The 141,990-nt window shown below is 52.8% G+C and overlaps 1 protein-coding gene and 2 long non-coding RNA genes across 4 annotated transcripts; all 3 read right to left on the bottom strand.

Moving 5' to 3' along the window:
• Positions 1–39,969: 39,969 nt before the first annotated feature.
• On the bottom strand, positions 39,970–116,335 carry SMAD6 (SMAD family member 6). The gene is made up of 4 exons (XM_038580787.1): positions 114,307–116,335; positions 106,570–106,626; positions 102,771–102,848; positions 39,970–41,945 (listed from the first exon to the last, which is right to left on the bottom strand). Exons 1-4 carry the CDS (start codon positions 115,130–115,132, stop codon positions 41,401–41,403), a joined length of 1,506 nt encoding a protein of 501 aa, XP_038436715.1. The 5' UTR covers positions 115,133–116,335; the 3' UTR covers positions 39,970–41,400.
• LOC119866923 lies at positions 67,617–75,369 on the bottom strand. 2 transcript variants are annotated; one of them, XR_005381795.1, is made up of 3 exons: positions 74,842–75,369; positions 69,495–69,620; positions 67,617–68,135 (listed from the first exon to the last, which is right to left on the bottom strand). It is a non-coding gene; the product is annotated as an uncharacterized LOC119866923 (long non-coding RNA). The 2 variants fall into 2 exon arrangements; XR_005381796.1 differs by having other exon boundaries at positions 69,504–69,620.
• Positions 116,336–125,595: 9,260 nt separating the features above from the next.
• Positions 125,596–141,224, bottom strand: LOC119877748. The gene is made up of 3 exons (XR_005381794.1): positions 139,434–141,224; positions 138,189–138,282; positions 125,596–126,196 (listed from the first exon to the last, which is right to left on the bottom strand). It is a non-coding gene; the product is annotated as an uncharacterized LOC119877748 (long non-coding RNA).
• Between the last annotated feature and the right edge of the window lie 766 nt (positions 141,225–141,990).

Raw genomic sequence — 141,990 nt, 5'->3', positions numbered from 1 at the left:
ACAGACACAGAGAGAGAGGCAGAGACACAGGCAGAGAGAGAGAGAAGCAGGCTCCATGCAGGGAGCCCGACGTGGGACTTGATCCCAGGACCCTGGGGTCACGCCCTGAGCGGAAGGCCGACCCTCAACCACTGAGCCACCAGGTGCCCCTTTACACTTTTCTTCTCACACAGGTAGTAGCTTTTACATTCATGGCAGCGCACCTTGCTTCTTTCATTTATTATTATATCTCGGATCATTCGGTGCCAACCTATGCCATTCTTTTGGCTTCTGCATAGTATTCTATTATATGGAGATGTTAACATCCATTTAGTCTCCAAAATGGTAGCAGATTCATTCTGGCACCCAAACTTTTGTCAGCAAACATGTCTGCTGGGGCTCGGGCACTTAGTACCTCAAGAGACACCTGGAGGCTGCAAGCTAGTCTGTGCACATCGGAGCTTCCAGGGTCGTGGAGGCAACAGAAGGAGTAGGGCGCTATTGCAGACTAGAAGAGCAGCAGAAGGGTCATGCCAGGAGAGGTGCTTCTTCGCTGGGCTAGGAGAGGGGTAGGTCTCTGCACGCGCTAGTGGGCTTTCTTTGAAGGGTAATTTGGATTTAGGTGATAGGACCAAGGAAGAAGAGCATTGTAGGCCAAGGAAGCTGTGTGAGCAAATTGGAAGAGAGGGGACAGTCCCCCGACATGTCTGTGTGATGAATGAGGACCCAGGGCCTGTGGGTGGAGGTGGGATGAGGCTGTTTGGAGCATGAGTCTGGGGAAGCCTTAAATTTCAGGAGAAGGCCACGGTCTGATTCCTGCTATGCCCTCATCTTTCTCTGTGGCCACCTCTTCTGGAAAGGGGGCCTCGGGGGAGATATTGGAAATGAAAGAGGCTTTTCAGGAAGGAGGCAGGGCAGAGGCAGCTCTAGGTCGGATGGAGCAGTGGCTTGCGATCATGGACATCTGCCTATGCATTTAATTCAATTAATTTAGTTTATTTTAATGTTTGCTACATTTACTTTACCTCCAAACCATTGGAAAATTAGTTGCCAACATCATGAATTTTCCCCTAAGTATCTCAGCAACCATTTCTTGAGGAGGAGGGCATTTTCCTACACAGCTCCTACACAGTAACGCCACTCAGGACGTTTAACATCGTGGCACCCTTACCTAACATACCGTCTGTCCATTTGCAGATGTGCCCAGCTGTCTTCATAATGTCCTTTATGGCTTCCCTGTCCTACCCAGGATCCATCAAGGACCATCCTTTGCATCTCCCGTAATGAATCATTCTCCAGACTTTTTCTTTCTTTAGTCCTTTCAAGCCATTGGCCTTTTTGAAAAGGCCAAGTCAGGTGCTTTGCAGAATATTTGCTCTATTTGGATCGTCTGGCATTTCCTCATGACTAAATTCAGGTTCAGTGTTTTCAGCAGGAACCTTGGCGCTCTATGCTTCTCTGATGAATTTGCCCCATGATTAGTGATATTAAATGATATTAAATACAATCACTGGATAGGGTTGGATAGGATTTCCCGCTGCAGTGCATTGCATGTAAGAGTCACCTGTGCTTCGTTTTGCACATGAATAACCTGATGCTCAGAGAAGCCCTGTGACCTGCCCCCTGCACACACATGCATTCACACACATGTGCACCTCCACACACACATGCACCCCCATACACACGTGCACCCACACACACACGCGCACCCACACACACGTAGGATGAAGGAGGGCTAAGATGCTAACCCTATTCTGACTTTTTTAAAAAAAAATTTTTAAGAGTTACCTATTTATTCAAGAGAAAGAGGATGAGTGAGTAGGGAGGAGGGGCAGAGGAAGAGAATCCTCAAGCAGACTCCCCCTGAGTGTGGAGCCTGATGCAGGCTCCATCTCACGACTCTGAGATGGTGACCTGAATGGAAACCAAGAGTCAGATGCTTAACCGACTGAGCCACCCAGGCGCCCCCCCTCCCCAGTTCTGACTCCTAAACACCGCTCTCTGCTGCCCCTGCACAAGTGGTAGAGAATCATTATAGAAAAATTAGAAAACACAGAAAGGCTAAAAGAAAAAAAAAGAAACCCACTAGGATTCTATTGCCTGGAGATCACTTTTGTTAACTTTTCCATATATATCTTTCTAGATTTTCACCCATGTGAATACACACATATAAACACTTATTTCTTTTTACAAAAATGGGGTCACCTTGTTGTCCAAGCTGTTGTCCAAGCTGATGTTTTCATTTAACACAATAGAGCCCCCGAGAGGAAGGCGCGGGGCCATGTGTGTTACGTGTTCTCTCTGTCACTGCTGCCCCAAGCCTGCCCCGGCGATGTCAGAAACTCAACACCCTCTTGGAGGATGCAAGGAGAGGATGGGGGTGAGTGGGCTTTTCCCAAGGTGGCTCCCAGGCCACCCGGGTATCCTTCCTCATGTGGGTGGCCCTCCAGTTACCAAAGGTCGCAGCTAAACCGTCTTCATGCTTTTAGGACCTCCTCGATGTCCTGGGGCAAAAGCCAAGCCAAGCAGTTGCCTGATAAAGTGGACAGGGCCCCACACAAGGCAGGGAGAGACCCAGGCTCTGGTCTTGGCTCTGCCGACGATCGCAGTTACCTTGGACAAGTCACGCTCCTCTGCTTTCCTCCCTCTCACTCCACAGTCTGCTCTGCACGCCTGACCAGGCCCAGGCTGGCTGCTGCAGATTCGAGGTGGCGCAATGATTAAAATCCGGGGCATGGGGAGGGGGCAACAGGGTGGCTCAGCGGTTGGGCACCTGCCTTTGGCTCCAGTCGTGATCCCGGGGTCCTGGGATCGAGTCCCATGTCAGACTCCTTGCTCAGCGGGGTAACTGCTTCTCCCTCTGCCCCTGCCTCTCTCTCTCAAATAAATAAATAAAATCTTAAAAGAAATAAAATAAAATCCAAGGGGCACGTGCTGAACTGAAGTCAGGGAAGGGTGCAGGTGTGAGGGCCTGAGGCAGGTACCACCAAGGACTGTAAGAGTAAGAATACCAAATGATGAATGTAGGAGAGATTACAGAGGCTTGGAAGGAGCCCTGAGGTTGAAACTTCTTTAGCTTCTGGGTAAATTCACCTCCAGCAGGAAGGCCTCCATCCGAGAGCGGATCTTCTCCAGAGGCCTCTGGCACCAACTGCTCCCCACCCTGCCTGTCGGCCCCACTCACCATCATTCTCCCTGGGTCCCGAGTGGGGACAACATGGATTAATAGTCACAGTGGCCCCTGGAGCCTGGTCTTCTCTGACTTTAACGAAAATGTTAAACCCCATGGGTTTGCTATTGGGGTTTGGTAAATACCCTGACCAGCTTTAGGATGCCTTCTTACCGCTGCATCAGGAAGCGCTGCCAGTCAGCCCGCAAACCTTTTCTACTATCTACTGAGAGAATTACGTGGTTTCCCTCAACTGTCTGTCAATGTAATGCATACAGTTGGTGGAGTTCCCGATACTGGCCATCCTTGCATTCCTGAAATAAACTCCAATTGGATTAGGAGGCATTCTTTTAATTTATTGTCATGCTAGATTTCTTTTGCTAATATTTTACTTAGAATTCTTCTATCTACATTCACAATGAAACCAGTCCCGAGTTTTCTTTGAGCTGCCCAGTCTATAGACTGTTAGGCAACTATTAACAAGAATGACTCAGACCTCTGTTCATTTGGAAGAATGTCTGTAATCTATTTAGCGGAAAAACAAATTATATATGTCATATGGTATGACTCCATTTCTTTGGGAAGCTGTACATTCATAGAATTTGAAATGAGGGAACTTTAAAAGGTTTTCAAAGGGTGAGGATGACTGGTCGCTGTCTCTAGAGAGCCTACTGGCCTGTCTACACAGCTTGGCCTGTACCTGAGTCTCCTCTGAGCCTCTTGGAGTTACCAAGTCTCCTGCTGTTTCTCCTGGAACCCATATCTTCCCATGCCCCAGCCCGTGTTGGGTCTTCTTTCTCTATCGGACCCTCTAAAGTCAACCACCCACCCCTGGGGAGGAGGGGGGCCAAACCTATCCCAGGCATCAGCTTTGTCCTGCATGGCTGTTCAGCAAGGAGAATCCAAACAAGAGTTCCTGGGTCCTAAGATGGGACCATGGCAAAGTAAATGTGAGGGAGAATAGGGAAATGGTCACCATGGCCACCTGGACCCTGAAAGGTATCTCAGAGGGGCTGGCTTAGGTTTAGGGTCTGGGGGAGAACCATTTCTGCCCCCAGCTGTCCAGGTCCATGACTCACAGGCAGGCCTCAGAGCTGTGGCAGGACATGGCATCAGCCTCCTCTACTAGCCAGCCTGGTCTAGGGGTTTGGCTGGGCTCCCCAAGGAGGCCACCTCCAGCCCAGTACTGAAAACTTAAGGCCCAACTGGGGGCACCTGGGTGGCTCAGCGGTTGAGTGTCTGCCTTTGGCTCAGGTTGTGATCCCAGGGTCCTAGGACCGAGTCCCACAACAGGCTCCCCACAGGGAGCCTGCTTCTCCCTTTACCTGAGTCTCTGCCTCTCTCTGTGTGTCTTTCATGAATACATTTAAAAAAAAAAACAAAAACTTAAAGCCCAATTGGCTCTTTCTCAAGATGTACAAACTTATTTAATAGAATGGAGTCCAATAAGCCCAGAGAATCATGGACTGTGCACAGAGGCCAAGCAGAACTTCCAGGCCAGTGACTTTCAAATGCAACCCCTAACAGGGTGGGTTAAATGTGCAGGAGGAGGGCAGCCCGGGTGGCTCAGTGGTTGAGTGTCTGCCTTCTGCCCAGGGCATGATCCTGGAGTCCTGGGATCGAGTCCCACGTTGGGTTCCCTGCACGGAGCCTGCTTCTCCCTCTGCCTGTGTCTCTGCCTCTCTCTCTCTCTCTCTCTCTCTGTCTCTCATAAATAAATAAAATCTTTAAAAAAAAAAAGTGTGCAGGAGGAGGTCTACTTGGCCTCTAGAATCAGCCAGCCCAGACTCAAGTTCCTGGCAGCTGTGTGACTCTAGACAAGTCACCTAGCCTCTCTGGGCCTCAGTGTTCTCATCTATCAACTGCAAATAACAAGGCCTACCCCACAGTCATCATAAGGAGCTAATGCAATCACACAGGTGAAGCTGCTGGCTCAGGGAATGGCAGTCATATAAAAATAGATCTCAGTGGGCTCCTCCTTATAGCAGGTGCGATTATTTTAGTTGCAACAGAAACTCTCCTAGCTATAGCAAGAAAAAGAAAATGTTGGGGGGAGAGGCAGGGAGGTTACCGAAAGGAGCCTGCAGGGCCTCCCAGATTCCCAGAGCAGGACCCAGTTGGTCTCAGGAAAGGGTGCCTGTCAGGGCTGAGAGCCCTGTGGGTGCTCAGCCGGCCCCCTCCGTCTCCTACCTTGCCGCTGTCTGCTGGCTCTGTCCACTCCTCCGGTCAGGAGTGGAAAGCACGGCTGTCAGCAACTCCCGGCTTGACGTGGCCTCTAGATGTGAAGACAGCTGGCCTTTCGCCAAGTCTTTTGGTTCCGATTCCAAATTCTCTGCCGAAGACACTGATTGGCTCAGCGTAGGTCAGGTGCTCACCACCTGGGGAGAATAATTGTGGCAAATCCCACCGGAAACGTGTGGTTAATGGTGGTGGGGAACAGTTCCAGCAAGGGGACACTAGGCCAAAAAAAGAAAAAAAGAAAAAAGAAAAAGAAAAAAGAAAGGTGTCTCATATGCTCCAGGCCCCGGGCCCCCACCCCACCTTCCATCACTGCAGCAAAGCAGATGCCACTGGTCCCAGGCTGGCTGATGTTACAGGTTTGGGAAAACATTACCCCCCGCCCCAACATGGACAGAGGAGATAGTGTCTTTGGGAATCCAAATCACAAGGCCTCCAACTGGCCGCTCTGCTTCCCTAGTAAGGGTGCTGTGGGTGCAGCGGATAAAAGCGCTTCGTTTGAATCGGGTGGCACGTGCCTCCCAGCTGGGCGCAGGCCACCGCCCTCGGCGCCACTTCCCCGCGGTGCCTGCCCCGTCCCTGCCGGCCTGTGGGGGTCTTGCCTGAGTACCCGCCCCAATGCCTGGGCTTCCCGCCTCGCCACGTCACCTCAGGCCACGTCCCAGATGCCCGGGATCCTGGCCTGCCAGCAGCTGCCCCCTGGCTGGCATCTGCATCCGGAGCTCTGCCCAGGGGGGTGGGAGAGGCTAGGGGGTGAGGAAGGGGTGCGCCTGAGACGCCAAGGCCCCAACCCAGGCCTGCGAGGGTGGGAAGAGGTGGCGCCATGTGGGAGGCCCTGCCTTCCCAGTGTCCACAGTAACACGCGTGTGTGTGTCTCCCACCCACCACCTGGAGGCCTCGTTATGCCCTTGGGAAGTGCATTACCACTTGGCAGATGGGGAAATGGAGGCTTCAAGTCACTCAGCATGTCCAGGGCAGAGGGGGTGCCACGCCTAGACCTCGTACCACCGGAGTCTCCCACTCTTCTGCCTCCAGGCCCAGAGCCGGGTCTGTGCTTCCTCCCGCTGGCCCCAAGATGCCATCCTCTGTGCCTCTCTTTCTTCTTCAAGAGCACCGACACCATGGTCCCAACCTGCCATGACCAGCACATTATGGGTGATGTCATCTGTAGGGACGAGGGCTCTCATCGCTCAAGCATGTGGCCTGTCAGGTCTCAGACCCCCAGAACTAGCAGGACAGCTCTCCTCACGGGCCACCTAAGTACCCTCCCAGCCACCTCCCAGCTTTTATTTACAGCATTCCCCTGGCCTAGGGGCCCTCACAGCCACCTGCTCTGGCTGCCCCACCCTGGGTCAGAGGCCTGGTGAAGGCCTTCAGAATGGGATGTAGGGAGGGACACCTGGGTGGCTCCATGGTTGAGTGTCTGCCTTTGGCAGGTCATGATCCCAGGGTCCTGGGATCGAGTCCCACGTTGGACTCCTTGTGGAGAGCTTGCTTCTCCCTTTGCCTGTATCTCTGCCTCTCTCTTTGTGTTTGTCTCTCATGCATAAATAAAATCTTAAAAAATAAAGGGGGGGCTCTAGGGAAGCCACACAACTCCCCTCACCTTTCCTAGAAGAACAAAACAGAAAAAAAAAGCCCTTGCCAGTTGTCTGGGAACCATGGGAACAGAGCTCAGGGCACTGGAGGAGATGAGAAGTCACAGAGACTCCCAGAAACTAGGCATCTGCTAGGCCACCTGTCTCAGTCATCTCTGCCACGTAACAAAACAGCCCACAACTCAGTGCTTGAAATGACAGCACTCTACTGCCCGCCCTCTCAGTTCTGCGGGGGGCTGGGTGGGTCTCTGGCTCCACATGGGATTGGCGTGGCTGTGTTCAGCCACAGAGTCACCTCTACCATAACCTCTTCATCAAGGAAAGTCATGAGGCCAGTTGGGATTCAAGGGGAGGGGACACAGGCCCTCCTCTTTCTGGGAGGAGCGTCGTGTATGTTCAGGCAGGGAGAAATTGTTGGTAACGGCCTTTGGGATAGTCCAATCTCACTCCCACATTGCCTCCTATGTGCCAGCCACACTGAGTGACTTGCCGTTACTCAGACACACCTTGCAATCGGACACCTCGGTGCCTGTGCCTGCCTCGTCTGCTAGGACACCTTCTTGCCCCTCCATCAAGAGTCAGCTCTGTGTTATTGTTCCGTGACTCATTCCCTGACCTCTCAGCTGGGAATTCATCATTCCTCCCCGGCTTTGGATAGACCTCCAGCCTTGCCCTCATCACCTGCAATCTAGAGTCACATTGGCTTCATACACGTCAGTATCTGCCATCAATTGCCATGTGATGCTGCCTAACAAACAAGCCGGACCTCAGTGGCAAACATCCATTTAGCTCACGTGTTTGTGGAGTCCGGCTGATCCTGGCTGGGGTCTCTCCCATGTGGGTGTCTGCTGGATGATCTAACATGGCCTGGGCGGGGATGACAGGGTAACTTGCCTCAGGGCCACAGGTCGGCTCATTCAGCAAGCTAGTTGTCACGTTCGCATGACAGTGGCAGAGGAGAAAGGCTAAAAGGGGAAATGTGCAAGCACTTTGTGAAGCCCCTGCTTACGCTAAGTCGGCTAACATCCCATTAGCCAAAGCAAATCACAGGGCTGAGTCCAGCGCCAAGGACTGCAGAACATTCTAGGAGAGCATTGCAGATTTACTGAGCAAAGCTTGTGGATACAGGGAGGGGTGAAAAATTGTGAGGCCATAAATATCATCGATCTTTCAATCTAAGTGGCTGATTTATCTTCACTGGGCTAGAAATTCTGTCCCAGGTTGGTTGGAGTTTGGTTGGAGGAGATGAGCCAGGAAACTCAGCCATTCTAGCTCTGCGACCTTGAGAAAAACATTTGACTTCCACAAAACTGTCAGTTTCTTTGCTTGTGAAAAAGGGAAGAGGGAAACCCCCTTCCCCAAGATGAAAATGACAGCAGGGACCCAGTGAGTCAACCTCAAGGACTCAGGCTACTGCCGGACACCCAGCAGGTGGAGGCCCCTGCTAGGCACTCCCCCCAACAACAGCTTTCCTTCCTGATAGTTGTTTTTTTTTTTTTTATTTTTTTTTTAATTTTTATTTATTTATGATAGTCACACAGAGAGAGAGAGAGGCAGAGACATAGGCAGAGGGAGAAGCAGGCTCCATGCACCGGGAGCCTGATGTGGGATTCGATCCCGGGTCTCCAGGATCGCGCCCTGGGCCAAAGGCAGGCGCCAAACCGCTGCGCCACCCAGGGGTCCCCCCTGATAGTTGTTAAATGGGAGTTTATACTGATGTGTGCCTTGTTGCAGCTCTTTCTCCCCCCACGTAAATAAAGCAAAAGCCCCATGGGGGCAGGCACCGTACTCAGCATGGTAGCCCCAGAGCCAGACACCAGGAGGGCGCTCGTGGAGTATATGTGGAATGAGCGGCTGCATGAACACGTGGACAAATGAGAGGAAGGATGAAGGGGGGCATGGATGGAGACCCATTGGAGGGTTTGGCAAGACTAGAAGAGGCTTCATTATGCCTCTTTCAAGGTCCCTGAGCAAGCCCGTTTCTCTTTCCTTCTACAAATCTTAAATTGATAGGGAACTTGCTCCACCCACTCGCAGCCCCCACACCTGGGGATGCGCCCTTCTCCTAGGAGCCGATCTTTGGGGAGTGGCAACAACCCATTCTGCAATCCCATCCCTGATGCCCTGAGCCTGAGGTCTCTCCCCACAGCAGTAGAAGGATCACATGACCAAACCACTGATCACTCTCCCTACCGCTCACACCAGCACCCCCCACCCAGGGAGCTAACACAGTTGCTGTCCCCATTTCACAGAGGAGGAAACTGAGGTTGCTAAGTGGCCAAGCAAGTCAGTTCTACATCCCACAGAGTCAGGGCCCCTGGGTGGCTCAGTGGTTGAGCATCTGCCCGTGGCTCAGGGCGTGATCCCAGGGTCCCGGGATCGAGTCCCGCATCAGGCTCCCTGCGAGGACCCTGCTTCCCCCTCTGCCTGTGTCTTTGCCTCTCTCTGTGTGTCTCTCATGAATAAATAAATAAAATCTTTAAAAAAACAAATGAATAAAATTTATTTATTCATGAGAGACACACAGAGAGATGCAGGGACTGAGGCAGAGGGGGAAGCAGGGTCCTCGCAGGGAGCCTGATGCGGGACTCGATCCCGGAACCCTGGGATCACGCCCTGAGCCACGGACAGATGCTCAACCACTGAGCCACCCAGGGATCCCCATAAATTTTAAAAAGAAAAGAAATAGCAAAATTACCCTCCCAGAGCACCCAAGTGAGTGGGCTCTGAGCTGAAGTTTGGGGATCCGCTGCCCTGCCTGTGCCTTCCCCCACAGAGAGAGAGAGAACCTCGGGCTGGAAGGGCTGACAGGTGGCCCCAGCCCCAGTTCCTGCCCTAAGAGTCATGATGAGGCCGAGTGGAGGAAGCTTCCAGCCGCTGCTCAAGCCCGGAGATGCTAGGCCCATGGGGCCCACTGGCAGGCCGCCCCCCGCTGTCTCGGTTACTTCTGCCAACCACAGGCTGATGGGCAGCTCTGATGGTCGTGGATTATTTAGAAACGGGAAGGGAGGATTTAATCCATGTCATTTGGGGCTAACATTGACTTGCCTCTACTGAGCGAGGCTCTTCTCTGCACATCGTATAGCCCTAAGCCTTGAGGCAAGGCTCAGTATTTCTTTCTTTCTTTCTTTCTTTCTTTCTTTCTTTCTTTCTTTCTTTCTTTCTTTCTTTCTTTCTTTCTTTCTTTCAGAGAGAGAGAGAGAACGAGCTGGGGGAGAGAGACAGGAGAGAGAGAGAGAGTCCCGAGCAGACTCCGTGCTGAGCGTGGAGCCCGATGCGGGGCTCGATCGCACAACCCTGAGCCGAAACCAAGGGTCAGCAGATTAACCGACTGCACCACCCAGGTGTCCCTGAGGCTCATTATTTCCACGGGGCAAATGGGAATCTGAGGCTGGAGGTAATAAGTTATTGGCTCAAAGTTACCCAGAGAGGCAGTGATAGAAGCCGGGATATCTTCACAGGCGGTGACTTTGATCATTTCCCACTCATGGGTGCAAACTCAGTTGCTTGGTCTGCCCCGGGGGAGGAAAAGGGAGAAGGGGTCGCTCCTTTTTTTTTTTTTTTTTTTTTGGGGGTCGCTCCTTTTCAATGGTTCTTCTTTAACGATGAGTCTGGCAAACGCAGAAGCTTTTAACACACGGGCTCTGGTGGCCGGGGTGGCGCGAGGTGGGGGCTCCTCGGTGGATGTCCAGCTCTCCTAGGGGACCCGGGTTCTCCTCTGGAGGCCCCTGGCCTTTGCTGTCCCCCAGGGTACTAGGGAGCCCCCTGAGGTCAGTCATCCATCCTGGCCAAGCGTGCTGGGTTTGCCCTCCCTGGGGCTCCCAGGCCCCGTCGGAAGCAGGGAGGCCAAACTGTCCCCCCCCGACTTGCCTCTCCTTTGCCGAGGCCAGTCGCCTCTCTCCTCCCAGGGAGACCAGATGTGCTCACGTAACGGGGCTGTGGTTTCCACTCTGAGCTCCAAAGGCAGACTCCACGGAGTCTCAAATATCCCCAAGGCCTCCGAGGAGGAAGGCCGCCGAGCCTGTCCAGGGAAGGGGCTGCATCTGGTCTGCGTTACCCAGTAGCTGCCACCGCCTGGAACCCCGTCGAGGAGTGGGGCCGGATGTGGGGAGACCCCGAGGGTGGACCTGGCAGGAGAGAGCCCGGCTGCCCGCTCGCCTGCCCCTGGCCAGCCCAGCCCTCCCCCCGAGGACCGCGCCACAGAGAAGGCCCCCGGTGACACGCAGGCCCGATGTCCCATTTCTGAGGGTGGCACCGGTGGTTCTGTGGCGGGTTGAGAGGCGCTCGGGGCTGCTGACACCAGCCAAGAGTTCTGTTCTCTCCCTCACGCCGGATGCTTAAAACCTGGCGCGTCCAGGGCAGGGCCTCCTCCCAGAAGGGGGACCCCAGGCCTCCCAGTCTGTCCCTCCCACCACGTCCCCACGGCAGGGCGGGCAGGCGGCTGCTGGCGGCCTGCCTGGAGGAAGCGGAAGCTGGCGCTGGGGGTTCACAGGACTCCAGCGTGAGGTGGGGAAACACCAAGTCGGCGAGAAGAAGCGATTCACAGGCCTGAGGCTCCCAAGCCAAGAGCAGAACGAGGGTTTCTCCAAACACATGCTCTTTGACCTGCAAAAGCTTCCCGGGGCCCAGGCCCAGCCTCACAGCCTGGTTCGGCCCACGCTGCCCGAGTGCCTGGCCCGACCTGGTCCTTCCTCCCACCAGGCCCGTGTGTGGCCTCATTTCCCAGAGGAGAGCTGGGGGCTCCCCTCTCTGAGCATGGACCCTATGCTGGGTTAGGGGAGTCTGGCCTCTCCCTCCAGTTGCTTCTCTGCCCTTCTGAGCCTGAGCCAGGGCGCGTGGGGTCCCCCTCCCGGGGTGCGCTGGCTCCGCTTCCCCGTGCTCCCCAGGCCTTCGTTGTCCTGGGACTCCACCCAGGCTCCAGCTGGGCGAGGGGCAGAGAGCAGAATGGTTATGACCCGATTTTGTTTGTATGCTTGTTCTTTGGCCCCAAAGAAGCCTTCAGAACAAAGCTTTATATAAATAAGAAGGAGAGGGGGTGGGGGTGTGTTTTCGGAGCTAAATTTTCTCCCACCTCCCCATCCACACCCCATCAACCTAATGATTCGGCCTTTTTTCAAGTACAATAAGTTTAAACAGCACTGGAAAAATTCAAACAATGCTTGCTCTTTATCTGCCCTGTCTGGCAAAAAAGAAAGAAAAGAAAGTGAGAGGAAGGAAGAAAGAAGGCAAAAGAGAGACAGGCGCCTGCCTGGCTCAGTCGGAGGAGCCTGAGACTCTCGATCTCAGGGTTGGAAGTTCAATCGAGCCCCACGTCGGGTGTAGGAATTACTTAAAGATAAAAATATATATATTAAAAAAAAGGAAGGGAGAGAGAGAAAAGAAGAAAAGAAGGAAAGAAGAAAAAAGGAAGAAAGGAGGGAGGGAGGGAGGTGGATAAAAATCAAAGTGTCTCCAAACTCAGGAAAGCACAGATTAGAAGTAAGGGCATCGGGAAACCTTGACATCGCACAGTCTGGACTGCGTCCTGGGGATACTGAGGTACGTGGGCTCCCTGTGCGCCAAAGGCTCTTTAAGAAACTGAAGTCCTCGGGGATCCCCAGGTGGCTCAGCGGTTTAGCACCTGCCTTCGGCCCAGGTCGTGATCCTGGAGTCCTGGGATCGAGTCCTGTGTCGGGCTCCCTGCATGGAGCCTGCTTCTCCCTCTGCCTGTGTCTCTGCCTCTCTCTCTCTCTGTGTCTCTCATGAATAAATAAATAAAATCTTAAAAAGAAAGAAAGACACTGAAGTCCTCAAGGCACACAGCCCAGTCTAAGGTTAATTTTCTAAACCTTTGGCTATATAGTTTTAATGTTTCCCCATTATGCTTCTTTTTTTTTAAAGATTTTATTTGTTTATTCATGATAGAGAGAGAGAGAATGAGAGAGAGAGGGAGGCAGAGACACAGGCAGAGGGAGAAGCAGGTTCCATGCAGGGAGCCCGACGTGGGACTCGATCCCAGGACTCCAGGATCACACCCTGGACCAAAGGCAGGCGCCAAACCGCTGAGCCACCCAGGGATTCCCCCCCTCATTATGCTTCTGAAACAAAATTAGAAATATGGAGAGAATTGGAAAAGTAAAGTGTTAATACTCTCACCATCTCATCGCAAGCACCTGCGCGCACGTGCACAATCACATACATATACACACGCACGAGATTCAGTCCGTTACCGACCAACAGACCCGCACTGAAATCCCAGCTCCGGGCAAGTCACTTCAGCCCCCCGCAGCCAGTTTCCACATCTGTAAAACCAGGTGACCGGTGCCACCGTGGAGGGCACAGCGATGAAGTGTGGGCAGCGTCCGGCCCTAGCGAGCGAGTGGCTGCATGGTGGTTGCTGTTACAACTGCTGCTGAGCTGGGCGCCACCTCCCCAGGCCCCCTGTGAGCACCGGGCAGCCAGAGGGCCCCGCACCCTTATTCATTCCGCAGACACGTAGAGGGTATGTGCTGTAGGCCAGGCCCTGCGCTGGGTGATGAGGGCACGGAAATGAATGTGACAGATCTTGTCCTCAGTCCAGAGCTCAGCCCAGGAGAGGGGGCAGATATATACACTGGCAGGTGAGAGTGTGGGTGATGACAGCAGGCGGCCACACAGACAGGGTGCTGTGGGACTCTGCACAGAAGGTGATGGAGCAGCCGGCTCATGAGAGAAGAGTGAGCACCACCAACACCTGGGAGGAAGCTGCAGGCAGAGAAACCAGCATGTGCAAAGGCCCGGAGGCCCCAGAGAACATGCATTAGCAGGTCATCGACTCTGGCTAGACAGTGGATATTGATGAGAAACATGGTGCAGGGCTGATATGGGGAGGGGGTTGGGGTTCATCCTTATACCAACAAGGCTTTCAGTGGCCACAAGCAGAAAACCCTGATGCAACTGGCTTTGCAAAAAAAAGAGATATTAGGGCTCATGTGTCAAGGAGATGAGAGGAAGGGCATCTAGGTTCGGTTGATTCAAGCACCTCGACCACATCTTCCAGGACCCCATTAATTCCTGCCTCTGCTCTCTGTGGCAGACTCTTCTGAGACTTGTCCCCTCATGGACCTAAGGTGGCTGCCTTAGTTCCGACATCACTTGCAAACACCACAACGTCCAGAGGTGCTCCATGGCGCTCCTCCGCCAAACTCCATCTCTCTCAGTCAATCAGGGAACTCCTTCCAGAACTCGCCTAGCTTCCCTCCACCCATAGGAGGGCCAGGAGGCATCTCATACTGTCCCTGAACCAATCTCCATGATTGGCTGAGACCAGATCCTCCCCTGGGGACCTCCAGTGGTGAGACAAGGAAGTCAGAGGAACAGCATCGCTGCTCTATGAGCAAGGGAGACATTCTGGAGTGGATGTGGAAGAGGCATCCAGCAGTGTCTGGTAAAATCCTGAAAGCACTGGTGCCTTCGTTTCCTCAGCTATAAAATGAGAATAATAGTTTCTGCCTCACAGGGTTACTTTCGAGAACAAAATCACGTATCTCCTGGAAAGCCCTTCCTTCCGGGAGTCCCTAACACATATTTATCTGTCATCAGTATCCTCATCACTAAATTAACCTTCTCCCTAATCAAACCTCTCCTTCTCTAAGTTCATCCAGGTCCCAGAGGGAAACACATGTAGCAGTACGACAACCGTCAGGGGTCGGGGGTCCCTTCTTCCCTCTCTTGGCCTCAATTTGCTCATCTTCAAAATGAGATGATTGTGCCAAGTAACCCCTGTGCTCTGACCTTCTCAGCCATGACCCTTTCTGGGACCCGCAACCCACACCAGACTGCTCACCTGTCCTGGAACACACCGTGCTTCAGCTCGCGCAGGCTGCGTTCTCAGTGTAGAGAGGACACCCGTCCTTGGGAGGCTCCCTCAGATGCCCCATGTCAGAAACACCTGCTCCCCAAGGTTGTACATGTGACGCATCGCCCCGTGTGAACTAGAGGGGGGCCTGTGTTTGAGGCCTGAGTCTCCCAGTGACCAGCAGGAGGTGGTGCACAGCAAGGGCTCCCTACCGGGTTCCCTCTTCCTAGCTCAGTGAGCGAGCAGAGAATATTTATGGAGGCCTTGCCTTGAGCTGAGGAAGGCTTAAATCCGTGGAAGGTCTTATTTCATCCTTGTAACACCCTACCCAGGGGGTAGTTACCATTATCATCCCCACTCTGTAGACCTGGGGCTCAGAGAGATGAAGTGACGGGCCCAAGGTCACACAGCGGGTGAGTGACGGAGCCAGACTTGCACCCCATGCCTGTCGGGCTCCAGAGGCCCTATTCCCTAAACAGTAACTTGGTCTCTTGGGAAACGGAACCAAATGCCCATTCCCTAGATGTTCCCCTGATGTTGTTCTTTTTGATTTGTTAAGGTGGGTTACTATGTGGTCTATCTCGGTGAATGTTCCACGTGAACTTGAGAAGAATGTGCCTTCTGCCATTGTTGGGTGACATATTCTATAAACTGAATCCAGTTGATTGATGGTGCTGTTTGGTTCAACTGTATCCCTATTGATATTCTTCCCACTGGATCTGTTTGTTACTGAAAGAGGGGTGTGAAGTCCTCAAATATAATGGTGGTTTGTCTATTTGTCCTTGCAGTTCTTTCACTGTTTGGCCTCATGTGCTTTGATGTTCTCCTGTTAGGTGCATGCACATTAAGGATTATTATAACTCCTTGAAGAATTCATCCCTTTATCAATGAGGCAACGCCCATTTCGTCACTGATTGTTTTCCTCGTTTTGAAGTCTGCTTAGTCTGAAATTACCGTAGCTGCTCCAGCTTTCTCTGATTAGTGTTAGCATGGTATATCTTTCTCCACTCCTTTTCTTTTCATGTACATGGGTCTCTACTTTTAAAGTGGGCTTGGGACACCTGGGTGGGTCAGCGGTTACGCATCTGCCTTTGGCTCAGGGTATGATCCCGGAGTCCAAGGATCGGGATCAAATCCCACATCAGGCTCCCTGCATGGAGCCTGCTTCTCCCTCTGCCTCTGTCTCTACCTCTCTGTGTCTTTCATAAATAAATGAATAAAATCTCAAAAAAAAAAAAATAAAGTGAGCTTTGTCAGACTCTTGGTTTCAGCTCAGATGGAGCCCTGTGTCGGGCACTGCACTCAGTATGGAGAGTGCTTGAGACTCTCTCTCCCTCTCTCTCTCTGCCCCTCCCCCATGTGCTGTCTCTCTAAAATAAATAAATCTTTAAAAAAATAAAAAATAAATGAAGTGGGCTTCTTACAGACAATAGATACTTGAGTCTTTGTTTTTTAATTGCTGTATTTATACCATTCATATTTAATGTGATACTAATCTAGTTGGGTTAATATCAGTCACATTTGTAACCCTTTTCTGTTTGTTGCACTTGTTTCTTTTCTTAATCTTCTCCCTTATTTCTGCCTTGTCTGGTTTTGTATGGTTCCTTTTTCTCCCCTCTTTTAGAATATCAATTAAATTTCTTTCAAAAGCTGTTTTAGTTGTTGCTCTAATGTTTGTAACATTCCTTTACCACAAATCTAAGTTCACTTTCAATAGCACGATACTGCTTCATGATATTTAAGAGCAGCATGCTCCCAGTCCCTCTCTCCCACCCCTCATAACATTACTGGAATTTATTTCACTTACACAAAGGCTATAATCAGCCATTACTTTTTTTTTTTGCTATTATTTTTGCTATTTTTATTTTGAACAGTTATCTATTAGATCAATTAAGAATAAGAAAAATAAGGGGCACCTGGGTGGCTCAGTTGGTTAAGCATCCAACTCTTGGTTTTTGGCTCAGGTCCTGATCGCAGGGTTGTGAGATGGAGCCTGTGCTCAGCAGGGAATCTGCTTAAGACTCTCTTCCCCTCCCTCTGCCTCCACCTCTGCCCCTCCCGCCACTTGCACATTCTCTTTCTCTCTCAAACAAACAAACAAACAAACAAATAAAATCCCTTAAGGGGTGTTTGGTTGGCTCAGTCAGTTAAGCACTTGCCTTCAACTCAGGTCATGATCCCAGAATCCTGGGATGGAGTCCCTCATCGGGCTCCCTCTCAGCAAGGAGTCTGTTTCTCCCACTTCCTCTGCTTCTTCCCTGGCTTGTATGCTTACTCCCTCTCTCTCAAATGAATAAGTAAAATCTTTTTTTTTTTAAGATTTTATTTATTTATTCATGAGAGACACAGGGAGAGAGAGGCAGAGACACAGGCAGAGGGAGAAGCAGGCTCCATGCAGGGAGCCCAACATGGGACTCGATCCCAGGACTCCAGGATCACGCCCCAGGGCAGAAGGCAGACGCTCAACCACGGAGCCACCCAGGTGTCCCTGAATAAATAAAATCTTTAAAAAAAAAAAAAAAAGAAAAGAAAATCTTAATAAGAAAAACAAAAGATTTTATTTGACCTTCATTATCCCTTCTTTGATACTATTCTTCCTTTGTGTAGATCTGAGTTTCCAACCTACATATTTTCCTTCTCTTCAAAGAACTTATTTTAACACTGCTTGGAAGACAGGCCTATTGGTGACAGATTCCCTTAGTTTCGGTGACAGGGTGTTTCCATCACGCACAGGTTACATCTGTTGTCATTGTCCCACAGTTCTTGGATATTCTGTTTCTTTTCTTTTTCCCCCCATTCTTTTTTCCCTTTGCATTTCAGTTTGGGGAGCTTCTATTGACATATCTTCATGCTCACTGATTCTTTCCTTGGCCACGTCCACTCTGCTCATGGGCCTATCAAAGACATTCTTCATTTTTGTTAGTGTTTTTGATTCTCACATTCCCTTTTGATTCTTTCTTAAAGTTTCCATCTCTCTGCTTACATTCCCCGTGTGTTCTTGCATGTTATTTCCTTTTTCCACTGGAATATTAATCATAGTTATTTTAAACCTCCTATCTGTTTAATTCCAAAAATCTTTGTGATATCTGAGTCTGGTTCCATTACTCACTTTGTCTCTCCAGAGTCTTTTTCCTTGCCTTTTATAATTTTTTGTGGAAAGCCAGATATGACATATCAGGTTATAGGAACTGAGGCAATTAGGCTTTTAGTATGAGGTTTTCCATTAATTTGGTTAGGAGCTAGGCTATGTGTAAGGTTTGCTGTAGCCATAGGTGCCAGGGGCTTTGGCTTCCTAGAATTTCCTTGTCTGTTTGCTTCCTGCCCTGCTGTCTTTGGGTTTCCCTAAGAACTTCTTCTGAAAGAAAAACTGCGTCTTGCAGCTCTTTCCTTTGTAATCCACTATTAGTACTGAAGACCTGCTGTGTTGGTGGTAAACGCTGGGGAGGGGAAGCATTCTGTACTCTTTTATCATTAAATCTCAGATTTTTTTTTTCTTGGCCTGAGTTGCTGGGCTGTGACCTTCAGAAGCATATCTTAGCCCTTTTTTGTTCTTCTTAAATGAGACGGGAAGGCTAGAAAAAGCTGAGATTGTCTAATTGTCCTTTCCTCCAATCAGACAAGGCTCTGGGAAAGCAGTTTCTTCTGAAGGGTAGGTCTTTGTTATGGAAAAAGCTCTGGGCATATTTCAAAGTGTTTATTTCTTCTGCCCAAGACAGAAGGGGTTTTTCTCTGATCTTCACCATGTGAACTGGATAGGGCTCCTGAGGGTAAAGCCCATGAAAGTATGGGCATGCCTAGGAGGGGGCCAAGTTTGTAACTTCCAATCCAGTCCATACTCTGCTTCCAGAAGGTCATCAAAATTACCATTTAATAGCAACAACAGAATAATAATAACATATTAATGAAGAGAATGGGAGGAGACGATGGGGATGTTTATGGCATAAATGGTGCTGATGGTTTCATGGATGCATACTTATGTGCAGACTCATCGAGCTGTATACACTAAATATGTACAGTTTTCTGTATGCCAACCATACCTCAAGAATGTGTTTTTGAAATTATCACTGGGGGAAGGGAGGATAAAAGATTACTATTTAAGTGTTCCTGAGTTACTGGCTCTGGTGGCTTCTGCTTCAGATGAGCTAATCTTGGGGGATTACTCTCTGTATTCACCCATTTCACCAGGTTTCCAAGGGGCGGCTTGCCCACTGACCCTCATTCTCTGATGCATCTAAAAGCTGTTGACTTTTAGCTTATTCAGTTTTCTCTTGTGGTGAGGATGGGAGTGACAATTTCCAAGCTCTTCATGCATCAGAGCTGAAACCAGAAGTAGCCCCATTGCTGGCATTTTAACACATCCCTCAAACGCCTGCCATCCAGTCGCAGAACAGAGGGATGGGTGAACTGCGCCAGCAGAGTAGATCCAGGAGCAGCTCGACCCACCACAGGTCCATTCAGCACACTTGCCCTGGTCCCTACATGAAGGAGGTGCACCCTGGGGAAACTGAGGCCTAGGGAAAGAGCCATGAACCATGTCCCCAGACCCAATCAGCCTCCCCATTTCTCTGCCAGTTCGAGCCTCTGGGTTCCCCTGTCTCCTCGTGGGACCAGACTGGGCTACATTGGAGGGAGAAGCAGGGGGGTCAGGTGAAGTGGGTAGGAGTCGAGCTCAGGCTGTTGGGGCAGATCCACCAAGCACTAGCTCTACCCTTCACTGGCTGACCTTGGACTGCTCACTGCATTTCTGGGGCCTCAATCCTTTGTAAATTCGGAAGGGAACAGTGCTTTCCAACTCTGGAGAGGAGGGAAATGCCTGGCACTGAGCCTGGCACATCACGGGTATCCTACAAACGCATTTCCTTCCATCCCCACAGGAGCCTCTGTCACTCCCAGAATCCAATCTAGGAGCCCTGCCTTGGCACTGAGCCCCACCCCCCCATCCCGGGGGCCAAGGGCTACTCAGATGAGGGAACAAAGGCAGGCTGAGAGCAAACAGCTTGTGTTAATGGGGTTATGTGCCAAGTACCGCTCTAAGTACTTCTGTGTATCCGCTGATTTAATCTATGCACACACAAAAAGTACGATCTAGGAAGCACTGTTACTCTTATTTTGCAGGAAAGGAAAGTTGAGGCACCAGAGACGCTCACAGCAAGAATCACCATCAGTAAATGGCAGAGCCTGGGTTTGAACCCAGAAGAGAGGGTAGAGGAAGTGAAGATCCCTGACCTTGGGAGGAGGACCCCTGGCAGGGGTAGAGACACTCACACTATACTGGTTTGGGTGTGGGTTTTAAGGATTGACATCTCGTGCCACCCCCCAACTCTGGTGCCCTCGAGCTCCAGGGTTTGCTGGTGCTAATGGGGAGCTGGAGCCACAAGGCTGCTCAGGCTGGTAGGGATCCCAGACCCTGTTCTCCTGTTCCCCCACCCTCACCCCACTCTACCACAGTGGCAGGTAGAGGCTTGGGGACATGCCTATGCACCCCACCCAGTGCTCCTACTGTGCTTCTGGTGCTTCTCAAGCTTGAATCCACACAGGAACCCCCAAGGATCTTGTTAAACTGCAGATTCAGATTTAGTAAGTTTAGAGTGGGGGCTCAAGATTCTGAGTATCTAACAGGCTCCTGGGGGGTGTTGCTGCTGCTGGTGTCAGGACCACACTTGGAGCGACAAGATTTTTGCAAGGCCCCACATCTCTCCAGCCCAGCTTCCTTCTGTCCCTTCTCATTTCTCTCCCTCCACCTGCCTGGTTCCCCCTGTATCCCCACTGCCACCTCTGCGGGGGTAGGGCAGCCTCTGAAGGGCACATAAGAAAAGCTACCCAGCTACATAGGGAAAAGCCAGCCACATAACCCAGCTCCCCAGCCCAGGCCAAGTGTGTGCATCGGGCCCAGCACACTCCATCACCCCTAGATCCCAGAAAACTGGCTTCTGGCTGCAAGGTGGCACTTATGTCACCTGTAAAATGGAGAAATGATCACAGAACCTGCTCTCACTGGGTAGATGTGGGAATTAAATGAGATAGCACGTGTCAAGCAGTTAGCCGGGTATCTGGCACCCAGCTAGCACTACTTAAGAATTACCTCTATAGTTTTTTTTTTTTTTTAGATTTTTAAAAAAATTTATTCATGAGGGACACACACACACACACAGAGGCAGAGACACAGGCAGAGGGAGAAGCAGGCTCCATGCAGGGAGCCCGACGTGGGACTCGATCCTGGAACTCCAGGACCACGCCCTGGGCCGAAGGCAGAGGCTCAACCGCTGAGCCACCCAGGCATCCCGGCCTCTATAATTTTTTGAATGAATAACCAGCAGATGTGGGTTCGAGAGTGACTTACAGATCACTACATGCATCAGAACAGCCTGCAGGATTTGTTACAACCCGGGTCTCTGGACTCCACCCCAAGAGTTTCTGATTTAGGAGGTCAGGGCAGGGCTGGGGCCTAAGAATCTGCATCTCTGACTAGTCCCCAGGTGATGCCAGTGCTGCTGGTTCAGGGACCCGTGTTGAGAACCTCCGAACCGGGGGAACTCCCACCCCTGCCCGATGAAGAGCCTGGAAGCCAGAGCTGGCAGGGCAAGGCAGGGTCACACCGGGAGCCGGGAGCCATCCCACTGGCCTGGGTTCCAGGGACACCAGTGAGGGGCTCCCCTGAAGCCAGAGGCCCCTCCACAGGCCTCTCCCCCAAGCCTGCCCCTCCTGTCTGGCCGGGTGCCTGGCCCTCAGAAAGCCCCCCCCAACTGCCTTTGTTTGCATTCCTGGAGACTGCGTCAGCCTGGGCAGTGGGCATGTCTATGCGGGCAGCCCGGTGCAGTCCCAGTGGCTGACCCTGTGCTCCAGGCCTCCCGGGCCGGGGGCTGCAGTGGCCACGCAGGGCTCACTTAGCAGGCCCGGTGACTCACGCTTCCTCCTGGATTCCGGGAAATGCTTTCTTGCTGCTGCTCCTGCCACCGCCTTTTTCTTGTTAAATGAGAACTTCTCTGCAGACTTCCATGGTAACCTCGGGATGGGGAGGCAACGGGAAAAGATGGACAAATCCATTCCCCAGAGGGGCCCCAAGAATTCCCATCTCTCTCTCTCTCTCTCTCTCTCTCACACACACACACACACACACATACACACTCCCACCCTCTTGCCAGCCCTGGCCTGAGCCCCCAACCCACCACGGAGCTCTGGTCCAGCCGGGCCAGCCCCAGAAATGCTTGCTTTTATTAAAAAGGAATGGCCTCACAAAGGCACGACTGTAGGAAAGGTTGTAATTTGCCCAAATAAAACTTAATTTGATCCATGAAATAGCTGTGGTTTATTGTGTAATAGATGTGCTATGTGTTTCAATTTAATAGAAGCCAATATAATAGGGGGCCAGCTGGGGCCTCCGGAGTCCGGCCTCTTTCCCACCGCACACAGTAGGGCTGCACAGCCGCCCCGACGGGGGGACCCTCCACCAGGAGAGGATGCGGAGAGGCTGGCCACAGACTCCTGGCCCAGACCAGGGGTGCCCGTGGGAGCAAGAGCCCTGGGACAGACAAGTAAGAGTGTTTGAAGAGAAAAAGAAAAAAAAAAGGGAAAGAAATGAAAACCACCCTTTTTCCAAAGCAAGGCTGAGAGTGTGTGAGTCTGGGGAGGGGGCTGGGGAGCTGAGTCACTTGGCTGTCCCCTGCTGGGGTGGGTGGACCCCCGCCAGGGGCTGTGGGGGAAGGAGAAATGGTATGTCACCTGGAAGGGATGATTCCGGGGTGTCCCTCTGAGAAAGCCTGCAGGGACGGTCCCCGGGGCAGTGAACCAGGTACTGGGCCCCTCAGAGCCTCTGGGTGCAGGCGGCCTGGCCCCAGGCTCAGCATGAAGGGAGCTGGGGGTGGGGGGCTACCTCGGACCTGGCGAGGCTCCCCGAGACGGTCCCGTCAGCACCCCCTGACCCCAGCCCACCCTGGCAGTCCTGACCAAGGCCCAGAATGGGGTCAGGGAGCCGCACAGGGTCCAAGAGGCAGGGAGTAGCGCAGCTCTCACCCCGAAAGCCCTTATGACACATGGGTGTGAGTCAGGGGCAGGCAGGATGGGCACCAGGCTGGTCTTCCAGCCCCCCAGGGGCGTTGAGGGGAACGGAGGGAAGGGAAGGGGCCAGGAGAAGTGGGACCTCATATTTGCCAGATGCCTCCCGGGAGCCTGGTGTCGCTCTAATGCATGTTGCATGTGTGACCTCATTTAACTCTCATGACGTTCTATGGTGGGTATTGGAGGTTGGGGCGGTGGCTTGTCCAAAATCGTAGTCACCCCGGACCTTCTGCTGCCTCCTGTGGGTGGAGACAGTGTCCCTGGAGCAGCCCTGCCCATTCCCTAGTCTTTTTGGGCTCTGGGGGCTCTGATCCTGGGTCGAGGTGGCTCCTGACTCATTCTCCCCAGAAAGCGTCTGTAAAAAGGCCTTCCTTTGGCTCTGTGTGATCTGGGACAAACCTCTGAGTCCCAGTTGTCTCATTTGTAAGATGGCAGTAATTACACATACCCCACAGAGGCCGTTCTGGAGATTAAATGAGATACCATATAAAAGCATCTAGGCCAGGGCTTGGCATTCAGTAGAAACGCATCGAGTCCATCTGTTTCAAACAAGTCGCCCAGAGACCACCATATGCCAAGTACGTTCTGGACATCAGCGTGGGAGAGGGAACCACCTGGATTTGAATTCTAACTCTGCCATTTGCTTGCCAGGTATCCAGACAGGTCCCTTCACGTGGGTCTCAGTTTCACCCCCCGTAAAATGGGCAGAAATGATATCTAGTTCACAAGGATGATGGACTAATTTAATGAGGTCAGACATGGCATACAATAGGTATTATCATCATTATTACTGTCTTCTAAACCCCCTTCCGCGGCCTGACCTCCAGCGTGCACATGACCCATATGTCTAGAGTAGTGCTACCCCGTAGTCTTGCCTGTGCTGTCCCCCCAGGCCCCCACCAAGGATTTCTTAGTCTGTGAACTGGAGTTTCCGTGCTGAGGCTCAGAGAATCCTCTGTATCCCAAGAACCCCCAAAACAAATCACACATGAATCCGATGCCTGGAAGAGTGAAAAGCAGTAACTCTGGAAGCATCTGTGGGACATGGTCTTCTGTTCTTTGAAGAAAATGTCACCTCTTTGCCAAACCGCTGAAACGAGAGGTGGGGGTTGGCTATGGGGCATCTGGAAAGGGCAAGAGCCTCATTAGTCAGGGTGGGGTCCTCTCTGAAAGCCGAGTGAGGGTGAGATGCACCCCATCACCTCCTGAGGACTGTGGGCACCCTCCCCTCCGCCCCTCCTGCCCTGCCAACTCCCACTGCTGCCTACTGCGCCATGGGAGGGCAGAAAGCCCAGTTAGAAAGTCATGCTAAGGACTGGTCATCTAAAGCCACGACATGGGGCTTATAGCAGATTGGAGCCCTCCAGCACTGCGACTTTGCTCCAGGTCCAGCAGACGTGTGCGTGTACGCACGCGTGCGTGCCTGTGTGTACAGTCTTCCCATTATGTTTGGTTGAGTTCCCTTTATCTCAGTACCTTGCAAGGTGGCTACAAGGACCAGGGCAGGCAGGCAGTCGAGTGTGGAAGTGCCCCACTGGATGATACAAAAGTGAGGATTCCCTCCTTGTCATTTCATACAATCAAATTCCAATTAAGCAGAACACTGGCAGTTCTAAATGTTTAATTTAGGTTTAATGCCAAATCCCTTTTGGTGCAACATTTATTGCGGAGAATCTGTTTTTATAATTATATAATTATACGGAAGTTTAACATGACATAATAAAGCTAATACATGCTCACCACAGAAGATTTGGAAAATGTGGGAAAGTGTAAAAAAGAATGTGAAAACTAACCCTAACTCCACAACCCAGAAATATTCATAGTTATGTCCTATATATGTGTGTCAATACCGTAGCAGTAATAGGTATGCGTACGTACATCCAATGCTTTGTATGGACCAGGGACTGAATTCAATGCTTGCTGCATCATCGAATTATATAAGATGTACGTATATATGACGTATATGTATATCATCTGTGTACGTAATATGTGTACATGTTATACATAATATATACACATCATCTATATGTATCATATACCCTATGTAGGTTTATCCCCGGCTTTTTATCCATTCGAGCTTATAACATGGTAACTTTTCCAATTAATTAAAAATAATTCTAAAACATGGTATTTTCCTTCATTAAAAAAAACACACACAATTAAGGTAAATAATCCAGAAAAATACAAAGTCGAGGAAAACAAACCCAGTTGCACCTTGATCACCCCTCCCATCCTCCCAGGTGCAATTGCCATTAGCGGCTAAGCATGAATTCATTTGTTTGAATTTTAAGATTTATTTATTTATGTTAGAGAGAGAGAGAGAGCTGGAGGAGAGAGAGAAAGAATCGGCAAGACTCCTCGCTGAGCGTGGAGCCTGACGCCGGGCTGGATCTCAGGACCCTGAAGATTGTGACCTGAGCCTAAAACCAAGAGTCCGATGCTCAACTGACTGAGTCACCCAGGTGCCCCCAGTCACACATGAGTTTTAAAGGCTGTGTAATATTTTGTCACATAGATGTGCCATCATTTCTGAAATTCCTTGTAATTGAATATTTAGACTGTTTTAGAGTTTTTGCTACTATAATAATAGTAACAAAAATTCTCAGGAAAGATCCCCAGAGGCAGAATTGCTGGAAAAAAAGGGCATAAACATTTTTCAGGCTTTTGAGCTGTATTGAGAAACTTTTCCTGAGCATCACCCCGTTTAGAGTGTCATCGGCACAGAAGAACATTAATCTTGCTCTACTCGCTTTATCTCGTCGAGCACTATTTTTTTTACGTATACATAGTTAGGGTAAAGCAGTAAGTGAAAAATACCATCTCGCTATTTCAACTGAATCTCTTCTAACGAGGTTACACACATTCTTAGTTACTTACTTTGAAACATAAACTTAAAAAAAAAAAAAAAGAAAAAAGAACATAAACTTAGTCACTTACATTTTTCTTTTTGCTAATTTTCTTTTCAGGTTCACTGCCTATTTTTTTTTTTTTCTACTGAGGTTTTTGGATTTTTTTCTTCTTCTTGATTTGCAAGTGCTCTTTACATATTTGTTTTTGTTTTAATTCCATCTATGCTTTGCTTGGATGTCCAGAAGTTCCTGATCTTAAGTGAGCAGATGTATACATCTTTTCCATTACAATTTCTTCCATTACCGCTGTGCTTAGAGAAAGGCCTTTCCCATCCAGAGATCAAAATCACCAACATTTTATCCTAGTTATTTCACGGTTTCATTGTTTTCACATTTTGCAGTCTCATCCATGTGGAATTTTTTCTGCTCTATAGTGCGAGGTGAAGGTGTAGCTGCTCTCTTGATCCCCACCTCCACCACCCCCTGTGTGTCCCAAGCACCACTTCCTTCCCTAGCACAAGGGCACATTGGGAAGTACAGCAGCCCCCGGCGTTCTGCAGCCACCACCTAAAGACACACGCAGGCGCCACATTGTCAACTTCTATTCATCGTGCACCTGAGCCCTCTTCCTCCTGCTGGGGACACAGAAACCAGTAGGACACAGTCACCACCCTCAAGCAGCTCCCAAGCCAGCCGATCAACAGATGATCACAGTGAAATGTGCCCAAGACTTGAATGGGAGGCAAGTCTGGGTGTTGTGCAAGACTCAGCTGTTGGGGTTCACCTGAATAGCCGTCAGGAGATGGGTCCCAGAGGAAAGGGCAAGTGAGCTGAAGCATTGAGGAAGGAAGACATGAGAGGACACAAAGGCACCTGACAAACAGGTAACCCAAAGGGGTCTAGGTGGCTGGGGCCTGCAGGGGAAGAGACAATCCTCACTATTCACTATTGTGTGCCATTGTGTCTCCTAATCAATACACGAAATCGTCCCAAGGATTACTACTTGAAATGAACAGGAAGGAGTTTGAGAGTTAAGGCAATGGAGTCGGTGAAGGGCATCTAGGAGGAGGGAACAGCATAAGCCAAGGCTTGGAGTCACAAATCAGTCTGGCCCATTTAAGGAACATTCTTATTTAGGGAAGAGGTTTCCCCTAAAGGGGATGGGAGGGAGGGCTGCAGATCAAGGAGGGCCTTATGCATCCCATAAGGGCTTGGACTTCAGTGGGCAGCCAACAGATAGCTTTCTGCAGGGGAAGGGCTGCATTCTAAGATCCCTCTTGCTGAGGTGTAGAGGGGAACACAAGGAGCTCCTGGAGACCTGCGGAGGGACCCACCATGAGACAGTTGTAGCGATGTCACGGAAAGGTTATGACCTACCCAGAACCATGGTGGTCTGGGGCTGCTCCTTCCAGCCCCTCCTTGAAGAGATAGTCCAGCCTGGGAGCACCTGGCCGCCAGGCACTCTGGAAGCCCCCCACAGGCCTCAGGCTCAGAGTACTTGGCTTCTCTGGGGGTGAAAGCCAAGTGCACAAAAAATAACCAAGGAGCCCAAAGGCAACCAGACTGAATCAAGAGCAATCTCAGCCCAAACCCTGGCTCAGTCCCTTACCTCCCGTGAGACCTTAGGCAAGCTCTTGTGAGCCTCATTTTCCACATCTGTAAACTGGGACAGACAGATATATAAAGAGGGTTAGTGAGTGTCCAGGGTGAGCGTTCTACTAGAGAGTGTATGTAGGCTTCCCCCATGTGCGAGGGGCTCAGGCTACGTAAGTACAACCCCACTGCCCTAAAGGAGATGAGTGTTTTAAGGGAAGGGTCTAGAAAAGGCACCCGCTTACTCCACAGGACTGTCCAGGATTTCAGACACAGGAAGGCGGGTGGCATCACAGCTGACAAACGACAGCTCATATGGGAATGTGGACCCAGGCCCTGTGTCTGATTGGCCCTTTCTGCTTTCTTTCCATCCCAGGCCCTCAACCCAGCCCTCTTCTCTCCTCTTGGGCCCTGTCTCAGTCCATATCAATGTGCACATCAGTATGTCTAGTTTTCCAAAGCACTTTCTGCTCCTGGGTCCATTAGTCCTTTGCAACCTATCTGGGGTCTTAGACTCATTTCACAGATGAAGGAACTGAGACCATCCTCTCCATGTGGAGAGGTGGTAGCAGGGAGCCCACTGGCTGCCCCATGCTCCCCCAGCTGGCTAAGCCTCCCAACCACGGGGTCCAGAGCCAGGGCACAGGCTGAGAGGCATGAGATTCTATGGACCAAGTGTCCGTGAGTCACCAGAAGAATCCCAGCACCTCGGACAAGAGAAAACTAGTGAGGAACTTGGCAAGCGCGGACACAAGAGCCAGGTAGACCTGGTCTCTAGTAGCCCCACCACTTAGCTGTGTGACCTTAGGCCACGGCTTGACTTTTCTGAGCTTTTGCTTCTCACCTGTCAGGCAGGTATCATCCCACAGATGCCGAAAAAATCGCTGTGAGCGTGAAACAAAAGAACTAATTGATGGTGCATTCGTTCTTTATTGCCGTGTAACACATTACCTTGCATTTAGAGGGGCCACCTCCAAACCTAGGCAGTCCAATGTGTCCTGTCTGTCAGCACCAGGCGCCAGGTGGCACTCATCAGCCCCACCGATGCTGGAGTGTGGGGAGAGGGCTGGGGCAGCCATCTGGAGGGGTTGGCACTGGGGCTACCTGGCGCTGCTTCTCATAACGTCTTGGTTTGGGAAGACCATTCAGGAAAACAACTATCAAATCATAGAGCGCCTGGCGGGGGCTGGCTCACCCCGCGGTCGGATACTGAAGGCGCCGGCACCGGAGTGGGAGGGCTGCACGGGCCCTGTCCCTGGTGAGGGAGGTCCCCACGTCTCAGGCGCTCCCTTCTCGGGGGCTGGGTTGGTGCTCTTCCTCCGTGGCTGGTGAATCCTGCACTTCAGCTTTTTGTTCATTTGTTTAAGATTTATTTATTTATTTATTTGAGAGAGATTGAGAAAGAAAGAGCAGGAGCGAGTGCAAGGGCGGACAGAGGGAGAGAGAAACTTCAGCAGACTCCTCGCTGGGCCTGGAGCCCGACGCGGGCCCCATCTCACCACCCTGAGCCGAAACCAAGAGTCGGACGCCAAACCGACTGAGCCACCCAGGCGCCCCCGCTCGTCACCTTTTTTCCAATCACATCTATTTGTACCCAGACCTTTCTCTCAGAAGGATCAGATACAAGAGCGACAGGGCGTTTTTATGATATTTAACCGGAATTCAGTTTGCACCCTCCTTTGGCCAGACTCCCAAGCAGAGGTTTCGTTAACGAGGCTGGTTGTTCGGGGAATGTGAGAAGCAGCATGTCTGGGAATGGTTAGGGTGGACGGCAGATCCTCAGACTAGGCTTCAGGAAGCCCCCGCTCTTCTCATCCTGGTCATTCCCCAGCGGGTGGCGGAGCAGATGATCCCTTTCTGGGGACAGTCACAGTCCATGACCAACCTGCCTTAGGAGTTCGGACCAAGAGGAGGTGAGGTCAAATTGAGTTGGGAACTTTGACTCGCCAAGACCATTCCTGCGAATGGAAGGGAGCAGGAAAGGTCATCAGATGTCTTGACTGTCAGCTCTTTGTGGAGGGTCCTCCTGGAGGGCGAGGGACACGGCTGTCACACTGTAAATGGCCCAGAAAGCTGAGACTATGACACAATTAGTTTCAAGGGCCACAATGGTGTGGCTGGAATTGGTTGGCTGATCGGCCTTGAATATCACCTCTGTAAGCTAGAAACGTGCCAACAGCAAGGAGGCACCACCCAGAGCCACAAGACGGGGTCAAAGTTTCAGGGCAGTGAATCTGCCTCAAGCAGGCAGGGACCGCGCCCCCTGCGAGTGGGCCAGGTCAGCTCTTGGCAAGAGTTCCAAGGCCGGTGTGTGGTGGAGAAGCAGTCTCTGAGGGTAGGAGTCTGGCCACCTCTGGTAGGATGCTAGGTCCCGGCAGCGATGGGGGTGGGGGTGGGGGTGAAGTCTGGGCAGGGCAGACGTGCGGCAGGTCTCATCAGGGAACATGCCCTAACCACGACATCTATGGGACTGACCCACAGGCTTCATTCAGCATTGTCAACCTGTTCCCATAGCCTGTGACCCTGTGGAGGGGTGTCTTCAATCTACCAGCCTGTAGTTTCCTGAGTGATGGATGACACAGCCAGGTCATCGGCCCAACCTAAAGGACAGGAAAAATCCACAGGGCTTCATCCAAGGGAGTGGCTGGAGCTATGAGAACAGTCTTGACTTCTGCCCATGGAGCAGAGTGACAGGTGCCCCCCATTTTTGGTTCTGCAGAGCTGGCGCAGGTTGAACAGCCACAGCAGTCAGGGGACACCACTGGGACAAACCTGACCTAAGAGTCTTTGGGTCTCGGGCACCTGGGTGGCTCAGCGGTTAAGCATCTGCCTTTGGCTCCAGGGCATGATCCTGGGGTCCCGGGATCGAGTCCCAGGTCGGGCTCACTGCAGGGAGCCTGCTTCTCCCTCCTCCTGTGTCTCTGCCTCTCTCTGTGTCTCTCATGAATAAATTAACAAAATCTTAAAATATATATATATTAAGAATCTTTGGTTTCCTCTGGGAGTTTGTGTATCTTGGGGTAATTTCCCCAAGAAGTCAACATTCCCTGATGGCAGCAGGACCCGCCAATAGGCCTTTTCTTGTGTCTGAGTGGGTCTGAAGTTGGCACGATGGCCGGTGAGAGGGGCTGGCTCATGATTCTTCCTCAGCCACCCTCTTGTCTCCCCGTGAGCCAGCCAACGTTCTAAGAATCCCTTTGGTTTCTGTCCACAGCAGCCGTGGGTTTCCCTCCCGGGCCCCGGTGTGCGTGCCCATCTGTCACTGCCATCTGAACAGCAGCAGCCCCTCTGGCCCCGGGGCAATCCTAGCAGCAGCTGTTTCCACGGGGAGCAAATGAGACTGGCCATAGACTGCAAAAGAGGTGCCACCACCCAGAGGAGAGTCAGCCACCACCAGGACACAGTTTGGGTCACTCTCTGCACCTCTTCCCCGTGCTCAGCCTGCAACCGCCTCTCCAGTTCCTTCTGATCAGAAGGCAGAGGGTCATTTACCATTCATGGGGCTGTATGATTTGGTCAACATGCTTGCTACTGATTTTCATGGATTTCCCTCAAAATCCCATTAGCTATCTTGTGAGGCCTCGGCTTTCCTCTTCCAACAACCCATCTTTGTCACTGTCAAGAACTCTGGGGATCTGAGATTTTACCCTATTGATGACATAACAAGTCTGCTTGTCCCCTTCCTGGATGCTGGCCGAGGACCCAAGATTCCTGAGTCAGAGACAACAGGTTTCTACGACTCATGGCACAGAGAGTAGCAAGAGCGCCACACTTGCCTTGGCTTCCTTGTGCAAAGACAGAGGGTGACACTTGCACACTTGGTGGGGTGCTTTATAGGGGAGGAACCCAAAACTTTTACTACAGTGGGTGGTCACCAGGCCTGCCCTTTGCACAAAGGGGCATCTTCTAAGGCTGTTGGCTGTCATGCATCCTTGGATTCTAGAATGAAGGAAGTCAGTGCCTTTGTTTGCAAGATTTCCAGAGAGACCCATGGAGACTTGTCTCCCAACGCTACATGCTTTCTCATTTGGTCTCTACGTGGTAGAGGACGCCCTCACCATCTCACGTATGAGAAGAACAAGGCCCCAAAGAAGCACAGAAGGTGCCCGAGTTCACAGAGGCTGGGAAACGGTGGAGGCAGGCTTCAAACCTTTGTCTGCAGGCTTCCACTTCTGTCCACAGCTGGCCCTGCATCCTCCGCGGCAGCAGCCCTGTCATAAGGCCTGACGGAGAAAGTGGCGAAATCTCTGTGTTTTAAGATGGTCGTTAGTGGCTCGGTGGACTTCGGATCCTAAATACCCCCTCCCTCTCCAACCCTGGCAAATTCAAGAGCAGACTTACTTCAAAGGCCTGTGGCTTATTCTGATCCCTTGGGGGCCCACCCCCAAGGCCTAGAAGCTGTCACAGAAGATGTGTGATGACACTGCCTGCTTGGGCTGGAGCCAGGCCAGCCAGAGTCCTCCCCTCGCTGAGCACCCCTGGGACTCTCCAGGCTCGGACTCAGACAGAATGGGATCCCAAATATGTGAACTGATGGTTCCTCAACTTAAAACCCTGTGCGGCTCAAGTTGGCTCTTCTTCCCTGTAAACCATGGTGGGGACACTCTTAGCAGGGCTAGGGCATGGCAGAGATCCTGACCGTGGTCCCACAGGAGGCCAAGTGGTCCCAGGGGTCAGACCTCAGCCCCCCGAAGCCCCAGAGTGCGGAGAGCCCAGGAGACAGCCAAGGCCTGTTACCACGGCAGGCCCGGCGCCACTCGGCTTCCTGGGGGTCTGTTGTGGTTTTTGACGTTCATTGACATTATGTTTGAGGCAGCACAAAGCAGAGGGTTCTTAAAGAGTCAAAATAGCTGCTGCCGGGGCCAGGAATGGAGCCATCCCCGCTGCATGGGTAGAGGAGGATAGGAAACCGGGAGTGGGCGAGGTCACTGTTTCCAAAGGATCTACTTCCTACACGTGAACTTAGAAAACACCAGAATGGGGCACCTGGGTGGTCAGTCTGTTGAGCATCCGACTCTTGGTTTCGGCTCAGGTCGTGACCTCAGGGTCCTGATCTTAGGGTCATGATGTCATGGTCATGAGACTGAGCCCTGCTTTGGGCTCCGCACTCAGTGGGGAGTCTGCTTGTTCCTCTCCCTCCCCCCGCCACTTCCCCCATGCATACTCTCTCTCTCAAATAAATAAAAAATAAATAAAATCTTAAAAAAAGAAAACACTGGGCAGCCTGGGTGGCTCAGCGGTTTAGCACCGCCTTCATTCCAGGATGTGATCCCGGAGACCCGGGATCGAGTCCGGCGTCGGGCTCCCTGCATGGAGCCTGCTTCTCCTCTGCCTGTGTCTCTGCCTCTCTCTCTCTCTCTCTGAATAAATAAATAAAATCTTTAAAAAAAAAAAGGAAATCACCAAAATGCTGCCCATCTTAAGATCATTTTTAAAAAGATTTTATTTATCTGAGAGAGCAAGAGAAAGCGCATGCACACATGTGCGCACGTGGAGGGGCCGAGAGAGAGGGAGAGAGAATCTCAAGCCGACTCCACACTGAGCTCAAAGCCTGTCATGGGGCTGGATCCCTAAGACCCTGAGATCACGACCTGAGCCCAAACCAAGAGCCAATGCTTAACCAACTGAGCCACCCAGGATCCCCTCAGACAATTTAAAGAACTTGACCAACACTGCGTGACCTATGGAAGAGAACTTTTCTCTCTACAAAAGATCACGCATGGGTATGTTTCTGTTAAAACAATAAGAAAGTACATTTAGGGCTGTGTGCACGCATGCAGTGTTGTTTGTGTGTTTTTCTAGGCATTCCTAAAGCCACATTTTGTTCATTGCTCGGTGATGAGAAATAGAAAGCGAAACTATTAAAAATAAACATTTCCAATTTGCTGGTTCAAACAAAACTGACCAGAAAAGAAAAAAAAAAAAAAAAAAAAAAAGCTGGCGACAAACATAATATTTTAAAAATTCAACAAATGCTGAATGTTACTCACTACAAACAGGCCCTATTCTAATTGCTTCACAAGTGTAAACTCATTTAATTTAATCTTCCTAGCCACCCCATGAGGTGGGTATTATTTTTATGTCCATTCTAACAAACGTCAAAACTCAGAGACTTTAAGTGACTTGCCCAACACTTAGCTGGAGGCAGAGCTGGGCCTGGAGCCCAGGGAGTTGCCTTCAAAGCCTGCATGCTCAGCATGGAAAAGTCAGGTTCAGAAGTTCTGCAGGGGGTAGGAACACCATCTCAAGATGGGAATCCTAGCTCGGACACCTACTAGCTGTGTGACCTTGGGCAACTTCCTCAACTTCTCTGAGCCTCATCTAGCACACAGGGATGAGGATTAGAAGCAATGATACAAAGTGCATAGAACATAGCACATCCCTCAGTAGGTGGCAACATTATTATGACTATTTCTAAACAAAGTAAGTGTTCTGTTACTAGGGACTGTCCCAGGGCCTCTCAGCAGGTCCAATCTGAAAGTCCGCCCCAGCTGCCCCTCTTGGGACATAAGATTTTGGGGTGAGCAGTAGGGGCTCTGTAGAGGCACCATTGAGCCCTCTAGTTTAGACCTTTTGTTTCCCAGGGGAAACAGGCCCAAAGGGGAGCTCACAGCACACTCAGCCAGGCCTCCTCCAGGCCACGGAGGGTCACATTAAAAACCATCTGCCCTGCACCCTGATGTTTCTAGCAGCAATGTCCACAGTAGCCAAACTGTGGAAGGAGCCTCGGTGTCCATCGACAGATGATGATAAAGAAGCTGTGGTCTATGTATACAAGGGAATATTCCTCAGCCATCAGAAACGACAAATACCCACCATTTGCTTCAACGTGGATGGAACTGGAGGGTATGATGCTAAGTGAAATAAATCAATCGGAGAAGGACAAACATATGGTCTCATTCATTTGGGGAATATAAAAATTAATGAAAGGGAATAAAGGGAAAGGCGAGAAAACGAGTGAAAGTATCAGTAAGGGTGACAAAACATGAGAGACACCTAACTCTGGGAAACGAACTAGGGGTAATGGAAAGGGGAGGTGGGCACGGGGTTGGGGTGACTGGGTGATGGGCACTGAGGGAGGCACTTGGTGGGATGAGCACTGGGTGTTATACTATATGTTGGCAAATTGAACTCCAATAAATAAATAAATAAATAAATAAATAAATAAATAAATAAAAATAAAAAACCATCTATCTCTCCAGTCGCACATTCAGGAATTCTGGGCATTTTTTTTAAAAAGATTTTATTTATTTATTTATGAGAGACACAGAGAGAGAGGCAGAGACACAGACAGGGGGAGAAGCAGGCTCCCTGCAGGAGCCCGACGCGGGACTCCATCCCAGGGCCCTGGGATCACGCCCTGAGCTGAAGGGAGATGCTCAACTGCTGAGCCAGCCAGGGATCCCCAGAAATTCTAGGCATTTTATCTCTATTCCACTAACTTCACCACGAACTGCTCTGAGAACAGTCAGCGAGGCTGCGAGGCTGTTCTAGCCTGTATCCCTGGTGATGGGGCCTTACAGGACGGCCCCTTCCCGGGCACCTTCAGCCGACCCCCCGACCGGGCCAGGGGAGCACACAGCTTCCTCTGGGTCATCTGGCTGCCAGAAGTCGGCAAAAGCCTCAAAATCCCCTGGTGGAGAGTTTTAAAACTTTGTCTTCATTTCCCTGTTATTACACAGCATAAGGATCAGAATAATGAGAATGCACTCAAGGCCACAGAACTGTGCATGTAAAAAAAACTATTAAAGTAGCAAATGTTACATTACTCTCACTTTGCCGCAATAACATAAAGAAAGGGTTTGGGGAAAATGAAACCATTCTAGAAGTGGTGGTGATAGTTGTACAACAGTGCAAATGTCCACAAGGCCTCTGAACTGTATCCTTAAAAATGGTCAGTCTAGCCCATTATAGGTAATGTATATATTTTACCACAAATAAAAACAAGCAAAATAAAAAATGATCTGCACCTCTGCCTTCTTGCCTCTCAATTACTTTGCTCAGGCCAATGCTGGCTTCGCAGAAGCCCCTGCAGCATCGCTGAGAGGCCAGCTCTGGATGGAGCTCCAGGTCATGGGCTTGGCCTCCACTGGCCACTGTCTTGCTGTGTGACCCTGGTTAGCATGCTGCCCCTCTCTGGGCCTCAGTTCTGTGACAGTGATGGAACTAGATGCACTCTGAGGCCTTTTCAGCTTGGATGTCCTTTGAGTCGATATCCTAAGAATTTGGGGGATATCTCTTTGATGGCCTAAGATAAGGATGAGTGAGGGTTCTCAGGGGTCTGTAAGGAGGAGCCAGGTGGCATTGTCATGGAGACACAAGAGAACAGTAAACACACCCCCCTCTGGAGGCCCTCTTGGTCCTTTAGAGTTTATAAAATGTGCCCACATCCATTACCTCTGTGACCCCTTTATTCCACAAACAGCCAGGGAGTCTGTGCTCAGCATGGGGCTGACCCGGTGCCATAGGGGGGCAAATAGGACAAGAGACAGCTCTGGCTTCCAGGAGACTCCCTGGAAAGAAAAAGGGGACAATATGGCCAGAGCTTGGACTGGGCAGATGGGGTCATTGCAGGAGGAGGAATCAGCTTGGGCAAAGGCCCAGGGAGAGAGGTCTGGAGTGTGCCATTTGAAGGGGGTGGGCCAGGTGGAGCTGGGGCATCGCCAGACTCCCTAGGGCCCCCCAGGCACTCCAAGAGGCGATTCTCTATCCAGAGGGTGCAGGGGCATCAGGGAGGTCACCGTCCTGCAGAGGCAGGGCACTGCCACACCGGGCGCACAGCATCACTGCAGGTGGACAGTAGGTTGGAGCAGGCAGGAGGGGGGCAGGAGGCCCGGCTAAGAGGCCACAGGAGGGGATCCCCGGGTGGCTCAGTGGTTTGGCGCCTGCCTTTAGCTCAGGGCGTGATCCCGGAGTTCCGGGATCGAGTCCCGCGTCGGGCTCCCCGCAGGGGGCCTGCTTCTCCCTCTGCCTGTGTCTCTGCCTCTCTGTGTGTCTCTCATGAATAAATAAATAAAATCTTAAAAAAAAAGAGGCCGCAGCAGCTGTCTGGGGAGGCCCTTGCGTCCCCGACTACAGATGTCCCAGTGGATGGTAGACTTCCTTTCTCACTGAGGCACAGAGGGCCACATGGGTCGGGGGATCGCCCAATGCCAACAGCAAGTCGAGGGGTCTGGATCCGAGTTCTTAACACTCGCTCACCCCCAGCCAAAGCCTTCCTTACCGCCCCGAGCTCTGTGCCAGGCCCCAGATTATACTAGTGACTCTAATTTGTAAGTGTCCTTGCTGAGAGTTTGATCCATGCCGGTTCTGAGTGCCAAGCACGCATTCATGCAGTCGTCCTCCCAGCAATCCTAGGAGATGAACACTCTTATTAGCATTCAGATGGGGAAACTGAGGCACAGAGGTTAAGTAACTTGCCTCAGCTCACATAACTGGTAAGCAGCGGTCAGAATTCGAACAAGGCAGCTGCAGCTGCTAAGCCCCCTGAACCGTGTGTGGGGGGAGGACAGGAGTGGAATGGGGGCTTCCAGAACAGGGGAGTTCTCGGAGGGGAACAGAGGTACACGCCTGCCCTCCGGAGCACCGATGGAATCTGCCCGAATACACGGGAAGTAGCCTGACCAGGAGACCTGAGACCTGAGGTTTAGGCTCAGCTCGGCCCTGAATTTGCTGTGTGACCTCAGGCTCCTCACACCCTTCTCTGGGCCTTGGGTTTTGTCACCTGAAGCAGGAATCAAGATCTCCAGCCCCCCACTTGCCTTTTTTTTTTTTTTTAAGATTTTATTTATTCATTCATGAGAGACACAGAGACAGAGAGGCAGAGACACAGGCAGAGGGAGAAGCAGGCTCCTTGCAGGGAGCCCGATGTGGGACTTGATCCCAAGACCCCAGGATCACGCTCTGGGCCCAGGACAGATGCTCAACCACGGAGCCACCAGGTGTCCCGCCCCCCTTTCCTAGTTCTGCTTCTCTCCCTCCTAGATCAACCCCCCCACTCCCCTCTACACCCCCAGACACTAAGGTAGGGGAGGGTGGAGCTGGGGTTTCTGTGGAATGGAGAGAGGTGGCGGTGGAGGGACTCGCCCGTCTCCAAAAGCCTAGTAATGGCAGGAAATCCCTCCCTCCTCGTTCCAGGCCTGAGCCTGGGTTTGGAGGCGGTGAGGCCCCCCCTCTCCGCCCTGGCTTCCCAGGGCCCGTGGGGACCAGGCTCCCACCACACTCTCCGGAGACCAGGCCTTGTTTAGAAAGTGTCTCCTTTAAAGCCTGAGTCACTGGGTCCCTGGGTGGTCTGGGGGAAACCACAAAGTTACTGCGAGTACCTTACTGTGACTGGGGGAGAGGGGACGGGGTGGGGGGAGGGGGGCAGGCCCCGCCGCCACTCTGTGACCTCGGCTACTCAGCCTCTTATGTCTGGGACTCGGTTTCCCCACCCGTAAATGGAGGGGCTGGAGGTGGAGTCTCAGGCCACCCAAGGACCTCGGAGCAGTCTGCAGCCTCGGGATGGGGCTGGGACAAGAGCTGGGAGGTTGATGGTCCGGGGCCCCAGATCAGCCCCCCGTGCTGGCACACTGTCCCTGAGGGTCAGGTCCACTCCCGCTAAGCCGATGACATCCAGCACCCAGGAGGAGCCCCCAGCTGGCCCCTGACACAGAGGGCTTGTTCCGTCCTCCCGGAGTTTGAGCAAATGACAGCATTTGTGTAAGCCTCAGTCTTTCCATCTGCAAAGGGGGCATGGCTGAGACCCTGCCCGCGGAGGCGCTCCTGGACACCAGGTGCACGGTTCTGAGCGTGTAGAAAGGGCTCACAGTGTCTGTTGCCAGTTATTGACTTGAAAAGAAGAAAAACCCAGGGACTCCCCGCTCACCCTCACGTGGAACAGCTCAGCTCTGCTCAGTGCTCGAGAGGAGGACCAAGGCCTGGACAGTACTGGACGGCAGAGGGAGTCGGGCCTCTGGGAGGCGCAGGCCTGAGAGCGGTGGGGGAGAGTGAGAGGGTGTGGCCTGGCAAGGGAACCAGGGGAAAGTTGTCCTTGAGGAAGAGCATGGCCTGTGAGGCTGAATTCTAGAATTGACGTCATCCAGCCAATTGGGCACCCTGAGAATCCAGAAGGTGGCAAAAGGGTGTCCCTATCTGGTCTGCACAGAGTAGATCCGGTGGTCGGGGGTAGGCAATCCGGGCACATCCAGACATCCATGAGTACGGGATTGAGGGGAGCGCTTCCCTGCTCTGGGCCTCAGTTTCCTCATCTATGAAATGGGAGAGTTGATTCCTATCCCTCTTGCTCCCTGATAAAGGGTTTTGATGATTACTTCCACACCCTGGCATCGTGGGGTGACTGGCCACTTCCTCTGAGAGTGAAGAGTCCCTCTCGAGTCTGGCGTTGGTGAGCACCGGGTGCTGGGGAGCCAGGCTGGGCGCAGGGCTCAGCCCGCTCATTCGGCCTGCAGCCTAGCCCTCCTGCTGGGAAGCCCTTACAAGGAGCTTTCTAAAGGCCCACGATGATCTCCTCCCTGGCCCACTCAGAAACCAGCCCCCCTCCCACCTCCCACCTGTCACCCCAGCTCCTTGTCCTGACATGGGAGGGCTCCAGCCTCCCTCTCCCGTCCCAGCCCCGTATTACTAACAGCGGATACGCACTGATGATGGACCAGGAACTGTGTGATGTCCTTATTTCTCCCAATTTGAACCTACTCCCCAGGCAGGAACAATCCTATCCCCGTTTTATACCACCTCATGGTAACACCGAGGCACGTTGGGAGGTCTCTGGAGTCACTCTGTAGTGGCAGACACAGGATTTGAACCCATGCAACCTGGCTCCAGAGCACGAGTGTCTGCAGACTACCTTCCCCTGCCTCCTGGGTGTTCCATGCAATGGACACCCCATGGTTTCTTCCATTCCCACGGCGTCAGCCCTTTGCTCCTGTCCCCTCCGCCACCCTTAGCCTGTCACTTGCCTGTGAGGACCAGGGCCCGAGAACCGGCTCCTTATTCCATCTCACACTCTGCTAACTGCCCGAGTCCGAAGCAGCCCCCACACCGACCCCACACCGACCCCACACCAAGAATAGCCCAGGAAGGCAAGCATCGCCGGTGGGCACCTTCAGGACAGGGCCTCGGTGTGCGGTCCCCGGTGCGTGCAGCAGCTGCCCGTGCCAGAGGCGCAGGAGGCCTGGGTGCGGCGACAGGATCAGCCGGGGTGGGGACAAGACTCCATCGGGAAGTAACTTGGGGAAAGAAAGTAAAATGGTGTATTTCTCAGGGGATGCGGTGGCCACGGTCCCCCGCCCCGTGCCATTCATTCTCTCGTGCTCCCTCCCTGGTCATTCGCAGGAGTGGGTCTCGGGATCAGTAGACTCTGGCGAGGAGACGCACGTCACTTTCGAGGTAAGGGGATAAAGGACGGCGGCTGCCCTCTTGGTCTCTCTCCTTTGGACCCTTTGCTCTGGGGGAAGCCACATCACGAGTGGTGAGGGACTGAAGCCTCCAGCCCACAGCCCCGTGAGGGAGCGTGGAAGCGGGTCGTGGGGCTGCAGACAAGCCTCAGATGCCTGCAGCCCTGGCCGACAGCTCGACTGCAGCCCACGGGACCCTGAACCCCAGCACCCCGCGAGCCCTCCTGCATTCTTGAACACAGAAACTGAGAGATAAGAAATGTCAGTTTCAAGCTGCTCCGTTTTAGGAGGATTTATTACGCAGCGACAGATAATACACACGACTTCTCAGAGCATTTAATATGCTAATGTAAATCTCCAAGAAAGAAGATATACAATGTGACATTCCCCTTAGTTATCTGGCCAAGGCAGCCTTTCTTTCTTTTTTTTCTTTTCTTTTTTTTTTTTTTTTTGAGTTTTCTCAAGAGAGAAAACTGCTTTAATATGGCTCTGGTCCTACCATTAAATGTGACTTCTAACCCTGATCTGTTATGAGCTAGTCATTTGCTCTTCTAGAATCTCAACTCTCTTCCCTTTTATAGAGTAGAAAGAAACAACCTGCCTTTGCGTGAATCCTAAATACAACCCCCATGGCCTAGTTCTGAGCTCTTTGGTGAGGGGTGGGAGAGTGGCTTGTCTAGGTCCCAAAGGAGCTTCACCCTGGGACTCGGGTGGGTTTTTTGAAGGTGGCAGGTGGGCTCAAGGACCTGTCTTTCTTTCTCAGGCCATTTCCCCAGAGTGGTGAGAGTTAATGTCTTCTGGCTTGTGCACAGTTCAGAGATGGGAGGCATGGACCTGAGCCTCCTCCATCAAACTGGCAGAGCTTACTACCCAGGATGGGACTACCCAGGATGGGTTAGCTCCCCCCACCCCCCGGCCCCCTGCCCCAATCCTGAGGACACAGTGGGGCCATGGCAGGAGGGTGCATCAGAACCTTCTCTGACCTTGACAGTAAACACATGCGCTTCCTTCCTTCTCAATCTATCACTTCTACTCTTTACCTGGTAAAAGACTGAAATCAAGTTTCAGGATGCTGGATCCATAGGCCAGAAACCCACTGAAGCCCTGCATGCCCCCTCTTTGTTAAAAAAGAAGACATTAAAAAAAAAAAAAAAAGCTATAATGCGAATACTTTATTATCAACGAGTGACTGGTATTAGTTTTTTGTTTGTTTTTTGTTTGTTTGTTTTTTTTTTGTCTGGGCATGAGATTTCAAAAACCATACACCAAACCCAGGCTCTTCCACCTAGCTCTGCTGTATCATTTCCTTTAAAAAAAACAAAAAAAAACAAAAACAAAAACACACACACACACACAACGAAACAAAAACAAGACCAAAACAACAAATAATAATAATAATAATAAAGCAGAGGAGGAAGGAGGAGAGGAGAGAAAATATATTTGTATTGAAAGAATGATAAGCCAAAGTGCGTCTTTCTTTTGTCCATATACACACATTGCACCATACATAAATAATTACATTGTAAAAATGACTCCATAATTACAAGTATAATATATATTTCCATATAATATATAAAACTTTATATTAAATCTAGGTAGATGATATTTGGGGGAGGGGAGGGGAGGGGGGTCTCGTCCGTGGAGGGAAGGGGGGCTGTGTCTCTGGGCAGGGGAGGGGGGGGGCAGGCCGCTGCCTCGGTGGCCGCCACTATCTGTGGTTGTTGAGGAGGACCTCGAGCCAGCAGGGGCAGGAGGTGATGAACTGCCGCGAGTAGCAGGGCCCCCAGCCCTTGGCGAAGCTGATGCGCACGCTGTTGGGGTCGTAGGGGCCGTCGGCGGCGTCGGGCTCAGGCCCCTGCTGCAGCAGCCCCGAGCGCTCGAAGTCGAACACCTTGATGGAGTAGCCGGGGGGCACCTTGCGCACCACGAGGGCGCGGCCGCCACCGGGTGCATCGAGCGTCGGGGAGTTGACGAAGATGGGGTGCTCGCCCCGGTTGTAGGCCCACACGCCGTCGGGCTCCTTGCTGAGCAGGATGCCGAAGCCGATCTTGCTGCGCGTGCGGCGCACCGACTCGCTGCGCGGCTCCAGGTTGAGCTGGCCCAAGCAGAAGCCGCTGCCCTGAGGTAGGTCGTAGAAGATGCTCACGGCCTGGTCGTACACCGCGTAGAGGCGGCCCACGCGGGTCCGGTGCTCCCAGTAGGCCACGCTGCACCAGTGGCTCGGCTTGGTGGCATCCGGAGACATGCTGGCGTCTGCGGGGCAAGCACAGGGCACGGGGTGCGGGGTGGGGTTAGTGGGGGGCAGTGGGGGGCAGTGGGGTGCAGGTGCACGGGGGGAGAGGTGAGGAGCAGGAGGTGGCAGGGTGGGCTGCAAGGGGGGGGACGAGGGGCGGAGTGGGGGCTGTTTCCAGCATCGGGTGTGCAGAACAGCCCTGTCCCCACGTGAGCGAAGGAGGAACCGAAGGCCGTGTGTGAGCTCACAGGGAGGGCGAGTCACCCACTGTGTGCTCGCTGCCCCGGGTACACAAACACAAACCACACCCGGCTCCTGCCTGGAGAATTTTCCAAGCTCAAGCCAGCAGGGGCGGGACAACACCCCCCCGCCTTGTCACCCCTCTGCCCCACACACCCAAAGGAGGGGCCGAACACCGTGCACCCACAAGGTTGCAGGTGTTGCACACTGCACTTCTGACTCTACACCTGACCTCACTGGGTGTTCAATCACTCCACGACGAAGCCACCTTCTCCTCGGTTTACAGAGGAGGATCTGGGACTTGGCAGGCGGCAGCAGCCTGTCAAAGGCCACCCAGCTAGTGAGTGGCACCGCCAGGATCTGAAGCCCACCAGGCCGAGCCTCAACCTGAACAGAGAGGGGCTGAGCTGTTAGAAGGGGCATAAATCACCACTCCCAGGGCACGCGGGCATGGGAAGGCGCAGTGGGGTGGGGCAGATGGCCCCCAGAATCCCCCTTCCAGCCCAGACTGTTCCCAGCCTTGGCGCTGAGCGTGATGCCTTGTTTCTCAGTGACCCCCGCGGCCCACCCTTCAAGGCGGCTCTCCTGGCATGAAGTGCACATTTTCACCCAGACTGCGGCCCCTTCTGTGAGACACGGAGGCTGAGGGGCTCTGAGCCTTAAAGCAGATTGCCCCGCAGGGCTCCAGAGATGGCCAGTTCTCTCCAAGGTGTGTGCTGCTCCTCTCTGGACAGCCAAGGGGTGGCCTAGATGGCTGCGATCCCTTTCCCCTCCAGCTGGAGGCATTTCTACACGTCTGGATAATTTTCCGACCCCAGACCTAAGACCGGATAGAGGACCAGGGCCTGAGCCCCGTCCTTGCTGCTCTCATGTGTGGCCAGCTTCTCAGATTCTGAAGCCTTTGAACATCTGGTCTTTCCTTTGAGCCCACAGCTCTGAGAGGCAGGTGGGCACCCCTGACCGCTCAGAGTGAGGCGGCACGTTCCCACACAGCCCCTGCATGGGGCTTACTCCTTACGTGCACGGGGAGTTCTCCTGAGAATGTGATGGGAGCACAGCGAGGCACTTGAGGGCATGTCTGCCCCAAGAGAAACGGACCGAAGTCCAACCAAACCCGGGTTGAAAACACTAACAACTTCATTCAGGAGCCTGGGCGAGGTCAACTCCGTCTGCCTGTCGCCCAGCCCCGCCTAGAAGCCCCAGGGCAGCAGGGTGACAGGGCCCCTCAGATCCTCCTATGCGCTGGGAGGCCCGCCCAGCCACCTAGCAGGAAACCGGCTTCCCCAAGGGCCTCCTGTAGGCCGCCAACTCCACTGAGGCCTTGGACTGGGCACAGCCCCAAAGGGCGTGCCCCTCACCCTCTGCCTGGTTGCTGAGGTCCCAGACACAGGTCCCTAGGCCACCCCCTGGGAATGTATTAATTTGCCTCAGAGTCTCCTGCAGGCTCCTCCTGGTTCTAGCCAGTGGGGAGAGAAGAGACTCTGATCCTTGCCCCTTGGCCAGCAGGTAGAGCAACAGGTCTAGCCTGTGGGGGGTGACTGAGCTGCAGGCACTAGGCCAGGCCCAGCAGGTGGGCAGCCAGGGCACTCCAGGCCACCGCCCCTCTCTCCAGGCATCCATCCGGTACAGGTCTGAGAGTTTCTTTTCTTTTCTTTCTTTTTTTTTAAATCTATTTATTCATGAGACACACACGCAGAGAGAGAGGCCTGAGACACAGGCAGAGGGAGAAGCAGGCTCCCTGCAGGGAGCCTGATGCGGGACCCGATCCCGGGACCCCAGGACCACGACCTGGGCCGAAGGCAGGCGTCAAACCGCTGAGCCACCCAGGGATCCCTGGTCTGGGAGTTTCTAAGTGCCAGGAAAGCGGTGCTGTCCCAGCCTGGCCGTGAAACCCCAGCGCCAGCCTTCTCGCGAGCGGTGACGCGGTGACGATTCCTCTAGTGCACGAGACACGGAGAGGTAGGGAGGCAAACATCTGGGCCTGGAGAACGCTGGGGGATAGGAGAGGCAACGTGCATCGCCGAAAGCCTCCATCAGCCAGGCGCCTTCTTCCCAGCAGCCTTGGTTCATTTCTATCATCACCCCATTTTACAGGTGAGGAAACTGAGGCGCAGGGAGGGGCCGTGAGCTGGTCGAGGGTCCAGACGAGCGAGCACCAGAGCCAGCATCGGTGCCAGGCCACACTCCAGAGCGGGGCTCTTGCCCACGCTCCAGGCAGTCTCCCCCCTGAAGCCCCCCCTCCCCGCAGTCTTCCTGTGTGTAACGAGGCTGCTCTCACGGTCTGAGTCCTAGGGGTGCCCACCCACAGCCAGTGAGTCACTCCCCCACCCCACGCTGAAAGGCCTTCGCTCCCGACGGCTCAGCAGCCTCACTGAGTGAGACTTACTGCTTTCCCCACTTTACAGATAAGGCTCAGAGGGCCACCCAGTCGTAAAGTGGCAGCTCTGCCCCAGGGTGGAGCCCCTCCATAGTAAAAGGCAAAGAAGCACTTTGGCAGTCAGAATTGGGGCGGGGGTGGGGAGGAGGGAAGGAGGGAGGTTGAGAGTAATGGAACTCAGGGCAGGTGCGGGGGGGTGGGAGGGGGACACTCCCTGTCCCCCACCCCTTAGCTCCTCCCACCCCAGCCAGGCCAAATGCCCCTCATCATCTACCCCCACCCCAGCCCTGCCCCAGTACTCCTCACAGGACCGGATCCTGTGCTTAGGAGATGAACCCCACAGAGCTACCCAAGGACCCAGCCTGCCCCAAGTGTCTGGCTCAGGGACACTGGCTGGGCCAGGCCTCACCTCCTACAGCCTCTCTGGTTAAGCAGACTGGGTAACACTTCATCACGCCTGGGCTCCTGGCCAAGGCTTGCAAATTCCGGGAGATGGACTGCTGCCTCTGAGAAGCCCTCCCTGATCCCTCCCTCCCATGCACCAACAGCCTTCAGTATGGTCACTTCCGAGGCCTGGGCAGGTGTCTATGCTGCCAGTCAGTGCCCCTGGCTGGTCTAGACTTTCCAGTAGGAAAGGGTGGGCCTCAGTCCTCTCTACCTCTGTCCCAAGACTGCATGTATCACTAGGGTGCTTTTAGAACATGCTAAAAGGGAAGGAGGGAGGAAATAAAAATTCATCCTAAGAGTCAGCCCACTGCCCTCACCTCTAGCTCCCATTGGATTGGGGCCGGTGGTCGCAGGCCCCAAGGGATGGTGGACAAGGTCTGAGGTCTCCCGAGAGCAAGCCAGCAAATAAGCACATCACCATGGTCAGGACCTCCCGGTCCCCATCCAGCTTTTGGGGTCTTGGGGCTCCAGAGCTTGGGGGACCCAGTGACATCATCTTATCCAGGGAACCCCAACACTCTGGCCTTTCTCAAACCAATACATTAACGGAGAGATTGTGAATGTACAGGGTTACTACTGTTTTATTTTGTCACATGTAGAGTTATTACAAACCCCAAGACCATCCACTACCACTAGCACAAAAGAAAGTGTAATTTGATACTAATAAAATAGATAGGGCCTATATCAGAAATGTCAAAGTTAACCAAGTGGATTACAAGAAATTTTCTTCTTTCCTTGTGAATCAGGGAAAACGTACTCCTGAGACTGGCCTGTGGGAACCACTAATTGAATCCAATGTCCTCACGCCACACAGATGGCACCCCAGGGGTACAGGGCGACTCACCTGAGCACACACAGCAGCAGAGGGCAGAACTGGGGCCAGAACTTGAGAACCTAGAATTCTAATCTAATGCTCATCACATGAGCCGAAGGGTTTCAGAGTGAGACGGACCTCAGGCTCTCACCACTAGCCGGATGTATGGCCATGAACGAGCCACAGAGTGTCCCTAAGCCTCAGTCTCCCACAGGTAAGATGGATTTATTCATAATCCAGCGCCTCATTTATACAGATCATCTTTGGATTTTCGGGAAACTCCAGCAGGAGATCAATGGGGTGCAGAAAGACGTAGCTGTCCATTTACTGGCCCCAGTGCTGGCCCTAACCCTTCAAAGGCCAGGGCTCCTGAGGGGTGTCGGGGGTCACAACCCAGGGTCACCACCAGGGGAGGTTACAACAGGATAGCGGATGGCAGTTCCCCACCTCCACCCCCCCCTTCACGAACTGTAACCCACGGTACTGGTACTGTCTAGAACTAAGTCGAGTGCCGCTGTGGCTCTGTTTACACACTTTCACACACACACACGTGCACACATACACACACGTGTGGATTCGGGTCTCATGCAGTGTGGCTGCCACAATCCGACATGCTCTCTGCGAGTGAGAAAGCAGGGCCCCCAAACCTTTGCCCTCCCCGCGGTGGCAAAGCCCCACTCCTCCGCCAGGCTGCCACTCAGGGTGCAAGGGGACAGTCTTTTGCAGAAGATCTTTTTCTCCTCGTGGCTCCAAGGCTGTGGTCCCGCCATCAACCTAATTAGGCACCAGCTCCTTAATTGCAAATAAATACCAGGGAGTCAGACCCGAGTGAACAACATCAAAGATGACCGCGCTCTGACCGAAACTCCTGCTCACTACCCCCTGCTCAGGGCCTGGCCTAGTTCCCAGCCAGGCTCTGGGTCCCGGCTGGGAGGGCTCTGGGGGGTGGGGGTGGGGGGGAGGCTCGGTCTGGTGCTGTGTCTGGGGCAGACCTAGCAGAGTAGCCCCGGGCAGGGGGTCAGGAGTCCTGCGGTCAGGGGTCCGCCTCTGGGCCTGGTGCCAGTTCATCTTCCTTCGTGCCCGGCCTCAGGCTTCCCATCTGAACAATGAGCTCGAGATTGCTGTGATTCCGGGAAATGCTCACAGCAGCTCTCCGGCAGTCACCCAAACTCGGCAGAGAGCTCTCAGATGTCCATCAACGGGAGGATGGATATTATGGACAGAATATTAGTGAACCCCTGAAATTCAGATACTGAAATCGTAACCTCCCAGTGTGCCTTTGAAGGCAGGGCCTTTGGGGGGGGGGGTGCTTAGGTCACAGGGGGGTAGAACTCTCACTAATGGGATCAGCACCTTCATCAGAGGACACAGAGAATACAGCTGTCTAGGAACTGGGAGCAGGGCCCTCACTAAACTCCCAAACTGCCAGCACTTTGATCTCAGGACCCCCCCCCCCGCCCAGCCCCAGGAACCGTAAGAAAGAAATATGTGTTGTGTAAGCCACCTGGGCTATGACACTTTTGTTCTAGCAGTCCAGGCACACGAAAGAGAATGGAAACGCAAAAATAAGGTACATCCATACAACGGAACACCACTCACCTATAAAAACGAGAGAATTAGTGAAACACGCAGCACTGCGGATGGATCTCAAAGATATTGCGCCAAGTGAAAGAAGCCAGACACAGAAGATAGGCTGTTTGTTTCTATTTATGTAACATTCTTGAGTAGACAAAACTAACCTACAGGGATAGAAATCAGACCAGGAATTACCTCCAGGGAGCAGAGGTGACTGGGGAGGGACGTGTGGGAACGTCCTGGGATGATGTACCTGGATTGGTACAATGGGAACTCGGGGGTATATGCGTGGTCAAAACTCACCACCTATACCCCGAGGAGCTGGGCATTTCGCTGCAGGTATGATGCCTTGAAGGACTCAAAAGGCAGAGAGAGGGAATGTGCTGCCAGGCCAGCTCCCCGTGGCTGTCCTGGAGTGGCCTCAGCGGGGCTCTGTGGTGGCCCAGGGGACAGCCCCTGCGCTTCCAGACTAGGCAGGGGTGGCCCGGCCTCCCGGTGGTACCCACATTCCTGCCACCAGAGGGTGGTGGACGCCTGCGGTGGGCAAGAGGACAACAGGCCCTCTCCCCTAGGCTGGAGCCAGCCCGTCGGGTGGTTGGCATGCCTTCCTCTTGGCCTCTCTGCCCAGTGAGTGTGCTGTGAGCCCAACGTGTAATTGGGGGCGGGGGGTACTAGGGCAACAAGGGGCCCACTGCAGCCTGGGGGAGGCGGGGAGAGCTGAAATCCCAAGAAGAGCCTTTAGCTTCTTCGAATCAGCAGTTTTCTATCAAAACAAAGGGCAGGAACGTTCCTGTGTGCTCCCCCGTGGGCCGCACGCTCCAAAAGCCTGAGCACACGCAGTGCAGCTTGTCTTCCTCGTGATCCCCCCCTTTCCATTTGGCCAAAGGGCCTCGGACCTGGCCATCCTGTGAAGGGAACCAGAGATGTGCCCAGATTCAAGTCTCTGGCTCTAAGAGAGGTGGACATGAGGGCTCGGAGCGTTTGCAGGCTGGGCCCCGAGTCCTCCTGGTCCCCAGGGGCCTGGCCGGGCCGCCCATACTCCTCCGTGTTTAAACTTTGTTGCTGCTTCACACGCTCAGGGCCACAGCAGCCTCCCTGCCTCTCCAGAGGCTGGATGGAAAAGGCCGACCTCAAATAAACACAGAGCAACGCTGGACAGACCCAGACCCCACTGAGGGCCAGGAAGGGAGACTCAGAGGCCCAGAGAGGTGAAGTGACTTGCCCAGGGTCACCCAGTAAGTTGGTGGCGGAAGCCGGAGAGGAGCCCAGCGGCTGGCTCTTCCAACCCCCTTTTCCTGGGCCGCACCGGGGCCTCCTGCCCTCCTGGAAAGCTCCTTTCTTCTGTCCCATGTCATGCCTGTGGCTTCAAGTTCCCGTCCAACCGGCAGCTTTTTCATCTGCGGCTCCCAGGCCTGGGAGTAATTATGTGGCCCTGCATCTGGTTAACCTAACACCCCTTTAAAAGCCCTGTTTGCCCATTAGATAAGTAGTTTTTGTAATCAAACTTAAGGGGGGAAAAGGAGTTTCCACTTAACCTTCCTTTGTCATTTTAAGCTGCAGAAATGGCTTTGGGTTTTGCAGCAAGTCCAGAGATGCAGCATTAATTAGAGGCTCTTTTTTTTTTTTCCTTTGTTAAGGGAGGGGGAGACTGGTCCTTTATCCACTGGGCTCTGGCAGTAGAAGCGGGGAAGGAATGTGCACGGGGCCATGTTAATGGTCAACAGCTTAGAACGAGCCTCTCTGCTGAACTCTTTCCAAAAGCAGGGCTCAGCTGACAGGAGTTTCCTCTTATTCGCTCCCACTCGCCCCTCCCCACCCCCCACCTCAGCTCCAGCACCTTTGGCTCCTAGAGGAAGCCAGGCTTCCAAGAGGAAGTTCCTAATCGGTCATTACATCACGGGCGGTCTGGCCACCGCTGCCGCCTGCACGGAGTCCACCTCAGGGGCTCTTTCAGCTGCTGGTCCCTGGGGCCGGGGACTGTGCTTGCCACCACCCTGCAGACAGTAGGCCGGCCAGCTGCTCTGCTCCGGGGTTTTTACCCCCAAGACAGGGACACGATGGGAGTACCAAGGGGGGATGACAGCAGGGGAGGAGGGAAGCCAGGAAACACAGCCGGGGTGGCCAAAAGTGACGATTTTGCAGATGCAAAAACGGAGGCCAGGAGAGGTAAAGTGCCGTGCCAAGGCACAGTGGAAATACGCCTTCCGGCTGGGACCCCTCAGGTCTCTGGCACAGGGCTGGATTTAAGAGCACAGGCTTCCTGCCTGTGAATCTCAGCTCTGTCACTCACCCGCTGGGAAATGTGGGGCACGCGACTTTACCACCCTGATCCTCAGTTTCCTAATCTGAAAAATGGGGATGCAATCATTGCTCACTTCGTGGGGCTGTCGGGATTCATGTCAAGGGCATCCAATAATGCCTGGTTCAACATGAGCCCTCCGTAAACAACAGCTGTCCTTACTCTTACCAATATTGTTAACCACCGTACAATCTTATCTCTATTATGTGTTATTTGTATATATTATTTAACTGACTGAGTCAGCTCCGTAGTTCATAAAGGTATTCACATTAGGTAATAATATCTACAAAGATAAGACTTGCCAATGGAGTTGAGAATCAAGGGGGAATAACAGTAGTAGGGATAATAATAATAAAAGACACCAGCCAGTAATACTAATAATCCTAATATATACCAGCCATCACTTAATGAACCTCTACCTAGTGGCCGCAGAATATGAAGCACTTTAAACGCACTATTTCCGCATCCTGGCAAGTCACTTTCCACTCCCACCACTCCTCCCAGTCATTCGTTCCCATCTCAAGATGAAGGAAGCCAGGCCCGAACTTCAGCCCTCAGCTAGGAAGTTGCAAAGCTGGGATCTGAGCTCGACTACCTGGGCTCGGAGACGGTGGACTCTGCGTTACTCCTGTGGTTGCAACCTAGGACAGCAGGGTAATGTGACAGGGACTGCACGGGAACAACCTAGCCAGGGCCGCTAGGAGCTGGCGGGGAGGGCTCTATAAAGACTGGATATTAAAAGGGGTCCCTGGGGGCGCCTGAGTGGCTCAGTAGGTTCAGTGTCTTTGACTCAGGTCAAGATCTCGGGTCCCTGGGATCGAGCCCCCCATCGGGCTCCCTGCTCCTCCCCCTCTCCCATACTTATGCCTCCCCCCACCCCCGCCACCTCAAATAAATACATAAAATCTTTTAAAAAGACAGTCTTTAGATGCGGCAGTGCAGGGGGCCACCACCCCATCGTGTGCTGCCCACCTTACCATAACCAGGAGGGCAGTGGGGTTCTCATAGGGCATACCTTGTAACAGTTACCAGTGGCCCCCCGCGTAGTCCTACAAACACATATACCTTCTTGGTTTTTAAGTATAGTTTCTGCCACACACTCCCACCACTCCACAACCCAGTGAGCATCTTCTCGAGGCTACAGTGCAGAATGGTGGCCTTGGGAAAGGGCTACTAACCCAGGCTGAGCCCCTGGGGGTGCGGGGAGGGGCCGGGCACTTCATCCATTCTCTCCTTGGAAACTCCCAAGTCCAAGAGGTGGAATCACTCCCCCTTCTCAGAGGACGGAGCCCGGGATGGAGGGGCCACACGGCAATGCAGTGTGGGGATCCTGGCTGGCCAGCCTGACACTCTCTGCTGAGCCCTTCCTGTTGCCTCATGTGCTCCCTCTGCTCTCCGGGGTGCTCCCCAGAGCCTTTGCCCTGGATGGGCATGGGACGAGGGGTGCAAGGATAGTCGGTGGCCACAGGCCATAACCGGCCTTCTCTAGGGAAAGGCCTTTCTTCCAGCCTTGGCGCCCTGACCCTGGCCTGCCCGGCCCCATGTCTCTGGCGGAACAAAGTGGCAGCCCGGGCTGAGGTGGGTAAGGTTTCCATTCCTTTATCTCGGGCAGTATTCAAACAAGTCCTGAAAAGTGAACTCCTCGTGCACTCCTGGTGGAAAACAAGTTCCCACCCGGCGCCCTAACACACAGGCCTACTCTGCGTCCCCGCCCCCACTTTCCTGGGACCTGCTGCTCCAGGGGAGGCAGGGAGACCCAGCAGAGGAGCCACGCCGGGCCTGCTACCATCAGCATCCATCTCTTTCTCCCACCTGCCCAGAGATTGTTCCAGTCTCCCTGCACTAAGGGAGCTACGGCTTTTCTCCCTGGCTCTCAGTGCTCTGTGGTCCAAGCTCCCTTCAGACAACACCCTGCAGGCAGCTGCAGCCTCAGAGGGCCACCGAGGCTGCCATCAGCCCCGGGGACCAGAGGACACCGGTGTACCTGCCTGGACCAGCCTGGCCCTCCTCAAGGAAACCCAGCCAGCTGAGCCGAGACAGAAGACCCTGAGGAAGCAGGGCCTGGGACAGAGTCCAGGTGGGTGAATCCAGGTTCCCTGTGCCCTGCGAGGGAAGGTCGGAGAAGTGTCTGGAAGGGAGAGACAGCGATAAGCAGCTTATAAAATCAGCCCACACTTTTAGAGAAGGAACCAGTTTCTGCAACAAAAGCTGCTGAACTTTGCTCCCATTCCAAGTCCTCTTTTGTCTTATCACAAAGTCAGACTCTGAATCTGTTTGTTTGTTTTCTTAGCCAGAGACCTACTGGGGTGGGAAAGCCTTGCTTTTCATATTGCCCCTGGAAAGATTCTAAAATAACACTATTGGGGCAAGATAATAAAGCTGGGCACCTCGGTCCCCAGCAGAGAGGTGGTGGTTATGAGAAGGGGCCCCCAAATCCTCCCTGCCTGCAGGTGGGCAGGGTTGATGGCCTGAATTCCCAAATTCACAGGCAAACCAAGCCCCTCCCCACCCTTCAGGGTTCTAGGTTTTTTCATCTTCAGGCCTTAGGTGCCAACATTCACTGATTCAACTCAACCTTGACTCCCCCGTTGAATCCGAGACCACAGAGCACAAAATCGGCCCTGTGGGGGTTCAGCCGGGTGTGTGTGTGTGTGTGTGTGTGTGTGTGTGTGTGTGTGCGCGCGCGCGCAGCGGACAGCCTGGGCATGCAGCAGAGGGGCAGGGGTGCGGTATGCGGCAGATGGCAGGTGCTTTAGGGAAGCCCCTCTCTGGGCACATTCCTGTCCTGCAGGCTCCCAGAACTGGGAGAATTTGGGGCACCTCTACTTTTATTTCCCAAATACAATTGGCGTTTTTTGCTGGCAAACCTCCTGCCCCCACACTTCTACTCGGACCCAATGTAAAGCCAGAAAAACAAAGTACCTCAAAATCGCCCTCAATCAGCCCATCTCAGCTCGCAGGTGCAGGAACCCAATGCTGGTACAGACACAGCCCATAACCAGGTAAGGTCCCCACAGCTTGGGCCCCTCAAATCCCTGGCCCCGCCATCTCCCGCCATTGGGGTCCCTCAGCTCCCTGTGCCTTAACTCCCTACTCTGGGACTACTCTGTCCATCCTACTCTCGCTCAATCTGGCAGGCTCCTGAGACCACGGGCGGTGGAGAGGTGAACTGGTGCAAATCCAAACAGCTCTGTTACTGTGGGTAGGTGCCTACATCTCTGAGTGCCAGGACCAGCTACAAAATTCTTGGGCTCAATACAAAAATGAAAATGCAGGGCTCCTTGTTCAAAAATTATTCAAGGGGCACCTGAGTGGCTCAGTCGGTTGAGCCTTCGCCTCTTGATCTCAGCTCAGGTCTTGATCTCAGGGATGGGAGTTCAACCCCCAGCGTGGAGCCTCCTTAAAAAAATTATCCAGAATTTTAGCAGTGAAGGTAGTGCATTAAACTGAGCAGAGGCCCCTTCTGAGTGCAGGTCCCGAGCGGGGCACACGCTGCATGCCAGGAAGGTGTCTCTGCTGAGTACTAGCTTCCTCTTGCAGAGTACCTCACTCAAAGCGAGTCAGTGAAGGTCCTAACAACAGTTTCCTCCCCTCCTCCCCAACATTGGTCAGACTCCTGCTCAAACATCAAGACCCCTATGTCATCTCCTTTGAAAAGCCTTCCTCAAGTCCCTGGGTGTGACCACGTCCTATTTGATGCTGTCATCAGGAGGGCATGCGTCTCCACCCCATTTGTCCCGTGCAGGCTGGCCTGGGATTACGCTGCCCTCGGCTCTGCCTCTCTCCCCCTGGGCCCGACACCATGAGCCTGACAGAGTGCTCTCAATGATGGGGTACTGGGTGGATTTTTACATCCAAGAGCTGGGAGGGTGGCTGGGAAATATATGGGTCTCCCCTGGGTTTGAAAAAAGGTTGAAAGGGGGCAACCCTGATGTTCAGAGGCAGGACACCGAGGCAGGGAGGGAGAGGCATCCTTCCTATTTGCTGATCCTCATGAACCAGCCTGGTTGATGGAATCCCAGATGAGCTCGCTCTGTGCAAGGCTGGTTTCAGGGCTCCCCCTCCCCCAAAACGCCTACAGCCTACAGTCATCCGTCTGGCAATGGGGGTGGACTTAACTTCTCTGGCTTGCTAAGTCTATGAGGGTGAAGGGAACAGAGGGCATGGCTCTGAATGGAAGAGCCAAAGAACAGGGTGGGAGGCTTGTCTCCTTATTTGCATAGCTCTCAAAAATAAGCCTCATCTAATACTGGCCTGTTGTTATTTACCAACGACAGTGTCACGTGACCTCTGCACGTCAAACACACCTGCCTTGATTTACACTAAAGCAGCAGGTTAGGATAAGCACCCCCAAATTAAAGTACCAGAGGCAGGGGCATTCAATTCAAAAATAATCCTCGCATTAAATCCTTTTCTTTAAAATATCCTTTTGTGACATAAAAGTACATAAACCACACCTCTTCGGTGAATACAGAGTCCTGCCCGCTGGGTTCTCTTAAAATGAGGGCTGCCTGGATCATTCTTGTATATTTCTAGAACAAACAGGAGGGCTTTGTAATAAGCAAAAAACTAATATTGACTGGAGAGATCATTAAGCCACAATTAAATACTAATAGTTGCCGTGAAGAATGCAGTAACATGAGATTTAAATGTTCCCTGCAAAAATGTTGCAAAATGACCCACGGGCTTGGCAGAAGCTCACCTTGCGACCAGGTCTCTGGTTTGTGGCTGTGCTACTGTGCGGCTTGAAGCAGCTGAAGCTGCCCGGTGCGTCCCTGCCCAAGCTCCAAGCTGCCTATAAAGAGCTGGCTTGTTTGATCTGGGGCTGGAGGTGCAGGGGAGGGAGGGAGCCAGTCTGTCTGTCCATCCCGTCAGGCTAGCACGTGGACACGGTCCCACAGACCTGGCCCCACGTTTCAACCCAAGTCTGACACTCGTTTCCACAATAGCAGGAGGCCAAGCTTGGTTCCTGCAGCCCCTACAACCCAGGCCAAGAAAGTGGCTCTATCCCCCAATCAGTGGGATACTGTTTTGTTTTGTTTTTTTTTTTTAACTATGGAGGGTTTTCCAATTCTCCAAGCCCATTCATAAGTGACCCCGCTTTATGTTATGGCATCTAAAGCTCAGAGGGGTGGGCTGACTGCCCCACTGCCCAGGGTTAACCAGGAAGCGGGATCAGGGCTTGTCCATGTCTTCTGAGGCTGGAGGCGCTCCTCTACTGTCACTGCCTCCCGCCAGGCACCCTGGGAAGGTGAGCCATCCCCTCAGTAACAGCTTCTATTTCTCAAAGTAATCCTTCAACCTGTGTCTGAATACACATGGGCTCACACTATAGGAATCAGGTCAACGCATCAATGATACGAGAGCGATGTGCTTCACCTGGTCTCCCAAGTGGCTAACTTCAGCTAAGCGGGGCATATGGCTTATTTGCCACGATCCACTTCTTAATCCTTGATTTCTTCCAGAAAAGACAAGAAGCCCAGAAGACATCTGGGCTGAACCCAACTGATGGCAATGCCCAAGTGCCTTCTAGCACTACCTCCCCCTGTTGGGGGGCTGTTTGCAGCTGAGGAGACCTGAGTGCTAGTGAGAGAGACGAGTGTCTTTCCTGAATCACGGGCAGGCACGAAGGGAGTCTTGGGGAAGGAGGCTGAATAATCGGGTCTACCCTAACTAGCAGCACATGCCTGGCACGCATGGGCCCAGCGAACCCTAACAGGGATTTGCTAAGTAATGACCCTTTCGGTTGCTGCAGGTACCCTCTGCCCTTGCTGGGTTGTCACTGACACCTCATCTCGAGTCATGCTATGGGAATCCAGCTGCTAGGGAGCAGCTACTGTCTACGTGCTGCAACCTCATTTAACCCTGATGACAATCCCAGGTATAATCTCCCCGAGGAGCAAACGGAGGCCCAGGGAGGTGACACGGCCATTTAGTGTGGATTGGAACCCAGGACAGCCAGACTCCTCCTCCACACCCACCATTCCTTCCGTTCCTCCTCAAAGAGCATGTCCCGGTGGGCACTCAACTAGCCCAGCCCGAGCCCCGCCAGGCGGCCGGTGCAGTCCTTCTCCCTGCCGTCTCCCACGGGTGTGCCTCGCGCCTCCTCCGCCGAGGCTGGCGCCGGCCACACTGCCCCCCACCCTTTCCTCCTCCCTTCCAGTGGGCACGAATGGCCCTGCAGGCCGCCAGCGTCTGCATTCCTGGAGCACATGCCCAAGTTGGGCCCACTAAGGAGGATCCCAAGTAATTCAGCCCATAAATCACGGCCATTGTGAATTTCCCTTTTAGCCACAGGCAAAGTCAAACTTTTCCTTCCCCCACTGTAGTTAACCACTCTTTGTTCACTGTATCTCTCGCAGCTCCGCCTGGCTGGGGGCCAGCTCTCAATTATTAATTAATCTGGGAGGCGCAGGTTGCATTCCTGGCCACCTAACCACTTCCTCCTCAGTCAGTTGGAGCTCCCGGGCCAGGCCCTTAGTCGCATCAAGCCTCGCACAACATCCCAGCCCTGTCTTGTGGCCATCGCTGCAAGAAAGGGCGCTTAAAACCAGTTAAAAATACCAGCGTGAACCCCAAATGCCCAGAAGTCTCCTTCTTTTCCAGCTCCACCCCAAGCTGGGTGCCACCATCACCATAACACCCTGACACGCCTCGGTTTCCTATCTGCGCAATGGGGAGATGTTCCCCCAGACATGCAAGGTTGCTGTGTGTGTGTGCACGTGTGCACACGTGCAGGAAGAAGGTAACTGGTGAACCCACCCCTGAGAATTCTCACTGGCCAGAAAAGGAGACCCCAAGACTTGAAGCTGAGAGGCCATGAGAGGCTAGGAAGGTGCTGCCTCTAATTGCACCTGCTCCCTCGCTCTGTCCTCACTGGAGGAAGGAGAAGAGCAGGCAGCTGGGTGACTGAAGGCAGGAGACGCTACAGTTGAGCTCAGGTTTGTTAAAGTCATTCAGGCACCTGCAGACACGGTGCGGAAGAGTATGGAAGTATGGGCCTCTCTTCATCTGGGTCAAGTCTTTGGGAGGCCTTTGCATGGCAACGCCCCAAGAAATCTGGGCATCAGCAGAACAAGATGACCATCCTTGGTGTGAAGTTGGGCCCCACCCCCATGACAGTGAGATCCAGGTGTGAAATCAGAGCACGGGTCTTCTACGACCAGTGCCACACCCTTGGACCAAGGAGGACCTTTAATTCCTAATGAGAAGTAGTGCTACCAGGCTGATGCCAGTGCTGGCTGGCGGGCTGAATGTCGACAGTGAGCCATAAAGACCAGTGAAGGACCAAAATGGTAGAGGAAACACATCAGATCATAAAAAAAAGGATGAACAGTTGTTGTTGCTGGAAAGTGCCATCAAGTATCCCTAAGTCATCTTCCTCCTTTTCTCCTTCCTCTACTGGCCCCATACACACCCCCACGATATGCCAACCTCACCAACAAGTATCCCTTGGTCATCTTCCTCCTTTTCTTCTTCCTCCACTGGCACACTGTTTTTGATCTGATAAAGACAGACAATCTGTCCCTGGAGTCTTCACATAACGTTGACACTCTAAGGAGGAAGGAACACTTTTTGCTTCCCTTACCCTCAGCGCTGAGGCTCTTGGATAAAGCACGCATGCTGCCAAGATAAATGATTGTGCACATACAATAAAGTACCATTAATTAGGACTCCTAAATCCAGAGTTTGTAATAATTCCGAAAGCAGCTGGGTTGAAGTTAAAAAAAAAAAAAAGTTTTGATAAACAAATGCAAAATATAAATAAGGTTCGGGAGAACTGTTTATCCTACGAGGGCTGTATAAACAACTGGCATACCGATTACAAATCGCTCTTATCTGTTCACTCAAGCACATCTCTAAATGACCTCCAACGGGAAACATTATCCGGTTAGCATCACAGTCTGTGGTATTTGAAAATCACAAAACTTGGTTTCTTAGAGAGCAGCCTTTGCAATCACCCCCCCCCCCCCAATCCAATCTGCCTGCATCGGTGAGGAGTCCCCAAGTTGCCACTATTCCCTCTCCACGTATCTGGGAGAGGAAGCCACTTGGAAGGCTGGACCCCCAGCACCCCGGGGTCCCTCAGCGGCTGCCCAGGAAGGCGTGGAGCCCTCAGCTCCAGCACGCCACCCTGCCACCTAGTTATCTCCGCACCCAGCTTAAAGAAGCAATGTTTCCTAGGGCGTTGGGCCCTGGCGCCCCAGGGCCCCAGCCAACCAGGGCAACTGCACATGAGCGCGGGAGGGGAGGGCCTCACCCCGTGCGGAAACCCCTCGGGCAGCCACTGCAGTAGATGAACCAAGGCCAGTCCTGGCCTCCTTGGTGGCTGACACATCAGCCAGGCTCCCCTGCTCTCAACTGGGGAGGCGGCTGCATTTTCAACGAATACTGTTTCCTGGGGAGCAGGCAAGGTGAGGGGCCCGCAGATAGGCCCAGGAGTGCGGGGTGGCAGGAAGAGGCCCCGGGGGAGGCTGGGAAGCCGTCAAGCTGCGAGGGCGTGTTGGTCCTGGCCCGCGAGGGACAGACTGCAAGGCCCCAGAGAGACGGGCAGGGGGCCAAGCTGGAAATACCGAGGGCCGCTCCAGCTCCAGCAGGCGGCCCTGCCAAGTCGGGGAGGCGGCACTGACCGGGGAATGGCAGGTTCCGGCCGGGCGGGTCCCCAAGGCCACCGAGTCAGGAGCAACCGCCTGCGTCTCCGGGCACGTGGGGACCAGAGCCGTGCCAGGGAGACCCAGAGCCGCCAGTCTCCCTGGGGTGCCTCTGTCCTGGCGCTACCCCGCGGCCAGCCAGCCTCAGCCCGCCCCCCCCAAGGAACGCAGAGCCCCTGAAGTGGCACTGACCTTGGCAGGGAGTCAGGCCTGGCCTCCAGGCCAGAAGATTCTTCTTCTCCCTCCACCTTCTGTCTCCTAGCTCTGGAGGGGCTCCGCAGAGCCCCCTGGGATTGCCGCCCACGTGAGGCCTACTGCTCCTGGCCTTGTGAGCATTTCAGATGTCTTCTGCATCATCAAGACCCTGAGAGCATCCGCTGGGCGATGGAGCCAGCCTCGGAGGGGCTCCCGAGGCTAGCAGGGGCCTCTTGGCTGCGTCCCCTGGGGTGGACTCATCTTGTGGGGCAGGGAAGCCGGGCGTACTGGTGGGTGCTTTTTCTCTGCTGCGCCAACTCCTCTGCCCCTCCCTCTGGGGCTTCAGAAATTGTTATCAGTCAAACCAACAAAAACACTGAGGCAGGGGCTTGCACACGCATGCATCCTGCCGCCAGATGGACATTTGGCCACAGACCCCGTGGGCTCTGTAATGGACCCACAGACGGAGGACCTTCGTCCGGACGTTTGGAATCTGAGCACGACTTGGTTCAACCCTTGCCCTCCTCTTGGTTGTTACGGTAAAACCAGCAGATGGACCCACTTACTTACAAAGACCCACCAAGAACCACATCCCAGTGGGTCATTCCGGCCAGTCTGAGCCTCTCTACCTTCTCAAAGCGCCCCCTCCTGACCGCTCCCACCCAGCCACGAGAGCTGCCCCAAACATGTGGAGCTCCACCCTGAAACCCTGAAAGCAAATTCCCTGAGGGGAAAGAGTGGGTCGGATGTTTTCAGGAACCACTCATTGTGGGTTTGGGGTCCCGCCAACAGAAGTACCACAGAGACGCGAGGAGAGCCGTTTGCTGAGCAGGCTGGCTCCTCCCCCGTGCTCCCTAAGCGCCTACTGTGTGCAAGGGGGCCGCGACACAAGGCTCCCTGGGAGGACCGGGTCCTAACAGGGTGAGGGAGGTGCTGGAGGCTGAAGTGAGGACGAGATGACGGAGATGTCAAAGGAAATCAGAGAGACTCTTGTTTTTGTAAACATCATTCTTTCTGGTCAGTTCCAAGTTATTTAGTGGGTTCTACACACATATTTCTTCCCTCAAACCAAAATAGCCCTCCCTAAGACTTCCAGTTGGAGAGGAGTAAAAGAAACAGCATAAACATTCTTTGCAGCTGGCCTATAGGAGGTGAGCGCCAGCCTGGGCCTGTAGCTAACTGCAAGCCCGTGCAAGGCCCCACCCACCGTGAGTTCTGAGGGCTGTGTCCCTGGTCCCAATTCAGAGGGGACCTTGTCACCTGGGGAAGCCATCCACCAGTCGAATGGGTCCTGTGAATGTCCGGGAGTTGAGGGTAAAGGGGGCACGCCACTCTTGGATTGGTGGAAACTCTGAAAATTATAGAGGGCCATGGAACATACCATCTAACAGCACCATCATGCTTATTTTCAAAGCGAAACTTGGAGGACGTTAGGGGAAATCAGGATTCTTGGGGACTTGCTAAATGTCAGGGCTATAGACCCATTCGGCCCAACGCCCTTCCTTTACAGAAGAAGAAACTGAGGCTCTGAGAGCAGAAATCATTTGCCAGAGGTCAGGCAGCAGGGCCAGGCCGCAGAGCTAGGAAAAGCCTTTCTCTGAGGAAAGCCTCGGTCCTCGATACCACTGAGCTCAAGGAACAAATAATCCTGATGAGTCCAGCCAACACGAATTATTTTTGCAAAAGGGTCTGTTTGTTTGTTCTTGTGGGTAACAAGGAGAGAGTCCTTCCTTGCTTCGCAGTCGGAGCAACCCCCGCCTCTGCCTGAGAAGTGACCCGCCCCGGCTGGCCGGCACCACCACAGACTCTCAGGCAAAGGATGTGCGTTGCAAAAATGGGGCAAAGTTTCCTATTCTGAAGATAACATTGTAAGACACAGGAAGTCTGCGAGCAGAGCCTGCGTTTCCAGAAAGGTCTCTGCACACCCATTCGCAACCACTTCCATTGTACAGGGTTGCTGGAGATTCGAGGCTGGGGGATGGGGAAGGAGGTGTGGGGACAGTCCTGGGAAGGGGCAGCAGCCACTGGCCAGGTAAGGGTCCAGAGAGGGCTTTCTAGTTGCCCAGGTTCACTGGGCCTCCCCGCAACGCAGACCCCAATCGGAGGCCTGGCTTCCTATCTTGAAAACTAAAAGGGTTAAGACAGCCTGTGTTTCTCCTGCTTTGGGCCCTTGTGTCCAGATTCCCAGGCCCCGCCCCTGGAGATTCTGATTCATGGGTCCTGGGTGGAGCCCGGGAACCTATGTTTTTTTGCAAGATTTAAGAGGCCCCTTTTCTGGCTGATATGTCATGGTCCCAAGAGTGGAGGGTTCACCAGCCTGGCATGTAGTGAGAGAGCTGGCTTCCTCGAGGGAGGAATGACAGGGACAGGAAGGAGACCGAACCAAACGGGACTTCCTAGCATCAGACGGACGTGGCGGTCCCAGCGCCAGGCCGGGAGACCGGCAGGGAAGGCGACACTCTGGAGCCACCGCGGATGGCCCTGACTCTGTGTCTGGGTGTGTGTGAGGACAGAGCCTCGGGTCAGTCAGTGTGCACCTCCACGTGAGACTGGGAATCAAGGACCTCGGTTCAAATCCCAAAAAATGGCCTCAGCCCCTCTGGGCCTCGGGTTCCCCATCTGCAAAATGGGATCAAGAGCACCCACAACAAAGAGGGCAGCCTGGATGGCTCAGCGGTTTAGCGCTGCCTTCGACCCAGGGAGTGATCCTGGAGTCCTGGGATCGAGTCCCACATCAGGCTCCCTGCATGGAGCCTGCTTCTCCCTCTGCCTGTGTCTCTGCCTGTGTGTGTGTGTGTGTGTGTGTGTGTGTGTGATGAATAAATAAATAAAATCTTTAAAAAGAAAAAAAAAGAGCACCCACAACAAAGAATTGTCAGATGGAGACTTCTGTGCTAATAGCTGACATGTCCTACAAGCTCATCATGTGCCAGGCACACCTAGTTCCCATAACAACCCTAGGAGGTGATGGTATTTAGTGCCCCATTTCGCAGACAAGGGGGACCCTGAGGCCTCTTGGCCAATCCAAGGTGGTGCCCAGAATCACAAACATTCAGTCTGGCCTCTCTCTCCGCTCCAGCAGGAGTGCAGCAGGCAGCGAGGCTCTCCACAGATGCTGCCTTCCTCCCACGGGACTGCCCAGAACCTACACTATGCACAAAACTGTCCTCCCGGGGGATCAGGAGACCAGCTGCACCTCTGCCCTAAGAACTCCAAGTCCAGGGAAGAGAGCATGAGGCTACCGAAGGGCATTAGAATGCTCATTTATGAATGAGGGGCACGAGGCAAAGAAGGCTGGACCCCCAAATCCATCTAGGGGTGGACAGCCAAGCGTGGGGGAGGGGAAAGGAAGGGAAGGGGAAAGAAAGCAGTGCTCCAGGGTGAGGAATGGCCTGGGCCAAGGTGCTCCGGCAGGAGAAGACAAGGCAAAACAGTCTCCTGTGGCCAGACAACACAACACAGTAGGGCTCATGGAGAAAAAAGCATACAGACGTTGGCAAGGGCCAGACCATACAAGATCTCAAATATCCAACTGGTGTTGAGCACTTGTGTCGTGGTGCAGGCATAAGGAGCCACGCAAAGGTGGGCACGGAGGGTCAGGGACCTGACTGTTCCCCGCTGTTTCGTGGGTGCACACCCCACCCCCCCCAAAGACCACTGGCTCATTAAGGGTAGGAACGGTGGCCACACCTGGGAGTGACAAATACAAGGCGGCAGGTGGATTTTCTAAGTGGGAATCTAGGACTGCACAAAGCACGCAGTGCTGAAGCTCTGGAGCTTTTTCTTCTGATCTTTGTCAAGCCCGTTTAAGATAAGACAGACCGCTCTAGTTTAAAAAATCCAAGGGTTGAGCAAAGACCTGGTATAGTACGGTGAGACAAGGGTCTGAAAATACATATATATCAACAAGTTTACAGTGTCGTTCACGATTCTCTGTGTCTGTCCACTGGATCTGTCAAGTTCTGAAAGCCCTGTGTGATAAAGTCTTATTCTTCTGAGGGTTTGTCAAATTCTTTTTCTGATTTCTGTCGATCTTTGATTTAGATATTTCAAAGCTACGCTGTTAGGTGTATAAAGGTGCTTCGTTATTATTATTTTTTTTTAAGATTTTATTTATTTATGAGAGACACAGAGAGAGGCAGAGACACAGGCAGAGGGAGAAGCAGGCTCCATGCAGGGAGCCTGATGTGGGACTCGATCCCTGGACTCCAGGATCATGCCCTGGGCCAAAGGCAGATGCTCAATCTCTGAGCCACCCAGGGACCCCTGGACCTTCTTATATAATTTTGTTTAGGTGTGTCTCTTCTGGAAATCCAGCATATACTTGAGAGCTTCTATTACATCTATTGTCGCTAGTGTCTAAACTTGCCTTACGTTTGTTACCTGCTTTTTGTTTGTTGTTTGGTTTTTTTAATCTACCATGTTTTGTCGTTTAGAGTAGTTAACTCCCAGGAAGAAAGTGGGATTTGGGGGTGGGGGGGTGCAGAAAGGAAGACTTCTGCTTTATCAGTGTATTTTGAATTTTATATAAAGAGAATGTAAGTCCATTACTTGCGCGATGACACACGATTTTATATTTAACGACAGAAAGGAGCTTTAAAGGACCAAGAGTCATGAACACACAAGGATCCGTATGATGAATTCTAGAGTCAACAAAAGTCCCAGTCACACTTTCCTTCCCACCACCTCCACCCGCAGATACGAAGACAACAACAACTTTATATAAATGGAGTTTATATAATGGGCAGTTTGCTGCAGGGAGGCTCCGGGCCTCTCCGTCAGGCTGACCAGAAACTGGGAAGCGGCTCCCTGAGGTCACAGGCGGCGGCCCTCCCGCCCTGGCCCTAGCCAGGCCATCTCCACGTTTCCAGAGGGCCCCCGGCCCCAGTGCCCGGCCCACTGCGCTCCCCGCGGCTCTGTTGTCTTGCCAGCACTTCCTCCAGCTCAGCGGACATTCCGGCATCCAGGGCGTGTGTGCGGAATGCGTGCTCCGGGCAGGCCCAGCCCCGCGCCCCCTGCGCTGAACCACTGCCCCTGCTCTCCTGCCAGCCCCGCCCCCAGGATGGCCTGGGGCTCCCTCCCGGAGCAGGGGCCACATGAGACCTCTGAGAGGCTGTGGGCGAGGCCCTGACAGGGGCCTGGGGAGTGGGGGACGGCCCCCCTGAGGGGGTGAGATGCTCCCCCCTCCAGGAGCCATCAGGTGTGATCCCTGGGGAGTGGGGGAACAGGCCCCCCCCAGGGGTGAGATGCTCCCCCCTCCAGGAGCCATCAGGAGTGATCCCTGGGGAGTGGGGGACAGGCCCCCCCCCAGGGGTGAGATGCTCCCCCCTCCAGGAGCCATCAGGAGTGCTGCCCTGGGTAGTGGGGGACAGGCCCCCCCCCAGGGGGTGAGATGCTCCCCCCTCCAGGAGCCATCAGGAGTGCTGCCCTGGCCTCATGCTGTGCTGTCGTCTCTGGGCCTCTGCCCCAAGATGCCAAATATTTGTCCACTGTCTCCTGACGCCACACAAGTCCCTGTCATTCTGGGTGACTCCTCATTAAAGAAACGGTGGCTGGAGGAGGTCCCCAAAGGAGAAAGGGAAGGGGCATTTCCTGCCGTCTCTGACACAGACGCTGGACACCCAAAGACACCTCTCCGCCGGTGTCCTACTCTGGGTACCAGAGTTGAAAGTCTGCGAGGATTTTACAGCAGCATTCCCTGGACACCTGCTGTGCTTTATGCTAGACCTTCTCACATCCTCCTCCTCCCCTTACAACGGTCTGGGAGGGAGACTCTCACCCATACGGTACAGAAGGAGAAACTGAGGCTCGGGGAGATTAAGCAATTTCCCCAGGTCACAGAAGCTAATCGGCGGCAGAAGCTCTGCCCCAAGCCCCAAGGGTCTCAGGACTCTTCGTGGGAGAGTTTCCCACTGTGTCACAGCTGCCTCGGATAGACATGAAGTAGAACTTCCCTCCCAGCACAGGATGCTCCAGGCCCAAAGCTCCCTGGGGGAAGAAGTTTCTTCCTGGGGAGCAGAAACAGCCAAAAGAGCCACAAGGCAAGAGCCCTCAGTCCCCCACTCTCACCTCTGTGCAGAGGAGTCAGCTTAGGCCTCAAGCCACCCTGCTCCTAATTTGCTGTGTGACTTTAGGCAAGTCACTTCCCCACTCTGAGTGTCTGTTTCTTCAAAACAAGGGGTTTGGACTGTAAGAAGCTCCGATGTTCCTTCCAGCTCCATCAGCCCAATTCCAACCATTCCGAAACCTGACTGCGCCTCCGCTGGAAGACGCTGCTGCGGCAGGGGACCCCTCCCCTTTGTGGATATGTGGGACCGAGGGGAGGGCGGACAGAGCAATGGAAAACAAATATTTTCAAGGGATGGGAGTAAACACCGCTGTTGGCATGGCAAAGCCTGTGGAGTTGCTGAACCAGAATCCTGAGACCGTTAAAAATAGGAAAAGAAACGGTACAGTTCACATATTTTGCAAAGCTAAGTTAAATCAACATCTGCAAAAAATATCCCCGTTAAACGGAATAGCAGGATTTCATTAAGTAAATTGCAAGTTGGCAAAAATTCTGAAAGAAAGGGGAAAAGCCACGGGCTGGCCTGTAATTTAAACCTTATTTTAACTGTGACAGCATGACTGCAAAGGGCTCCGTTTCCAAACAAAAGGAAAAAAATAAAATAAAACCTAAAAAAAAAAAAAAAAATTTTTTTTAAAGAAGGGCCTCCTGCACTCCCAGGGACGCCCCTCCCCCTAGCTTCCACGGACCCACAATATTTTCAGTAATTATAACGTTACCTAGTTTTCCCATGGATGTAACAAATGAGGGACAGAGAGAAGGGGGAGGTGTGGGGAAGAGGGGGAAAAAGTGAGCACACAGACAAAGTCACCATTGTCACCTCTAATTAGGTTTTTTTACCAAAATGGCTTGAAGCACAGAACTCTGGGAATCTTTTCCTTCCTCCAGGAGGCCTTTCTGTTTAACCCCACTGTGGGTTCCCCTGGCTTGAAGCCCCATACGGAGGTGGGGGCCAAGCCCCGTGCACCCAGGGAGGAGGGATTACCCGTCCTGTACTGCCACTGCCCTGCCACTCACCCAGACCCTCACCTGGGCCAGGGCTCCTCCTCCTCTGGCCCTCAGCTCCTCATCCCTAAAATGGGGGGGGAGGAGGGGGCCGGCGGGCGGAAACAGTGGCTGCTTGCCCAGGCCGGTGCTGGGAGATGACTGGTGAGCACCTGGTAAAACACGGAGCACTCACAAGCCCAAGGATGTGCTGTGGGCTCTTCCACGTGGAGCCCAGAGGGCCGTTTCTGCAGGTAAGCAGATGGCTGCTGTGGCAATTTCACAGACGTAAGCAATCCCGGATATGGCCCGTAATACTCAGGATCCTGCCCTCCATCCTCCACCCAGCACCCCGTCCTCCGGCTCTGCGGATCCCAGGGGGTTCATCCAAGGATGAGCTTAGCAGAATAATATGTTCATCATAAAAGAGACCGGGTCGGGAAGGGATCATCTACTTGGTTCTTCAAATGTGTTTTCTTATTTAGCAGTGGAATGCCCACCCCGACTCCCCTACACAGAATCTCTCTGTTAAGCCCAGGATCTAAGGTAGTTTTAAGAGTACAGCGACTCCACCCCTCGTGCTTTGGAGCAGCACCCAAAAGTTTGAAAACCACAGATCCAAGTCATCCCCTCTCCTCTCCTGGTACAAAAGAGGAAACTGAGGCCCAGCAACCAAGAGTGGCCGTGGTTTGTGGGTTTCGGGGTGAGTGTGGCCCTGCACTCATGCTGCCAGAGCTCGTGAATCCATGACAGCCCGCTGGGCACCTTCCTGTGACAGGAATTTCTGTCCGATCCCCGGCCTGGTGGTGGCCGCTCGACATGAAGGTGACCCTCAAGGGCTGAGCCGTGATCCCCACACCTCAAAGGAGCTTTTGAAGAGCAAGGACAGTACTGGAACCAATAAAGAGACAGTTCCTTTCTGCACACAACTGATCTGCTGCCAGAGTTTCCAGAAAATCCAAAGAGGGACTGAATGAGTGTGTAATCTTTATAGGCCCAGACAGGGAAAGGGGTTTGCCTAAGGTCACACAGCACGTGAGTGGCAGAGGGGGGATTGGGGATCAGAACAAAGCAGGCCACCCGTAGCCCCAAGTCTTACCTCCTTGGTAAGATGAGACACACGATACCCCCAAACCACAGAAGCCCCCCTGCCGGCCCCACTGCTACTCACTGCTGCCTCTGCAGGGAGCCATAAGCCTTCATCTTGTCCTCTGCACTGTTGTCTCTCTTCTTTTTTTTTTAATATTTTATTTATTTATTCATGACAGAGAGAGAGAGAGAGAGAAGCAGAAGGAGAAGCAGGCTCCATGCAGGAAGCCTGATGTGGGACTCGATCCCAGGACTCCAGGATCAGGCCCTGGGCCGAAGGCAGGTGCTAAACCACTGAGTCACCCAGGGATCCCCTGCAGTGTTGTCTCAAACAGACCTTTAACCCTTGCACTGTCACCTCAGTGAATGTGCAACAACATGTGTCTTTTCTCTGAACCTCAGTGAACTCACCTGTACAATGGGGACTATAATTAACTACATTCTTACCCCCCAACCCGTGGTTGTAAGGATTAGGAGGTACTCTAGATAAAATGCCCGACTCTGTGCTCAACAGCTAGGAGGCCTTTTCCCACATCACCCTACAACACCTGGCACAGAAGGCACCCACCTGATAAGACGGCCGAGGGACATAGAATAAAGCGGGCACAAGCATTTACTGAGCTCCTGCCAAGTACTGCCCGTTATATACGTCCCATGAGGAATCGAGTGCACTGTGTGTGTTTGTGTGCAAGCAGCAGCTGGTCCAGGAAGAAGTAAGTGTTAACCCCCGTCCACTTTAAGAGTCTTCCCTGGTGGCTCAGCGGTTTAGCGTGCCTTCAGCCTAGGGCATGATCCTGGAGACCCGGGATGGAGTCCCACGTCAGGCTTCCTGCAGGGAGCCTGCTTCTCCCTCCGCTTGTGTCTGCCTCTCTCTGTGTGAGTCTCTCATGAATAAATAAATAAAATCCTTAAAAAAAAAAAAAAAAAAAAAAAGGCTTCCTGCAGGGCAGCGAGGGCCCGCCCACTCCCCAGGTAGTGTCACCTGCAGCCTGGCAAACTTTGAGCTTTTTGCAAGTAGGCGTGAGAGCTCAACCCCAGTCTTTAATTTCAGGAGAGCACTAGCATGAGGCCAGCCCACTCCGTAAGAGTGGCAGCGGCTGAGGGAGTCCGGAGAACACAACAGAGCCAGATGGACAGAGACGAGGGGTGTGTCTCAGAGGACTGGGTAACAATATTACCCACTTATGGAGCATTTACTATATTCCTGTATTATTAACTCATTCCCATGAGGTCAGACTACCATTATTCCTACCTTTTTAGGACAGATGAGCCATGGGAGGGGCCAGGCTGCCCTGTGGCCCTGGAGCGTGAGCTCCCAAGCACCCTACATGTTGCCTTTTGGGACCCCCTGATGATGAAGGCAGGCAGTACCAGGAAGGTAGACGAGGAAATGGAAGTTTTGCCTCGGCCAGCTGCGGCTCTCTCCCTCAGCAAACCCCTATGCCACAAATCTCCAAAAGAGTGGTGAAGCCCTTGCAAGAAGAAGAGAGACAATTTTTAAAGTTTCCTCCTCAAGTCTGTGAGGACCTTTGCAATGGAGGGTCCCTGAGCTGTGCAAGGTGGGGGCAAATACTGGATCCCATTAACCATCCTACCATGGTGAAGGGCTAGAGGTCCTCCACGGTTGCTCCTAGCCACGGATCTGGCCCAATCCCTAGTATGATAGGACTTGGAGCAAGTCATTTCCCTTCTTAGAGCTTTCAGGGACCCTGCCTGTGGGATGAAGTCTTGAGCTGAATGAGGCCCGACAACTCAGGCCCATGAAGCCAGACCCTTAGAAAAGGCTGCCCGGGGATTTAGAAGAGGAGCAGGCATGCCGAGGCCACCCTGGCCACACCTGGTTGCCCCTGGCATATGTCAGAGGCTCCCAAGGGAGCCAAGGAAGGAGTAGAGAGGTGGAGAGATGTGCCCGAGGGATGGTGCTAAGGGTTCTGGGGCTCCTTGGAGATGCCCAACTCATAGAAGGCCCAAATCCGTCCAGATCCTACAGCTAGGATGACACCAGGACAGGCTATGGGGACGAGGTGGCTGGTACTGAGGTGGGCACTGGGACTGTCCCCTTCCACCTTGGGCATGCCCTATTTACAGGACCACTCACAGCCTCACCTCTTGCAGATCTAAGATGCTAAAAGTGCCAGGAAGGTCTGATCAGGCCTTGGCACCTTTGTCGCAGTGGCATGGGAGGCTAGGGACAGGCAGGAGGGAGCCAAGGGACTTTAAAACCTGATCCCGAGACCCTAAACAAGCTATCTCCCCTCTCTGGGGGCCGAGAACCTCACCTGCAAAATGGTAGTAATTAAACAACCTTCCCAGGGTTGGCTGCGTAAGACACATGCAGAAAGTATGGCATCCTTGGTACATGACTGGCAAATGCTACTGTCATCCCCTGCACCCCTTCCCTGGAGTATCTCTCACTTGCCCCCTGCCCAGAGTGCAATATCACCCCCTCCATGAAGCCTTCCCACACTCGCCTAGGCAATTCCTGCTGGGATCCCACAGCAATCTGTTCAGACCTTTATCACACATTTCTGGACGTAATCTTTAATTTAGGAATCTGCTTCCATTAACTGTGAGCATTTTGAGAGAAGAGGCTAGAGCTACGGCGGGAGGAGGGAGTGACGTGAGACCATCTACCCTCGGGAAAGAACTCGGAGCACAGAGGTGACATGACTCCCAACTGTGACACAGCGAGCCAGGGCCAGCAGAAGCCTCGAACCCCAGTCTTCCAACATCAGCCCACAACTTTCTCCCCAGAACCCTCCCTGCAACAACATCTGCGGTCTATTGTAGAGCAGGGAGGGAACCTCCCAGAGAAGGCTTCTGGCACCCACCTGACCCACCTGACCCACTTGAGTCCTGCTTATGGCAGAGCGATCACTGCCCTGAGCATCCCACGACCCAAGCAAGCTTCCCAGGCCTCAATCACTCCAGCTTGGAAGTGGGCGATGACAGTTTGCCTAAGGAGCAAATGAAGAGCTAAGTTTGAAACTGCTTTCATTTAAAAAAAATTTTTTTTAAGATTTTATTTTATTTATTTGAGAAAGAGCGAGAGAGAGCGAGAGAGCGCACACAGAGGAAGAGGTAGGAGCAGACTCCCTGCTGAGCAGAGAGCCCAAGGTGGGGCCTGATTCCAGGACCCAGGGATCATGACCTGAGCCAAAGGCAGACACACAACCAACTGAGCCACTCAGGCGCCCCAGGTAAACTGCTTTAAAAAAAAAAAGCGGGACCCCCACATGGCTCAGCAGTTGAGCATCTGCCTTTGGCTTGGGGTGTGATCCTGGAGTCCCCAGATCCCACGTTGGGCTCCCTGCAGGGAGCCTGCTTCTCTCTCTGCTGTGTCTTGGCCTCTCTCTCTGTGTCTCTCTCATGAATAAATAAAGTCTTAAAAAAAAAAAAAAGCACCATCCAAAAAGAAAAAGGAAAAAAAGGCACCACTAAATATAAGAGATTTTTATTGTTTATAATCGACTACAATAAAGCGTACTTCACACAGCAGCTTGCTACGGAAGGAGTGGGAAGAAAAGCAAGCTGGCCATCCAGGGCCTGGCTGAGCTTCTAGCTGTCAGTAAGTCACTGTGTGACTTGGGAAAGTCACTGGTGTCTCCGGACCGTTTCCTCTTCTCAACAAAACAAAGGTTTGGGCTGGCTGGCAGCCAAAGCCCCTCCAGCACTGCTACCCCGCCAGGGCCAGGGGGGTTCAGACGCTCCTGCGCGAATCAGGAGCTGCAGTTGAGTGCGTAGGGCCCTAGCAAGCTCAGGATCTTGATGCAGCAGCCTGCCCGAGAGGTGAGGGCCACCGCCAGGGGACTCGCCAGGGGACTCGCCAGGGGACTCGGCTGGTCCATCTCCCCACCCTGCTAGGGCTTCCCCTCCTCCCCGCCCCCAGGCTGGCTTTGCAATCTGCACTGACCTTGACACCCACACCTGTCAGGGAAGGCAGTGTGGCCCAGGCCCTCCGGAGCCCCAGGTTTCAGTCTTAGTTTCTATGAACCTCAGTGTCCTCTTGTGAAAGAGGCAGCGACAGACCCCATCCCACCTGCCGCCGCATAGTCTGTGCTCAGTAAACACCGGTTAAATGAGCTGAGCTTCTGCTGGCGCTCTGCCCACGTCCCCCAGGCCCTCACGGAGCCAGCGCACGGCCTGGCTTCCTAATGCCAACACCTGCTTCTGTCCAAAGCCACGCCCTGGCCACCGGGTCCTTGCTTTGCCTGCCGACTGGGAAGTGCTAGAAATGAATACCCCAGGACTGGCAGGCGAATGCCCCAGCTCTCTCGGCCCTCGGGTGGGATAACTTCAAGGGGAGCTGGATTTATTTCCCCCAAGTTCGCAGCAGGATTCAGCTCCAAGTGCCCACACACTACCTGGCTTCCTCATGCTCCTGCCCCCTCCCCGCTCTCCTACTACTGTTTCCTGAGCCCACCCTTTACCCCCATAAACTGTGCACTCAGATTTTTGTCTCAGGGTCTGCTTCTGGGAATAGCCAAGCTAAGAAAACCTTGCCCTGGCACCAAACAAATCATAGCTTGCAGGAGCCATTTCCAAGCCCAGGCTCCTAGAGAGACAGGAAGTGCCACGGGATCAGGGGTCAGGTCTTCTCTGCTTTGCACCCTCCGTGCCAGGCACAGGCCAAGCTCCTGGGGGACGCCTACAGATGGAACAAAATGAACCTGGGACGGCTCATTCCGTGAGTAGTCACTGGCCACATGGAAACACTCAACTCTAGCTGGGATGCAAGACATAAAACAGTTCATGAAGACACTCAGCAAGAAAAAGGTATTTGGTGGGGGGGGGGGGGGGGGGGGCTCCTAGGCATCCAGATGGAGGTTATGAGTCTTAGTGACAGACGACTTGCCCAAGGTCACACAGCTCCTCTTAGTGCAAAAACAGATCACGAGGAGCCCCTCGAGGGCAAGGTGGAGCACAGCCTCTCTGTATCCCCCACAGCAGCTCAGAGCAGGCCCCGGGCAGGCCAGGCACTCCGTAAGGGCCACTGGCTAAACTCTGAGGAGAGACCCACAGCCCCGCCTGCAGTGAACAGTCTAGGAAGTGCCTATGTGTGCTTCTCATTTACATACAGTAACCTCGAAGGACAGCACCTGGTCAAGGGTGGCACATGTGTGGGAGACCCATGATCTCCCCCGATTCTCTTAGACACGGAGCCCAACCCATCAGTAGGCCCTCGCCAGCTCCACTGTCTGGAACTTGGAACGACGGGGTACACACACAGACTCAACCCTGGGACACGGCGTCCTTCAGCAGGTGTCAGCCCAGGCCACCTCCCGGGATTAGAATCATGAGGTCCCTGGTTGGCTCAGTGGTTGAGCGTCTGCCTTTGGCTCAGAGTGTGATCCCGGGGTCCTGGGATCGAGTCTCGCATTGGGCTCCCCATGGGGAGCCTGCTTCTCCCTCTGCCTATGTCTCTGCCTCTCAGGAATAAATAAATACATTGTTTTTTTAAAAAAAGAATCATAACGTCCCTAATCCTAGAGGATCCAATGAGGCAACTTGTAGCAAGCACATGGCCCAGCCCCAGGAGGTGCCCAGTGGTCAGTGTGTCCCTGACCTCCCAGACCCGGCTGGGCCTTTAGAAGCTCCTCCGCCAATCATCTTTCACCAGGAAGGCACAACATTAGCACCTGGGGAACCTGAGCACCAGGCACGTGTCCTGTGACAAAGATCCAGAAGCTCTCTAATCCAAGCCCCTCTTTTAACAGAGGAGAAACTGAGTCTCAGGGAAGGGCAGTGACTTACCCAGGCTCCGAAAGCTAACACCAAGTCAGGGCATCTGGAAAAGCCTGCCTCATCTCTACAGCTCTCTCTACAGCTTTGCAAGGGAACTCCCAGCCCAGTCTCCTTTTCCTGATGATCTGGGCAAAAGTGAGTTTGGATGCAGTGGAGGGGGAGGGAAGGGGGGAAAGCCCGGGGAGGGGCAGGAGCGCGACCCCTCCCCCCAGGAGCCTGGCAATCTAATGAAGCGAAGAGAAAGACTCAGGTGGCAGTTCAAACGCTCACATTTTAAAGATGAAAGTACGCGATTCAATTAAATGTTTAAGTAGTGTTTTCTCATACTAAATCACTGAAACGTTGGTGCATTCCTTGAATTTCTCAGGGCACTGTTCATTTTTATTTATTGTTGTAACCCAATGCCCTTAGCAGCGTGAATGGTGCTATTCGAAGGAAACTAGTTTTGCAACGGGGAAAGCTGTCCCAGGTCTCTTAAAAGGTTCATTATGTGCGTGGTAATTCAGTTCTATTAATAATCCCAGACTATATAGGCAAGGGCTTACTTTCCATTTAGCATTATATTTTCCACAATTCTGTAAACAGCTCCTCCACACAAACCCTTTTGATATTCAATTCCTCCGTTTTTTTTCCCTAACCACCCTTCTCTCTGGGCTTACTCCTTATAAAAAAAAAAAAAAAAAAAAAAAAAGGAAAGAAAGAAATCACCAAGCACACATATTTTTTCAATTAAGCCATGCTTGGTGCCAAAATATATGGATCCCACTAATAGCCATAAGTAATCTTAAGGTCTTTTCCCCAAATATTTTGATTATTTTACAAATCCCCCAAGGAATGTGCTCTTAGGGTGATTTATGGAACCCAGGCAGGATTCATGATTTGGGGAGAGGTTTGGATGCAGGGGGGGGCAAGCTAGGCTATGGGGGTGGCTGTGTGTGCCCTCCAAACACAGCCTAGCGCTGGGGTAAAGGGGAGGGGGAGGACCCAAAAAGCCCTCAGGGAAAACTTTTGGCCATGTCTGCAGGAGTGAGAAGGGTGACCCCGTGGCCCCCCACACAGGTCGGATGGTTACAGTCCATCCTCTGAGGAACTGGTGGCTGGAGCAGAAGGGACCACTGGAGATAACCCCTGCTGCCTGATGACCTCCAAGTCTCCTGCATGTACCCCGCATTCCAAGGTGGGGTGTTCTGTTCAACCTCTACCAAATTCATGCCACTCACTTTTCAACTTTTTCACAAGTCTGTGACCGTGAGGGAAACCAGGTGTCAGGACAAAACAAACCCAGAATTAAGAATCTGCTGTGAATAATCTCCAGGTGAAGCAGCAAAGCTAGCGGATGGGTGGGAGGGTGACAACGGCCCGGTGGGCTCTGTAAACAGCATCTCCAGCCCCCTGGCTGTGAAGTCCTTCAACCACTGGGGAACACCCCAGAGAACAAGGCCGGCCACTCCACAGGGTTGTCGAGGAGTCCGGTCCAAGCTTCCTGCTCACCAAGGGGGCCAAAAACCAGGATGGGCTCGTTGGCAGGGGGGCAGATGAGGCTCTTGGGGTGTGTGGCAGCAAGGGCCAGGCCTTGGAAGCCAGAGGCCCAAGCTCATCTACACCCCACCGGCTGGATGCATGACCTCAGCAAACTGTGTACCCTCTGCCAAGCCTCAGTCTCCCCACTTGCCAAGTGGAGCTAAGAGTTTTGTCTTCCCAGCTGGAGCTTCTCATAGAAGATCAATTGGATCATTGAATTGTTCTTTGTAAACTGAAAACCAGGCCAGAGGAATGTTGCGTTATGATTATTGTCAAACCAGTAACTGACACACTCAACACCCAAATGCATTTGTATCTCCCAGAAAGTAGCCTGAATATAGCCTTCCCTTATTAACGCTTTAAAACAAGATTAATCTCTCAGAGCCAGTGCCTTTGAATTCTGGGATCACCTCTGCACCCCAATGCCAACTCTGGGGAATTCAATTCTTCACACTTAACACTGACTCAACTGTCTCATTGAATCCCCAGTGGGGAGATGCTGGATTCACCACTGGGGTCACCGGAATGGCTCATCCCTGACGAGCCACCTGAGCAGTTTAACCACCATGCCCACCAAGGGCATGAAGTTGGCCACAGCCAGAAACAGCTGAACCTCAGTTGGACAAAACTCAAGATACATAAGCACAGGCAGTCACTATCTCAGCCTCCCGCATAGCAAGAGAGCGTCCCCAAATGACATCTTCCCTGAATAAGCAAACAAGTGAGCGGATGCCTTTTCACAAGCAGGTGCACACACACCAACCCCAAACCCCCGGCCCCCTGCTGTTAACACCAGGACCCCCCTACCCCCACCCCAGCACAGACCCAGAGAGAGGCTTGGAACCTCTCTATCAGCAGCAGGAACAATAGGGTGAAGTCAGGGTCCTTGAGGATGTGGAACAAACAGCTCACCGGGAAGGGAGACCTTTGACTTCCAGAAACCCACACGTGTCCCATCCTACACATTGTCCTGCAAGCCAGGAGAGGACCCGAGGGTCCCACGGCCTTCTGAATCTCGGGTCTGTTGGGGCCAGAACATTCCCCAGCCTTGCAAACACATAATGGGACAGGAGTCACCATAGTTACACAAGGCTCTCTCTATAGGTCTGGCATTTGCCACGGGATCTCTCACCATCCGAGAGGGCTTGGGGAGGTCCCAGAGGGGGCACGCAGAGGCAGAAGAGACAGGCGCCAGCGTACCCTATCTTCCCCCAGCTCCCAGCACCTCCTGCTGATTCACAGGGAGCCTAGGCCTCTTATCAGGACCCGCCAGCCAGGCACCAGCACACATCCCCACTGGCCGCACCTTCCACCCAGAGCGGGCCTTTGTCTCTGGCTCCAAAGTGGCTGCAGGAAGTGGGGCGCAGGGGAGGGGTGGGGGTGCCACGGGGCCCCAGAGGCACTGCAAGGGGCCTCCCCATCTGATGCCGCATGATCCTCACCTAGAGACAGAGAAGCAGAGGTGGGAAGGAGCTCAAGAGCTCATGTACCACACACCCACTCTCGCTCTGTGGATGAGCTGAGGCCCGGAGAGTAAACAGGACTCGTCACACGGCAAGCCGGAGGCAGAGGCTGGGCTGAAGTCCCAGCCTCCCCGGGTTGATTCTCTGCCCTGTGCCAGGGCCACCGCTGCACCAGGGGCTTGGTGCTGCAGCAAGCTTCGCTCTTCTGGTGCTTAGTGTCCTCACCAACCAAATGGGCTCAGCACTCAGATCTTGAGGCTACAAGCCCAAGATGGCAAAGTAAAAGGAGGAAGAGCTTCTCTTAGCCTAAGCAGAGGGGGAGTGTGGGGAATCAGGTGGAGGGATGGAGAGAGGGAGGGAGGGAAGAGAGAGGGGGAGAAGGAGGCCTCTCTCAAACAGTCCACCACCTTATTCAAAACAGAGGGACACCACTGGAGAAGGGCTGGATCACCTTACTTCCATACCCACTCCTCAGGGAAGGCCACCAGCCATCTGAGAGAGCCCTGCTGAGGGCTGGGGCAGGGCTAGGGTAGGACAGAGGTCACCTGCGGGGCTCCCATCTTACTGGAGGTCTGGGGCCGATGTCTTGCCAAATGCCACCCTTCCCTGACTCCATCTGGTCCACAGACGCCCAGATCCTTGGCCCAAGAGCCACAGGAGGCCCTGAGAACAAAGTTTGGTCCCTCAAGAAAACTGAGGCTCCAACAGGTGGCCAGCTACCCTGGGGACACAGGAGTTGGGGCACAAACCCAGCACCAGACTCCCTGGCCAGTGCCTTCTAGCACCGACGAGACAGGCGAGGGGCGTATGAGCAGCAGCACAGTGACACCTCGTCCCCCTTCCTCACGGAGACCTGGACTGCCCCTTCACCACCTTCTCGGGCTTGTCTGTCCCACGGAGCCTTCGTTCGCCCGGCCAGTGTTTCTGGAGAACGGACACTGTTCTAGGCGCGGAGTACAGCCAGCTGTGAACAAGACTCAGAGCCTACTTCAAAGAGCTCACGCCGGCTTCCGTTGGTAACAAGCTGCTGTTTGTGATTCGACAAATATTCACCGCACGTCTCGTCCCTTCCAAGCACTGGACCAGATGCTAGGGATGGAGGTGGCCCAGGCGGCCGTGGCCCTGCCCTCCGCCTGAACTTGTCCCATGGCCAGGGCTCAGGCTCCGGTGGCCTTTCAGGTGTTCACCGTCTCCCCTGGCCCAGTGGATGGGACCACGGAGCAGCTCTCGGCTTTTCTGTAGGTTCCCAAGTGGCCTGGCCCGAAGGCAGGCCTCAGAGCATCCACTCAAAAACTGGGAGTGGACTATTTACCAAATGCCTCCCTTCCTCTGGCAGGAAGTCGCTCCCAGTGCAGTGGTTTTTTTGTTTTTCTGTTTTTTTTTTTTTTTTTTTTTTTCCAACTCTTTCTGGGCTCACAGTTTGGAAATAGCAAAGGGTTGTGAGTTACAAGATCCGGGCCCTCTCTTCCACGGCTGCTGGGGGAGAAAACGGATACGGCCTTTCCGGAGGGCATTCTGACCTTAACTGCATGGCCTTTGACCTAGCAGCCCCACTTCTAGGAACTTATCCTAAATAACCACCGATGCACACAGACATATGCACGAGGATGCTCGCCAAGCCGCAGTATTTATGATAGTTAAAAAAAAAAAAAAAAAAATCTCTGCGACAACCTACATGTCCAGACCTGGGGTCTTGGTGAGTATTGCACAACCGTGAGACAGATACGAAGCGCCCTTTAAAAGTCACACAGAATATTTGCCAAATTATAGACATTCTCGGTGTTGTCACAGGGACAGCTAGATGCACTCTGCGTGGCTATCTTCTTGCCATTTGGCAATAGTATACAGCCGATTTCTGCTGCCTGTCTTTTGCTAACAAAGAGAATGACAAGAAAAAGAGTATTCCAAGCTAATTAAAAAATAATGATTTCCTTTCAGGTTGGTAGAGGTAAGGATAACTTGTGTTTCCTTCGTGCTTATTTTCTAAATGTGCTGTGTTAATCATGTGTTATGTAAAAAAAAAAAAAAAAAAAAAGCAAAGAAAGAGGAAGTGCTATTGCAATGGGGCAAAACGTGGGTCGGGCTCCTTCACTAACTGGCAGAATGAACAAGCCACTGGATGCCTTTGGGAGCCTCTTCACTCCTCTGTATATAACGAGAACATCAGTGATGTTGATGGCCAGGAAGAGAGGATCTCCTCAGGTCTCAGCAGGTATCATCTCATTTCCTACTCACAAAAGCCCTTTCAGGTGGAGAGACCCATTCTACAGGTGCAGAAACTGACTCCATGCCAGCCCAGAGGCCTCTTGCTCAGCATCCGAGTCCTACCACCAGCCACCCCAAGAGAATGCCACCCAAGTCAACCTTGTGGGATTGGCTGGGAGTGGGGGATTGGTTGGAACCCTGGGAGAAAACTGGCCTACCACAGAGCCACCAACCCTTCTAAGAAAGCAAACCCGGCTGCTACATTCTCACTACAAACTTGCAAAGGACTCTCAGGATCCCATGGGAATAAGGCCCTGCAGGGTCTCTGGCTGGTGGGTACGACCATCCATTCACTCGGCCTTCCCCGGGGAGCTGGTGCATCCAGGGCAGGGGTAATTCATGGAGGGGCAGGGCTAGAAAGGAACAGTTATGTCCGATGTAGAAACTGAGGCCCAAAGAGGCAAAGGTCATGCAGGAGTGCAGCCCACCACATGCTAACTAACCATGGAGGCACAGCCTCTAGGGACTGCCAGACCCACCAGAGCTCCAAGGAAAGAGAATTTCAGTGCAGATGAGTCAGGCAGGAACTCTGTAAAAGCACCCAAGCCCAGAAGCAAAGCCAGGTCTTGGGCCAGGGAGGCCAGTGGACAGAGGCAAAGGCCACATCTACTGACCCACGGGGGCTTCCTTCAGTCAGGCTGGGGGCTCAGGAAGAGGTGCTGACTGTGGACTGGGTCAGAAATACCCATGGTGACCCTGAGAGCTGTGAGAGGCATCAGACAAGGGGCATAGAGCCATCCAGCCACTCCTTCCCCAGGAGAAGGGTCAACCAGCCAGAGGGCTATGGGTTGAGTCCCCAGAGAGCCTTAAGACCACAAAGCTCAGGGCTGCAGAGGCCCTTGTGCAGGATCTCGCTGCCTGAAGGGACGTGACCCGCCCAAGACCACTAGACACATCCTAAGCCAGAGCAGAGCCTCCTGTGCCGTCTACAGGAAGCTGAGGGTGCATGGGGAAAGAACCTGTCCCTTTCACTGACAAGGTGGAAACTACAGGAACTTGCCCCTACCCCCAGACTCTGTGACCCTTGCAAAGTCCTATCAGCTAGGGGGTGAAGTTCCCAGCTGCCCCAAGTTGCTTGGAGGGCAGTTTGTAGAGGATGGGTGTGGCGTGGGTGGCTCACACGGACCAGGACCTCAGCCCTGAGTGTCCGGAGCAGGGGTGGGTGATCAGGGCAGTGAGAGGATGCCGACACCCACAGAAGTGGGCTGAGAAAGAGGAGAAGGTGTCCTTGGGGTGGGAGGAGCCCCATGGGCCATCACTGTGCAGCTCCAGCCGCCCTCAGCATCCCAAGCTGGAAGTTATAGTCACCAGATCTGAGTGAGCACTGCCTGGCTCGCAAGGTATGAGGTACACTGGACCAGAGATGGGGGAAGAGCCTGTGTTCCCCTCAGAAGTTGTGGGGAGATAAGACCCCCTCTCCCCTGGCCTGGCCTCCTCCTCTCAGAGACCCTTCCACCTTAGCTCACAGAGGTCCTGAACACCAGATTCTCTCAGCAGGGAGTGGCCTCACTGCCTGATACCCCTGGGGTCCAAGTCAACCCCTCAGGGACGCTCGCTTGCAGAGGTACCCAGACGGATGGGTGGCAACAGAATCTCTTGGGGGCACCTATTCAAAAATGTACATTCCTTCTGGAATTCCATGGTGGCAATGTTGCATGACACTGAAAATATACCAAGGACCAAAGAATTGCACACTTTAACGTGGTGAATTGTATGCTGGTTTAATTTAATATTGATTTTCAAAATTGCCCCAGAAATGTATACTGCTGAGCCCTGCCCTGGAGATTCTGACTCAGTCGGTCTGGCAATCTGCATTTAACCCATGCCCCGGGTAATTAGGGTTCCTCGACAGGACTGGAAGCTCTCAACCCCTGAACTCCGGTTTCCATATAAGGCTGGGTCTCAAAGTTACACATCCTCCTGTCAATCTCTTCTTTCTTTACAGATGGGGAAACAGGCCTGGAGCAGGAAAAAGACCCAAAGCCCTTGCTGCAGGATCCTCCTGGAATCCTAACAACTCTCTCCTCACTAAGAGCAGGGTCTGCCGCAGAGAGGGTCCCTGCCAGGCGAAGCCCCTTGGCAGTTCTGCTCAGATGGGTAGAGCGGCCCTACCTTTTGGCCGATAAGGGAGGGGAAGCCAGGTGACCTTTCCTGTCTACAGCCCCGCATGGAGTTCACAGAGCAAAGACGCCCACCATCTCCCCACCTGGGCCTGAAGGAATCAGAGAGCCGGAGGAGATGGAGATTTTTTTTTATTATTGTTATTTTTTAAATACGAATTATTTCCAGCCGGAAGGCAGAGGGATGAGGGCCGTTGGAGGCCTTGGGCCGCCGGCACCCAGCCAGCCTCATAAATGTCTGGCAGCTGGAGGGAGACTCAGCTCATTGCTATCGAAATGAGCTCGTTACTGCTAATTTCCCTGGCTTACCAACTGATGTATCCAGTGTGTTCCTGAATCCCCAAAGACGTTTCCTACGCCACCCCTCAAGGGATCTGCCAAGAGTCATGGAGTGTAGGCAGAACTTCAGGGTGGCCTCAGTTTCCCCAACCAAAGCGTGGGCAGAGGAACAGGGAGCAAAGATAGTTCACTCAACTGTGGCTAAGTCAACTGCCGTTCGGGTCAACCGTTCCCCATGGGGCCGCTCATTCCTGCGGGTGAAAGGGGAGACGACAGGACAGTACAGTCTCAGAGCTGCTGGGACCCAGAATCACCCTCACCACTTATCAAGCACCCACCGTACTCGCTAGGACAGCACTAGGCACCGGGGATATATTATTACGTCTTCTCCTTCACACGACCACCGAACAAACAGGGCATTATCACTCTGATTTGACAGACGAAGAAGCCAAGACTCGGAGAGGGGTTATGGAACCTGCCCAAAGTCACACAGCTAGTGAATGCCACGGCCTTCCTCTAAAGCCAGCACTCGGTGAAGGAAGGAGAGGCCAGGCACAGCAGGGCTGATGCTCACCTTGCATGCACGCACGCACATGCACGCACACGCATGCACACACACACACGCGCACACAATCTGGGCAGTGTGTGTGAAGGCTCCTCCTTCCCAGCATTTGAGAGAGGAGGGCAGATACCCACTTGCCACCCCACACTGGGGTGACCAGAGAAGGCTTCTTGGAAGAGCCACACCATTCATGCCGAGGGCTTCTGAAGCTCAAAGGAGGCAGTGATTTTTTTTTTTTTATGATTTTATCTATTTATTCATGAGATACAGGGGGAGAGAGAGGCAGAGACACAGGCAGAGGGAGAAGCAGGCTCCATGTGGGGAGCCCGATGGAAGACTCGATCCTGGGACTCCAGGATCATGCCCTGGGCCAAAGGCAGGCACTAAACCGCTGAGCCACCCAGAGATCCCCGGAGGCAGTGATTAATGCCACCCATGCTGCATGTCCACCTCCCTGGGGTCAGGCCCCGGGCAGGGAGCAGTGCAGCCCAAAGTGGCCGGAGAGAGCTCAAGGCGCAAGAGCCACAGCCCACCCTGTGGGCAGGGCCCTCCTCACAGCTGGGGCTCATCTTCCCACCTGGGGGGCCAGGGGGTCCAACTTACCAGCTGCTAAGTCAGAGCTAACAGATCCCTAGGCTGGAATAGAACGCAGCCATGAAAAACCATGTTTATGGAGAGTGTTCATGACACAAGAAAATATTTATATAATGCTGCGGGGGAAAGGCAGGATACAAAATTGTATTTTTTTAACAGAAAAAAAAATTTAAACAGAATAAGCCAAATATTAACAGTGATTCTCTCTGGAGGGTAGGATTATGGTCCCTTCCCTGCCTCCCTTTGCACTTTTCTATGCTTCCCCCAAACTTTCCATACTGAGCCATATGTTCTCTGAAAAACAAAAGCCATGAGGTGTGTTTTAAGCTAACCAAAATGATGCCGCTGGCAGCCTTCCCCGGCCCCCTCCCTCATCAGGGGCCCTCAGTGCTGCACCCCGCCACCCTCCCCCCCCCCCCCCCCAGGTCCCAAAGCAGCGCCACCTGCCTCTGCCTCCTTGTGAAGGACCAGGGAGCCACACTGGGACACAGACAGCCGGGGTTAGGCTCTCTCTGCAGGAGGCCCTGTGAGTGGCAACCTGAAACCCCGAGAAGATGCACACATAATGCCAGACATCCACCAGCCATCTCTTGTGTCCTCAAGGATGCCAGGTTCGGGGATCCACATCTGGGTTCCATCTGCAGCCAAATGAGGGCCTTGGCTCCCCACGGGTGATACAGGATCACGAGACTGATGCCTGTGGATTCACCTGCATGGCCTCCAAGATGCCACCTAAGCATGCCCCGCAGCCACTGTCCAGGACCTTGCTCAAAAAGAAGGGGCCTGCTTCCTCTGCATTTCAGCTCATCATCGGAACCTGTCCTCTGGCCCCACGTGCAGCCAAAGCCCCCACATAGAACCACTCCCTGGGCAAAGCAGGGCTGCCAGGAAACATCTGGAAGCCTGGGGGTGCAACCCGGAAAAGCGATTCTCATGTGATGGTCCTTGAGGAAGGCAGCGAAAGAAAATGTCACCTTGTATGCCACGGCATCACAACGGTGTGAAAATACACACACGAGGACAGAGAGGAAGCTAAGCGAGGTGGCCGTGTAACGGGGAGCTGTTGTTCTACTTCGGAACATCCTGGCTTGCTGTGACCCTTGCTGCATGCACACCCCCCCCCAATATTCACGGGGGTCACACCAACAGAGGAGGTCCCTGAGGGCAGGAGGCTCTTTTATTTATCCATCTCCCTGGCCAGTGCTGTAAAAATCATCTCTCAGTTATATTTTCAACAGAATTTAATAGGAGGCTTTAAAAAGCCATCCTCCTTCTGCAAGATGAAGAGAGTTCTGCGAATGGACGGCAGGGGCGGTTGCACAACAACATGAATGGACTTGATGCCACTGAACTGCACACTTAAAAACGGTTAAAACGATAAGTTTTATGTTATGTGTATTTTACCACAATTTTTTTTAAGAGCCATTCTTTTAATACCAAAAGAGCAAGCGCCCTAGGCCTCTCCTAAGTGGGGTCCTGGCCCCCTCCAGCCTCCCCAGCCGCTCAGCCTCCTTCTGGCCTGCTTCAGAAGGGGGGAGGCTGCCCTCCTCACTTCCTTCCGTGTTTATCCAGAGGAGTTCTGGGAAGCAGAGGCTCAGCCCAGGCCGCCGGGGCCCAGCTCCAAGGCTCAGGGCTTGCCATAGGGGCCTAATTTTCCACCTACCCAGGCCTGCAGCTGGCACTACCCAACTTCCTGGCTCACATGCTTTTTTTTTCCCCTCGAGTCATTATAAACCTGTTTACCTTTGGGCTGCACAGAGCCTAGGCTCCAGGCACATGGTCGTAAGCGTCAGCCAGGGAAGAGGGGACCCTCCCGGGGACAGAGGAGTAATGAGGAAAGATGGGACCCCACCTCCTCAACAAAATCCTTCCTCCTCCCTCCAATCCAACACCCATTTACCGAGCACCTCACGGCACCCAGCACCACCATCCGACAGGGACAAGCACCCAGCTAGCAGTGAGAGGGGCAAGCAGACCCCTTGCACATTCCTGCGAGGAAGTGAACCCCTATCACTGTGTCTTTGCCATGAGCCGATGGAGGCTGGGGTGACCAGCTCTGCTGTGGGGGGCTAGGGCAGGCTCCAGAGAGGATGTCCTACGTGACCTGGACCTTTGAAAGGAACAGGAGTTGGCCAGGTAAATAAAAACAGACCGGCAGGGCATTCTGAGAAAAGAGGAAAGCTATGGAGCCATGCAAGGCCTAGCATGCAGGCAGTTTGGGGCAGGGCCTGTGAGCCAGGCCGAACTTCCGCCTGCTGGTGGCAGAGAGCCGTGGGAGGATGCCGAATTGGGGAAGGTGACGAACAGGGCCGGGCTCCCTGCGTCTCCCAAACACATTCCTGGGCCCAAGGCAGGGCAGGGGCTCTGGGGTCCTTTCCAGGCACCAGAGGGCCCCCTCTCGGTGTCTGGTGTATTCCTTTCCACAGCCATGCACACGGAGAGCTGGGGACCCAGGCCAATGATCCTCGGCCCTGGGTGCATGTTAGATTCACCGGGGGTGCTTTTAAAAAGTACTGGGGGTAGAGGTGTCCAACAGAGACTCAGATGGCATTGATTTGGAGTGGGGCCCAGGCATCAGAATTTTTCAGAGCCGACCAAATGATTCTAATGTGCTCTGCCATCAGCAGCACCCTTATGAGGCCAGGGCAGGATGCCGTCTCGGAAAATCCTTTGTTAGTGCTGGACCCATTGGGGATGAAAAACATAAGCGTTAGTCTCAGCCCCGTCTGAGTATAAATCTTAGCTTCCTACCTCCTAAGATTCATGGCCTAGACAGGTAAAATGCAAGACGCCCCATTAGAATTTGAATTTCAAGCACACGACAGATAACTTGTCCCCCCCAGATACAATGTGGGACACGCTTACACCAAAAGGTGTTGTTGCTGTTAATCTGAAATTCAAATATAACTGGATATCCTGTGTTTTTATTTGCTTAGTCTGGCAGCCCTAGACCTAGGGCTACTTAACTTCTCTGAGTCTCGACTACCCCAAAGGGATTGAAGAGATCACCAGGTGAAGGAAGGCAGTGAGGTGCTTGGCATAAAGCCAGCACGCAGGGGCGGGAGCTCCCTTTTTCTCCCTAGCTTCTCAGAAGCTTGTTTCAGCAGGGAGTTCTTTTTTTGTTCCCCCATGATGAAAGTTTTCAGCCATACACCAAAAGCAGAAGGATGAGTCACAAGAGACTCCCATATATCCATGCAGTGGGTGCTGGTTTTGCCCCACCCAGGGCTACTGGGAGGTCAGGACCATTAATGGCTCACAGGTGCCCCTTATTGGGAGAATCATCCTGGTCAGGTGTTTATTAGCCTCCCAACATGGGTGTGTGTCTGCGTGTGTGCACGCGTGCTTACGTACACACACGTGCTGACAGCCAATGACTGATGTGGGAACAGAAGGCTGACCCCGTGGCTCACCACTTGACCAACTCCGCCGTGCGGTCCTGGCTCTGGAGCTCCCCATGGATGAGGCTGAGGCTGGACTCCAGCTGGAGGCCACGTCCTTGCCGCCGCCCCATCCTGCCTCCCTCACCCCCTTCTCCCGAAAACATGCCCCCCACCCCATGAGCCACGTCTGTCCGCATCGTAGGTTCTGCTTCTCAGAACCCAACCTGCACTCATTCTCAGCTTCAACAATGATCAAGATGGCTTCGTGTAGCCCCTTTTATTTAGTGATTTGCTTGTTTGTTTTGGCCGAAGTACCTCAAATTATTTCCCCAACATCCTTCATTATGCATCTCTAAAAAACATGGGCAGTTAGGTTTTGACTTCATTCCCCGATTTCCCTCCCAAAGGGGAAGGCTCTTGTGGGGGAAAGAGCCATCACTGCCAGCGGTGCCAAGGGACAGAGACCAGAGGCCAACCAAGCGGGCACCAGGGCAGCCACTCTGGCTCCAGCCCAGTCCTGGACTATGGCATGGCTTTGGTGGCCAGCAAGCCACGGTCACCCTGGGTCCTACCTCTTTTGTGTGGATCAAGAGCTCTGGGACAGTGTCCCAGCATCCTCTTGGGGAGGCTGCCAGGGTCTATGTTTCTCTCTAACCTTAAAGAGGGGGACGGCGTGCAAAAGCCAACCCGGCTGTGGCTCAGCTGGCCAAAGCCCCTGCCTGACCTTCTGCCTGGAGCCCGGGCAGTCCCACCAACCAGGAGGCCCAGGTGCCAGGGCCCAGACTCTCACCCACACCAACGAGCCTGCTGTGGGGTCAAAGGGCACACCAGATTTTTTTTAATATGAAATTAATCACTTAACCATTTTTAAATGTACAGCTCAGTAGCACTGAGTACACTTGCCACTATTTAGTCCCAGGCCATTTCTATCACCCCAACAGAAAGCCTGTGCCCATTAGCAGCTCCTCCCCATCCCACCAGCTTTGGAGTTCAGAGAAAACTTGAATTCAAGTCACAGCTCCTTCACCTGCTCCTTGAGTGAGTCTGGTAGAGAAGTGAAACCTCTTTGAGCCTCAGTTTCTTCAACTATAAAATGGGATAACTCAGAAAGGTACCAGGAAAAATGAGGCAAAGAGGCATTAAATGCTGAGCTGCTCCTGGCACTATCCAACAGAGGCCAGGCTGGGTCCTCGATGGCCGAGGACTCGCCTCCTTGCCCTTCCTCTCTTCCCCTTGCTTGTACCCTTCAGGTTCCTGGGCTGTCAGTAGTGCTAAGGGGAGAGGAGGTTGCTTCCCTCTCCTAGAGGCAGAGCAACTGGAACGAGCGCTAATGGGTTCCAGTGTTTTCCTCAGCCATGCCCAGACCCGGTTCCAAACCAAAGAGTTACAAAGGCCTTTAAACTCCACACTTGGGGTGAGGTCAGCCAAAACCCGCATTTCCAAGCACGGTGCTTTTATACTTTGAAAACAGCCAAACGTGAACTGGCCACTTCTGAGGGTCACAGCTCCTGGCAGCCTCATGGCTGCCAGCACTGATGGCCTCCTCCCCAGCCTCTCCCTCCCTCCCAGCTGTGGAGTCACCTCCCGCTGGGCTGCCTTGCTGGGCTGTTTTTTCCCATCCGAATCAGGGGTGAGGGACCGGATTTGGGATTTGGGAACAGGAGACCCATCCTCTCATCAGTGTCAGCCCCAGTATGACCACCCCAGGCAAGTACCCCCTCCCCCCTCAGTTCTGTGAAATAAAGGGAGGGTTCCCTAGGATCCGGACTCAGCTCCCTTCCCAAGCTCCCACCCTGTAGTTTGTGTGAGCGTCAAGCTCAGAGCTGGAAAGGATCTGACCAAGTCATCTGATCCAGTCCTCTCCACTGCTTTCCATTTCACAGACTGAGGCTGTGGCAACTCATCCAAGACGCCACATGTCTTAGTAGGATAAATTCACACTTGAGCATATTAGGGAACTGTCACTGGGCAGAGGTGATATTCCTGAGAGTCCAGGAGAAACAAAAAAAAATCTCCATTTTGCAACTCTTCCTCTGAAACATGGGACCCAATACCAGCACCCAAGCCATTAAAATCCTGTGCTTACAAAGTCAATATTTAAAAACCAATTGTGTTTGGGACACCTGGGTGGCCCAGTGATTGAGCATCTGCCTTCGGCTCAGGGTGTGATCCTGGAGTCCTGGGATCAAGTCCCACATCAGGCTCCCTGCATGGAGCCTGCCTCTCCCTCTGCCTGTGTCTCTGCCTCTCTTTCTCTCTGTGTCTCTCATGAATAAATAAATAAAATCTTAAAAAAAAAAACTAATTGTGTTTCTATATATATTAGTAATAATTGGAAAATGTTTTATAATTTACAAAAGTACCAAGAAATGTGAATTACATTGGTAAAAATCTAACAATGATAGGCAAGATCTGTATTCACTGATGAGAGAAATCAAAGATCTAAATATATTTAGAGGTATGCCATATTCATCGATGGGAAGACTCAATTTTGTCAAGAGGTCAATTCTGCCCAAATTGATGTATATAGTATACGGATTCAACGCAATCCCAGTCAAAATCCCAGCAGGCCTTTTTTGTAGAAATCAACAACTGATCATACAATTAATATAAAAATGCAAATGTTTAGAAGAGCCAAAACAACTCTGAAAAAAAGAAAGAAGTCAGAAGACTCATGCTACTTATTTCAAAACTTACTATGAAGCCACAGTAATGAAGACAGCATGGTATTGGTAAAGGGAAAGGCAACGTAGACAATGAAACACAACACAGTCCAGAAAGAGAACACGTAACATCAACTGGTTTTTGACAAAGGGGTCAACATAACTCAAAAGAAAAAGAGTAGTCTTTTCAAAAAAAATGGGACTAGAACAATTGGACTTCCATACACACATATACATGCATGCAGAACCTAGGCCCTTTTCTCACACCTTATACAAAAAGTAACTTATCATGGATTAAAAACCTCAATATAAAACCTAAAACTACAAAAGTTTTGGAAGAAAACCCAGGAGAAAAATCATTCTGACCTTGGGTTTGGCAGAGTTATACAGCACAGAAAGCGTGAGAAGAAACAATTAATAAACTGGACCTTCAGCGTAATTAAAATTTTCTGTTCTTCAAAAGATTCCATTATGAAAATGAAAAGACAAGCCACAGTCTAGGAGAAAGTATTTGCAAAACACGTATCTTTTAAAGGACAGAGAACCAGAATATATAAAGACCTCTCCAAATTCAATAAGAAAGAAATCCACCCAACAGAAAAAAAATGTGCAAAGATTTGAACAGACACTTCACCAAAGATACACAGATCGCAAATAAGTATATGAAAAAGGTGTTCAACATCATTCATCATTAGAAAAATGTGAATTAATACCTCCAAGAGCTACCAGTATACATCTATTAGAATAACTCAAATAAAAATTGACAGACCCCTGGGTGTTATTCTGTATGTTGGCAAATTGAACACCAATAAAAAATAAATTTATTATTAAAAAAAAAAATTGACAGACCCCACCGAGCGCTGGTCAGGACGTAGAGTAACTGGAGCTCTCCTACGCTGCCGGTGAGGTTACAAAATGGTACAACCATTTGGGAAAACAGTGGAGCAGTTTTTTTGTGAAGTTAAATATTCCTTTAACCATACACCCAGCAATTCCAATCCTAGGTATCTACCCAAGTGAAGTGAAAACTCTCTTTCAGGGGATCCCTGGGTGGCTCAGTGGTGTAGCGCCGCCTTCAGCCCAGGGCCTGATCCTGGGGACCCGGGATCAAATCCCGCATCGGGCTCCCTGCATGGAGCCTGCTTCTCCCTTTCTCTCTGCCTGTCTCTGCCTCTCTCTCTCTCTCTGTCTCTCATGAATAAATAAATAAAACCTTTAAAAAAAAAAACTTTCCTTCACACAAGAACCTGAACACACATGTTCATAGACAAAAATACTGGAAATAACCCAAATGTCCATCCATGAAACAACATGGCTGGGTCTCAAAGCATTTTTCTGAGTTAAAGAAAAAAACCACAAAAGACTACGTGTTGTATGATGAAATCCGTAGGACATTCTAGAAAAGGCCAAGCTACAGAGGTAGAAATCAGATCAGGGGTTTCCGGCAGCTAGGGGCTGGGGTAAGAGCTGACCACAAAGGACACCAAGGAACTTTTTGGAGCTGATGGGAATGTTCTATATCTTCACTGGGTGACAGTGGTTACATAACTCAAAATTCCTAGAACACTTTGAAAACATTTTACTGTATACAGATTGTATCTCAATAAACCAAAACAAAAAATAAATCCTGTGCAGCCTCATGAGGGCTCGTCTGGTTTCTCCAAGCAGTCTGTGAACTCACTGCCAGAATGAGGGTGTGGTCCCACCCGGAGAATGGTAGTGACTTGTCCAAGGACACAAGCTCCGGAGTCAGGCAGATCTGGGTTCAAACCCCACTGCCACTAATTAGCTTGTTGTTCTTGGGTAAATTACTTCTCCCCTGTGAGCCTCTGTTTTCTCATCTGTAAAATGGGATACGTAGTAATAGGCCATATCTACTGAAAGTGTATGAGGAACAAGAAACATGTACAGTGCCTGCCACATGTTTCACCCTCAGATTTTGGCCATTATTATTACTCTTTCTACTACAATTGTTATTTTGGTGAAAGAACCAGGATTGAGTTTCAGGGAACGACTCCAAGCCATGTCTTTCTTCCTGCACGAGGTAGGCTATGCCAGGCAGCAGGGTCACCGGTTTCGTGGTTACAACCCCGAGGGGCAGAAGCAGACCCAGGTCCTGCCCAGAAGGCATTCACACAGTCTGGTTGGGGCCAAGGTTTGATAAACTCAAAGCAAAGTCGACTCCCTGCAAGGGAACAGTATGGAGGTGAAAACCACTGAAAGTTGAGCAAAAAAGAGAAGCCACTGTGGGCCTTCCAATCCCTGAAGGCTTCCTGGAAAAGGAAGGCTTTTAGTCAGCCCTCAAAGGACAAATCAGATGTAATTAAGTCAAAGGAAGGGCGCTCTCAGGAAGGGGAGAACCCAAAGATCCCTCCACCCCTAACGTCTCCCCCACCCATCCCTGGCAAAAGGCAGCAGGCAGCCCGCGCCTTGGCACTGCCTTCCAAGCAACAGCCTGGGGCCAAGGGGAGGTGCAGGCATGATAGCAGAAGTCTGGGCACCATGCGTCAGCCAGGTACCCACATATGTCCCCACATCTGGGCAGGAGGGTCCGATGGAGGGCTGGCCTGGAATGCTGGGCTTTCACTTTCCCCTCTTTTTTTTTTTTTTTTTTTCCGTGGACCTGAATTTGGGTTTGTCTGGGGAGTGTTTTCTTAAGCCCAAGTGTTTTTCCTGCAGCCGAGGCCCAGCCCCCTCCTGCCCCTCCTGGGCCGGGGCTGAGCAGCGGCCAGTGGAACTGCCTGGCTCTGGAGGGCCGCCTTTGATGCGCGCCCCTCTGCAGACTTCAATGTCGCAGTGTGCACGGCCCCTTTAATAAGTTATTTCCGTGGAAAACCCTGGTAACTCGGTCATGAATCAAGCCTATAAACACCTCCAACCCATCAAAGCACCCAAGAAAGGGAGGGGGTGGGCGGGCAGAGAAAATCTCTTACGGTAACTCACACACTGCTCCCTCAGAAGGGCTAGGCTCCCCGGTTGCCAGAGCCCCCCCTGGGGCACGGCCAGACCACGCAAACAACGACATGTCACCCCGATGCCCCAGGATCCGAGGCCCCGAAGGACACTGCCTGTCTGTGTGTCCGGGGGACGATGCGAGAGTCCCAGCCCAACGCCCAGCAAGATTTACAGCCCAGAGCGGCAAAACCGGCCGACTGCTCCCGGGGTACAGGAATGTAATAGTTTGGCTACTGGTGAAAGGCCCAGTTTATTGGAAACACACTTCTTTTCCAATGTTTGGTTTCCTTTCCCTCTTTTCTCCTTTTTGTTTTTCCCAGAGTGCACCGCCCAGGGCCTTTGGAAAGGGCAGGGAGCTAAAATCCTACCTTAGGGGTGAAGCAGGGAGGTAGGGTGAATCCACTGGGAGGCGTGCGGCCAAGGCCAGGCACTGCCCCTCTCCGGTCTCAGCTGTAAAATGGGTGGAATGAACCGACTGTTCATCCTAGAAGCATTTCTCACTGAACACCATGGTCTTGGAACAACAGCCGGGCAGTGCATGGAATAAAGCTAACCACACATTTAATGCCCAGCCCAGCGATTCCGCTCCCAGCTAGATATGTGTCCTTATGTCCACTTATTGTAACGCCATGGGTAGGAGCCAAAAACTGGAAACTGCCCAGGTGCCCATCAGTACCCAGATGGATACATCAGCCTAGGAGAACCATGGCACGCGCCCATGGAATACTAGTCCAGCAACGACTGAGCGATCGCAGGTATTCACAACAATACGGATGAGCCTCAGGAACATTCTGCTGCATTAAAGAAGAACCCACAGGGCTGGTGACTGCCAGAAGCAGAGGGGTAGAGGGCAGTGGTCCAAAGGGACAAAATTCCAGTCATGAGATAAATATTCCTGGGGATATAATGTACAACGCTGTTAACAGTACTGGATTGTGTATTTGAAAGTAGCTAAGGGGGTAGACCTTAGACGTTCTCATCACAAGAAAGAGAAATTGTCACTACGTTCTCATCACAAGAAAGAGAAATTGTCACTACGTGGTTGGGAATGTTAACAAAATTTACGTGGTGATTGTTCTTAATACATGCGTACATCAAAAACCATGCTGCACACCTAAAACCAATACCATGTTATATGTCAATTTAAAAAAAAAAAAAAAAAGAAAGAAAGAAAAAAAGAAAAGCCCTTAGTATAGGTTTCCATTTGTGCCAGCTTCAGAAACAGGAAAATTAGCCTATTCTAAGTCAGAATAGAGCTCAGTTACCCATGCGGAGCGAGCGGTGGGGTGGGAAATGACTGGAAAGGCACATGAAAGGGGGCTTTTGAGGTCACGTTATGTTTCTTGATCTGGGCAACAGTAACACAAATATGCTCCGTTTGGAAAAACCGTTCACTTGTGATATATGCGGTTTTCCGCGCACATATTATATACACCAATAAAAAGTTTACATTACACAAACAAAACTCTACACTCTTGGGCCATACAAACCCGTCCTCGAAGGATACAGTCTATCCATCCATCAATCAATCTGGGGCACCCAGCCATGGCCCACCACAGAGAAAAGTCTGGCCATCCCCAAAGCGATGTCAAGGGCCTGCCATGGGCCTCACTTACGAATGCTCCGCGAGGACCACTCCCAGAGAAGCATCTTGACATCACCTGGCCTCTGCTCATCAGCCCCGTGACCTGGGGTGCCCTCTTCCCTGTGGACCTGGTGAAACCCTCCATCTGACCTTCGCCCCAGCTCCACTCCCAGCATCCCCTGCAGCTGCCCTGGGCAGCTGCTATCTCCCAGCCTCCACTGTTCCCCTAAGAAACAACATTTACCCTGCCTCTCTAGGAAGTGATTTTCCCCCCAATCTTTCCAATTAGGCTCTGTTTCCTGAGAAGGCCCCACCTTGGGTACCTTCTGCTTCATGCAATCCTATCCTGCATGCTGGTACTCGGTCACCGGGGCACCTCATTATCACCTACGGAACACCAAACACGCACCAGGCACCACACACACGAGATCTCCATGGTGCCCACTTGTGAGAAGTGGAGTAAGGCTGCAAAAGGGAGGCTAAGTGATTTACACTGCAGGTCTGTCTGGCCCCAAAGCCTGAGCTTTCCATCCCTGCCTGCTGGGTGCCCAAGCATCCCATCATCGACACACCTCACTCCACACCTTGCTTCAAGGTCCAGAAGCAGGCTTGCGCAGAGCTGAGTGGCCCATTTTACCTTTAGTAAAGCTACTCACACCAAGGGAGGCGTCAGGGCAACGCGGAGGGCAGTGGGGCTGCCTCAAGCTTTATTGAGCCATCAGAGAACCCACCTGACTGCAGAAGACGAAAACTACACCAGCCTCAAGGAGCAGCTGAGCGAACGTCTGAGTGACTTGAGCAAGTCCCTGGAACTACCTCCCACACTCGGTTTTCTTACTTGAAAACGGGAAGTTACGACACCCGTTTTAAGATGTGTAGCCATCCCCAGAAGTGATCAAGTATAGGCTGGGGGCCTGCTATAGAAAAGGCTCTGCCTTGATGGGAAGATGGCCTGGATGTTCTAGATCCCTCTAGAACTGGGTTCTTTTGTGGGGTCATTTTTTTTTTTTTTAAGATTTTATTTACTTATTTGAGAGCGAGAGAGCACAAGCAGAGGGAGGGGCAGAGGGAAAGGGAGAAGCAGACACCCGGCTGATCAGGGAGCCCAACTGGGGGCTTGATCCCAGGACCCTGGGATAGTGACCTGAGCCGAATGCTTAACCCACTGAGCTCCCCCAGGCGCTCCTAGAACTGGGTTCTCAGCTCTGGCTGCATATTAGAATTACCTGGGGAATTTTTAAAAATCCTGATGGCCTGACCCTCCCCAACCATTCTGGAAGGGAGTCTGGGCTTTTTAAAACCTCCTCAGGGAACTCTAATGCGTAAAGAGGGTCTAGGACCAATATACCAACTGACCCATTTTACAGATGGAGAAGCCAAAGCTGTTTGAGACCACCAAGAGATATGGGACAGAGCCAGGACTGGGAGCTGGGTCTCCTGGCCCCCAGACCAGTGTGGCACTACCATTAAACTCAGAAGGAAGCCCCTGGGGCTCTCTCTGGCCTCTGCCCCATGAGGAAGAGGGTGGGCAGCCAAGACACAGCTAAGCAGCCAGGAAGGAGGAGACGGGCCCTCCCTGCCATCCTCGGCTCCTCTCTCAGGTCAAAGAGCAGGGCTCCGCCAACCCAAATCAGGGCTTCCTTGAGCCTGAGACAGACAACATGAGCTGAGTGAGTCCAGGGGTGTGGAGAAACCACGGCATCCCTGTGAAACCTGTTCTGTTCTAAGCCCTCTGGGGGCCCTTCTGTGAATCATAGACACAATCCCAGTACCTACTGCACACCAGGCCTGAGCCGGGCACAGTCAAGCCCCCCAAACCCTACTCCCAGCATTTGCCCCCTGAGAGAAGCCTGGAGTCCTTGCTTTATAAAGGGTCCCCTCTTCTTCCTGCAACTCTGGGGGTGGGTTGGAAGGACCCTCCACACCCCTCAGCCTAGCTGGGCAGACCCTAGGGCCCAGAGCAGATGCATGCTTTGCAGAAGACCACACAGCCTCACGGCAGCTGGGGAGCATATCTTCTTGGTGCCAGATGTAAGGCGGCGGACGAGAGGACAGAAGAAGGTAAGCAGAGACAGGCAGAGGGGGAGAGAGACACGGCCTGGGACTTCCTGATGCAGACAGCCTGTCTACGGAGGTGCCTCTGGGTGCCCCTGCTTCAGCCCACTCAGCCCAAGGGGCCAGGGCCGGCGCTAGAACAGGTGCTCTCTGCCCCCGCTGGGAGCCCAGGCTGTGTGCTGGAGCCTACCTCCCCGCCTTCTCCCCCAGCTGGCACGGAAGGCCCAAAGCCCAGCCGCTTCTCCCCAGCTCTGTCCCATGCTGGCACAACCCTGGACAACTCCGAGATTAAAATGGTTTCCAGGCTCCCATCTCTGAGCTCCTACCTCTCCCTTTAAAGATCAATTAAAGTCCTGGCAATGATTCACCTTGCAGTCTGGGGCAGTAGCTTTGATGCCTCCTCCAGACAGGAGACCTCTGTTTTGCCAAACCCAGGAGCTTCCTCCACGGGGTGAGGGTAGCATCCCGCCCTCAGGCCAGGGCAGCCTCTGCTCTGCAGGGATGCCACCCCCAAGGCCTTCCCCTCGCTGGCCGAGGGTGCCAGGCCCTGACTGGGGTGGTGTGGGGAAAGGGCCCATAAACACCAGGAATTCTTTCCACAAAGAGCAACCAGGAGAGCGATGCATCTCCACTTCCCTTGGCAGCCAAGGGCCATGGAGGGAGAATGTTTAATATAAAAACATCTGACAAAGTACCTTCAGGATATACTTTCTGCATCAAAGAAGGAGCTCTTGGCAACAACCACTCTACCCTGACAAGGAAACTTTCGAGTGCGGCTCCCGATTGTTACAGACGCCCAGGGAAAGCGTGCCAGGGGGACAGGAGGAGGGCGAGCCACAGAGCCCGGCATACAGATGGTTGTGATTAGGCTGGATGCAACCAAGTGCATTTTCTGAATTTCAGATCTGCTCAGAAAACCTGCTGGTTCTCCCAGAGACACAGGCCGCTTGAGGTATAGGAAGGGGTGGGGGGTGCTGGCTGCCTCCAGCTCGAGCCAAACCACCCTGGATGGGAAGAGGATGCCCCCTTGACTCCACAACACCCCTCAGAAACCCACCCACCTGCCATGCCACTCATCATTCTTTTATTCATCCGGCAACCATCCGATGAGCCGAGCGGCTCTGGGACCTGGTGATAGTTGTTCATGCCAAATCTCAGGTACCCGCGGGCACAGATGTGCCAAGAGAAGCAAGAATTATGTCAGTCCTGCATCTTCCAGGGGGCAGGGGGAGCCGTGCCAGAGGCGGGGAGCCCAGCAGGGGCCAGATCACCACTTCTATTGTTTCCTAGCTGGATAACCTCTCTGAGCCTCAGTGACTTCTGTAATTTGGCTAACAAAAGTCGCTACCTCACAGAGCTGTTGGGAAGATTCCACGAATGAATGCATACATGGCACTTAGAGAGAGCCTGGCACAGAGCTCTGCGTTAACTGTGATTCTCAAATGTGTGTTAGGATCTTATGTGTCCTCTCTCACTCTGGATCTCTTTGTCCCAGGCGGAGGGAAAACAAACACACACACACACACACACCCAAAAACCAAAACCAAAACATTCCTTCCTTCCTTCCTTCATTCATTCTACAGTGACCTCCAGCTATGGGCTAAGCCCCACGCTGGATGCCAGACAAGGTCCAGGGCCCCTTCAGGACCGAGTATATCCCGGGGTTCCTCTGATCCCAGTGATCACAATCCCTCTGTTCCAGTCCATTCTTCCAGATTCACGACGATCTCTTAGGATTCATCTTTCCCTATTCCCCCATCTCTCACATATTCTAGCCACAAACAAATTCAGAACACACAGGCTACTGCGCACCTCCTTGCCTCTGCCTGAGCTGTTCCTTCTATCTGACAGGCTGTCTATATCCTGCTGTCTTCTTGGTGAACTCCTACCCACCCTACAAAACCCAACCCGGGATCACTTTCTCCTTGATGCTTTCCCTGAACACCCCGTCCCCACCCCAACAGCATCCCCTGCCCTCATTTCTATGCTGGTGCTGAGCCTTGCCCACATCTCCACAGCACTGAGGACACGTAATCATTCAGCATTCTTTGCTTGCTGTCTACCTTTCCTTCTAAACCATTAGATCCTAAAGGGGAAGGTCCAGGCTTTCTTTGCTTTATATCACCTGCAGTAGGTTCTTAATAAATGTTCAATATTTTGACTTGTCATCCCAAAGCCCAGCATCAGGAAACACACTGGCCCTGGGGTCCTTTGTCAGGGATCCCAAAGGATATAAAAGCCATGTGATCTTGGGCACATCAGCTGCCCTCTCTGGGCCTTGGATTCTTCATCAGTCAAGTGGACCCCTACTCCAGTCCCTGAGGTTTAGTGATCCAAAGCCGGGAGGACACTGAGCCCCTGCCTCTGCATGGCCTCTGCATGGCCTTGTCCCAGGCACAGTAGCTTTGGGCCAATGATGGGAAGCTAAGCTACTGCAGGCCGGAAGCCCAGTTCCATGCACAACCCATTGTGGCCCTGGAGCAGGTACTCTCTGCCTGGAACACATCATTACCAAGGAGCCCCTGAGATCAGTGGCCCAATGGCCCAATATACAGCTGAGCAAACTGAGACAAGAGAGGTGAGGTGCTTGCCCCAGATCACACCACTGGATAAAGCTCAAAGCCAAGCCTGGAAGCCACTCCAGTGTGCTGCTTGCCATCCTACACTGCTTCTTGGCAAGCCAGGTTGGCCGGACCCCTCCACAGCTGCCTGGTCCTCCAGGGCTGCTGCAGGCACCTCTGTCACGGCTGCCCTTCACCGGTCGCCACCTCTACTCCAGCGCCAAACAAACAGCCCAGGAAGAAGGGTCCTTTTGTGACACACCCAGGAGTTTTGAAGGAGAGAAGGCAGCTTTCCCCTCCCCACTTTGGTTGGTTGGTCAAAACTAACAAAAACACATGAAAGAGGGATCCCTGGGTGGCTCAGTGGTTTAGCACCTGCCTTCGGCCCAGGGCATGATCTTGGAGTCCCTGGATCGAGTCCCACATCAGGCTCCCTGCGTGGAGCCTGCTTCTTCTCCCTCTGCCTGTGTCTCTGCCTCTCTCTCCCTTTCTCTGTGTATCTCATGAATAAATAAATAAAATCTTAAAAAAAAAACAAAAACACATGAAAGAGGCTTGATGCAAGTCCCAAATGCTGCCCACGGTGAACTCAGAGGTGAATGTCCTTCTCCCCCACCCTGCCCTGGGAGAAGGCAAGGAGTCCGGGGCCACTTCTGAATTGGAGATGGCAAGGTGGTCCTGACCCGGGAGTCCAGCGTCAGTCCTGGCCCACCACCTCCAGGTCGGAGCCTGACCTGCGGGGTAGGCAGGGCAAGTGTGGACCACTTGATCCAAAAGCCAGCTCTGAATCTGTCCCCACTTGAACCAATGTAGGTTCAAGTCTAACTCTGTCAGGGTACCATCTGCCTCGAACTCCAGGTAAGACTTCTTTCCTGCTTCCCAAAGCCAAATGAAACCCTCTTTGCAGCTAAAACTCCCCCACCCTCCACGATCCCTCCTAAACCACTCACTTGGCACACAGCACCCCTAGACCTATGGGCAATGAGCACTGTCATGGGACAGCAATGTCACCCAGGCTCTAACTGTCACACAGGCTTTGCTTCCTAACCTCTCTAAATTCTTTGCTTTTTCAGCATGAAGCTGTTTTCACACCTCCAGACCTTGGCACCTCCTATTTCTTCTACCTGGAACACGTCTACTCCCCTCAAACCTTGTCTCTTTTGTAGACTCCTAGTTATCCCATAAAACTCAACTTGGGTATCACCTCTTCCAGGAAGACTTCCAGGACTGCCTCCCTACCACACCAAGGGTCAATCACTAATCTCTTCTTCCCCTAGACTGCCTCTTCTACCACTTATTATTACCATGTCTTCACCTATCTGAGTACCGTGAGAATGGAGATAATGTCATTTTTTATCTGTGCTTCCAGCTATAAGCACAGCAGCTGCCACGCTGTCACGGCCACATCTACCATAAGCCGTCATGCCAAGCCTTGGCTGATTCACAGGCATCATCTCATAGCGGTTAAGTGCCTGCCACCAAAGTCCCACAACTAGGGAAGGAAGGGCACAGCTGGGACTTGAACCCAGGGCCCCAGGGGTGCACAGCCCATGCTCTTCAGCCGATTAGGCTACAGAGGCTCAGCACAGACAGCCTGACCTGAATGGGGCACCTTGGCGAACAAGCAGCTCTAGAGTCTATTAGATGGGAGTATCCAAGGAGAGCACCTTGGGCCCGAGAAGGAGGAAGGCGCAGGAACCAGCACTGTGCCAACGTGCTCCTCCCCCAGCTTTCGTCGACGCTGACAAGGGGCATCGACCGCACTGACCCCAAAGGGTACCTCTCCGGAGACCACGGAGATGAAAGGAGGCAGGTGTTTGAGCAGTGCAGCCCCACCGGGGCTGTGACCATACTTGCTTATGCCTGCAGTGCGGCCCTCAGCCACTCTTCTAACCTCTCTGAGCCTCTGCTCCCAAACTCCGTCAATCTACAGAATGCAGGAATCCTAGAGAATGAGCGGTGTGCCCTCGAGAAGCTTACGTTCTGATTGGTGGAGGAAAGGCACCCACATGCAGCTGAGCTCCCAACCCACACATGATCCCACGTAGCCCCCTCCTTCGCTGGGCCTCCCCCTCTTTAAAATGAGGGGGCTCGCTCTCACTGACGCAGCATGCTCTGACGACCGAGATACCAGTACTCACATCCAAGGTCAGCGAAGGGACAGCTCAGTCCCTGTGCCTGGCAGCTTACACCGCATCTAGTGTACAGTAGGTGCTCAATAAAGCATTCGAAGAGTTACCCAATAGGCACTGCAATAGGATACCAGAGGGGAGTCACTGGTCCCTGAAGAACTGGCCTAGTGCTGCACCCCGGGCCCCATGGCATTGGAGTGAAGAAGGCCTGGCTTCTACAGCAACACAGCACTTCAGGCTCTCCTTAAATGGCCCAACGCCCACTCAGCACCAAACACAGAGCCTGATCTGGCTTCTCCTCCTCACCCAGGGCATAATGCTCCTGGTGCGGTACTCATTCTGTTCTTCTAGCCTAGAGCAGTCAAGAGCCAAGAGAACCCTGCCCTCCTCCCTCAACCCTCCTCACAATGGCCATGCCTGTGTGGCCCTTTATCCTGCAATTATGGCATAGTCCACCTTCAAATTGCCCAGACGGGTTGTCAATCAGCCATTCACACCTTAGTATGAATTTAACTAGCTAACCTTGTTGTCCTCCCCAAACTAAACTGAAATCAAGGGAATGAGAGAAAGGTAGAGGTTATGCCTGGGGTGGCGTGTGGGTGGGGTGGATAGCCTGAGGGGACTTTAGATAGGCAGAGGCAGCACCCAGGCCCTGAGTTAGGCAAGGAATCCAGGGTGTCAAGCATCTGAAGTCACCCCAAAAGGGATTTCTAGGCCTTCAAGACTCTGGGCGTCAGAGTCTTTAGATCTAGCAGAAACTCTGTGTCTACCCGTCACTGAGCAATCCTAGTGGAGTCACTTGTCCCCTGTGAGCTTTGGTCATCTGTTTAGCAGGAAACATGCACCTAGGAGCTGATAAACAGATCAGATGAGAGTGTCCTGTTAACCACTCAGCAGAGAGCCACAACTAGAAAGTCTCTCCTGCCATCCCCCCAACCCTGCCACCCACGTGTCCTTCCTTGCCCTGGCTATTGACTGTGCCTCACAATGCCCACCACCCCCTAAAAGTGGCCCAACAACAGCCAAGAAAGTGAAGCAGCAACCCTGGAGCTGGATAAAAACAGACAGCTCCACGCTGGGCACTGGACTGCCGTGGTGTAAGGCAGACAAGACGGGTCTCTGTCCTGGGGCTGCAGACGTCCTGCTCAGGTGAGGGGCCAGCCTCTCAGCAGCCGCAGCAGCCTGCCAGGACTCAGGGAGACAGAGGGGCTGGGGCAGCTGGCCGCTGTGGCCTCTGGGTAGTCTGCAGGGTTTGTCCAGTGGTGACAAGGAGCACAGAGCTCTAGGCCTCTCGCTACCCCTGCAACCCCGATCCCCGGTTCTAAAACAGGGCCAGGCTGTCCCCGGGATCTTTTTGATCACACTCCCTTGTGCCCCCCTCCCCCATCCCTGGCAGGGTATGTCTCAGCAAAGGGGATGGGAACCCTAGCTGTGGAATGCCAGGCAGGACCCTCAGGGCAGGAGGGCTGGGCAGTCACACCGCTCAAGCTCCTGGCCTGGAGCCTGCCACTTACAATTCAGGAATTTGGGCAGCTGGCCCAGCAGTGAGCCTCAGTTTCCCCACCTATAAAACACAGGAGTCATAGCTGTCTCACTGCGTTGCAATAAGGAGTCAATGAAATGGAGGATGACTAGCTCTTAGCAAAGTGCTAAGTAATGAGTGTCAATAAATGTCAACTGTTGTCAGCAGCAGCATTATTATCTGTCCTTGAACATCAAACAGGCTGGCCTGGCCCAACACATTCTGTCCGTCAGCTTTCTAACCTCACCTCCTGCACTGCCCTTGGGCAAGCCCTGCATTCCATCCTAGCCTGGATGACTCCTGCCTTCATCCGGAGACCTGTCACCCCACTGGGACTTCTCCTCACCCTGCAGGGCCTCCCTCCCTGGGCCTGTCCTCCAGGGTGATGGCATCATAACCCCTATGAGCTCCCAGGAGGCAAGGGCAGTGTCAACCCATGGGCCCTCAGATTCCCACAGCACGAAGCTGGAAAAGCTGAACAGCGCGAGCCCCCAGAATGGGAGGAGATGCATGATATCCCTGGCAGGTACCTGGGTGACCACGTGAGGAATGCTCCACTCACCTCCTGAGACAAATAACCTCGAACTCAGACCAACACCCAGCAACCCCATTTGATCCCCCCATCCCCACACCACAAACCCCAAACTTCCTTCCCAGTTCCCTTAGCCCCTCAGAATTTGAAGCCACCAGGCAGCACATTTTCTCATGTGGACCATGCAGCTCTCGTCCACAGTAAGGAGCAGCAGGGGTCTGCTCTCGGGCCAGTATCACAGTGCTCAGGGATGACTGGGTGGTCATCCCAGACATAGGGGCCCTGGAGATGCCCCTCCAGAGGGTGCTCTCTCCTGGTTCTTGCAGGTGCTCTGGGGTCTGCTGCTTCCTGCCTGAGCCACACATCAGGCCAAGCTCTGGGAAGACAGAGATCAAAAGAGACTGTATCTGTGAACACACCCCAATACCTGGAGCTCTAAAGCACCTCGGCAAATGGGAGTTTCCACCATTACTGGGGTGGGAGGGGGGCAGGGGATGTCAAAAAATCACCCATCCATCCAGGCTACCCATGCCAATGCAATCCACCTAAATTGAATACATTCTGAGGGTTGGCAGGGGCACAGAATCAAGCATTCAGAAACACTGCTAAATCTCTTGCTTCAAAATTACATGTGGCTTCCTTCCACACAAGTACAGAAGAAAAAGAATGGATTCAGATGTTGACTTCTTATGCTCATCTGGTAAGGTCTTTCAAGGAAAGGCATTATAACCAAGTAGAAGCCAAAAGGCACAGAGAAGAGAACCCTCATCTGAGGAGCCCCCAGAGACCAGAAGGCAAGGGGAACCCAGAAGACCAGGACGCCGTACCAGCTGTGCCACGAGCCCTACTGTGTGACCCTGGGCAAGTCACCTTCTCCTCCAGCTTCTCGTTTTCCTAGAATCTTCGATCTCCTACGGTTGTGGGGGAATACAGAATGAACGGGGAAGGGGTCAGACAGGGGAAGTGGCCAGGCAGCCGCACGCAGCCAGCATCGCGTCCCCCTTATGGTCACAGGGAGGGGATGACAAGAATGACTGAACTTCATACAGAGGACAGAGGAATTGGAGGTACATTCAGCCCTTGTAGGATACGTTGTACGAACAGCAGCCAGGAGCACAGTGGCATCGTGGCGCACAGCTCTGCTGCTATGTGACCTGGGTCACACTTTACTGCTATTGTAAGATGACGCAGGTACAGGGGCCTGAGCAGAGGATGTGGCCCACAGGAAACACTCCATAAACAGCTATGTCATTGCTGTTGCTGTTATGCCACGAGCACGGGGGAAGGACAGCTCAGATGCACACAAACAGAGGCCTTCATGCCGAGAGCCAGCCATGCCCACTTGGGGAAGCAGCTGCGGCCCGAATGGCTGTCACGCCATGCAGCCCAGACCCAGGCCACGAGCCCCAGCTATCTTCATAGCACACCCATCCACCACACTCCCAAAGGGTCCCAGAGACCTGGGCACCAGAGTCCCTCCTGGCCCCCTGACGCCCCCAAGTCACCACCAACCTCTCATTTCTTAAGGAAAGCTTGGTTTAGGTTTTCTCAGGAATGTGAGGATCCCTATGGCCAACTCTTCATTGCAGCGGGTTGGGGGACTCCAAACTGGGGTTCTCACTGCTTCCTAGCCCAGTATCCACTGCTCAGGGAGCAGCATGGAGACCACCAGCCTTTGGAGAACTCCTCACTTGCCAGATCCTCCCCCAAGCTCATTCGACCCGCTCCATTTCCCCTCTTCTGACCCTCTCCGTCCAGCCTTTCCCAGAGAGGAGACAGGAGGAGAAACCCACATCATAAATGTATACAAACATGCATGTTGTGGCATCTCAGCAGCTGGGAGAAGAGGCTCCCCATGCTAAAATGAGGGATGGAGAGTTGTGCTGGGCTTTCCCCTGTTCCACGAGAGCCAAGGGGAGACAACGGGTGAACATATGGGGAAACAGGCACTTTCAAAGTGACCATCTTTAGATCTCATTTGTACAGATGGTCCTTAACCCCAACGAAGCCGGCGACAAAGACTATGAGTCTTCCCTTTCAAGAGGTGGGAGGAAAGGGGGAAAGAAGAGGAGGGAGGAATCCAAAACGGCCTCCATCAAGCCCCCCACCCCACCCCCGTCCCCTCTGTGAAGTTCAACACACAGCAGCGTGCAAGGACAGAAATGCCAACCTGAGAATTCACCCGGGGCGGTGATGAGGGAGTTGGTGGCCTCCGTTTCAGTGTAAGACAATGTGGAATCAGAGAGATCTATGGAGGAAAGAGAAAGACAACTTAGTTGGCTGTGGGGCGCGCTCCTCTCTTTTCTTCCTTCTTGTGCATCTGCGTGTGTCTATGTGTGTGCGTGCACATGGGCACGGACGTGTGCACATGTGTCCACACGCGGGTGCTTGCAAAGGGTAACATGTCCCTCCCCGCTTTCTGATGCCACTCCATAACCTCGTCCCATGAGGAGACCAGGCCAGCCAGCCCTGGAACTTCTCTGGAAAATGCTGACTCCTGCAGCCTTGGCACCTGAAAAAGTCTCAACTACCCTGACCACAGAAATAACCCAAGTTCAGGGGACTGAGCAAGTAGCAACTTGGAGCCTCCACGGGTAAGGATAAATTAAGCCCCTAAACAATTCATAGTTGCTGTGCTTAATTACAACCATTAAAATTCTTAAAGTTGTTCCTTCTTGCTTGCTTGCTTCCTTCCTTCCTTCTTTCCATCCTTCCTTCCTTCCTCCTGCTGGAGCTGGGGAAGCTCTGTTTTAACAAGTTAGCAGCCATCCTCCTCTATCCTGCTTACACCCCTCTAATTAAGGGCTCAAGCATTTGCTCCCAGATTAACTTTTTTTCCCTCTTCCCTCCTCCACTCCATAATATCCAAACCTACTCATAGAGCAACTTTCAAATGCCTGGACTGTTTTTTTTTGTTTTTTTTGTTTTTTTTTTTTAGGTGTTCTTTATTTTTTAATTTTTTTATAAGTCATTTTAAGTACTTCAAATGGCATGATAATGCACAGGGGAATTTGTTTTCCCCTGTCTGCAGGGCACCGAGATGGGGAAAGGAAACACTCTTGCACGTTTTCTCTGAGCTGCTACTCAGATAAGCCAATGCCTTTCTGGGCAGGTAGACTTGCAAAATTTTTCCTCAGCTACCAGCCACGGGCTGTCATCCGTATGAAAGAGTCATAAGGCATGTCCTGTGAGGCTGACAGCTTGTCACCTTCTTACCCAGCTCAGCCCAGGTCTGGCTCAGCTGGTCCCACCTGGCTCAGGAGAGCCACTCCAAGCTGGGGATTCCTAGGACAGAAACCGTTAGCCAAGGCCCTGGCAAGCTAGAATTCCGTTCAATCCTGCAGGATTTTTTTTCCCCCTTCTACCACAAGGTTTGGGGAACGGGAAGATGAAACATTAACCAATTTGGGGTTTTGTTATGTTTTGTTTTGTTTTTTGTTTCCCACTTGCCAGATGCTGACTGGGTGTTCTCGGTTTTATTTTGTTTTTCGGTCTCATGTGATCACAGAGGCTTAGAAGTGAACTGACTTTTTGTTTATGAAAAAGCAACAATGCAAGGAAAAGAAAATAATACAGAAAATAGCTCGGACTATTTATCAGGGCACAAAAAAGTTATCTGCTGGTAAAACGTGTTAGGAGGGAAATAAGGACAGATAGAAAAATCTCCTTAAAATAAAAATAATACCCACCATGCCCAAGTGGGAACTTAAGTTTTGCTTTTCATATCTAATGTTCCCAGAGTGTTCAGTGTCCTGAGTCTTGCTGCCACTTTTTTGTTTGAAGTAGCAACATCGCACGCTGAACCTTATTTCTAAGGGAACCGCTAGAGAGCCGACATGGACAGCTTGGGAGGGTCCCGGGAGTGGGAACGGCTTCCACCTTTCAGGTGTACATTCTTCCAAACTCTCCCATTTACTGCTTCTAGTGAAGCCCTGACCTCAGAAGCACCGCAGTGGCTGGTGGAGAAAAACACTCCCAACCTTGATCACTGCTCCACCCCAAGGAGGGACACTGTCTGGAAGCTGGAGGTCCAGGTTTGAGTCCCATGTCTGTCATCAGTCATAAAAACCAGGACTCACCAACCTTTTCTGCAAAGGGCCCCACAGTAAATAAAATTTTCAGCCTGGCGAGCCACACAATCTCTGTTACAGCTACTCAACTGTGTCACTATCATATAGAAGCAGCCAGAAACAATATGGAAATGGGTGAACACAGCTATGTTCCAGCATGCTAAACTTGGAATGTCATATAATCTTCACACGAATCAGGAAATAGTATTCTCTTGATTCTTTTTTTTTTAAACCATCTAAAAAAGTACAAACCATCCTTAGCTCACGAGCCATTCAAAAACAGATGGTGGGCTGGAGTGTGCAGACTCCTGAGCTGTATGACCACCGGCAAGTTGTCACTTCCTCTTTCTAGGCCTCAGTTGTCCCATTTGTAAAAAAAAAAAAACCAGGATATCTGTTGATTTCCAAATGGTCGCTCTGCAGGGCCAGGCGGCGTCCTGATTTTTGCTGCTTTATCACAGGCTGACCTATTCCTTGGGGCACTGATCCTTGACATTTAAACCGAGGGGTTACATTTACTAAGAACATTTGGGGATCGCCCCGCCAATGGAACTAGGGATTTTCTAAGCAACTACTGCAATTATATTGACTTGGGAGATGCTGAAACAGGCCCAGGAGGGAGGGATGCGGGATGGCCTAGCTGAATAGGGGGGCTGCTCGTGGGTTCCTGCCTCAACGCTGCCGCTCGTTAGCTGGGGAGCCCCCCTCCATCCCTCAGCCAGATTCCTCCTCTCTGAAGTGCCAGGGTCCCACCAGATGACCTCTCTGGTTCCCTGGAGAACTAAATAAAGCTCCTCCAACCAGGGGATGACCAGCCATGGGGAGAAACAATGAGGGGATCGCCATCATTAGACCACTGACTCACAGGCCGTCATGCTACAGCCTCTGTCCTCCTAGACGGAAGAGGTCAAACTCCCGAAGGGCCCCGGTGGGCACTTCTGACTCCCCAGAGGGGGCCTGGATGCCTGAGAGTCTGTGACACTTGGAAGTGACCTCCCAGATGATGCTGACACAGGCTACTGGGAAGAGGCCTTTACCCAAAACAAAACAAAACAAAACCCACTTCTTGTGGTCACTTGGTGGAATGTATTAGCATCACTGCCGTGCTATCTGACTTTGAAGAGTCTGAATCCCACGGGAACTGCCTGGGTCACGAAGTGGCTCTCCTGGTACTAGTAAAGCCAAACTGACTCGCCCCACCCCTGGGATCCTCCACTGGAGGCTACAGCAGGGCCAGAAAACAAGCCATCGCTACTTGTAAAACCGCATGCTTTGTCTACTCCAGGATAGGAGCTGCTCATCGAGCCCCAACGTTTTCCAGAAAACACATTCCGCCTCCGAACCAGGCCTGCCTAAAGCGACATCACTGCCTCCACTGAGCTCACCTGGGGACGGACCATGCCAGGGGCTCTCTGCACCAATACACAGGCTTCCTACACAGTCCCCACTGTTGCTTCCTCCCAGGTGAACATCTTGGCTTAAAATGGGGGGGGGGGGGGGGGAGACACACCACTCCTCTCAACAGTGACACCATGCTCCACCTATAATGTCACAGCGCTAATGACCACAAGCTAAAGGAGAACCGACTGAGGGTTGGGGGAAGGAGAGAATAAAAGGGAGAAACACCAACCCATCTCCAATGAGGTGCTTAAGCCAAAACTCATTCATCTCCCGCAGGCCCATGTTTAAAGGTCACAGAGAGGTTAATGATGAGCGGAGGAATTTCAAGATGTAAATAGCCCGCTGCAGAGCCTGGGTCTGCTTTGGCCCGAACTGTAGGTGTGTTTGGAAAACTTCGCCCCATCTCAAAGGCAGCCAGGCCTGCTGCTCGCCCCCACCTCCCCGCCAGCCCCTCAGCAGTGAGGCTGGGACCCTGGACTGAGAAGAGGACACACTTACCCAGTGGCTTGTACTCGTCGCGAGGAGACAGCCGAGAATAGGGGGGTGGTGGTGATTCTGGAAGACAGGAGACACAACATGTCACGGCTGGGGCAGGGGAACTTCATACCTGGGGGTTCAGCCAGCTTTTGATTATTGGTGTCCTCAACTAATAAACCCAGCCCCCAGGAAACTCTTGTCTCCCACCGCCTCTGCTGCCCAGCAGGAAGGGCCTGCAGGCTTGAGGTTCAGACCCAGACTTAATCCCTCCTCTGCCACCTTTGGCTGTGTGACCTCAGGCAAGTTACTTCACTTCTCTGAGCCGGTCTCCCTTCTCAGCTCTAAAATAGGGATGATAATCATAAAGACCTCACAGGTTTGCCAGGAGGGCAGATGGAGACGATACACGGAAGATGGCTCTTGGTACTCTAGAAAAGTACTTGCACAAACAGTTAACTGTTGTTATTGTAACAAATGCAACGTCGGTGCAGGGCAAGTCCGAGCTAGGGCTGCCTGACAAAACGCAGGATGCTCGGTTAAATCTGAAGTTTGGATATACGTGGCGTAATTTTCAGTGTACGTATGTCCCTTGCACTATTTGGGACATACTTATACTAAAAAATTATGGGCTGCTCACCAGCAATGCAGCTTCAACTAGGCATTCTGTCCTTTTATTTGCTAAATTTGGCAGCTCTAATCAGAACTGAGTGTGAGAGATGCAGGAGCTCCTTTCCAAATCAGCTGCATTACAAGTGACATTCTTCGGGCAGGGAGGAGGGCGAGACTGGCGAGAACCCAGGAAGTCAACCCAGCTTCCCTCCCAGACGGGAGACCTTAGGCCAGTCACTTCCAGCCAGCTCTCAGCCTCAGTCTTCCCCCTTCTAAAGAGACAGGGTGGACCACAAGCTCTCCATGGCCTCCCCCAGCTCAGACCCTCTGTGATTCTTCGTTGTCTACGGTGTTTTTCTTTTAGTTTCCTTTCATTTGCCTAAAATACTCCTTCTTAAAAACATATATTTTGTCTTCAGAAGAATTCCTTAGCCTCTTGCTTTAGGGGAAGTAACAATTTGCTAAACTAAGTAACAATTTGCATGAATGAAATGACCCTTCATTTTCCCTAAATGAAACTAAACACCATCAAATCGCAAACTAAAACAAACTCTCAGTGGTAGTAAAGCGGTAATAACTATTATTAGGCAGGTATCAGTAATGACACAAGGGGTAATAAGTGTTTTTCGCAATTATAATAAGGCACAATTAGTTGTAGGCACATTTGTTTTGCTCCATACACCCAATGCAGCTTCACTTCTTCCCCACCCAGCTTTTCCAGCCTGAAATTATTTCAACAAAGTCAAGGCTCTGAGGTCGAGAAACAGGGAATCTTTTGTGGACAGGAGTTTGGGAGAAGGAAAAGTGAATCATGGAATAGCCACTGGGAGAGAAGCAAACATTTGCTGAATGCCTACCCTGTGTCTTTCTCCATGCTGGACATTTTCAACTTCAAGTATTGTAAGTGATTTTATTCTTTTGGATCTTAGGAACAGCGTGGTTAATCAGGCTTATGGGCACCTATTCTTATTTCATCCTTTCTCGAAAGTAAGTAAGATGGTCATTATTCCCATTTTACAGATGAGAAAACTGACCTGCCTGGTGTCCCCACCCAACCCCCATCCAATCATTCATGGTGGAACTGGAATTTAGGCCCTGGCCTGACTCTGGCTCTACATCCCAAAGACACAGGCAACAAGAGGCACCCCGAATCACATCCCTTCGGCCCAGCTGGACCCAGTACATCACGTATACCAAAAGTGCTCAGTAAACATCTGCGGACAAAGACAACGGTAACCAAGATAATGGAAAGTTGGGGGCCTCTGTAGACAAAGGTGTGGAAGGCAAGGCCCTAGTGGCTGAAAGGGGTGACCCAAAGGGGACCCCACAACAAGTAGGAGCCACTTTGCCCACCGGTCCTCAGGCCTTGGAGGGGCTAGAGACCAGACTTGAGTGAGGACCAGCCTCTAAGGACAAGAGGCAAGATGCAAGCAGGGCTAGAGCCCCACAGGGGAAAGAGAATTGAGGCCGTGCAGTGAACACAGAGGTCGGGCCAGTGGAGGGGACTCCCTCAGGGACACACAGCAAACTGGTGGCAGAGCCAGGAGCTACAGCCAGAAGCCAGGTCTCCTGATCCCCGGCCTCGTGCCCTTTCCACTCTCCCACTCACTTATCAGAAGGCCTGTAATTCCTGTGTTAGGGCTCCTTTTGAAAAATCTGATTGGCTGCGGCTCAGGCCACACGCGGTGGGGAGCTCTGGACAACTGCCCGCCCAGATCTGTCCCCCAAAAGTGAAATTTGGCAGCCGTGGGCAGAGGCAGCTGGAGCCAGGCCACTGTCATTTCTCCCAGGGGCTGTTTATCTGGGACCCAAAACATGGAGGCGGGAGGGCAGAAGGGCTATTGAACTCCCTCTTGAAGGAGCCACCCGAGTCTCCCACCACCCCTGGCCACTCCTGGGCAGGGTGTGTCCTCATGCGAATGAGGCAGAAAGCAAACCTATGTACTGAAACGTCCATCACGCCAGCTGGTGAGGAACTGCAGAGTTTTTAGGAGGGACCTGACCGGGCCCCCACTTGCTGCAGCAGGATGGTTCGCACAGAACTGGGGAGTAACTTCAGAGGCTGGAAGCCGAATACTAAATTCCATCCTGGGCAAGTTAAAAAGTATGAAGGCCTACAAACCCCCACCCCCAGACCCAGGGATTGATAACGTCACACGGTCACCTGGCTCAGGGATTGATAACGTCACACGGTCACCTGGCTCAGCAGCTCTTTTGAACTGGCAGGGTACCTGAGGTCCGCCCAGGTAAAGGACCCATCCACGGCCACATGGAGAGGCAGAGGATGTCGTCTCACTTCTGCTAAACAAAGGGGGAGGCCATTTGGGGACCAGCAGTGAGTTACCTTTTTTCAAACAACTCGGTTCTCATTCACATACCCTAAGGCTCACAGTTTTAGAGTGTACAATTCAGTGGTTTTTAGTATATATATTCAGCGTTGTGAGACCAACACCATCATGTAATTACTGGGCATTTCCCTCACCCCAAAGAAGCCCTGACCCAGTAGCAGAGGGTCCCTATTCCTTCAAACCCCAAACCCTAGGCGACCACAAATCTACCCTCAGTCTCTATAGGTTTATCTACTCTGGACAGTCCACACAAATAGGTTCACATAATAGCATGTGGCCCTTTGTGTCTGGCTTCTTTCACTCGGTGGAATGCTTTCAAGGCTCGTCTGTGCAGCAGCACTCACGGCACTTTTTATGGCTGGATGATATTCCGTTGTATGGATATACCACATTCGGTTAGCCAGCCAGCAGCTACTGGACATTTGGGCTTTTTCCGTTTGGGGTCTATTAGGGTCTATTAGGAATAATGCTGCTCCAAACAGTACTGGGTGACCTTTAACGGGCCCATCCACTTCACTGCCACACTCCCAGGCCCCACTGCTCTGGGAGAGAGGAGCCCCTAGGTCCCTCACTCAGCTGGGCAAGGCGGGTGCTCAAGTGGGAGACAGAAGGTCACAAGAGTGCAGGCTGCCTCCAGGCACTCTATCCACTCCCCTCTTAGAAGCTAGCTACCTTCGTGCTTGCAGAAGTTGTATTGATTTTTTAGTAATAACTCAGATGCTCTAAACTTGAAGGGGAAAGCTCCTAGAGCCTCGCGGGCCCCTCTGAAAGACATGGACAAGAGAGACAGACAGACAGACAGGCATCAGACACTCCAGCCTCAGGCATCAACTTCAAGAATCTCCTCCAACTTCCTTTAGAAGTGAAGAGCAGTCAGCCAGGGGCCGAGTGTACCAGAAGGTTAGTGCTCAGCTCGGCTCAGTCCAGACGCGCCTCTGGTGAGCCCCTGGGGGGTACTTAGCCTTTAGGGATCTAGACCCTAACGTTAAAGCCAGAAGAGTTCCCAGCCTCTCCCCGTGCCTGGGAATGTTTCGGTTTGGGACAATGCCTTCCACTCCCATCTCTGCAGCCCAGCATCTTCCCTTAGGAAAGGATCCACAGGCCTCCCCCGGGGCCTCTCAGTTGCCACCCTCCCAGGGGTGGCTGTAGGTGGGGAGGGGGCCTCCCAAGCGCCTGTCCCCTCTGTTCCCCAGAACCCGAAGGCTCAACCTCCAGCCCGGGATGGGAGCCTCAGAAAAGGAGCTCCTGGCGCTTTAAGGCCTGGCTGAGCCTAATTGCCCAGATTCCCCCGGCAGCCAGATAAACAGCGTGGCCGGCTGGCGCCAGCAAGAGGCAAACTGCACATTATCACCCCTTCCTCACCTCCAAGGAGGAGCTCCGAGGAGCAGGGCGGGCGGGCCGAGGGGCCGCCAGAGGGGCGGGGCAGGGGCTTGGAAGCCCAACTTGAAATTGATCTCATTTCAAAGGGATAATGCCAGGCCAAATAAAAGGAAAACTTTTTAGCCCATTCTAATTCCTATAGTCCTGGCCTGGGAACCCTGTGTTTTCCTAGGCGGCCTCCTCCAGTCGTTTAGAAGTTCTCTCTCTCGCTCTGTCTCTTTCCCTGGCGCAATTTGGATAATAGTAATTTACTGAATATAATTACAGAAAAAAAAAAAGTGGTGGAGCAAAGAGCAGGAGATTTATTCCAAAGTTAATGGATACTTTCAGGAGAAAGGAGCTGTATAAACACAGGTTAGAACTGTGATTAAAGTATTTCTCCACATTTCCGTCCACATAGGCACGGAGCTCAGCGAACTGGCTTCTCCCGGGACAGAAAGACACACCAAAGGGAAGGAGAGCTGGGGGTCTGACTCCCACGGAAGCGGAGGTGCAGGACAGAGCCTGACCTGGAGGGAGGACCCCTACTTTCTGAGACAAGTGTGGGAGAGAGGGCAGGGGAGGGGAGGCAGGCCTGCCTCACCTGGAATCTGCCCATCCAACCCCAGGGAGTCTGTGTACCCCTTCACTTTACACATGGGAAAAGAGGCCCAGAGAAGGGAACGGGCCCCAAAGTCCCAAAGCAAGCTGATGGATGGGAGCAGCAGGGGTCAGCACTGCCCAGAAAGGGGTCTCCTGCCACCTGAGCACCTGTGGGGGTCAGGTGGGCACCGGGGTGACTGGTGGGCGCCCCTCGGTTGGCCTGCTAGGTTGTCCAGTGTACTCTCCAGCCATGTGCCTGCTCTCCATGAGTGTGTCTGTCCGTCATCTGTCTGCCTGCCTGCCTGCCCGACTGCCCGCCCCACTGCCCCAGCCCTCTTCCCCCAGAGTCCTGGAAGGAGCAGTCTCCTTATCAGGATGCGCACGGCTGAGCTCCAGCTATGCACCCGCCCAGCTCTAGGAGCCAGGCTGGCGGCCAGGCAGCAGGGGTGGGGTGGGCAGCAAAGGGCTCCCCAGTGCTCAGTCCCAGCGGCCCAAGCCATCGGGCAGGGGATGAAGCAAGAGGGTCAACCTAGCGCCTACTGAAAACTCTTCCCAGACCATCAGTTCTCCCAACTGCCTCCAGGGTGGCCTGAATGGGGAGAGGGAGGAGAGGGCTGGCCAAGAGGCAGGAGGACAGACACAGCCCCTGCAACAGTGCCTCCTTTCGGGAGGAGGAAGGGAATTAAGTGCCGATGCTCCGTCTAGAATTAGATGTGGGGACTGTTCCTAGAGCCACCCACTAACCAGCAGGGAGACTGTGAGCAGAGGTTACTCATCCAAGGTCAGGCTTACTAGAGAGCCTAGGACCCGGGCCATGGGGAAGACCTGTGCCATCGCAGTTCGCCCCTCAACCTGTAGCCACCCAAGTGCCAAACTCAAACCACCACCTAAGTAGACTTCTAAGCCTGCAGGGGCGGGGTGCATCCCTTCATGCTCCCACACCTGAGCGTGCCTGGCACCTCGACTCGCAGCTGGCTCTCTCCTCCTCCTGCTCCTTGCCCACCTCCCCAACCCATCCTCCAAAGCTGTCTCCAGAGAGAGCTATGGAGCTCCTGGAGGGGATCCTGTTACCTACACATCCCACAGCACTCTGAGAGTTCAGACCCAATGACCTGGCCCTTCTTCCCCCATCTCTGCCCCATCTCCCCCCGGGGGGGGGGGGGGGGGGGATTATGTTTCTTAAGAGCATGGATCCTACTCATATTTCCACTCTCCCCGCTATAGCACCCAGCATGGTGCCTGGCACAGAGTAAGTGCTCAACAAATATTTGTGGAAAGACTGATCTGGTAAGAGAGAAAAGTACCTGCCAGCGCCTGCTAACAGTGCAGCGTGGGTGCCACCAATTCTCTCCCGCTCAACAAAAAGGACCAGGGACAGGCAACCAGAAACAGGATGGACCCCCGTCCCCAGAGTGAGGGAGGAGACAGGGTGAGAGATGGGTGAGAAAGAAGCCACTTCCAGGAGAAGCTGCCTGGAAGAGGAAAAAGGGGCAGAGAAAGCCTACCATGGACCACGGGTCAGGTTCTGCCAAAAGCTCTCAAATAAAAGGCCGGGAGTGACCATGTGGGAACCAGGGGAGCCAGATCAGTGCTGCTTCTCCCATAGCTGCTCCCCCACCCCAATCAGTGGAACCACGGAAACACCTTCCTTTCCCCTCCAGCCACTACCGCACATGTGAACAAGACATCCGACACAAATCCTGAGCCCGCCACCCCTTCCCTACTGGGAGTCCGGAGATCTGTGATCTGACCCTGTCCTCACCACGAGGCTGGATGCTGTCTCTCCAGAGAGGACAGAGCTACAGGAACTCAGAGCCCTTCCAATCCCAACAGCCTTTAATCTTCCAGCAGCCCTACCGCCGCCAAAGGACCCCCAATGCCACCTAAGGTGCATACACGCCTAGGATGCCACGGCCTGAAATGTGTGAGCCCTGCAGTACAGAGGTCAGAGCAGGGGAACTGCACGCTTCCAGGGGGGCCAGAAGCCTCCACCTGTCCTCATCTCTGCTCCAGAACTCCCGGCCCACTCAGGTAAGCAGGACTGGGGGTGGGGTGTGGTGCGGGAAATCCCAGGGAGAGAACAAAGAAGGGAGGCAGTTCTCAGAGGTAAATAAAATACCTGGCTTCCTCCCCTCCTCCACCTCGGGACAGTCCTCCAGGACCCTCAACTCCAGAAAGACTGGACACAGAACTGACAATGATGGGGAGGAGGGGGGGGGGGGAGTGGGGGGCTGACATTTGACACCCAAGGGATGCTGGGAGCAACCAGGGCAAGAAGGTGGTCTCCACTCGGAGAGAGCATTGCTCCAAACTATACAAAGGAACCAGTGTGGCAATTTATGGACACTTCTGACTCTAGCCATGAACTGTCTACGCCCAATTTCACAACTTGTATCTACCTGGATATAGGAAGGTACAGCATAGGTAGGAGCATAGGTGTACCAAATGCTACAGGCCTGGGCACAGGCTGGGGGTAAACCTGGCGGGCGTGGGGTGTGGGGTGTGGGGTGGGGGGCGCGCGGTTGGATGACACTCGTGTGCGGCTTCTCCCGGGCCTGCCCTCCTCCTCCACGGCCTACAGGAGACCCCCGAGGCCGCGGAGGGACGCCAACGCGGACCCTGTTAGGTTTGCAGGAGCCTCGGGAAGGTGCCGGAGACGCGCTTCCCACGGTGGGCGCCGGGCCCCCGCGCTCCGGGAGCCCAGCCCGCGCGGGTGGAGGGCGGGGGTGGGGCAGAGGGGTGCAGCCGCAGCTCGGCCAGCCCCGCGGGGTCCCGCAGCGGAGGGCTCCCCGCGGCGAGGGGCGCGGAGGGGAGCCCCCCCGCGGGCGCGCGCGCTCACCTGGCCCGCAGAGCCGGCTGAAGTGGTAGGGGTTGCAGCACACGGTGGGGCCGTCGGCGGCGGCGGCGAAGCTGTGGCAGCCGCACAGGGGCTTCAGCTCCACGGCGTGCTGCAGGTCGGGCCAGCGGAAGAGGCGGCCGAGCAGCAGCTGCGGCGGCGCGGGCTGGCCGCCCAGGCGGAGGTCGGCGCGCGGCACCAGCACGCAGCCGCCCGGCACGCCGCCGCGGGACTCCACCGCCTCCAGCAGCGTGTCCAGCGAGCGCTCCTTGAGCCGCTTCAGCAGCGAGTACGTGACCGTCTTGAGCTCCTGCTCGAGCAGCAGCAGCCGCGAGCGGGCTTCGCGGCTCCGCCCGCCGCCCGCCGCCTCCGGGGCCGCCCCGGGCGGGGGCTCGGCGGCGTCCCGCGGCGCGCCCGCGGCGTCCCGCTCCGAGAAGAGGCAGCAGGTCACCGTCTCGCAGTCGCTCTCGGGCAGCCAGCCCGGGCCTCCCGGCTCCGCCACGTCCCGCGGGGAGCCCCCGGCGCCGGCCCCCGGCTCGGACAGGGGCCTCGGGGGCCCCCCTGCGCGCCGGCGCCTCCCCGCGCCCTGGGCGCCTCGCTGTCCCGCCGCGTCCCGGGGCCGCCGCGGGGCTACCGGGCGGACCTCGCAGCGGCCGCCGCCCGCGCCTTCTCGTGCCCGCGGGGCCGGCTCAGCGCGGCTGCCCGAGCTCCCATCCTCGCCGCCGCCGCCGCCGCCGCCGCCGCCGCCGCCGCCGCCTTCCTCCCGGTCGGGGACCACACGACTTCGCCAAAGTCGCCGCACCAGCCCCGAGCGTTTGGACCTGAACATACGATATCCTTTGGCGCCGGGGGTGGGGGGCAGGCGGTCTCCGGTTACCGGTGGTCCGTTCGGTCAGCGAGGCGCCGGCTGCGCGGGCCGCAGCCCCACATGAAGCTCCGCCGCCGGGCGCCGTGCAGGTCGCGCACAGCCTGTCGTCGAAGGGGCGCCGCAGGGCTGCAACATGAGGGAGCTCGCCGGGCCGGGACGGCGGGGGACGCGCGCGCGCCGAGCCGCAGTCCGCGCTGGGCCCGCGGCTACATGGACCCCGGCGGCCCGGCTGCTCAGCAACTCCAGCCCCGGCGCTGGAGGGGGGACTGCAGGCGGCGCCGCGCCCCGGAAAGACCCCGCATGGGCCGGCGAGCCTTCAGAAGTTGCGCGGCTGGTCCATGAGCACAAAGCGCCCGCGCCGAACCCCCCCGAGGCGTCGGGGCAGCCCTGCCTTGGAAACCCAAGCGCTTAACTACATGGGCTCTTCCTGCAGGAGCCGAAAGGCAGGCTTGCTGATACCCTCCGCTTCCTTCTTACTCCCTGCAAAAAGGAAGGGGGGGGGGGGGAGAAAAAAGGAAAAGAAAAGAAAAAGAAAGAAAAAAGAAACCCCAAACAAAAACCAAAATCCTGGAATTGCATGCACGGAAAGCCAACTCCGTCTCAGGTCCCAGGCGCTAGATGCACTTGGAGCAAGTTTCTCCTGAACGCGGGTTGTCAACACATGAGTGGAGACTGTAAAAATCCCAAAGAGCTGTTGGGGATCCTTAATTAAAAATGCAATCCACCGAGGCAGAGGTCGCAGCCCGCCCCACGCTGCGCTCGGACGCCCGGGGCGCCGCGGCTGCAGAGGTCGGCCCCCTCCCCCCTCCGCAAAAAGTGCCTCCCGGTGGCCCCGCGGTCCCTGCGAGGTCTGGCGAGGCAGCGCCCGGCGGCTCTTTCTCTCGGCTCGGCTCTCTCGCTCGCTCCCCCGCTCGGCTCTCTCTCTTTTTTGTTCTCCTCAAACGCACACTGAGGGCCCCCGGAGGAGCGCCGCGGAGTCATTGGCTGCCTCCCATCATATGCCAGTCTAGACACTTTGGCGGCTCCGCGGCGCTGATTGTTGCGCAAACAAGGTTTCAAGTTTCTTAACTCTTAAAGGAGAACACGTCCCATTGCAGGGCCCGAGGCTCCGAGGGGCCGGCTCCCGGGGCGGGCCGAGCCCGGGCTCCCGCCCCACGCTCGCCCCGGCACCCCCGCCCCGAGCCTGACAGCGCCCACGGCCCGCTGTGGGGCCCGCGTTGCGCCGCGGGCACGGATACGAGCGAGCACCCGCACACGCCCGCGCGCGCGCACACACACACACACACACGCGCGCGCGCGCGAGTTACACAAACCACGGGCAAGCGGCGCGAGGGCTCCGTGGACCCACTGAGGCTTGGATGCAAACGCGGCGCTTCGCCTCTCCCTGGCGTGTGCGCAAACTTGCAAACACGCATTGCGCTTTAGAGTTGGTGCAAACCCCCCATCCCCGGGAAGGCTAATTTAAAAAAAAAAAAAAAAAAAAAAAGGGTGTGCGTGAGTGCCTTCCCGGCTGGAGTCCCTGGGGAGAAGGGGGGGAGGCTGATTTGTTGGGGTAGCGGGATCCTCCGGGATGGCACGAGGTCTCCGCACCCCCCTGCGCAGTCGGGGGTCGCTGCGCCGGGCCACGGGGGCGACGCGGGGCGCTGGGCGCACGGGGGCACCGGGCTTGCCCGGGGTAGGGAGTTGCAGGGGGTGGGGTAAGAGGCGGGGAATGTCTCCTCTCCGGCTCCTCGCGGTCGCCCCGGCCCTCCCTCGGAGCTAGGCGGACCGCCAGCCGTCCCGGGCCCCCTCGAGGCCGGGCGCTTCCTCCTCCCCTTTCCCCAGATTGATTCTCTGCACCCCCGAGCGGGATGTGGATAGGGGTCGTGCTTCCCCCGCCCCCGCCCCCGCCCCCGCCCCGCGACATCTCCCCCCAGGGAAATACGAGTGAGTTGGGGGCAGGGCAGGGTCCCGCCCCACCCGGCCCTGGGGGGGCTGGGGGGCGCGGCGGCGGCAGCGGCCGCCCGGCGCGGGAAGGGTTAAGGCCGCTCCTGCCCCTGGAGCCGGCGCGGCGGGGTACCTCCTCGGGCGCGCTCGCTTGTCCGAGGGTGGCAAAAGTTCAAGCTTGTAAAGTCGGGATTGGTCCCGCGCGGAGGGAAAAAAGGCCTGGTCCCCCCCTCCCCCCCCGGGCGCGGCGCCGATTGGTCCGGCCGCGGGGCGGGCACCGCCCTCTCCCCAGAAGCGCGGCGGCCCCGCCCCCGGCGCGGCGCCCCGCCCCTTTCCGGGCAGCAGCCCGGCCCCGCACTGAATGAAAGAAATTCCGCTACTCTCATTGGCCCGGGGCTGGGCGCCGGGCCCCGGCGGGGGCCGCTGGGGCGCGGGCGCGCGGGTCGCCCCCGGGTGCCCACGTGTGGGGCTGGCCCTTGCACTGTGCGGCCCTGCGAGGACCCCGCGGGGCGCGAAGTCCGCGTGAGCGCGGGGGGAAGGGCGGTGTGTGCAGGAAGGACTCAGAACCATTTGCTAAGTTTTTACCTGCAGCCAGGTGCTGTGCGCGCTGCGTGGTGCTCATGAAAGGAAGACCGGGCCCAGAAGCTTCCTCACCCCCATCCCCTAACCGCTCTGGCCAAATCAAAAGAGCTGTCAGCTTCTTGTTTGAAAAAATGACGATGCCTGCCCTGCGTTCTTCACTGGACCGTGAAGATCCCAGGAGATAGTACATGTTAAGCGCGCAAATCGCAAGTCAATGGCAAGATGGATTTTCGCAAGAGACTCCAACACTTGCGTAATCAGCACCCAGGAGCCCCTCTCCTGTTTCCTTTCGGGTCATTTCTCAACCCCCGGGGTGGGTGCGGGGCGGGGGGGGGGCGGGGAGGAAATACTAAGAGACACTCAAGGCAATGCAAAGTATTTTCTTTTACCAGGGTAGTTGCTGGTTTGGCTGGGGATTGCAGCAACCGTAGTTCCCGCCTACTGACTGCTTACTGTGGGCAAGGCAATGTTTCAGGCCTTGTAAGGATTCAGTCATTGGATTCCCACAACAATCCTGATGGGTTCTATTATCATTTTCATTTTACAGATGAGGAAACTGAGGCACGGGAACTCGCCATTTAATTTGCCACTGACGTGAAGATAGTGTTGAGAGTGCTAAAATGCTGAAACCAGACCCGGCATAAACCAGTATGAATGCTCACCCCCAACAGCTAGAAAGTGGTGTGTGGGTCTGTGTTGCCAAAGCACGACCTTCCAGGGCAGTCACTTTCAAAATGTGGTCCATTGGACTTGCTGAATCAAAGTATTGTGGGGTGAGGCCCCAAATGCAACTTGACACTTTGGGGGTAGGTATGGTTGTTGCCACGATTTTACAGATAAGGACACAGAGGCATAGAGGCTTCAATTTGCACAAGATTTTAGTTTGCTGCAGAGGCAGAATTTGAACCCAGCCAGCTGGGGGCAGGGGATATGGTGCAGGTATGTGGGAAGCAAAAGTAACAGGGGCAGCAGGCTGGCGATGGGTTACCTTCTTAGGAAAGGCTACCTTCTTCTCTGAGTGAGAACTCAAATTTTGGCTTCTGCTCTTGCTCATGCAGAGCTGTGACGTTAGGGGTGGGGTGCCATGAGGTACCTGCTGGATGCCACGTGAGGAGCCCTGAAACCAGAGTCTGGTAGGCCTGAGTTCAGAACTGACCTTTCTAAACCTCCCTCGGCTCTCTGAGCCTCTGAGTTCTCATCTGTAAAATGGGACTGGGAATCACGCTTGGGGCCATTATCAAAATTAAATGACATGAGAAAGACGCCTCATTATAGGAAGATGCCTCTTAGCAGAGTAGTATCCGGAAGGGAAAGGCAGTGACCATCAGTTCCACTGTCCTTGGATTTCCAGGGCCCATCCCGCAGAGCACCGGCGTGCACAGTGACCACTAGAGGGTGTGTGAGGGAGGGCCCAGCAGGACAGAGCTGTGAGCTGCAGCCTAAGGGCACCCTCCTAGACTGCCCTGGGGAAAACAAGCTCCAGTTCCATGGGGGTATAGGAGAGGAGGCAAGGGGGACCCCAGCTGCTGCTCCTCAGCTCTCTGCAGCCACCTCTCTCACAAAGTAACTCACAGAGAATAAGTCCTAACCTCTCAGCTTCAAATCTGCTCCCTTCCCATGATCCTGGTATTTTCCCAAAGCACCCGGTGCTTTCTCTCTATAGTCCTTCTCACAATTCATAACCACCTAATTCCGTGTCCATTCTCTGCCTCTGGAACATGAGCCCCACGTGGGGAGAGATAGTGAAGCTATTAGGCCCCAGCCACCTGCAGCAGTGCTGAGGGACTGAGTCAGAAACAGGCCATATGAGAACACCCTGTGCCATCAAAGAAGGTAATTCACACAAGACAGCACCTGCCCGATTCCTTCTCACCAGTCCCTAGCTCAACACCTGCCCTGTAGTAGGCAGTCGGTAAGAATTCGTGGGGTGGGTTGAATTCAAATCTCTCGCTTCGCCAAGCTTCGTGCTCATCATCATACTGTGTCAAACATCCATATGCACTATCTTGTCAAATCCACCCCAAAAAAATGATACAGTGAAGAAGTAATCATTCTTACTAGACCTGTTTTTTTAGAGAAGGAAACAGAGAGCATAAGTAATTTGTCTCTGGTAACACAGTCCATTATGTGGCAGACTGGGGACTTGAACCTGGGGCTGCTTAAGCTGAATCTTCAGCCTCTTAGTACCTGGTCCTGGAAAAGAATATGTGGTCCTTTGCCCTTGGAAAGTTTCCATATTAGCTTGGAAGGCACAAGGCATGAAACAGCAGAAATCACACAAGGCAGCACTTGCTTCTTGGTGGCGGGAAGAGGCAAGCTCTAGGGGCGACTGCTTATGAACAGAAGCATCGCAGAGAGAGTCTGGGCAACCTCCTGCTATAGTCAGATGGATTCGCAAGGTGAATGATGCGTCCTCTCCCACTTCGCCTGGGAGAGTGACGGATAGACCAAGCCCCCACTTATTAACTTTCATAATGAGAGAACAACTGTAGGCCTGACTGGCTAAGTAGTATTTTCTGCTCCTTTGGAAGGTAAATCTACTTGGCCAACATGGCCCCTAATGGGGCAGTCAGGGCACCTGTAGATGGTAGACAACCTTTCTGAGGCTTTGGTGATTGCTATGGACCCTCTTTGAAAAATGCACATGTACAAGAGTGGAACTTTGTGTTTATTCGTTCAACACATCCTTCCCATGGGGTGCCAGGCCATGTTATGAGCGCGGGATCCTGCTGTAAACAAAATACAAAAAATTCCTAAGCTCATAGAGTCTAGTGGGAGGACAGACCATAAGCAAAATAACCAGGTATATGGTATATTGGGAGGTAAATGTGCCAACATTAAAAATAAAGCAGAGAAGAGGAGAGAGGAATACCAAGAGAGGGTAGGTGTGGTTCAGAGAACGTGGTCAGGAAACACTTCCCTGGGAAGGTGACATTTGAACAAAGTCTTGATGGTGGCTGGGGAACCCCTATGTCACTACTTATGAGAAAGAATGTTCTAGGTACAGAGAACACCAAGTACAAGGTTCTGGAGGTGGGAATGTGCCTGGCGTGCTCCAGGACCCTCAAAGAGGTGATACTATGTGAGAAATACTGGGGGGACAGGTTGAAGGGTCACACAGGCCATCGTCAGGTCTTTGGCTAGTCCTGGTGAGCAAGTGGAGCACCCCTGGAGGTTCTGAGAAGGGGGTGGGGGGGGGCATGGGCGGCCTTATTTTAGATGGCTCCCTCTAGTGGCCGTGTTGAGACTAGACTGCAGGGGACAGAGCTGGGTACAGGGACCAGTGGGTAATTGTTGCAGTGGTCCGGAGGAGACCACCCTGGCTTGAGGACCGGTGGTTGGGTCCTGAACAGATCTGAAGATAGAACCAGAGGATCCCTGAGTGGCTCAGCGGTTTGAAGATAGAACCACCATGATTTGCTGTTATATATCTGAGTGTGTGAGGACATCTCAACGGTGAACACATCTGTTGACACTTTACTTAATGTTAAAAATCAATTCGCTCTTACTTGGCCTTCTCATAAGCAATAACATCCACAGAGTCACAAATGTGCTAGTTATATTTATCATTTTAAAATAAGTACATAAGGGGCACGTGGTGCCTCAGTGGTTGAGCATCTGCCTTTGGCTCAGGTTGTGATCCGGGGTCCTGGGATCAAGTCCCACATCAGGCTCCCCACAGGGCACCTGCTTCTCACTTCTCCCTCTGGTTATGTCTCTGCTTCTCTCTGTGTGTCTCTCATGAATAAATAAATTTAAAAATAAAGACATAAAATATGTTTGTGCATCACTTAAAATTAGCCCAGGGACTACCTGGATACCTGCAATGCTGGGAACACTGATTTAACCAATCGCCAATCTCACCCATTTTCAGGATCTTTTGCTTGTTTATTTGCTTGCTTTTTTACTACTTTTTTTTTCTTTTTTTACTACTTTCTTGCAGAAAAAAAATGATTTTTTTTTTCCTGGTCCTGTCTACAATTATGGGACCCATTACCAGAGACCCAATGCATTAAATGCTGGTTTATCTCTGGCCACTCCAGGCAACCTCTGCTTGGGCAGTAGAGAAGTGGTTCTTCACCATTACTTTGTTCAACCCAATAGACCTGGATTCAAATCCTGTTTAGCCACCTCTTAGCTGTGTGGCCTTGGGCAACTTCTTTTAACTCCTTTGGTAACCCCTACAACCAGGTGGGTGCCATCTTCATTCCCAGGTTATAGATTCCAGATGGAAAGCCTGAGACAAAACCTGGAATAAAAATATTGGGAAACAGTTCAGAAGATTAAAATTCTTCGCACTATGTCTGGCACCTAACAAATGCTGAGTAAATGATAGTAGCTGAAATGAGCACGGAGTCGATCTCTACCAGGGTGAGCCTGGGTGTGCAGGGTTGTTAAAACTAGCCTCTGGGAGACTCAGTTTCCTCATCTATAAAGTGGACCTACTTGGCCCGAGGTGGGAACGAGATGAATTAAGTTCTGCGGCACAGTAGGACTCAGCAGCCCACCATGAGAAGTGACCGGGAGAAGGAAGGTCGGCTGTGTAAGGGAACCAAGAGAACCCCCTATGGATCACACCCTCCACTCTCCAAGCAGCCTTTCACAAGTACAGAGCAGAAAGTGGCAGGGATAAGGGATGGCTGGGGAGATTACCCAGTACCCGGGAAGGAGGGTTACTCACTCAAGGTCACAGGGCCAGTTGCAGGGAAGCCAGGAATCCAGCCAAGGTTCTGATTCCTTGAGCTCCTTGCTCCTTCTCCCAGTGCTTACGGCCGTCTCAGCCCAAGTGCCCAGAGGATGTGGTGCAGGAAGTAGGAAGGCAGGCTCCGAGGTCAGATTGCTTGGGTTCGAATTCTGTTTCTGCCCCTGACACAGGGCCTTGTCACTTTACCTATGCTCGCTGAATTTCAGCTCCTCCTCTGTAATGATTGTACCTGTCTCATAGGGGCTGTTGTACTCACTGAGATTATTATGCAAAGCATTTAAAGTTTTTGTTTGTTTTTGTTTTTATTTTTTTTTTTTATTTATAATAGTCACAGAGAGAGAGAGAGAGAGAGAGGCAGAGACACAGGCAGAGGGAGAAGCAGGCTCCATGCACCGGGAGCCCGACATGGGATTCAATCCCGGGTCTCCAGGATCGCGCCCTGGGCCAAAGGCAGGCACCAAACCACTGCGCCACCCAGGGATCCCCTATGCAAAGCATTTAGAGCTGCTACTCTCATTTGGCTCCACATGGATGATGCAGGAGAGGGCAGCGCTCTGCACATTACCAGCTTTCAGAAATACAGAATGAATGAATGGATGGACGGATGGAGGCATGAATGAGTGAAGTGCAGCAACTCTCACACGATTGTTAAGAGGGCTGGAGGCAGTTGTGCAGAGGTCGGGGTGAGGACTGTGGATTTCCTGTGGGGCAGCAGGCTAACCCCCACCCAGTAGCTAACCCACACATCCTTCTCAAGGTGGGTGGCGGTGGTGGCCTCTTGAAGTCAAAGAGTTCATTTGACTCAACGACGATGGAGAAAGGGCCTCTGGTTGGCTCAGTCAGTTAAGCATCCAGCTCTTGATCTCAGCTCAGGTCTCCATCTCAGGTTTGTGAATTCAAGTCCCATGTTGGGCTTCAAGCTGGGTGTGGAGCCTACTTTAAAAAATATATATGTTGGGGATCCCTGGGTGGCTCAACAGTTTAGCGCCTGCCTTTGGCCCGGGGCGCGATCCTGGAGACCCGGGATCGAATCCCACATCGGGCTCCCGGTGCATGGAGCCTGCTTCTCCCTCTGCCTGTGTCTCTGCCTCTCTCTCTCTCTCTCTCTCTCTCTCTGTGACTATCATAAATAAATAAAAATTTTAAAAAATATATGTTGGAGAAATTTATTTTTATATTGTAATATAGTCCATGTTTAATATTAAAGCTAACCCAGGATATATCAAGGAATAGAATGCAGGGGTCCCATGAGCTTTTGACAGAGAAGGGAGACTTCCGATGAACGGCATCAGACCGTTGCCCCAGGCTTAACCCTGGGCCTCCTGGATGTGGCTCACCCCCTCAGCCTTCAGGGGAATATAGGGACCCTCACTGGAGAGACAACACCCACAGACAACAATGTGGCTCATTTTACTTCAACAGGTTTCTACTGGGCATTTGCTAGAGGCCAAAGGTATTTTGTGAACATACATACAGTTATGTAATGCCCCTCGGGGACTGGGAACTTATTCAAAGAAATGTCTGCGTTCAGCAATTCCTCTACACCACCATGGCCAGGGAGAGCCTTCTAGCATTCCTCTCTGATCCTGAGGCTCCCAGATTGAAAACCCTTTAATGGATCCTCATGACCAGAGCATTCAAAAGGACCTTCTAGACCCTGCCGGCTGCAGGTCCCATCTCACATCCCCCTCCCACCACAGGGACCCTGACCATGAGAGGGACTGCTCCTCGAACCGTCCCAAAGTTCCCCTGTGTCCTGCTCTCTGACATCCAATCTTCACACATGCTGATCCTTCTGCCTGGAATGACCTTCCTTCTCTGAACAAACGTTCTCTCTCTCTCTCTCTCTCTCTTTCTCTCTCCCCAGTGAGAGGGCCAAGGCTATCTTCCTTGCACAGTCCTAGCGTTTTTACATCCCTCCTTCCTGGGCCAAGAGTGATTTGTCCACACCTGAAAGCCCCTTGAGAGCTCAGCCTGAGTGCTCCTCATCTCTCGACCCCTCATCTAGCACCCAGGAGGTGCTAGAAACTGGGAAGTGGGGATTTCATTTTTGATAGATACAACGGTCCCAACTTGTCTCCCTAGAGCCATGCCCACACCTGCTGACATTACTGCTCCACTTTCTACAGATACCATACAGATGTGCTTGCACGGGAGTGAAATGATGTATACGCACAGTTACATATGCATAACTTACAGTGGGGGATTATGCTCTATAAGGTCACTTTATAAGAAAGAGATTGAACAACCCTAACTTTATCTGTAGAGGATCTAGTTAAGTAATAATGGAAATCACCCAGTTGTGGAAAAGAGGCCATTTTCAGTATGAAAAAATCAAGATAGCAAATGATGCACAACAATGTGGGCAAGGGGCACCTGGGTGGCTCAGTGAGAGTCTGCCTTAGGCTCAGGTCTTGAGATCAAGTCCTGCCACAGGAGCCTGCTTCTCCCTCTGCCTATATCTCTGCCTCTCTCTCTGTCTCTCATGAATAAATAAAGTCTTAAAAAAAAAAAAACAATGCAGGCAGTATGCTACAATTTGCGTTTTTTTTTTTTTTTTAAGTCTCATGTGCATACACATAAACTATCTTGGGAAAGAGGCAGGATAAGCGGGTCAAGGCAGTTGTCTGTGGGGTTGGAGAGTTTGGCTGGGGGTGGAAGCCAGGTGAGATGGGGATTATTTTTCAACCCATAACTGTTTGGTTATTTTGTTTGCTTCCTTGCTTGTTTTAACTCATTCTATTAAATAGGTATTGCTTACACATGGTGCAAAATCTAAACAAGGCCAAGGTTCAGTCCAAAAGACATGTCCCTCTTTCTCCTGCTTCTAGCCCTCTTGGTTTGCCCTCTTTGGTACCTTCTGAATCTCTGCAACATGGGCAGAATTAGCCACTCAAAAATAATTAAATCCAGTATTTAAAAAAAAAAACAATCAACTGAATTGGGGCACCTGGGTGGCCCAGTCAGTTAAGTGTCCGACTTTTTTTTTTTTTAAGATTTTATTTATTTATTTATTCATGAGAGACATAGAGAGAGAGAGAGAGAGAGGCAGAGACATAGACAGGGAGAAGCAGGCTCCATGCAGGGAGCCCGATGTGGGACTCGATCCTGGGACTTGGGGATCAAGCCCTGAGCCAAAGGCAGATGCTCAAATGCTGAGCCACCCAGGTGTCCCAGGTGCCCAACTCTTGATTTCAGCTCAAGGTCGTGATCTCAGGGTTGTGGGATCGTGCTCTGCATCAGGCTCACACTCAGCGCAGAGTCTGCCTGAGTTCTCTCTCTCCTTTACCCTCTGCTCCTACACACCCCCACCCTCATACATGTGCTCTCTTTCTCTCTAATGAATAAATCTTTTTAAAAACCTGAATTATGAATATTAGTAAACATTGGCTGAAGAAAAGAATAAATCAACAAAAAATGGTTGGCTGTAGAATTCAACATATGAAACCACTCTGTCACCAAAGAGGGCATGACCTAGTTAGTGACAGACAACATGACAAAGCCAAGAAGAGATAAAAGTAAGACTTGACCACCATTGGAGAGCGCATCCTGTCTTGTCTTGCCCTTGCCCTTGGTTTTCTATGTAATATCTACTCTTCCCAGGCCGACCGAGACACACCTGATGGCACACAGCAGGTGTGTGATAAACATCTCTGGCCTCAATGCCCACTGGCACCAGCCATGCTCGGTCGGGGAAGGGGCTGAGGGGCACAGTGGCCAACGCCTGCCTTCCAGAGCCCAGGACTGTGTGCAGAGCTGCATTCCAACTTCCGTAGGCCCTGGACACTTCCACCTTCATTAGTCATTTCTTCCTTTAAAAAAAAAAAAAATGAAGAAGTATATTTTACAAGTGTATTGGTATAAAGACAAATGTAATCCAGGCTAGATTCGTTGTTATATATTTATTATGCATCATTTTTTTTCTTCTGAATTCAGACAAAACTCAAAATTAAGAGGTCACCTGGGTGGCTCAGTTGGTTGAGTGGCTGCCTTCGGCTCAGGCCGTGATCCTGGGGTTCTGGGATCGATCCCCGTGTTGGGCTCCCTTTCAGTGGGGAGTCTGTCCCTCTCCCTCTGCCCTTCCTCACCCCTGCTTATTCTCTCTTAAACAAATAAAATATTCTTTAAAAAAGAAATAAAAATTAAAACATCCAAACGTCCCTTAAAATTATTGTGGCCCCTAGGTCCTGTATCTGCTGTGCCTAAAGGATAAAGATGGCCCTGGGCCTGTGCCCTAGGCATAGCTGGTGGTCAGTAAGCAGGCACTGCTTCCAGGACAGTCAGGCCAGGCAAAGCCACAGCTCCAGCCTCACCACCAGGGCTCTGAAAGCAATCACTAAGGTTTCCTGAGTTCAGCGTCCTCCTGCGAACATGCAGCACAGCCATGAGGATTAGGTGCTTGATAATCACCTGATATTACTGGTTGATTTGTCCCCGGGATGGAGGAAGACCCCTGAGGTGGCCTCAAGGACACGGACCACAGTCAGATAAAGACAGCTTAAAATTCTGAGTCAGATCTCTCTGCTCAGGGGTATTCAGCACCGACTATGCATTAGGATCATCTGGGAGCTTGAAAAAAATACTAAAGCCACTAAAGCCTGGTCCCCCACCCTCTGACCAATTAAATCAAAATATCTGATGGGAGTCCAGGGCTAGTTTTCAGTTTTCAGCTTCCCCGGGTAACTCTAACAGGGGGCGAGGCTGAGCATCCCACCTGTGGGATGGGAGCTGGGGGACACTCTATCTAGATGACTTTTCAGCCTGTCAACATCTAAGACCACGAACCCTTAGTGGCTGCCAGAGGCAGTGGGGCAAACATCACTTTTCTTAAAAAGTGCAGCTTTTTGTGCAGCTTTAGATCGTAGCCAGCCTGGATTCACCCTTGGGTGCCACTCCCGGCCCAGAATCTTGCTGGACAGACACACTGACATAAAAGGTCCAGAGGATGCCTCCCACCTAAGACCCAGGGACCTTCCCAGAAAGCACTGAGTGGGCTTCTCCAAGGGTTGGCGGGGGCCCCTCCACCTGGAGATCCCGTGCAGTTAACCTGTCGTCCTGGGCCACTGAATCAGCATCTCTGGGTCAGGTCAGAAGCTGCATTTGTTACATGCTTCTGATGGGATTCCCATGCACAGGAACATTTCTGAGTTAGCTCTACATCTTGGTTTGCGAGGGGGGTTACACGATGTGCACATGTGTAAAAAATCATGAAAGTCGGCACGTAAGGGGCACCTGACAAATATAAACACTGGGGCACCTGGATGGCTCAGTCGGTTAAGTGTATGACTCTTGGTTTTTGACTCAGGTTGCGATCTCAGGGGTCGTGAGATTGAGCCCTGTATCAGGGTCCCCACTCAGTGGCACATTGGCTTGAGGTTCTCTCCCTCTCTCTATGCCCCTCCCCTCGCTTGCTCTCTCTCTCTTTCTCTCTCAAATAAATAAAATCTTTTAAAAATCAATCAATCAAGAAAAAGAGAACCAGCCTACCATGTGTCTGGAGCTTTGGAAGGAGAATCAGGCGAAGCTGCCGGGAGGAGGAGCTCTTTGAGCTAGGCCTAGACACGGAGAGGAGTGGGGAACAGGGCAGAGGGAGTTGGAAGGCCCATGGGGAAGGGACTTGTGGCCATAGCAGTGAGGGTGGCAGGTAGGAACAGAGACAGGGGGTTGGTTCTGGAGCCTTGTGAGGCAGCAGCCTCACCCCCACCCACAGGTCCTTGGAGGCCCACAGGCTGCTGTGGTCAGCATAGGTAGCCCATGTAAACTCCCAACTTGCCTCCAAGTGCACCCAGGTCATTCTCCCCAACAAGACGGCATTGTTTGGGGTTCCAATGCAGGGCAAGAAAAACAGAGAGCCCAATTGTCCCTGTCATAATGGGTATATAATTTATAATAATGTCAGCTATTAAAGGATTTTTAGTAATTAACTGACAGTGGTGTGCTATTTCACTGCATTTTTGCCTGCCATAATGATCTTGAACTTTGCAAGACGGTTTTGAACTTGCTCAAAATAAGCCCCGAATACAAAGAAGGGCAACATCATTCCAAATAAAGGGTGATAGGGGTTGGACAAAATGGGGCTGTTCTCCTCTCAGAGAGAGAGGGGTGAGCTGTGCAGAACCAGGGAGATCTGAGGCGCACTGTCTTCCCAGGGAGCTGTACAACCGGTAAAATGCCTGCCAGGCCAGAGTGGTGAGCAAAAGCAAGTCAGCTGTTTCTTTTCTTTTTTTTTTTTTTTAAGATTTTATTTATTTATTCATGAGAGACACACACAGAGAGAGAGGCAGAGACACAGGCAGAGGGAGAAGCAGGCTCATGCAGGAAGCCTGACATGGGACTCGATCCCAGGTCTCCAGGATCATGCTCTGGGCCGAAGGCGGCACTAAACCACTGAGCCACAGGGCTGTCCAAGTCAGCTGTTTCTTAATAGTGTTAAGTTGATTTTTTTCAATATACCTTGTTTGCATGATACACAGCTAGGAATATTTTTCTCTTCCCCAAAGAAATATGCTTCCACTCTCATTTTGCTTGAAACATGTCTCTGTTGGTATATCTTTTGCTCTTTTGATTTCTAATAAGACATGGGAATATTTCTTTTTCTTATTAATTCTACTAAGAAAGATAAAGCCAGCACAAGCCCAGTGATAAATAGCAACTGACATTGAGTGGGGTAGGAAGCATTAGGGGGCGGTGGGGTCTGTGGCAAATTGGGAGAGCCCAGTGTAAGCAAAGGATTTGTTCTTCTGGTCCAGGCAATCAGGACTGTAAACCCCTGGCAGAGACTCGTAGGTGCCTATGGCAACCTCAGCTCTTTCTCTTTAATAGTAGAATGAGGATTTATTTTCAGCTGGGCAAATTTTATCCCAAGACTACCTTGGCCTGAGCATAGTCACGTGACTACCTCCATCCTCCCTTGCACTTGGTATAGCCAGATGACTATTTCTGGCAGATAACGTGTGAGTAGAAGCTTTGTGCAGAGATTCTGGAAAGGCAGTAGAAAGAGAGCCAACTCAGCCTAGAGTATGAACATGTGGGCTAGAAGCCATCATGGACCATGAAGCAATCTTTGCAAGTGGGAGTGACACACTGTAGACAACAGAGCAGAGAGGAAAAGGAGCCTGAGCCCCTAATATTAAATCCACAGCCCCGGTTCTGGGTTGCCTATTTATCTCCAGGCTTCTTGCATGTAAGAAATATCTATCTTACTTTAGCTTCTGTTATTTTGAGTTTTCCTGTTACAATCCACCCAACTTAATCCTAATTAATATACCTGGGCACCCTATTACCAAAGAGTCCAATTTTCCAAATTTAGCCAGGATTATACAGATTCATCTATGACATTATCTTAATATCATATAGGTTAGAAAACTTATAAAAATATTTAAAATGCGAACAGGCCAAACAAGCCATATCTGAGCTGCATTCAGCCCAAGGGCCCTCTGACCTATATACCACTGATGGTAGGGGTCAGGATTGCTGACACACTGCCCGTCCTCTTTTCTGGGAACAGAGGATTGGGTTTCTCCATCAGTTTGACTCAAGTGTGGCCATGTGATTTGCTTTGGCCAATAAAATATGAGCAGATGTGAAGTGAACCACTTCTGGGAAGGTGACTTAAGAGCCAGTGTGGGATCTACCACATTTTGTGGGCCTTGCTGCTATCATTATAGAAGCATGTCCACATAGAGCTTCCTTCAGCTAAATCTTTGAGTGATTTTGAATAACTCACTGTGTAGTACATAAACAAGAAATAAACATGGTTGTTATAAAACCCCTGGGATTGGAGGGGGTTGGTTGTTACCACTGGCATTACCTAGCCTCTCCTGACTCATCTGCATCCTAGGTATTGATCCTTGGAATTTGACAAAGCCCTCCATTAGTCTGTCTCCCTGTGGGTGAAATCCCTGTCTTTCTAACCCTCTCATTCTTATTTTTCCCGTTTATTCTTTCATTCATTCAGACATCAAACACGTGGAGGGGGGCCCTTTTGTGTGGCAGGTCAAGTCACTGCTATCTGGGAGCTCACATCCTTCCTTTGATTGGGTTCTCTCACCGATATCTCTTTGGACCCTTCCCAACCTCTCTCACATCCAACCCAGCAGTCGAAAGGAATAGGTAGAGGGGTGGTAGTCTTTGCAGGACAGCTTCTCAGGTCTAGGATTCATGTAAGGGTTGTTCGTTGTTCTCTTCTTCTATCTAATTCAACCCTTACCACCTCCAGTGAGAAAACCGAGGCTCCGGTTAACTAATTTGCTCAAAGTCACACAGTTAGAAAGCAGTAGATGTAGACTTGAAGCTGGTTATGACAATCTGCAAGGCTATTGCACCTGCCTCCACGGATATGTGTCTGCTGCAGTCAGTGCTGGAACAGAAATCATCTGTAGCAACGGGGCAGCACTGCAGAGCAGAGCCCATTGCCTCCTTCTGACTCTTTTCCTCACAGATTGAAAAAGTATTTGCAATTCTGCATTGAATCTGCTGCAGTCAGCAGTGGGAAAGAGGAAGGCTTGGCCTGCAAGCTCTGAGAAGCAAGAGGGTTTGCACATGGGCTTAGAGATAATGCGGGAACAGCTCTGTCCTTTAGGACACCTTGAGCGGCAAGTAATGGGAAATCCAACTCAAAGTGGTTCTGATAATAAAAACTTTTATTATTTCATGAAAAAAAAAAAAGAAAGAACCTCAGAGATAGAACCTCTGATAGGTTCTCAGAGCAGTTCCACTAAGTCATCAAGGACCCAGTTCTTTCCCTCTCTTTCCTTTTCCATCCTCAATGGATTAGTTTTGACTTGGGATGGCTCCCCCACCATGACAGGATAGCTGCTGCAGTTCTAGGCATCACAGCAGACATAAAGAAGAACAGCTCTCCTTCCTTCTCCTTTCTAAAAGTCAAGAACCCTTTCCCAAGAATATCCTAGCAGATATCCCCTCAAATCTCCTTTGCCAGAACAGGGCCACCGATTGACTTAAGCTGCAGAAGTTTCATCTGGTAGGTGGTTAGGTATCTTCCATTCACCTGCTCCCCCCACCCCCCGCATCTTGGGAGGCTGGTGCGCAGGGGCTGCATCAACGCACAACTTTGCTGTTGGCCTCAGGTTGGACTCAACTAGTGGGGGACACCAGGAAGTTCTCCCAGGCAGGACAAAGGAGTGGTCGGAGTGCTTCTTCCCATGTCCTCCCTGCCGGGTTGCCACGTATCATCTGCATCTTCTACCGGAGGCCCGGCTCCTATAAGGCAGCCCTTTCTGTACACACTCTCTCCTGGTTCTGGTTGCTGCTCCAGTCCTGGAGGACTCCTCCATCCTAGGGGGTAATAACAGCTGCCCCCCATCGCTAGCCCAGGCTCATTCACCACTCCTGGGCAATGCCCAGATCCTTCACACGCCCTTGTCATTAGGCCTCTATCCACCTCTCTCAGTTATCCGTCTGAAGGTGCCATTCTCTATGCTGCCCGAGACCTGATGGTACACTGTGCAGGGGCTAAAGCTCCCTTTGCAGTCTTGAATCATTATCTCCCAAGCCTCTTCAGCACTGAACCCTCAAATCCATCCTGGCTGGCATCTCCCTGTCCCTCATGCTGACTTCCCCATCTTTGTCAACAGCACCATGAACCATTCAGGCTCCCAGAAACAAAACCTGGACTGGCACTCTCCCGTTGCCCTATCCCCAACCCAATCCAGAACAGACTTCACTGATCCTACCTCTACTGGTCTCTCCCATTCCTCACCTTTTCCCAATTTCAGGCCTCCATCACCATTCATCTGCCTTGTGACAGCAGCCTCCTAGGTGAGCCCCCTACCCCTGATGCAGGCCCCTGCCATAAGAAATGTCCCCAACTACAGCTCTGATCACAATCTTATTCTCCCACTAAAACCTGCCCCTATTGCCTGCTGGTAAGATTCCAAATGCCTTAACCTGGCAACAAAACCCTGCATTTTAAGCCCTTACACAGCTTCCCAGCCCCATTTCCTGCTACACATGTGACCCCTGGCTACACAGATTATATCAGTCAGTTACTGCTGGGTACAAAGTTATCCCAAGGCTTTGTGGCTTAAAACAACAACGTATATTCTTGCTACCAAGTCCAAGGTCAGCTAGAACTTTTGCTACCCTGGGCCAGGCACAGCTGATCCTGGCTTGGCCCACCCACATGTCTGCAAGCAGCCAAGGGCTTGGCTAAGGGCTAGCCGGTCTAGGACGGCCTCACTCCCATGTCCAGTGGTTGTCTGGGTGAAAGGAAGTGACTGGGCCACATGTCACTCATCACCCAGCAGACTAGTCTGGTGATGTATTAGTTATCTATAGCTGCATAACGAATTACGCAGCCAAAAGCAACAAACTGGTATCTTCTCACAGTCCCTGGGGGTCAGGAAGCCTAGTGCCACTTTGCTGGATATCTTTGGCTCAAGGATTGTCACAGGGCTACAGTCAAGGTATCAAGTAGGGCTTCTGTCATCTCAAGGCTCCAAGGGCAGATCTACTTTTAAGCTCACTCATGTGGATTTGGGTAGGTTTCAGGTCCTCGCTACCTGCTGGCCAGAGGCATCATTTCCTTGCCAGGTGGGGTCCTCCATAGGCACTTAAAGCTCAGCAGCTGGATTCTCTCAACAGCGAGCCAGCAAGACAGCAAGAAAGGGAAAGCAAGGTGGAAGTCACGTAGTCTTTTTGTAAGCTAATCTCAGAAGAGCCAATACGTCTCTTTTGCTGCGTTCTGTTCATTAGAAGTGAGGCACTAGGTCCAACCAACCCTCAATGGGAGCAGATTACACAGGGCACTCATCTCAGGCGGTGGGGATTACTGGGAGCCATTTCAGAGTCTGTCTGTCACCCCTGAGCTTGGTCATTGCAGGGTTTCAAAAGCCACAAGAGTGAGTGCAGAGGTGTATAAAACCTCCTGTGGCCCAGGCTCAGAACGTGTATATGTTTGGCAAAGCAAGCCATAGGGCCAAGCGCACAGTCGAGGCATGGGGGAGACGGACTCCATCTCTTGTTGAGGAGAGTCACCCAGTTACAATGCAAAGGGCATATGAGCAAGGATGGAGAATTGTGTCCATTTTTGCAAAGAACCAAACAGACTTCCCCACCATCCTCAAAAATGCTTTGTGCTGGGACGCCTGGGGAGCTCAGCAATTGAGCATCTGCCTTCGGCCCAGGGTATGATCCCGGAGACCCGGGATCAAGTCCCATGTCAGGCTGCCTGCATGAAGCCTGCTTCTCCCTCTGCCTGTCTCTGCCTCTCTCTTTCTGTCTCTTATGAATGAATAAACAAAATCTTTTTTTAAAAAATGCTTTGTGCTTTCTAGCCTCAAGGCCATTGGGTATAGTTTCTTCTCATACATCTGAGCCCTGCCTCGGCTTGTTATCATTCTGCCAGTCTTCAAGCACCAACTTATACCCTGTATTAGCTTCCTTTTGCTGCGATAACAAATTATCACAAACTTAGCAGCTTTAAACAACTCAAATTTTATTACCTTACAGTGGGTCCACATTGACAAGCCAGGATAATCTCCCCATCTCAGGGTCAGCTGACTAGCAACCTCAAGTCCAGCAGCAAGCACAACCCCCCTGTCCATGTCACCTTACATACTCACAGGTTCTGGGTACTAGCACATGGACGCCTTTGCTGGGGGCCACTGCTCTACCACCCCCTCCCACGGCCGCTGATGGCAACCACATTTTACTGAGCACATACTATGTGCCAGCCAGTGTGCACAGTGCTCCTTTCCCTGAATGATCTCACCCATTCTCACACCCCTTCGAGGAAAGTTCTATCAGTGTTCTCATCTTGCAGACAAGTTAAGCAACTCCCTAAGGCCACCCAGAGAGCACACGCTGGATATTGGAACTTGAATTCAAGTCAGCCGAGCTCTGAAGCCAGAGTCCCAACCACTCACTTATGGGGCCTCCTCTGAAGCCACCAGATCCCTTCAACTAGATGTCCCTCCTCCCCTGTGCTCCCATAGCCGAGGAAGATTGGGCTTCTCTTTGAAGAGATAGTCGTCTGAAGTCTCAGTTTTGGGCAGACCCCTCCCCAACTCGGCTGCCAAAGTCATAATAATAATTATTTAATGAAAATCTGGGGGGAATCCCTGGATGGCTCAGTGGTTTAGCACCGCCTTCAGCCCAGGGCATGGTCCTGGAGACCCAGGATCGAGTCCCACATCAGACTCCCTGCATGGAGCCTGCTTCTCCCTCTGCCTATATCTCTGCCTCTCTCTCTCTCATGAATAAATAAATAAAATATTTAATAAAAAAAAAAAGAAAAGAAAATCTGCCATGTGCCAGAACCTTCTCACCCAGCATTTCTCACCCCCACTGCCAAGGCAGGCATCATTTCTACTTTCCAGAGGAGGAAACAGAGACTTGGGGGAGGCTTGGCCTCCGGGGTTCATTGGTGTCAGCTCTGGGTATTGACCCCAGGCCTAATCCCAAATCTGCCTCTGTAAACCAGTCCAAAAGCTATCTATCACTAGTGGGCTTTAAGCTGGATGTGCAGCCCTGTGGTTAAATTGCAGATTCTGCAGCCATGCTACTGGGGTTCAAATCCCAGCCTTCCAACTTTCTGCCAGGGTCTACCTCAATTTCCCCATCTGTAAAATGGACATATTGATAGCACCTACCTCATAGGGGTGGTTGGTGAAGAAGAAACAAGCTAACACATCTCATGACCTTTTGACAGTCACTGCCACACGGTAAGCGCTCCAAGTGTTAGCTACTATCGCGGGTTGGCCCGGTCAGGGGCCATGCTGTCGGCCTCTGCTCCTACCTGCCTACGCAGCTCTGTCCTGTGAAACGTCATCACCCCAGACTACCTACACAGAAGGTTCAGGAAGAGCAAAATAGACAATTGCTGAGAAAATGTCTTGTAAACTGTAGAGGGGAGTGACCGCATTGGCTATTACTGACCTTTATGAAGTACTTAACCAGCAGGCCAGAAAACCATAGACCCCCCCCCCATCCCCACCCCCCACGCCAGGACCCAGTAAGGCAGCCTTCTCCATGTGGGCCCCAGGGGAGCAGAGGGCCAGCAGCTGTCCTATTTCCTCCTCCCCTCCCCTCGCCCACCTCCCCCCACCATCCATCCTGGGGTGGCCACGGCTGCAGGAATGCGATGGTATCTCAGCAAACAGACAGTCTGTTCCCAGAGGAGCCGGGGCCGCCCCCAGGAGGCCCCACTCTCCCAGCCACAGTAAACACAAGGGTCTGTCCTCATTATCAGCTTGGCTCAGCAGCAGTGGAGACAGTCTGCCCGCTGGAGACTCTCTGCAGAGCGATAAGCTGCTGGGCCCCTTGTTGGCTGTCCTCCTGGGGCTGTAGCCGAGCTGCCCGGGAATAGGAATCTTAGAGCTGGCCTGGCTCGGGGCCTAAATACCTCATCCAGGGGTTGGGGGCTGAGGGTAGGGAGCTGGCTGCCTGTGTACTGAGGACGTCAGTCACTCAAATGAAGGAAGCGAAGGACCAGAGTTGTGCCAAGGAGCCAGGGCACACGGTCTGCAAAGCTCCCCGTTGCTCTCAGAGACTTCTGGATCCATTAATCACAATGCTCTGTGAGCCCACTTCATCATCTTCACAGACTGTACATATTGATGATAGTTCTCCTTCCAGCGTTTGCCAATCCATGCTCCAGTCAATGAATTACCGGTGCAGAAAGCACTTAGCTCTGGGCCCGGTGAGGGCTCAGAGAAGGTTAGCTTGCAGGAGGCAGAGTGGTTGCATTCTCGTAATCACGCAAGTGGTGCAGGCAACCCCCAGTCCCTCAAAGCCAACAGGGCTCACTGCTCTCTGGGACGGTCAGGCTCCAGGTTGGAGGAGTTGGAGGATGCAAGGGGGTGGGCCTTGAGGATTCCCGGGGGAACGGTAGGGGGAACAGCCAGTGCAAAGGCCCCTGCCTGAATTTATGTTCCCTCAGTTTATGCCCTCAATTTCTTGGCTCACCAAGGTGGGAAATGCTGGGGTGAATGGTGTCCCCACTTGATGGTGAAGCAGACTCGAAAGCCCTGGGTGGGTGACATGCCTTGAAGACTACAGCCAGGACATCTCAGCCACAAGCCCTCAGACTCAAAGTCTCCTGAGCTTTTCCCCCCCTGACCTGTGACTGCCCTTGGCTGACCACTGAGGAACTGAGACTGGGTCACTGGTCTGTGTCCTGGATCCTCTCTGCGGGGTCAGGTGGAAGCAGATCAAGATCCTGTGAGCTGGGCAGCCCAGGTGGCTCAGCGGTTTAGCCCCGCCTTCTGCCCGGGGCCTGATCCTGGAGACCCGTGATCGAGTCCCACGTCGGGCTCCCTGCATGGAGCCTGCTTCTCCCTCTGCCTGTGTCTCTGCCTCTCTCTCTCTCTCTCTCTCTCTCTGTGTGTGTGTCTCATGAATAAATAAATAAAATCTTAAAAAAAAAAATCCTAGGAGCTGAAGATTAGCTGACAGCTTCTCCATCGCACCTTGGAAAGCCACAGTGACTGGAACTCCAAATAGCCAGAGGCTGCTGTGGACTTGCAGGGTGAGCACTTGGCTGGGAGTCCAAAAGCCCTGGGTTCCAAGCAACTGCTATTTTCAGGCTAGTGACCTAGGGCTGGGCACTTACCCTCTATGGATTTGGTCCCAAGATCTTTATTTCCTTATCCATTAAATAAATCCCCTCCTCTGCCTTGACTACCTCTTCTGAGAATAGCTAGGGGAATTAAATACAATAGTTAGTGCATATCAAAACCCCTTGGTTTGGGGCTCCTAAGTCAAAAGTCATCTCCTACGGATCAACTGTCTTTCAAACCCCAGACCATCATTCAGTGCCCAGCTCAGATGCCCTCTCCAGGCAGCCCTCCCTGGTTTCTGAGCTGGGCATAATCACAGCCTCTTTGATGCTATCACATCTCACCCGGGGGCATCCTCTCCCTTACATGGGGTCAAAGTTTAGGACTGATTCCTCTTGGCACCCCCAGGCCCCAGCATAGAGTCCAGACACACTAAGTCAATGAATAGGCCACCAAAGTGAAATGCTCACTCTGCCCCCTTCTCTGTCTACAAGCCCTAGACAGCATGCCGCCTCCTCCTCCCCTTCTGTAAAGATCGGAAGAGACTTCTGAGTGGCAATTCTTCCCAAATGCAGCTTCCTTCCTTTGCTGCTCACGTCCTACTCTCAGCTCCAGAGACTCGTATGTTCCCTGGGCCTCCAGGGTTCTCTACTGACTCCTTGGCCTGGTCTTCAGGACCCTTCCCAACCTGGCCTCAGTGTCTGCTTTATTTCTTCTCTTGCCCTAAGAGTGCTCTCTACCAGGGCCTTACTCTCTGTCCTTGACACTCACAGAAACATCTCTGCTCTGAGTCTACAATCCAGCCACCACCACCACCAGCACAGGGACTCCTGCTGTCTCCTACCTTCTCAACACCTACCCCACCACCACCACCACCACCACAGGTTCTCTCTCATAGGCAAGGGACCTACCAGTGGGCTTTGGTTTTCACAAATGGGTCCACCATCACCTTCCCCAACAAACCAGCAGGGCCCCTGAATCTCCCCTCCTCCACATCAACAGGCTCAGTTTCTCAGAATAGCAGAGGGAAGGGACACGCACTGAGCTGGAATTTGGAGCTTACAGAATGACCCCCAAAATGTCTCAGGTTTTCTCCAGGCCAGATCTTCCTCCCCGTGCCCACTGGAGCATTCCCACCTCCACCATCCACAGCTCATCAATCCCACATCACAGGGCGCTCCCTTAGTCCACGGCTGTAGCCTTGGACACAGACATGGCCACGGCCACTCTGCCATCCACCCTTGAGCACCACCCCATCACCACCATATTCCCAGATACGTACTGAGCATCCTCCTCTATGCCAGGTACCGTTCTAGGCTCCAGGAGGAGTGGGGTGATGCATGGCAGTGAACAAAACAGACATGGTCCCTTTCATTCTAATGAAGGACATGAGGGAAACATAATTAAAATGAGTAAAATACACAGTATTTCAAGTTAGTTTTATTATAGGTAACTTTACTGTCATTGAAAATGAGGCCTTTGGCTAAAAATAAAAGAGGCGAGTTCCATGAGTGCAGGTTGGAGTTGCTATTTAAACAAGGCAGTCAAGTGGGTCTTTAAAAAAAAAAAGATTCTATTTACTTATTCAAGAGAGACACAGAGAGAGGAGCAGAGACATAGGCAGAGGGACAAGCAGGCTCCATGCAGGGAGCCCAATGAGGGACTAGACCCCAGGACCCCAGGATCACGCCCTGAGCCAAAGGCAGACGCTCAACCACTGAGCCACCCAGGCGTCCCAAGTGGGCCTCCTTGAGAAGGTGACATCTGCTCAAAGAGTTGGAGGATGCAAGGGGGTGGGCCTTGAGGATCCTGGGGGAACAGTAGGGGGAACAGCCAATGCAAAGGCCCCTGCCTGAATTTATGTTCCCTCCCCTGTGCACCCACATTTTTCATCCCCTTGCTTGGCCTTTAACAGGATTCAAGAGTGTTGAGTTCAAGAGGTGTTCAAGAGGACATTGTTTACTTGGTCACCTGTCCTGCTGTGCCAAAGCTCCTTCAGGCAGGGATCCTGTGATGGCCAACTTCACAGTCATCCCACACGCCACCCTGACATGTCCAGAAGCGCACACACCCAGACCCACGCACTCATGCCCAGACACACACACCCACGCTCATACAGAGAGACCCATACACTGCGGCCATAGAGAAGGGCTCGGTTATTGTCTACTGAGACGAGCTGAATGAAGAGTAAATAATAATTAAATGTGCCCAGCCCCACCAAGTTTAAAAAGGTCTCCCTTGTACCTACTCTTTGAGCTGGGAACTGGGTGGTTATTAAAGTGAGGCTCAGGGAGACCAAGGTGAGCAGACTGGTAATTGGCATTTGCAACACTGGAACCCAGCTTTTCTGATTACCACCCAACGTATGATTTCATTTCTGAAAATATAGGTCAGATGTGAATATAGTACAAAATTCAAAATATCCATGGAGGCATAGAAGTGTCTTCTTTTCTCCTCACCCTCCCTTCCCCTTCCCCCCTCCATCCAGCTCCCTCTAGCTTCCTCCTTAGAGTTTGGGGACACTTACCAGTTTATTTCCAACTTGCTTAAATGGGGACTTAGGTTTCCCTCTTTCTGTGAAAAGAATCTGCTTCGCAAATATAGCTGACCGGTTAGAAACAGGCTGGGAGCATTTCTTCTCTGCTCCTAGAACCTGGGCTCTCTGGAGCCAGGCTTGACATCCACTCGGTTTCCCCAAATCCACAAGCCTCTTGGATCCATGACACGGTCACTGCATGTCCTGTATCTTAGTCCCTGGGGAAGATCCACTCCTCATGAGGAACCCAGTGTCCTCAGTGAGAGGAGACAGGGATGGAGCAAGAAGCAGGGAGGAGTAGGAACGGGCTCGGAAGGGGGACTGGGCACAGTAGGAAAACAGCACTGTGCTGGAGTGTCTTTAAAATGGGGACCCCATTTAACGATCTCTGTATTCTTCCCCAGTGATTTTACTGCTGAGGGACTGTAATGTCATCCCATGAAAAGGATGACATTGGAGTCACTGGGTGGACACCCTAGGACAGGGTGCCCCAGACACAGTCAACTACAGTCAACTACAACTGTAGTGTAGGACATGCCTTTCTTTTACTAGGAGCAGATGAAAATGAGTCATTGGAGGGCCCACTGCCAGGAGCTTACAGTCTAGGGGAGGACAGACAGACACATGGACAGATGGGGACACACACACCAGTGGGGAAGGTGCTCAGGAGCCCGGGGGGATTCAAAAGATGGTGTTTCTCCTGGAATGAGTGAGAGAGGGAAGGAATGCACAGGACCCCAGAGAGAGGGGCCAACATACACAAAGAACAGAGATATTTAAGAAATAGTAAGAGGAACTTACCAAAGTGGGCGGCAGAGACCAAACAGGAAGAATCAGTGAGGATCAGAAGTGAAGGGGGTGTGCATGACTTTATCTTCATCTTATAGGTGGACATTTTCAAGCAGAGTCATGGCCAGGTCCCATTTGTGTTTGATGTGGATCTCACCCAGACTGCGAGCACTGCAGAGGATGGGTCGGAGGCAGCGGATTTCAGAGGTTTTGGAAGCAGGAAATATCAAGGCTTGACTAAAGTTAGAGCAAATAGAATGGATTTATAATGCTTTATTTCTTAAATAGGGTGATGGGAACACACTGTCAGTGTTTTTTATATATATATATATCAGATGGTTCATAATAAAAAGGAAATTTAAAACTAAAGTCAGTGAATACAAGCTCCAGGAGGGTAAAGATAGCGATAGCTAATAATGAAGATTCTTATACACTTAATAATAGTGCCTAGTAGACACTAGTCTTAGGATTTCACACCTACGCATATATTTAATCCTCACAGCCCTGTGAGCAGGTGTTACTACCAAACTACCCATGAGGATAATGAAGTACAGAGAGGTTGGTTATCTTGCCCAAGGTCACCCAGTCAGTAGGGTGTGAAAGCTACTGGGATTCCGAGGTCACATCCTTAACCAGGGCTTCTATGCCACGTGGGTCCTGGTCACCGCAGCAGCCCCAGCCCCGGGCGCACACCAAGTCTACTGGAATTTTTCGTTGCATGAGTGCAGCCCAGAGAGGTTCAGCGAGTTCTTTTCGGTCACACAGTCCTCCAAGAGGAGGCTCCCATGGGAATCTGGTGGGCCAGCTCCTGGTCCAGCGCTCCTTCCCCAACCTGGCCACACCCCTTCCCCTCCCTCCTGTTTGTCGCCAGTCCCCATTCTCAGCTGTCCCAGGGTCACTATGCTGGCAGCAGAGCCTGACTCAGCCAGACCAGCGGAGCCAGGCAGGCGGCCACACTCGCGGCACCGGCTTGAGGACACCACCCAGAGCGAGGCGGGGCCGCATGCGGGGCCGGGGCAGGGCCGGGGTGCACGGGGCGGGGGAAGGGGGCGGGGCCGGAGCTGTGCGGGGCGTGGCCGGGGCGTGGCCTGTGTTGCGTGGGGGCGGGGCAGGGGCTGTACGGGGCGGGGCAGGGGCGGGGCCTGCGCTGCGCGGGGCGGGGCCGGGGCTGCTTCCCCGCAGAGCTGCGGGAAAGCTCCGCCCCCTGCTCGGGCTCGCTGCCCAGCTGTCCTTTGCCTGCTCCGAGAGACCCAGCTCTTTGGGACCTGTTTTCCAACCCCAAATGGCAGTGCCCGCGCAGGGGCCTGGCCCGGTGGACCCAGGAGGAGGTGCCCCGGGAGCCTTCCTGCACAAAAGCGCTGGATGCCAGGGCCACCCAGACCCAAGGTTCTCGGCTCAGGGCCTGGAAATACCCCCTACTAAAGCTGTCACCTTCAGGGCTTCAGTTCCCGTGTCTGCAAAGCGTGCCAGTTGGTGGGGGCGTGACCTTCCACCCTTGAGCCTGGGATTCTTCGGGAGATGAAACAGACCCCTCCCTGCCCGCTCCCCACTGCCCATCTTGGCCTCCAGCAAAGCTTCCAGCGGTTGTCATGTTGAGATACACAGCATTAGCAGGAGCCCCTGGTAATTTTTGAAGTCAGCTTTCTTTTTCTACCATTGATAACTGGCAGTAGGCAGAGCAGGTGACTGCTGCGCTACTGGTTCTGAAACCCTCTCCAGTGATACTCATAACTTGTATTTGCAACTGCCAATGAAAGTG

The sequence above is a fragment of the Canis lupus genome, chromosome 30 (genome assembly GCF_011100685.1).
Source record: "Canis lupus familiaris isolate Mischka breed German Shepherd chromosome 30, alternate assembly UU_Cfam_GSD_1.0, whole genome shotgun sequence".
Classification (NCBI taxonomy): domain Eukaryota; kingdom Metazoa; phylum Chordata; class Mammalia; order Carnivora; family Canidae; genus Canis; species Canis lupus.
This window is presented reverse-complemented; position numbering and strand designations above follow the sequence as displayed.

What these genes read in the sequence shown, in the direction of transcription:
- SMAD6 (XM_038580787.1), bottom strand. Translation starts at nt 115,132, where the DNA reads ATGTTCAGGTCCAAACGCTCGGGGCTGGTGCGGCGACTTTGGCGAAGT. An exon ending in CAGCCGGCTCTGCGGGCCAG is followed by an intron (nt 106,627 to 114,306) that starts GTGAGCGCGCGC and finishes CCTGTCTTCCAG; the next exon opens with AATCACCACCACCCCCCTAT. An exon ending in CGCCCCGGGTGAATTCTCAG is followed by an intron (nt 41,946 to 102,770) that starts GTTGGCATTTCT and finishes CTTGCCCCGCAG; the next exon opens with ACGCCAGCATGTCTCCGGAT.